This window comes from Trematomus bernacchii, unplaced genomic scaffold, assembly GCF_902827165.1.
Source record: "Trematomus bernacchii unplaced genomic scaffold, fTreBer1.1, whole genome shotgun sequence".
NCBI classification, from domain to species: domain Eukaryota; kingdom Metazoa; phylum Chordata; class Actinopteri; order Perciformes; family Nototheniidae; genus Trematomus; species Trematomus bernacchii.
This window is the reverse complement of record NW_022987727.1, coordinates 2,984,783-3,126,173: the sequence shown is the minus strand read 5'-3', so window position 1 is coordinate 3,126,173 and position 141,391 is coordinate 2,984,783. Positions and strand designations below refer to the sequence as shown.

At 41.3% G+C, this 141,391-nt stretch overlaps 10 protein-coding genes across 14 annotated transcripts in view; 6 read left to right on the top strand and 4 right to left on the bottom strand.

The window, feature by feature from the left end:
- Positions 1–5,318, bottom strand: part of rnd1b (Rho family GTPase 1b) — a 10,309-nt gene extending 4,991 nt beyond the window's left edge. The window contains exons 1-2 of the mRNA XM_034144819.1: positions 5,077–5,318; positions 4,484–4,571 (exon numbers count right to left, since the gene is read on the bottom strand). Coding sequence (XP_034000710.1) covers positions 4,484–4,571; positions 5,077–5,196 — 208 coding nt within the window. The 5' untranslated portion in view covers positions 5,197–5,318. The remainder of the gene's footprint in view (positions 1–4,483; positions 4,572–5,076) is intronic.
- Positions 5,319–8,836: 3,518 nt separating this feature from the next.
- Positions 8,837–22,102, bottom strand: cacnb3b (calcium channel, voltage-dependent, beta 3b). Its single transcript, XM_034145124.1, has 15 exons — positions 22,058–22,102; positions 18,610–18,768; positions 18,423–18,542; positions 17,613–17,735; positions 17,394–17,515; positions 17,126–17,178; positions 16,719–16,738; positions 16,444–16,524; positions 13,890–13,948; positions 13,570–13,670; positions 13,257–13,408; positions 12,361–12,456; positions 12,053–12,223; positions 11,918–11,965; positions 8,837–11,810 (listed from the first exon to the last, which is right to left on the bottom strand). Exons 1-14 carry the CDS (start codon positions 22,100–22,102, stop codon positions 11,936–11,938), a joined length of 1,332 nt encoding a protein of 443 aa, XP_034001015.1. The 3' UTR covers positions 8,837–11,810; positions 11,918–11,935.
- Positions 22,103–44,139: 22,037 nt separating this feature from the next.
- LOC117494413 (adenylate cyclase type 6-like) lies at positions 44,140–79,283 on the top strand. Its single transcript, XM_034145323.1, has 24 exons — positions 44,140–44,386; positions 46,500–46,697; positions 47,487–48,378; positions 65,532–65,681; positions 66,076–66,197; positions 67,794–67,905; positions 68,183–68,310; positions 68,481–68,639; positions 68,716–68,857; positions 69,212–69,340; positions 70,562–70,590; positions 70,841–70,988; positions 71,101–71,198; positions 71,342–71,429; positions 71,576–71,692; positions 73,244–73,396; positions 73,508–73,683; positions 73,978–74,010; positions 74,096–74,125; positions 74,227–74,359; positions 74,563–74,826; positions 75,664–75,868; positions 76,042–76,166; positions 77,367–79,283. Exons 3-24 carry the CDS (start codon positions 47,488–47,490, stop codon positions 77,493–77,495), a joined length of 3,561 nt encoding a protein of 1,186 aa, XP_034001214.1. The 5' UTR covers positions 44,140–44,386; positions 46,500–46,697; position 47,487; the 3' UTR covers positions 77,496–79,283.
- A 1,679-nt stretch (positions 79,284–80,962) lies between these two features.
- On the top strand, positions 80,963–91,037 carry galnt6 (UDP-N-acetyl-alpha-D-galactosamine:polypeptide N-acetylgalactosaminyltransferase 6 (GalNAc-T6)). Of its 2 annotated transcripts, none has more exons than XM_034145324.1 (11): positions 80,963–81,221; positions 82,936–83,444; positions 83,801–83,973; positions 85,766–85,915; positions 87,270–87,504; positions 87,590–87,707; positions 87,793–87,993; positions 89,047–89,178; positions 89,291–89,392; positions 89,813–89,971; positions 90,419–91,037. In XM_034145324.1, the coding sequence occupies exons 2-11, from the start codon at positions 82,963–82,965 to the stop codon at positions 90,530–90,532; spliced, it is 1,866 nt and encodes a 621-aa protein (XP_034001215.1). In that variant the 5' UTR covers positions 80,963–81,221; positions 82,936–82,962; the 3' UTR covers positions 90,533–91,037. The 2 variants fall into 2 exon arrangements, with proteins under 2 accessions (XP_034001215.1, XP_034001216.1); XM_034145325.1 differs by lacking the exon at positions 80,963–81,221 and adding an exon at positions 82,675–82,817.
- Positions 91,038–92,268: 1,231 nt separating this feature from the next.
- LOC117494416 (glucose-6-phosphate 1-dehydrogenase-like) lies at positions 92,269–96,417 on the top strand. The gene is made up of 12 exons (XM_034145328.1): positions 92,269–92,619; positions 93,178–93,215; positions 93,324–93,432; positions 93,526–93,743; positions 93,822–93,980; positions 94,136–94,261; positions 94,366–94,459; positions 94,556–94,742; positions 94,849–95,084; positions 95,716–95,792; positions 95,876–95,968; positions 96,069–96,417. The coding sequence occupies exons 1-12, from the start codon at positions 92,455–92,457 to the stop codon at positions 96,157–96,159; spliced, it is 1,593 nt and encodes a 530-aa protein (XP_034001219.1). The 5' UTR covers positions 92,269–92,454; the 3' UTR covers positions 96,160–96,417.
- A 906-nt stretch (positions 96,418–97,323) lies between these two features.
- Positions 97,324–106,209, bottom strand: zgc:158263 (ceramide kinase family protein). The gene is made up of 13 exons (XM_034145327.1): positions 105,846–106,209; positions 103,421–103,516; positions 103,041–103,178; positions 102,826–102,954; positions 101,879–101,942; positions 101,622–101,767; positions 101,065–101,139; positions 100,773–100,925; positions 100,412–100,517; positions 99,415–99,518; positions 98,896–99,092; positions 98,497–98,813; positions 97,324–97,767 (listed from the first exon to the last, which is right to left on the bottom strand). Exons 1-13 carry the CDS (start codon positions 105,967–105,969, stop codon positions 97,665–97,667), a joined length of 1,752 nt encoding a protein of 583 aa, XP_034001218.1. The 5' UTR covers positions 105,970–106,209; the 3' UTR covers positions 97,324–97,664.
- Positions 106,210–107,737: 1,528 nt separating this feature from the next.
- Positions 107,738–110,429, top strand: naa10 (N-alpha-acetyltransferase 10, NatA catalytic subuni). 2 transcript variants are annotated; one of them, XM_034145400.1, is made up of 8 exons: positions 107,738–107,934; positions 108,085–108,183; positions 108,293–108,351; positions 108,446–108,491; positions 108,611–108,726; positions 108,993–109,037; positions 109,615–109,699; positions 109,857–110,429. In XM_034145400.1, the coding sequence occupies exons 1-8, from the start codon at positions 107,914–107,916 to the stop codon at positions 110,046–110,048; spliced, it is 663 nt and encodes a 220-aa protein (XP_034001291.1). In that variant the 5' UTR covers positions 107,738–107,913; the 3' UTR covers positions 110,049–110,429. The 2 variants fall into 2 exon arrangements, with proteins under 2 accessions (XP_034001291.1, XP_034001290.1); XM_034145399.1 differs by having other exon boundaries at positions 109,849–110,429.
- Positions 110,430–111,747: 1,318 nt separating this feature from the next.
- On the top strand, positions 111,748–120,907 carry LOC117494177 (rho GTPase-activating protein 4-like). 2 transcript variants are annotated; one of them, XM_034144936.1, is made up of 22 exons: positions 111,748–111,968; positions 113,270–113,359; positions 113,543–113,714; positions 113,812–113,974; positions 114,162–114,224; positions 114,302–114,430; positions 114,519–114,647; positions 114,894–115,115; positions 115,194–115,295; positions 115,802–115,966; positions 116,154–116,238; positions 116,428–116,452; positions 116,587–116,686; positions 116,833–116,893; positions 117,500–117,577; positions 117,695–117,823; positions 117,916–118,021; positions 118,381–118,608; positions 118,688–118,743; positions 119,257–119,476; positions 119,562–119,610; positions 120,182–120,907. In XM_034144936.1, the coding sequence occupies exons 2-22, from the start codon at positions 113,293–113,295 to the stop codon at positions 120,356–120,358; spliced, it is 2,526 nt and encodes an 841-aa protein (XP_034000827.1). In that variant the 5' UTR covers positions 111,748–111,968; positions 113,270–113,292; the 3' UTR covers positions 120,359–120,907. The 2 variants fall into 2 exon arrangements, with proteins under 2 accessions (XP_034000827.1, XP_034000826.1); XM_034144935.1 differs by having other exon boundaries at positions 116,425–116,452.
- A 3,285-nt stretch (positions 120,908–124,192) lies between these two features.
- ssr4 (signal sequence receptor, delta) lies at positions 124,193–127,652 on the top strand. Its single transcript, XM_034144938.1, has 6 exons — positions 124,193–124,387; positions 124,594–124,712; positions 124,804–124,878; positions 125,267–125,356; positions 125,488–125,553; positions 127,001–127,652. The coding sequence occupies exons 1-6, from the start codon at positions 124,339–124,341 to the stop codon at positions 127,103–127,105; spliced, it is 504 nt and encodes a 167-aa protein (XP_034000829.1). The 5' UTR covers positions 124,193–124,338; the 3' UTR covers positions 127,106–127,652.
- A 5,816-nt stretch (positions 127,653–133,468) lies between these two features.
- avpr2aa (arginine vasopressin receptor 2a, duplicate a) overlaps positions 133,469–141,391 on the bottom strand; it is a 17,366-nt gene continuing 9,443 nt past the window's right edge. The window contains exons 3-7 of one of the 2 annotated variants that reach the window (XM_034145283.1): positions 139,272–139,657; positions 138,519–138,764; positions 138,174–138,320; positions 136,697–137,264; positions 133,469–135,481 (exon numbers count right to left, since the gene is read on the bottom strand). In XM_034145283.1, coding sequence (XP_034001174.1) covers positions 135,285–135,481; positions 136,697–137,264; positions 138,174–138,320; positions 138,519–138,764; positions 139,272–139,655 — 1,542 coding nt within the window. In that variant the 5' untranslated portion in view covers positions 139,656–139,657 and the 3' untranslated portion in view covers positions 133,469–135,284. Of the gene's footprint in view, positions 135,485–136,696; positions 137,265–138,173; positions 138,321–138,518; positions 138,765–139,271; positions 139,658–141,391 lie in introns of both variants that reach the window. The other variant, XM_034145282.1, reaches the window with a different exon arrangement.

Below are 141,391 nucleotides of genomic sequence, written 5' to 3'. Positions count from 1 at the left end.
ATGTGTGCATACAGATCGGTTTCATGAATACTTAATGGTTTTCCACATTATCAAAGGGTAAAACTGAATTTGCCAGCTGCCGGGCGCTGTGAGTGGAATAATGACAAGCTGCGATGAAATTCCTTAGGGCTCATTGTCCTGGAGAAGGTAAACATTGCAGCATAGGAACAAAGGGACACGCTGGTTGTATTTAAAAACAGTTTCTATGCCTTTGGATAGAGAAAAATGAATTTGTTTTACTCTTAACTAAACCATTCAGATTGATGTTTTACTATGACTGAATTTTGACAAAAAGGACAGACGTTCCCAACTTAATGCAAATTACGTTATCGCACTAACAACATTTACACCTTGAGCTAGAGTAGAAAGAGCCACAATCATCTGTGAGACAACTTTGTGTCTGCTGACTGTGAAAATTGACACGCATTCAAATCAGAACAATTAGCACCATTGGGGTAATGAGAGTGTGTGCGTGTGTGTGTGTGTGTGTGTGTGTGTGTGTGTGTGTGTGCATCTCAACTCTGAGGCATCTCATCATAGGAGAATCAAAGGCAGGGAGCTCTATAAATCTTCTCAATCTCCCTCAAGGGGTTATCACACAGCTGGGAACCGGGGTGTGATTCTGCATTAAATGACCACTGATCTAAATGCAGTAATCAATGGAAAGCTGCACAGGGGGTCCAAGAGCCTTTCCAATTAAAGCTGACAAATTAGTTACCCTGTCAAGAGGGTGGGGAGACGGGAGGGGACGTCTAGGACATTTATTTTCCTTCACAAAAATCGATTTGATCTTTTATTTTGGACAAAGGAATGCATGATTCAGTAGGCGTATTTATTCTATCTACAAAGGAACTGAATCCAAAAATAATACATTTATGTGTAAATATTAGTATTTGAAGCACCACGGCATGCGGTTTGGGTGCAGCAGCAGCCTTGGAAGCACTCTCCTGACACTCCAGGATCCAGTTTCTAATCCTAGCAGAAATGGCTGTTTCTATTGTGGCAAGAAAAGCCAGTAGGAAGATAAGGGAGGGAAAGCAGGAGTGTAGGCTACTGAGAGAGATCACAAAAAACCCTCCTCCCCATTAATCCTTCACCCCCTGCAGTCTGATACCAGTCCCTGTCTCTTTCCTTCTGTTCCCTCCTTCTCTCCATTGAAACAACCCAAAAGATAGCTTGCATAGATCAGTACACACGCAGAGCCTAAGCATGCTCCAAATATTCCCTTTCTTCCTTTTTCTCAACAGATGGAGAGTTTGTGAGGCATGAAATTGTGGCAGACTAACTAGAGAATGGAGGGGTAAGAAACAAAATTCCTGCGGCTGAACTCTACTCCATCCGTCTTGATGGTGCGGTGCCCAGAGCTTTGTCGAGGTGGAAATTGGGCCAGAGCAGAAGTAGGCTTCCCAGGCCGAGACGACGGGCCTTGTGATGGAGCATACCGGTGGGGGAGGGGAGGATCTGCTTCTTCCGTGTGTTCATAAGTGAAACTATGTGTGTATTTTGTGTGTGTAAATCAGCTGAGCGACATAGCCCATATTCATCATTAGCACACTCCTCTCCTACAGTGAGAATGCAGGGGTCAGACAGATTAATGATCCAGAAATGGGATGACTCACAGATTTGGGGGTGAGAGTAGCCCCCCACCCACGCTCGGCCGACTGGGAGCTGTGGTGCTGCAGCAGCAGTCTGATAACTACGGTCTTTACAGCCAGGCCAAAAGACACTCTACATTGCGTCAGGCAGTTGTTCCTTGGTTTCACATGCCAGAGGCGGTCAGAATCACTGCTGAAGACCCCTGCCGAGAGGAAAGGGCCGCTCTTTGTTCCTGAGCATCACCACATCTGAGTTGTTAACAAGCTTTACTTTGTAACTTGACACTGTCAAAGCTCATCTCACTCATTTTGAAGTACACTGAAACAACAGATGGTTTAAAAAAAAAAATGTGCATTGAATAAAAAGTGCATTCTGCTCGCAATCTATCACCAACTCATAGCCAGAGAGTTAGATGAAAAAGTGGTTTCTCTAGTTAAAAGGTTGAAAGTTATCCCAATCAATTGACCCAGACTGTTAAAACAAGTCTGAATAGTTCTCTGAAATGAAGCATATTTATGCCATATCCTTTATTCTAATTTAAAATTAAACTAGTGCTAAAACAATGTGTCAATTAGATAATGTGATGCATTGTTTAATCACTCAACACAATTAAATAGATGCAGCCTTATAACAGTCTGAACCCTAAGACCCGTTCAGAGGCCCTTATAGATGACTGATATAGATACACTTACATATCAGTCATTTCTAATTTATAGTCTAACATGGCTTAAGCCATTAACATGAGTTTGTCTGTTAACAATGCCTCTCTTTATAATGATATATTGTTTCATTAACTTTAATGGATATTGGGTCCATAACAAATGCCAATCTGTAATCCTTAATAACCAATCAATTATTTTATATACAGTATCTTTCTAAAACACAAAGGCTTTATCAGCAAGAACATTCAACCTGAAATAAATTACCTACTAACACCATAACGAGATTCATTACTCACTATTCATGACTTACAACCACTGGACGTTGTTTGCTTTCCCTTCTTTCTCTTCCCCCCCCCCCCCCCACCCGACACATGCCCGATTGGACCAGGCTGATTAAAACCGGTGGATTGATTTTAGTCTGTAAATCCATGGCGGGGCTGGGAGAAGGAGCTGCCTGCCATGTGGAGCTGGGGATGAGGTCAGTCCGATCAATGAAGGAGAGTCGGGATAATGAGGAGACCCTCTCAATGTGGTGCGGCCACAGCAACACAACTCACGCAATTATAGGAAATTACAGCAAGATGAAGAAACTGTACGGTGTGACCAACAAAAAGCCATTCTGCCTATCGTCCATCACCCAGAGCCTGACACAATATATATGGAAGTCATCTATAACAAATAATGGGTAGGAGGTTCTCCTCTCAGTGACAGCAGAGTGAATATTCAGCTTCCACCCCCCCCTCCCCCCCCCCAAAAGAAAAAAAAACACGTTGCTTTGAATAACACTTTGCTTTGAATAACACGTTGTGAACTGTCTGTCAGGCATGCAAACTGTATTACTGATCACTGGTTATGTTCATTGTTCCTTGTGATGCAAATTAGCAAATTAACTGGTGCAATTTGGGATTGTGTATGAATAATGAGGAACAACAAAGAGAGGGGGGCAACAAAGAAGAAAATAGTTGAAACAATAAAAGATGTGTAAATAGGAGCTGACAAGCTGCATAAACAAGGGGAAAGTATTCAGAGAAAAAAATGAAAAGACAGAAAGAGAAAGCGTGCCAACCTCATTGGGTCATATTAGGTGGCAGTGGACCTATTCAGATCTTTAATCCCCTGCATCATGCTGCTCTAGAGAGTGACCCGGAGCAGCATATGGAGGCGAATGCAGGTCACAAGAGTTTCTGAGCTGCCTCCTGTCTGTCTGCTCCAGAAAACCTTCCTGCCCAACAGGATGTCTCCCTGTGTGCCCATCATCCCCCGGCACCAGGCCCACTCATGCTGGCCAGACCAAAGGTCCACAGTCTGGGATTAAAAAGTAGGATTTGGTCTGGGGAGGGAATTACACTCACTTTTCTCCTGATGCAGCTTTTGGATAATACGGGGGGGTGGCCGGGGGGGACACAGTAAATGCTGCATCATCTCAAACAAGTGGGTCTGTTACATAAAGGATTTGTTGTACATAAACAACAACACACACTATCTTGCTCCACCACAGTGACCTTGTGAGGCTGGGGATACATCTGGCAAAAGTGTGGATGGAGAGAGATGTGGGGTGGTGAGAGAAACCATTGTGCAGTGAGCATGAAAGGGAATCCAACAGGTGCTGCAGTCAGACCCGTGTTCACAGTATCCAGGTCAACACACTAAGCAGCAGATCCTCGGGGAGATCCACACTGACATATTGACCCTCTTTTTCACGCTTAGTGTAAATGAACATATGATGCACAAAGTCAGCAAGAACAAGTGAAGCGCAATAATCCCTGTCTCTCTGCCTAGTTTTCAGTGAACATTATTAGGCACATAAATGCACTTGTAGAGCCGTCAATATTTGATCCTGCCTTCAGAATACCTTTATTCGTCCCACAGAGGGGAAATAAGATATAATAATTTTGAAATCAGCTGCGATCTGAAATAGTAACAGGACTGCAGTTCAACAAGTGTACATGTCTTGTGCTTTGAATAATAATAAAAGTAAACAAATAGTATGAGGTATGCCCATTATCCTTGATGTTATTAACAACAACTTTCGTGATATCTCTCTTCATTTTTTTAGATGCTTCCAAAAGAAGAATATTTAGGAATACATTATAAGACGCAGCTCTTGCAGCACTGACTGACTCTCATTACATTCACTGCACATTTCCTAATATTAACTCTCAGTGCTGCAGGAAGAATGGCTGGCCATGATAGGCCGGATAGACAGAAAAAATGGGATCAATTACCTGAAGTGTCCCACAGACTGAGCTCCACTCGCTGCTCCTCCAGCTCCAGACAGGCTGTATAGTTTTCAAATACCGTGGGCACGTAGGTCTGGGGAGCAATTAGCAAGATGATGCCATTAGTGGGGAGGTGTCAGTCAGTCAGCTACAGGTAATGAAATTGATCTGGATAATTAGTGTAACATGGAAACACGCACTGAGGACTAATAATAAGCCTAATACTAAGATAGCTTTCTCTCAATTTTAAAGAATTATCGATCAAGCAATCACACGAATCACTGCAGCTGCACGGGTTACTCAACACAGGCCAATAAAACATCATAAATGCGCAGGGAATAAATGTTCATTGATCATCCTATAAAACAAATCAAATAAATGTATAGGTATTACGGTCAATATATACCAAATAAACCAACAGAACAACAGTTTATGAAAATGCGCATGAAAACTGACTGTCTGCAACATGCGCACCTCTTTTTTCTCGCTACAATTAATCATTTTAAAATAACTTAGCCTATCACTCATTTTTTACATGAATACAGAAGAGTTTTAAATAACATGCAGGTTTAGTTCATTTTTTTCACATTTGAGCATACCTCTGGGTAACAATCCTTCGCCAGGACTTGCAACATCGCCGTTTTTCCGCATTGAACGTCTCCCACAAGAACCAGTTTACATCTCACCACCAGCGGCTGTGTATTTCTCCTTTCCTTCATGGTGTTGATGTGGATCCAGTCTTTGTTGCAGAAAATGTGAAAAACAACAAGCAGAACAAAGCAGAAATCGTCCCAGTTTGATCGAGCTTCCTGATGTCTGTCTCTCGGAGTATGCTCGCAGTTGATCTGATTGAATTTGCCACTGCGGCTCTTTATACAGGCGAGCAGCAGCCAATAGGAGCTCTCCATTCCACAGGCTGCCTTACGACCCTGTGCTGCGTGCATGATCTCAGAGCAAAGACAAATTATTTTCTCAAGGATGATAGAACAACAAAGGTATTTTGCAATATTTTAATAGTTAGGCATTCATTTTATTTCCCTGAAAACTAAATTCATTTTTTAAAGTAATCATCCCTTGTAATGTAAACATATTTGTTGCATTACATTTGTAAATCTTACACAGCAGCAGTCAGTCACTGCATGCAGACTTGTGTTTTGTCACCTGTGGGGACCTGTCCCTTGGCCTGCTGTAAATTGATTGATTAGATTGCCTTGACTGTCCAGATCAATACCCCGTCTGAGGACAATGGGACCAATCCACAGTGGACTAATTAGTTTGAACTGCACCACAGAGTCAAGTCAATTTTATCTAAACAACTTACATTTTCCTTTATGAAAATGATTCTTCATCTCCCAAAACTGGTCTGAAATTCCCTGACTAGCAGCCATTTGTAAAAGCTAATGTGATTAGTATGGGTATGAGGTATGTTGGTATTAGTATGAGGCAAATTAGCAATTCATCTGTTGACATTGATGTTTGATTTCCCCCAAGTGGTCCACTTCCTACTAAGTTCATCATATTGTTGTGGTTTCATTCTATCATACAGCCTTCTAAAAGAAATAGTTGAGATTTAAAGAATGCTAATGTTAATGTTTGCTGATCAAAAGGCAGTGAGACATGTATCAGTGTGGTGCTCAGTATAATACCACCATGTCTACATGCAGTGGGATGGTGTGAGGCCCCCTGATAGGTGACCAGCTATCGGGTCAAGTCAAAGATCTTCCTATACTCACTCGGGCTGGTCAAACCCCTGGAGACACGCACAGACACTGACTTTCACACCCTGAAGGTTATCACTGTATGCAAACAGCATCTCATTGTTGGGAAAGGGAGTATTACAGATAAAAGTCAATTAGCCTCTTTCTCTTATGTCTGGCAGCCTACTAGTTAATTTATTTACCGTTGCAAATCAGAGCCCAAGCTGCCCCAGTGGGTCAAAGCAATTTGCCTTTGTTCACAAACAGCCTGCATCATTCACCCCCCATGCTGGGATCGGTGTGTGATTTACAGCCTAATATGTCTTGTTGTCATCATACACGTCTCTGATTTGTGGAGGGTGTGTCTGCATCCCGAGGATTGCGTTTTATTTACATCAACAGCATTTGACCAATTTCTCTTTATTCACAGTACTGCTCCATAAGAGAATTGTATGATTTTACACGTATATTTCAAGTGAATGTTGTATAATAATACTGCCTGTAATCCTTAGAAAATAAATTAACTTTGAAATACAATTTTATGTTTGACCATTTTTATTGCGGCAAGATAGACAGAATTAGTTTCTCTCTTCTTGGTTAGAAACTTAATTCTCCTACATTCAGCAAATAAAACATGATTCAACAGAAATCTTATTTAATATAGTGATGCAATTATCCTCTTTCAGTGTAAAGGCCAGAGTTAGATGGTGTTACACCTTTGTCTTGTTCCCAGAGTATAATGGATACAGAAAATGATTATACACATCTCTAAAACCTCACAGTGAAAGCTTCTGTGAAGAAAAGAGGGCTCAATTATGCTGAGAGTTCCAAATGCGCAGCCATTCCTAATTCATTCATGTTTTATAAACACTAAGACTTCTGGGCTCAGACAGTTGTGCTTTTCCGCTGATTGGTAGTGAATAAAACTTCAAAACGAGAAAACAGTTCAAAAGAAAAGTTGCAAATGATGAACTCTCTCTAACCCTTCTTAACTAACTGCAATGCTTACATGGACGCTTGTGTAACCACCACACAGATCCTCGGATGGGACAGGGAGAGACAGGTGGCTCTGAATAATCATCAGGCATAAAGTGACACCTTCCAATATGGCTGGTATCGGATGTGAAGGAGGAGAGGTGGGGGGGGGGACTACTGGCAGGAGAAAGCAATGACTTAAACCATGACACCTCCGTACGTATAGTGACAGTGTTGGTAATTATCATCAACACAATGAGCAGTCTTCACATAGCACTCAGGAAAACTGACAAAAAGCTGAATCATCATCTTTCTCTACCGTCAATGGGACCACATTCTTAATTTCCTGCAACAAACTCATCAGCAGATGGTGTTGTAACCCAGGATTTATTGCATGTCTTTCACAAGGGCTATTTTTAGAGTTAGACATGTAGCAGCAGACACAACCCATGTTATATCAACCAAAGTGAGATAATGCTTCCATTCAATTAAATGTGCTTTTACAAGTGCTACACAGATGGAAAAAGATGATCACACGAAGATAGAGGTGGTAATACCACAGCCTTTCTGTATGAATTATAGCACAGTCTGAATCTGAATGTGACACATGCGGGTTCAATGTACGATGCATGTGATGTAGCATGTGATTACAGAGACTTGAAACATGTCACAGGAGCACATCTTAATTGTATCTGTGATGTTTTTAACCGGGCTGCTGGGATTTGGTTCCATCAGCCACAAGAGCATGAGGTCGAGCACTGTTACTAAACAAAAAGGCCGATCTGTGATCCAGATCATCCCAAAGGGTTTGGATGGGGTTAGGGACACTGTGCAGACATGTCAAGTTCTTCAACATCAAACTAGACCTGGCTTTGTCTTGCCATAAAGCTGAAAGCACACTTATTTCTAAAATAACATTGTACGCTGTTGCGATTTATCATTATTGAAACTAAAGACCTAACCAAATTGTGAAATAGAGCAACAGATCCTAAGTACCTTTGGCAAGAAAGTAAGTGTAAAACCGGAACACATTTAAAGAGTAAATTAATCCAAATCCCAATTTAAATGTAATTTCTTCTTCTTACTTTTGATTTTCTTTAACTGTGTTTCTGTATGCACCATGTAGACCAAGACACATTCCTAAAATGTGTTAACCTACTTGGCAATGAAACCGTTTCTGATTCTGATTTGGCTTTCTCTCAAATGTTTGACACACATCACTGTAAATGAGCACTGCTCCTTTGCCAAGATAATCCATCCAATTTGCAGGTGTGGCATATAAGAGGCTGATTAGCATGATTATTACACAGGTAAGCATTGAACTGGTCACAATGACAGTCTACTCTAAAATGTGTTTGTTTGTGTTCAGTGTAACAGCAAAACCTTGCTACATAAATCAAAAAACGTGGTGCATTACACTCGAGATAACTGAGGAATGTGTTTTTGTTTGGATGAACTGACCCTTTGAATAGCAGATTTAAAAGACAATTTATCACAGTTTAGTATTTCTGGTTTAGCTGATTATTCCACAGCATCACACTACCTGCAGGTACAGATGTGCCACTTCTGCCCCCTGTTGGTCAGTTTCTCAAAAGAAAAAGCCTTACTTTAATTTAGCACTTTAAAAATAAACTTATCCCATTCTTCTCCTTCCAAGGAGAAATAAAAACACCACACCCAGAAAATGTTACTTAAATGTTGTGTTTTATTCACCCCCTCTTTCAAATGTGCTAGACAAAAGACGCACCCTGTACACATCATCAGACATTGTTGGATATCATTTATCTTGTCAGAAACCACGAGAAATGTTGACATTATCAGACCAGACAACTTGTTCACTATTGGTGGAGGGTACAGCATAACGTTCAGTGCATTTATTGCATTGTAAAGCAGACATATAAATAATAATAGTGCAATTATACCCCATCATAACTGAGGAGATACCTTGATAGTCTCAGCTAGTGTCTCGTCAATGCTAGACTTTGTATTGCATACAGAATTTAGGCAGGTGAAACACAATAGGAAATTATAGTTGTAAAAAATTGTGCTTTGGACATCCAAAGAATAAATCACCTTTGATAGAAATATCCTGCAATAGAAATTAAACAAATACAAGGAGCTGATTTATTTTCTTATATATATCAGTGTGCTCTCTGTGTTTCAACAAGTAGACGTTATGTATCTCAAACCTGGTCCTTCAGAAATGAATATGGGTGCCAGTGGAAGCAGACTTCACTGTGGTCCAAAATAACTGCAGTGCATCATTCTTAAAAGAGAGGAAAATACATAAAAACACATGCTTTATGAGGCGTTGAGTATAGAACTGTGTACCGTGTGACTAAAACCTTTACTTCCTGTCAGCATCTGTTGTTTCTGTGCAATTTGATGATATCAATAAGAATATATGCATATTGAATGTACAGTATGTACAATTAAGCCTGGATACATGTGACTGGTTATGTAGATCATGTTGGTTTACTCTGAAGACTGAATGGCTTGTGTAACGATGGTCCTAAAAAGCCCTTCAGATGAAACAAGAATACAATTTGCCATGCACATACATTAGATTATGTACATATGTGGTATGTTAGCTGAAACTATAGTTGTATATGGAAAAGCAGATGTACTTGTGTAGAGAATATTTGTGATTAATATGGAGATGCAGTACTTTTTGGGAGTACTATAAGATATGAAGTGAAGTGCAATAGCGTGAAGAAAAACAAATTATATTTTGCATTACGATATTGGTGTTTACAGCAAAGACAATTAACTCGTTTTTGTAAATATTCTTAATTAATGTGGAAGCATATATCTCAGTTTTCAAAAGGCTAGAGAAATAAGAAGTGGTTGGTGTAAGAAATAACATATCTTTACCACTAGAGGTCACCCTCCATAAATGTATCGGCCAGCTGCACACATGTCGAGCTGTAATAAAATATGAGTTAATAATTCTGATGCTTCATTGATATAATCCATCCACTTCTTCACTACACCACTGAGTAGCAGTGTGAAATGTTAATGACACCACTGATGTGGTAAAATGTGGAGATATGGAGAGGATATGTTTCTGACTGTAGTGATGTTTAATTTAGTGCTAGAATCACCAAGAATGTAATTCAGCACACATGCTGAAGTAACATTAGTTATTAATATATACATCTATTGTCTTTGGAAATCATACAGTTACCTGACTCAATATGTTTTTAAGTCTGCAAGAGAAATATGAATTTTAAAAACAGCCAATGGCAATTTCTGTTCCCAAAACACAATTGAAGTCATCTGGAGTTAGGAGTATGGTTTCCCCAAAACAAGGACAGAATCATTGTTTTGCTTTAGTAATAAAAATCAGTTGTGCTAGAACTGAAAGTCTGTGACTGTTTCAAGGCCTCTGTCCTTCTTTTCTGGAGGAAACCTACACATGTTTAACATCAGTAAATATTTAAATTTAGTTAAGAATTACATGTCTGGGTTGGTTAAATTCTTCATAAAGAAGAATTTAAATTTCTAAGGGTTAAAATATATTCATATATGACAATAACCACAGTTTATCATGGTTAATTTCCTTTCTATTTAGAAACATCTGCAAACAAACCACAGTTATTGTAAATAATCCTTTTTAAGACAATGGACCAGCATTTTTACATTCACAGCTGTGACAAAAGATGCATATATATTCTGTTGATGTGCAAGTATGTGCTTATCATGCATGAGTTTTGCATCACTGTTGCGTACTGTACAGATATGTGATCAGCTACACTGAGTTACAGATAGAAGTAGAGATTGTTACTGTAAAAACAAAAATCATTTTAAAAGGCTACATAATAAAAAGGAAGAGGAACACTTTCATTTCCTTGGTGTCCCAACACAGGTGAGTCCATCATGACTCAAGTTTGCCTTTGAGGAATTATTTGGTTAAACTGGAATGACAGCTCACAGCGAGCTGTAGAAATAGAGGACATACAAACTTGATTTTCTGTCACTCTCTGCACTCGGGCCAGAGAGGAAACCTTGGGAACGGGAAGCTACTCTTGTTTGTATTTTGTGTTATACTGATAGCGTTGCTATGCTACGGTTCTGTATGCTAACATACTCTGCCTTCACTCATGTGTTATTTGTCTACATTGAGAGCTGAATTAGCCTATGTGTGTCCGGTGCAGCCCTGATCACACATGGGCTGGCTCAGCTCTGCCAGGTGGGGGTTTGTGACCTCCAGAGTGAAAGCAAGGAGTTAAGAACAAGGTCAGGGTGGGAGGAAGGGTGAGGGGAGGATGTGTGCAGTGGCTGCACTTCTGTACTGGTTTTTGTTGCCAGCACTTGTGCAGCTGTAGGAAGCAGCCCTGAGTTGTTGCGTGGCGGTTGGAGCAGGGAGTTCTTCGCGAGGGGGCAGCAGTGAGGTGGAGGCTCCTCTCTTGAAGCTTCCTCCTCCTCCTCCTCCTCCTTCTCCTCTTCATTTTGTTGCGTCTCCTCTTCCTGCAGCTCACCAGCCTCCTACGCTTTCTCTCTGGAGGGACTCTCCTCTTGGTCTCTTCTTCTCTCCAGGTGTGGCCAGAGAAGGTGGTGGCTTGTTTTGGAGAGATGAGGGCTGCTGCTGCCCCCTGGTGGCGCCCGGTCCCTGTGCTCTATGACCTTCTAGTCTGACCCCAGCCGACAGCACAGGCTTCCTGCAGTGAAGCAGGGGAAGCATTTCACCAGAGAGAAAACGGTACCACAAACCAGTAGCAAAAGATTCAAGCTCACCAAAGTAAGAAAGAAAATCGGGTTTCCTCACCTATATCTGTGGTAGTGATCATTCTATCAACTCTTGAGTCTCAGAAAACTAGTGAAAGGACACAGGAGGCAGAAATGTTGGGGTTAATAATGCAGTTAAAATGATAATAAAGCATCAGTTGTGTGTTTGTGTTACCTGTTGGCTGGAGTTAGCTGAGGGGGGGGTGACCACACTTTGGTCCAGTAAAGGGTTAACAGGGGCAGCACTGGGGAGATGCGTAGCACGCCAGTAAATGTCCAGGTACTCTGCCAGATGTTCACATGCATCATCCAGCTGATTCTCATCCAGGATGACATCAAACATCTCCTAATGAGTCAAAGAAAGAGAGATGAGAGATGAGTCACACCCCTCTGTGTCTATTCAAGATCGCTGTATGAAGGATGTATGAAAAAGCCTGTCTGAGCATTAGATGTACATAATGACTTTAAGGCAGAGTGACATACAGGTGGACACTGTGCGAGCTTGTCTCCTGCCATCATCTGGACGTTGAGGTGTTTGCTTTGTGACTTCCCTCGAGATTTGATCAGCCTCTGAAGGACCTGTGAGATGAGCAAGAGACAAAGACAGTCAAGCAGTATGAAAAAAGAGAAACCCAAGTAACAAAGCTTTTCAAATGCACGTTGTGATTCAATTTCCCTCCTTTTCTTCTTCAATGTTGTCATACCAGGGAGAGCATCATGGCATTCCTTATGAAATCTGAACGTAATCTTCTTTCTACACTACCCCATCATAAAGCAATACAAAATGTCATTGTTAATTGTATTGTCATTTGTGTAAACCCAAATACATTCAGTTTAGAGCAGGGGTGTCAAACTCAATTTCATCGCGGGCCACATTCGCATAAAGGTTGCACTCAAAGGGCCGGTTGTAACTATATAAATATATAATATATATATTAAATAATGTATTATATTACATTATTGCCTCTGAATTGGATTATTATCGGATAGGATAATAACTTAGTAATTAACTACGTCTGAAAGCAGAAGTCCAGGGCAAATAATTGCAAGTCTCTTCAGTGCGCATGTCACAAAACGAGATGCATTGTGGGACATGTAGTATATGGGCAACCTGCTTCTGTAAAGTGGCATGTATAATAAACGTATGTTATTCTTTGCAAGCTCTTGCGGTGCCACATAAAATGAAGTCGCGGGCCGGATTTGGCCCCCGGGCCTTGAGTTTGAGACCCCTGGTTTAGAGTAAAATAAATTATCAAAACGTTTGTAGTGTTAATGAGGTTATCTATAATCACACTGTTTCAGCTCTAACTTTAATAATAAAAAAATAAAACTGCAAAAGAAAAACACGATTTTTGAAGTTCAAGTGGGTTGTGCTTTACTTTAGGGGAGGAGACTTTGACATAGACGATGATGGGAGCGAGAGAGGTTTTGAGGAGTTGTGCGGGGTGATTGATAGTGTCAGCATCCAGGACGACCAGCTGAAGAGACTTGGCCAGCTCGAAGATCCTCTCTATCTCACTCTGCACCTCAGCTGTCAACAAACCAAAGGAAGACGAGGAGTTATGTGAGACATGCATAACAGAGCAACATCAGTTCAGTGTTGACTTGGCATAAAAGACAGTATCTATTCTTAGCAGGTATTAATCTTTATTTAGCAGAAAGAAGATCTAAGACAACTGTCTCGTCACTCACCTAGACTGGAGCGTGTGTTGGATCTCTCCATTATGGCCTTCTTGTTCAGCACCGAGCGCTTCGCCAGCGACAGATCAGCAGTCACCCGTGTAATAGAGATCCTGCAGAAGAACCGTCTTATCACATCACATCCACAACTGTTCAGTTTCAAAGGATGAGATGAACTTGTGCTCTCTTACAGCTAAAAATAAATCACCATGTGTCCTATTGACCATGAAACGTGATAGGCAGAATCCCACGGACAACGCTGTAGCTCGGTCACAGTGTTACTGTACACTGAGCTGCAGCTGAAGAAGAGCAACACAGACAGCCGTACCCACCTGCCATCAAATCTGTGCTTTAGGAAGTCAAACAAGGCTTTCTGCATCATGTCTGTTACCTAGGGGACAGATGGGAGAGACAAAGGGAAGAGAAGGTAAAAGACTTGAGATATAAGACAAAATACAAACACGCATTCATATCACTCACTCCCTTTTAATCTTGGTAAAACGTTTGTTTAAGTCCCCTTCTCAATTATAAGTTTCTCATAATGAGCGCCCAAAACAGGAGGAAAAGGTTCTGTCCCGCTCTCCTCCAATGTTTCCAGATGTTACCTATTTTTTCCCGTCATGTTTTTATATTCAACTTTGACTCTTGTTTTAAATACTTGTGTTTCCCGCAGATGTGATTGTCTGCCCTGCCATGATTGTTTTCACCTGTCCCAAATGAGTCCTGTTGTCACCTGACTCATTGTCTCCCTCCTCTCATTGGTCTGTGTGCCCCCTTTATCTGTATTAGTCAGCTGTCCAGCCACAGCTCATTCCTTTTTTATAGACCACTCTTCAGTACTTTGATACAGATACTCGAGTCCATTGTCTGTTTTTACCAACAGTGGTCGTAGTCCTTTTTCTCATTACTCAGTTACTTATATCTGCTTTTAACCAACATTTTAGTGTCAAAAGTAATATTTATATTTGGCGAAATATGGTGACTTATAGAAACATGTAGCTTTGATTAAATGTCAGACTGAATTTATCTGTGTGAGATTAAAGCTAGGTTAGGCAAGGCGCTAGTGTTCTGTCAATGGATCAGGCCCTTCATGGATCCAGGAAAAGATAGATAGACAGACAGACGCTTTATTTATCCCAATTGGGAAATTATTTTTGTCAAAGCAGCAGTGTTGTCAAGCATTACACAAGTTACAAATATTAAAACATATATTGATGAATTTGTATCCTGATGATTGCATTAATGTAAGTCACTTTGGATAAGATTTTCCGTTATATAAAATGTCATGTTCTGGCCTGCGACCCTCATAGATACCAGATATTTTCCCTTTTTTTGTCAGAGCATTTCATTTATTGATGTAGTTTATATGTCTTCAAACGTGTGAGGAGAGGATCGTTACAGATGACATGGAGAGAAATAGTTAGGTCTGTGTGTGTGTGTGTGTGTGTGTGTGTGCGTGCGTGTGTGCGTGCGTGTGCTCTCTGCAGATGATGTTAAGCAGTCTATTTTCAAAGAGTTCTGAAAAATGTATGGCCTTCAGAATAGGGGATGAAGCTCACAGTGGTGTCTCCCTTCACGATGTAACAGAGAGATGGAGGAAAGGCAATGAGAGGGGGAAATGAGTGCAAGAGAGAGAAAGCAATGGTGAGCAACTAAAAATAATACCATGCACAAGAGACAAAGCAGAGAAAAAAGAGAACGAGAGGGGAAGAGAGAGGGAGGAAGGCTGGCGTTCACCACTGGAGCATCCCCAAAGCACATCACCAGAGCAATGCATAAATATTTCACACACACACAAAACAAACGGCTTGGCACACAGCCTGCGCATTCACAGAGGAGAGAGCGAGGCAGAAGGAAAATGTTATAGCGCAGAGACATTCTGTTCAATTACACGCCTCACATTTCAGCATTCATCCACAGAGTCATTGGAAATTGACATATTCTCAAATTAATCGAGTTGAAACGCAATGTGTTTTCATCTTATCTCGCATGTGTGCAGCATAGGAGAATATAAAACACAGTATAGAATAAAAGGACATGCATGCTGCTCCGTATGAATCAAAATGAGTCTTAGATTCCTGGTGTGTGTGCTATAATTTCATCAGGATGTGACTGCGGGGTTTAGTATCAGTGTTAATGGGATAATGGAGGCGAGAGTGATTCCCTTAAGATCAAACCAGGCAAGACCATACTGGACCAGACAATGCAGTTCAGATTAAACTGGAGCAAACATTGGCAGGCCAAACAAGACCGAGTTTAAACACTGACATATCACATCTATGGCTTAAACAATAATCAAAGTGTATACAACAAAAAAAGGGAACCTTCAATTACCACAGCAGAAAGTGATAGATTAGCATCAGTGAGGATGTACTAAGGTGAATGCTATTAGTGAAATGCTAACATGCCTGTTCAACATAACATTTAACATGTTTACCATGTTAGTGTAGTGTGCTAGCATGAAAATATGGGTATAGTTTAGTAGGTTTTTGGTCGTAACCCAAATTTCGGAAAAATGTAAATTATGACCTGACGATGATTCTAGCGGAAACATCAGGGGATCACCAAAATGATAGGAATTCATCCTCAGGGGAACATAATGTGCGAGCCAAATTTAATAGAAATCCACCTTAAAGCTGTCATAGAGAACAGATAAAGGCAATTTAATGGTGAAGAAAAGTGAGAGTAGGATTCATTGTTCATTGAAAAGCATTACGAGTACGATTTTTTAAATTCTACTTGAATACCCTCAGTATGAAGAGAGACACAGTGACTGACAGAAATATGGTCCAGTGTTAGCTGATCCATCAAGGTTTTTACTCCAATCACCAAGACAAGACTTGAAAAAGCCAACCAAACTACAAAGCATGTTGATGTTTGTCTCACCTCATAGCCTTTCAGCGAAGGACCCACCAGCACCACAGGCCGCATAGAAGGGACCACATCATATGGAGGAACATGTTCAGTCTGCACAGGCCACAAGCACAGACAGGGTTTGGAGGCACATTGTTGAAGTGAATGTACTATTATAACACACACATTTAGTTAACATAGTAGCCACTCTGCATGTAGATAGCCATAGAAATGCACTGATATGCATGAAGTGTAGCAATATAATTAAGGTTGTTAGAGAAAAGGAAGAGGCCCAATGAAGAACATACCTGTTTCTGCTTCTGTTTGGCTTTCAGAATAAACAAAACGAACATTAAACAAGATTGACAAAAGCTAATAAGTGGAAATAAATAATTATTTGAGTAGGACATATATGAGTATTTAGGTTATTTAAGAGAAAACATGCATGCCATGCTGCACTGAAGCAATTTGTGCGCTTTTTAAGTGTAATTTTGCAGGGTTGATCACAATTCCGTGGTCATCTCACATAATTATTGTAAGCTTATTTTTATGTAAAAAGGCAAACAATGTTTCCAAACACACACATTTCTACTAAAAGGGAACATTTTAGCATTGGAAAAGCCCTGTATGTACTGTAGGTCTAACCCCGTAAGAGCATGCAGTCCCAGAAGAGAAGGAGCAGACACAGCAACAGGACTCCTCCGGCCTCACGTACCTGCAGACGGCGGGGTTGACCTCCAGCCTCCAGATGAAGCGTTCCCTCCTTTCCTGCGGAGCAACATAATGCAAAGCTTCATTATGCGAGAATCCCCTCAGGAGGCAATTTAGACTTCCAAAACAGAGTAACACATGAGCAAGAACAAGTTATGTCAACAAACTAAAAAAGTGTTCAAAGAGTGTGTGAGACAGGAAGCTGGTGGATATAGGAAAACACAGAGAGGCAGAGACACGTGGAGAGATAACAGAGCGGAGAGATTCCTGACCTCGCTGCTGCTTTCTGCTCCTGCTTTACCCTCATGGCTTCTAGTTTCACTGGGCTGGGGATGAAGGTGATGTCTGCCCCTTCCTTCACCAGCCGACCAATCCACCAATCATTGTTGTATTTCTGCATGATAGTCAACAACATCTTTTGTAAATCAAGTGTCATGCTGCAAAATGATTCATAATAGAGGTCTTTATTTGCATGCAAGAAGGCCTCTCACCTCTTTTATGTGCAGGAAGTCTTTGGTTTCAAAGTTAATAGCAGCCCCTTGGACCGGACAGTCTTCATCAAGGGCTCCGCAGTAACTCACATTGGTTTTCACTGCAAATGCTACTGGTTTGGCCTGTTTACAGAAGAAAAGAAGGTTACAAAACCAGCATACAGTATCATTGCGCTTTCATCATTCTTGCACATGCTGCACTAAACTGTCATAATGTATACATTTGTTATAGCTTTTTATACAGTATCTTCTTGATAAATTTGTTGCACCTTTTCTAATCTATATTTATGTTATCAAACTTGTACCTTCCCTGTATTTGTATTTCCTCTTGAGATTTATTGTAGACACACAACATAAAGGGCACCAACATCTTTCGTTTGAAGATTAATTTGACCTCTATAGATAACTGAAGTGAAGTCATCTTGTTGTGTTGCCCAGTATCACAAACTAGCCTTAAGGGTCTATAGATCTTTATAAATATACAACCAGATTAAATCAGTGTGTTGAAAGTCCACAAAGTCCTAAGTATGTACAGTATGTACAGTATGTACTTTATTTGTTTTTTAAATTATGTTTTGCAAAGAAAATGTTTGGTACTCATGTTTCTTTTGAATGTTATATTAGGCTGTGATATGTTATAGATGGTTGTTGATGTTTTTGGTACTATTTTGTGCTGTCTGTGCAAAGCAAATTCCCCTTGGGGCAATAAAGGTTTTCATTTTAACATGACTCAGCTGTTTACAGACTGCTTCTCAGGAATTGAAGGTGAATTTAAAGTAGAGCATTGACCTTTGTCCCTCAGGCTCTCACCTTGGCTCTCTCCAGCTGCAGCTGAGCCTGGCGCTCGGCTTCACGCCGAGACGCCTCCTGGTCCTCCTCCAGGGACAGGTCGGAATCCGAGGGTCGACTAGTGTAGGAATCGGCTGAACCCTGAGCGAAAGGAGGGGAGAATAACTGTTACAGCCCGGGCAGAGAGGAGATAAATCCAACAGGATACCATACCCAACACCTCGTAGCAGCTGTTGCTACTTTCTCTTGGTTTAACCAGTCTCTGAACCTGCCTGTCGTCCTGAAGCCATGTGACCCGGCCTGCCAGGACCAGTGAGTTCCTGCAGATTTCCAAAGCAGACGTCTCAGGGGAACCTGTGCCTGAGTTCTGCAACAACACCAACAACCAGCACAGTGCATGGAGTCTATTTATCCACTCAGCCAGGTGCACCAGATGTTGGCAAACGCCCAGTGTCCTCAACAAGGGAAAAAAACACTATGACACAACTCTGACAAGTAAAACTGGGTAAAACAACTATTTAAATCTATTGTTTATCAATTGACTCCAGAGCGTGCCATTTTAACAAACTGTCTGGTGGGGTTGAGTCACTACACAAGTTTGTGTTCTGAATATGTTTGTGTGTTAATGAATTAGCAGGCTATCATTTATGTCACAATGAATGAAAAAGTGTATGTTATTTGAAAGACAACACATTCTAAATTAAATAAAAAACACATTCCGATGTGTATTGTAGCGGCCAAAATCATATAGAAATAAAACAGATAATTAACTTAAAATAATACAGCCGCTGAGGCACTAGTTAGCAGATCTTACGCAGGGCAATGATCCAGGTCCAAATCCAGACAAGAACCTCCATTTGTGCATTTTATTCCATTAACAAAGTACAATGAACAGGTTTCCTATATCTCTTTTCCTTAAGCCTTTCCTATGGCTTTCCTTTGTGTGGCTGGTAAAGAACCATTTGCCTACTAGTGCTCTGGCTCCCACCACCCACCTGTCTCCAATATATACAATTACACCAGGTGCTCTAATCACCCAGTGCCAAAAACATGCCTTCAAAATAAAAGCATAGAAACTACTTTAACTTATGACACTAACTAAGAATACATATAAATAAATGATAATAATAATAAACACTATAAACAGCAAGAAAATAAATGTTAAACTATTAAATAATATAAAGAGATATATATATAGCTCCAACATGTATGTTATATGTAAGTAGACATTCGTAATGTAAAGGATATATTAATTATCCAAGTAATTAAAAGTTTTAACTTGTGGCAACAAACTTGCATATGAGAGCGATAATCGATAGCAGATGTAATTCAACTGCCTTTCGATCAGTGGACGTACTATAGTACAACACTATCAGAACATTTTGCATGGACATTTTAGTTTGGAGAGAATACATTAAAAAAAAACACAAATCTAAATGTTCAATAACATTCCCAAAAAAGCATTAGAGCATGTGGCTCGTAGCTCTACTCTCACTTCTAATATTTCAAGTCAAATCACCAAATAACAGAAAAAACATCTGTCTCTTATGTTACACTTTAAAAGAGAGTAAAGTAAATAGTCAGCACATTTACAGTACTGACAGATGCAGAACCTTCTACCCTCTAAACTTCCAGACTGATGAAACTCTCACAAAGCTCACCTCACTACATCCTACATTTGTCCTCTCACCCCATCAGCACCCTTCACTTCCCCCCCGCAGGGTGCTGTCCCAGCAGGGTGCAGGGCTGGATCCCTCCTTACATACCAGACAGGAGCACCAACAATTCTTCTTTTACCTTGTTTCCCCTACCTGTCTCATCCTCCCTCTTCTACAAAACTCCCCTCCCTGCTGTTTTCCTATAAAGCTACTCGAGGTGGAGCAGAACCTAAAGAGTGTCCAGGAGAAACAAGGGATGCAGACGGATAAGGAGTGTGTCTCGCCACTCAATTTTTATGATGTTGCAAATGTATATTATTTTGATGTGATGAAGAGAGACAACAGCAGTATGAAATATTCCTGCGTGGATCAAATATGACAGATTAGAGAAAACTAAAAACACAATTCCCTAAGGTTGAATCACTGCCAGTGTTTTTCTCTTTGCTAACGTCCCGATCCCAAAATCCTTTGTTAAAGCATCACACTGAGTCCCAAAGACTTTCAATTATGCAAAAACGCTTAGCTCATTATCTTTGCTCTCTGTTTTTTGGCTTGTGCAAATCCTGCAGAAAATCCAATGGCAGATGCAGAGAACCAGATATTAAGCACACCACATTTTCATATTGAACCATAATGTTCTCAAAGCCATTAGTCCTAGAATATTTTGTCCCCACTAAAGTGTGCTGCTCCCTGATGGCCCCACTACTGACATTAAGTTAACTGTTGGAGCTTTCAATGCAAAACGGGAAAGAATAGTCACAGATTTCATTTATCGACAAATTGTGACATGTGTAACATATTTTCTCAGTTGTGTGGTAAGTTTTACATAATCTTAAATGATAAGCCATCTCATTCTCTCTTTTCCTTAGTGCCTTTCAACTGTGTGCTAAAAGCCTTATATTCCCATATTACAGCTCATCACTATGTAGAAAGTCACCTCACGTCCCTTGGTGCTTTGCTGTTCAAAGCCATTTCAGAGATTTCAGACTCTTTGTTATTTTGTATTTCTCTAGATGTGCACCTTGGTGTTTCAACTCACCAGCCAACAGAACAGAGACTAAAACTAATGTGGAAAAGAAGACCCTCTCAACAGTATAATAAACCAAAAAGTCATGGTTAATTCATGCTTTTACCTTTTCAGAGATAAGCTCACGTTTCATCAATTGTATTTTAAAAGTTTCCACCCATTCCTGTATGGTCATTGTTGAAATTGTTACCATACTCTCTAAGGTGCTTCCAATGTTAATATTTTCGACAAACTCCACAGTTTTGTCCTGTGCTGTATAACCTTAGTTAATATGTGTCGTCAGTAACAGCTCAATAAGTGGGTTCCTTCTCAGGTCACAGTCATTTTAGTACATGTGTTTCCCCACGTGTTCTTGCTGAGCTGCTAGATGGCACACAAATAGGGAATTTCATAAGAAAAATAGACTTCATTATTTGCACTTGACTGTGGATATTGTGACTTATCCATTTGCTTAATGACCTCTTTAAATGTTGTTTAAACTTGTGGTCTCCAAGAGACTGTTGCACACCCAATGTGTCATCCTGAAACTGACAAAGCAAACTTACTCACAGAAGTCTGGGCTCAACCTCAATATTAAGAGGTAGGAAAGACTTCATACAAAGACATGAGATAAGACTCTAATAAAAAACCGAGACAAACTCAATGACATTCAACAGATGGTCCTCTTAGTCAGGAACAAGTTCAATGCAAAGCTGTAAAGTAGTCTATACAGAGTTGAGATGGATAGACTAACTGTTTGTTTTCAGTAAAGTGAGCCAAGAGAAGATAATCAGACAGAGGGAAAAGTGGGAAGATGCTGGCAAAGTGAGTGAACAGGAATAGACTTCTGCTGAGACAAGAGTGAGAGGGGAGGGGAGATGAGAAGAACAGAGAGAAGATAGGAGACGTCTCAGAGCAGACAGACAGGGGAATGGAGAGACTGAGTTTGCATGCAGAGTGATCAAACAAAGAGGGGCGCATCAACAGCGTACCTTGTTACAGATGAGTCCTGTGGCGCTGGAGTCAGAGGCAGACATGATAATGCTGCCAGCGCTCGCTTCTCCCCCATTGCACGGAAAAGGCGGAACCCTCCTCCCCTCAGCCCACGGTTACAGGGGGGAGAGAGAGGGAGGCGCGCTTAGCCTAAGTGCTGCACAGCTGACGTTGCTGCGCTGCCTCAAACAGCCATTTCCTATACAAAATTGATGCCCTGACTGCAGCACTGGTGTGCATACGCCCGTGCACTGGTACAGTACAGTGGGTTTCTTCAGCTGCAAGCCAGCCCTCGTGTAAGAAAAGGAGTTTTTTTTCTGGTGTCATGCACCTCAACATCTCATCTCCTCCCCTCTCCTCTCCCTAGCATCACATTAATACATTCCTGTTATGTCTCTTCTGCAAGAGATCCTGAAAGAGTGACATAAAATCAACCTAAATCTGGGTCTACTCCTACACTAGTATCTTTATTTGGACACAGATATAACTTCAATGTTAACATAGAATAAAGATTGAGCCATGCTCAAAAGTCAAGTCAAGTTAAATATCTCAAATAAAAAATCTGCCTGTTCACAATCTGTCCTCTGTGCTTTTTGATTCACGCTTCAGGTAAAAGGAAAACTTCCCAAACGTATTACTTTAACGCTGAGAGACACCTCAGTCTATTAACATTAATCTCCTGCCAATTAGCTCTCTTTGCTAAACAGGTGACTGCTTCAACAACACAGAGGGCTGTGAGACAGAATGAGAGGACAAGAGAGGACAAGAGGAGGGCAGGGTTGTGCCCGTCTGCCTGCCCTGCACCATCCTCCTGACAGGAAGGTGATGCATGAGCCTACAGAACAGAAATGCAGCGGTGAGTCAGCAAATAGCCATCTAGAGTCCATCAGATGTCTTAATAAGCCATCAGAGAGGTTTCTATTGTAGGAGACAAGCCTTGTTGTTCCTACGCCAGGCCTGGATGCCTTCTCTCCAGGTTGCCCCAGGCACTGAGGACCCTACTTTAGCATCCATTATGCTGGCAGCATGCGCTCTCTCACCCTCATTCAACTTGGGCTGCTTAAGAAATAAGTGCACTCCACCAGGGCTCTTAGCAGAAAATGTCTCAGGGCTATATTTCGACATGGCTTTTTAAAATTAAAGGGAAGCGAGCACACAAACACACGTATGAATGCAGAGATGTGTTATTGTTGCAAGAGCATGCTAGCTCCCTGTGGATGCCTCTGGTGTCGAGAAGATAGGGTGACTATTTTCATCATTAATGTTGCGCACCATCGAGTAACAGCTTTTCGAACAGCAGGAGAGGAAGGCAAAGATGGAAAGAGAGCTTAAACACAAGGAAGAAAGAGCCAGAAACAGGAAGAAGGGAGGGAACATGCCTGAATAGCAAATTAGATTGATGGAGCAAGACAGAGAACTTCAAATTCAAGTTATTTTTAAAAATGTGCATCATTGCATGTTTTTTAACTGTTGAAGCTACTTACATTGAATCCAAAAGATGGGGAAAGAATGGTAAAGATACGGTGATAAGGTGAGTTAGTATAACGGAAGCAGAGGTGCCAACACAAAGAAGGGGAGAGAGAAAAGGAACATATATTAAAGCCTCATTTTTACAGTTTTATTTTGCTGCTCTGTTGGTCTAAAAATAGCTCCTTCCACTCCTCCCATCACAGACTGGGTTTGGCAGTGGGGAGAGGATTGAGGAGGATTGTCAAAGTTCACTGAGTTTTGATGAATTCCCTCAAGAAAGAGCAAAGCAGATTTGAGAGTGGCTCAGCTATATTCACTGACGCCAGATAGCCCATCTGAATGTGAACTATATGGAGAAGACAGAGCGCACTGAGGCTTGTCTCTGCTCAGTCTCTGCAGCAATAATGTGCTATGTTTTTCTCTCCTACAGAACATTATTACATCTCGTGTTCTTCAATCCTCCTGGTGATGTAATGCAGGTGTACTTCATATTGTTTCTTTTTTGAGCGCTTCCCTTCAAAGTTCACACAGGCGTCAAGGGAAAAGAGAATCAAGGTTAGGCATCATCACGACATGGCGATTTCTTTAAAACGAGTGACGACAGCCTAGGTTTGATACAATACTATTTGATCAATTATCATCTTTGAGGGACACAATTTGTTTTCAATATGTATCAATATTATGTTTTCAAAATATGGTTAAAGATTGATCAAAGTTCAGTTAGTATAAAGGCTGCTGAGCCTTTTTTTTTTATTCTAGCTGAGCACTGCAGAGCCACCCAGTTTAACCACACTCTTGTACTGTAAGCAACTGAGAAGCTCTGCACCAACTGGGATCTCGAAGCTTGCGAAAGGGCCCATCAGAGCAGACAAAGTACACATTTTAACATATATTCTGCAGATTTAAGCACAGAAGCTTTGTAATAACCTGCCCAACCTCTATCTTTGTGTGCGTTAAAGAGCTGAGGCAGCATTACGGGCAGAGGTGGAGAGGAGGTCTCCTGACAGTGCAACCAGAGTAGGGCAGAGTGGATCAATAGGAGAGCCACCCAGATTGATACTCCATCCTGTCCCGAGCAGCTCCACCCTCCTCCTGCTCTGATGTTGCCTTAGGATACTTTTCTCCCTGCCTGTAATGAGCCCTTGGCAGTCTATAAATAATCACTTCCAAGACATTTCAACACACGCAACACAACTGCGTTCTCACCACCCAGTCCTCACAGTAACAGTACTCTGCATGCATGGAAACATCTTACATTAGCCATCTGAAAGGAGAAATGCTACTGAAGCAATGAGGACAATGCAATGACGTGAATCATCAGGGATGGGTCGACACTGAAGCTGGCATACAGTTGAGGAGGAAGAGCAGAACGCAGTGAGCCCAGCCAGGAATCTCCATCTTTCATCCTCGCGTTGACTTGGCCTTGCCGGCTTTGCTGTGCATACTTAGGCTTTCATCCCCCCCAGGGATCCCTCAACCTGACTACACCAAACTGCATCAAAGTGCAGAGAGGCTGGAGCTAGCCCACATAAAGCTGTGTACCCACAGTGCAGCACAGAATGGCACAGTGCTGCTGCATCCTTCATTAATCAGATGTGTTTGTTACACGCTGACCTGATTTAAGTTTCAGTTGGGCCTAATTGGTATGTCTTCTTGGCTGGTGGGCTGAGCCAACTCAGGGAATGTCAGACTTATCAATATGTAATGATGCCCTACATATTCATGCATTCCAGCTTTACATATAAAAACCGTGTGTATTCTTTCAAGTTTGGGTCTTCAACATTTTTACGCAGAGTTGATTTCTCTAAATGAAAGTTGTGTGTATACATAAAGCAGATGATACAGACGAGAAAGACAGTATCAACTGAAGGTGTTTCAAATAGAAGAATAGAGAAATGTCGTAGAAAATACCAGCCAAACCTATAGATAGAAAATGGTAGAGCAAATGGTCTATACATTCTGACTTTATTCTTGTTTAACAAGTCAAATATAATAAAAAGGCATTGTTTCTAAACAGGAACTCAAACAGAAGCTGAACTGGAATCTTTGGCCCTCTCAACATTGCTGGTTCATCAAATTTAATCAAGGCATTGCACACTGATGCGCCAACACACACACATATGCATGCACGCACACACACAAACACACAAAGCACTTCGCTCCTCACGGGACAGGCTTTTAGTGCTCTGTCTCATGCAGTATTTAATTGACCCCACACAGGAAGCCTAGCGGTCCCAAATGCACTCCTTCCCCCAACCAACAGAGAAAGCATGAACGCCTGCAAGAAAGCCCACAGCTTCCCACCACCGCTCCTCTGTCACACAACTGCAATAAATGCCATTTTCAGCTTCAGTGCAACTCCACAGAAATGTCAGCGCTGAGGGTGAGGAGTTTGGACGATTACATTTGTTACAAACAAAAATTCCTTCCACTTTGATAGCCGCATACATCAACTCACATTTCTGAAACTTTCAATCAAAATGACGAGCTGAGTTGAAAGGTTGTCTACAAAGTAAACCTGCATCTAATCTAATCTAATCAGGTATTATTCAAAAAAGCATGAATACATATTTTCTATAGTGGCCTTCAATGCAATTTCCGGCAGAGATTAGACGCAGAAGAGATAGCAGCGTACTTACTCAGTTGGAGGTAGGAGAGCTCTCTCCCGGACTCTCTCGCTCGCTCTCTGCTAGTCAGTCATGGTGTGCACTCTCTCCTGGGTAACACTGAAGTGTACTGTAGCGTGCTTGTTAGCAGTCTATCCCTTTCTCCTTCTCCACACCCCCCTCCTCTCTTATTCTCCACCACTCTCAGTACACAACCCTTTGCTACGTCAGTAAGGCTCTCTCCGCTCTGCATATCCTCCTTCCCACCCTCTCTGCTACTCCCCTCTCTTACCTTCATCTCTATACCTCGCCTGTCCAATGGGACTCTGTATCGCAACCACACGTGAAGTCCATTCAGGACTCTATCACGACATCACTGTGACGAACAAGATTACCTGGTGTTGTTATGTTTGATGGGACTGAATCTTACAGCAGTAGCCGGGCTAATAGAATCCATTCTCACTGCTATCACAATGCAAAAATCAATCCACACTGTGAGATCCAGAGAAAATTAAAAAGCATCAAATTATCATTTTAGTCACGTCTTGGGAATGTATGAGGACAGCTGAATTTAACGCCCATATGTGGTTGGTTGATCTATTTAAAAAATCAGCGGCATTTATTTGCAGCCTCCGCTCTTCTGGAAAGGCTTTTCACAGGTTTTTTGGCACCTGGTATCTGCAGGGATTTGCTCATATTCAGCCACCTGAGCATACGCGAGGTCATTCACTGTTGGTGGGTGAAGGTCATGACGCACAGTTTCAGTCCAAAAGTGTTTAATGATGTTGAAGTCAGGTTTAGTCAAGGGCAAATTCAGGAGACTGTTTCATTATGCAAACTGCTTTATGCATAGGGTCAATGACAGGTTAAAGTTATTTCCACTTTGTTGGAAGCACTTTATTGTCTAAAATGTAATTGTATGTTGTATCATTAAAGGCACAATGAGTAAGATTGGTTGATTACGGTTTGAAAAAAAACACCATTCAAAGTTGGACCCTCCTCACTGTCTCAAATTAGAGTAAGGTGCTTACCAACGGGTGAAAGCCAACTCTAGATTCACTGTCATTATGTGACCAGCTGTCTGCCTCCTGTTTCGCCCTTGATGTATTCAAGTTTTTTCTCGCTGTGTCCGCTATTTTCATTGCTTCCTCTTGGATGCGTGCTTACAATCTGGCACCTGGTTGCTATGTTTTGATTGTGTCGCCCAGAAACGTCAATAACGCAGAAAAACAAGAAGATACAGGCAGATAGCAGGGTATCTGATATACCACATCACATTTGGGTCATACGTGAAGAATGAGAGGGATTCATTTCTATGCTATAAATTGTTATTTTCTATGAGATATCTCTTGTTTAAGAACTGCTGTATCGAGGCCAGATCATGAGCACCAGAAGAGAAGTATATATAACCATGCTTTGTAACTTACAAAGACAAAATCTCAAAGGCGACGTGAGCCATTTCTACAGTCTGATCACAGTGTTATTTCAACCACTGTGGATTTCAACATGTCAAAAGCCAAAAGTTTAGAGGCAGGAGAAAGTAGTGCTGTGATGAAGGCTTATGGGAGCCATGTAAGTGTCTCTGTTCGACACGTGGAGACGTCTCTAGTGGTTGCTCTAGTGAGACCCACTGTTCGCTGTCATGGCTCGCTGTACTCTGACACCTGCCCAGCTGCTGAGTGTATGTACAGCAGAGACAGGTATAGATGTGGATGAGAGAGATTTTTTACCTAAAAAACAGCCCAAGAAAAGACTATGTAATTGCTTCATGCTTCAAATAGTGCGTAGAACGTTGTGCACAAGATACAGTGAGATCAACAACATGTATGTAAAGACAAACCAGTCTGACTAGCATAAAACCATGACTACGGGCGATGTGGAAATCTCCAGCAAAGATTTATAATTCATAGGATAGGTTGCAGGAAACAGTGAGGCGGAGGAGGGAAAAAAAAGGAGTGAGAGAGAAGGAGCAGGCATTCATTCGAATTCTGCATGAGCATTAGATGTGAATAAAACATGAATGAATGAAGGTTTGAAAGTTAAACTCCACAGTTCTGAGCGCAAGACAGGCAGGAGAAGGAGAGGGAGCAGCTTTACGAGCTGCACCCAAGCATTGAGTGCAGATGTCTGTCAGTCCGTCCCATCAGAAGCGCCTGTGTGGGCAGAGCTGTGCTGGTGCATTATGGATGAGGGGCTATTTTAAGGCACTGGGGATGCTGCGTTTTGATTTTTGAGTGGAGGGAGATGACACCTGGCTCCTGCAAAATCCTTTCATGAGGTTTGTACGGCACTTGATGGGTTCAGACATGCAGGTACAGCATGTGTTCCCAACACAGACTTGATCCCTGTTTGAAGAACGCACACTGAGAGGAGGGAGGGGGTAAACAGACTGCTGGGATGCCAGTGAAGGGAGTGATGGTGTCACCAAGCAGCTCTTCACACAGACAGTGTACTTTATGTTCTGATAAAGCAATGCACAAGCACAGCACAAGTACAGTCAGTCAGCCTGGTTAGATTACTGAGCCGGACACGGCACAAGGTTTTTTTAAGATGCCAAAGTAAATATTTCCAGAAATTAGTGTGCAGTCAAGAATAAAACGCTATTTTTAAAATGATGAAACATTTAGTACTGATTTTTTTATATGCATCTCCATGCTGCGAGCTTAAGGTGAGGACTTCAATGTTGTTAACATTTTACTTCATTTAAAAAGTGCAGTTTACTATCAATAAGTAGCACAAATGTACTGTCCCGCCATAGCAGTAGACATGCACTTAACTCCCCTCCTGTTCTCTGCCTCATGCTAGAATGTATAACTCTGTTAAATTAAACATAACATTTGTGTTTTGCTTTTTATTTTTTGCTTTTGTACTTTTCAAGTACTTATAACTCTTTTATTTTCTCGATATTGTGAAGCCAGTCTTATCACCCCCAAAATGTTATGTTATCTAATTAAAATGGCACAAATTACCCAAGCCATTTGCAACTTGTTCTCAAAGAAGAGATTCAAAAACCTTCAACGAGACGCAGGAGAGACTTCAGCACTCGAGCACAGCGGATGAATCTGACAGACGGACTTGACCCCTGCAGTTTGCCTATACCAGACACAGACTGTAGCAAATGTTGCAATCATCTATCTCATCATCTAGGACCTTTTCCCAGCGGGATAAGTCTGGCAGCACGATCAAAATCATATGCTCTGACTTTTAAAGCACCTTCAACACAGTCCAGACCCTGTGGGTGGGAAACAAGCTCATAGAGATGCAGATGGACGCCCCAAAGGTGTCCTGGATCATAAATCATCTCACAGGTGGTACAGTTGGTCAACCTACAGCCATTTGTATTCATTATTATGACTCTATCTTTGTCACCTAATCAGACCTTTAGAAAAGAGTGACCTAAAGAGTGTTATGGTAACTTTTGATTAAGCTTTTAATCACCTATAGCAACCCATATTTTTCTTCATTTGGATGTAGTCCTCTATTCGCCAGTTAAGCATAGATCAAAATATCAAGAGAGATTTATTTTATTTGACAACATACGGGAATTACCTTTACAGCAATTTCACCATCGATTGCTTTTTTACAGACAGAACGTCCACTCTATATTTTCCGTTTGCTATTTTGTATTTCCCAAGCTCATACCCTTTATTTGTCTTCATTAAAGTGGTATTGCCTTACCTTTTGTAACTGTTTTTGTAAATATAGATGTATTGTTAATGTGATCTTTTGCAAAAACTGTGAATAAGTTATAAAGAGAATACATTTGTTAGGAATCGTGGAAAAAGGTAGGACCCAAATGCAGACTACAAAAAAAAAAAGGTAAAAAGGTCTAGAAACAAAAAGCGAGCTTTATTTTAAAAGCTGATGAACAAAAACATGGCATGAAAAACACAGGTAGCAACACAAAAACTGACCGTGACCAACATGGAGGGAGACAGGAAAGACAATGAACCGACAAGGAACACAGGGGAAGACAAGACTAAATACAAAGAGGGGTAATCACAGGACAAGACACAGCTGGGCAGGGGAGGCAGAAACACAAGGGCAACAGGTGAACACAATCAGACAATCAGACACATGAGGGAAAACACAGGAAGGAAGACAAGAGACAGGGAGAAAAGAATTGCAAAATAAATCATGACAGAACCCCCCCCCCCCCTCAAGGGATGGATTCCAGACGTCCAAAAACAAAGTCCAACACTTCCAAAAGGGTGGGTGGAGGGGGTCCGGCGGACAGGCTTGGGTTGACAGCCCGGGGGCAATGCAGGGGAACAGGAGGTGGTCTCGGGCGGACGGCCGGAAGAGTCAGGGGGCCGGGCTTGAGGGCGAAAGCCGCAACGGCGAAAGTCAGGTGGCCGGGCTCGAGGGCGAAAGCCGCTGGGGAGCTCCGGAGGACGGGCACGAAGGCGGTGACGGGACAGCTCCGGAGGCCAACGTACGCCGCAATGAGACCCCTCCAGTGTCAGCTGGATCGCCGGAGCACTGGGATCGAGAGCAGGAGCTGTCGGGACAGGCGTAGACGGGACACTGGACGGAACATGGGCTGGTGTCAGTGGGACCCCAGACGGAGCAAGGGCTGGTGTCGACGGGACCCCAAACAGGACAGGACAAGGTGTTGGCAGGACTCCTGCTGGAACAGGTATCGGCGGGACCACCAACAGGAGAGGACAGGGAGTTGGCAGGACCCCCGGCGGAACAGGTGTCGGCGGAATAGTCACAGGTGTTCCTGACGAAACAAGGGCTGGTGTCTGCAGGACCCTCGGCGTAGCACGTGTCGACGGGACCTCCAACAGGACAGGACATCGTGTCGGCAGGAACTCCGGTGGAGCAGGTGTCGGCCGGACCCCCAACAGGACAGGATCTGGTGTTGGCAGGAAATCCGGCGGAGCAGGTGTCGGCAGAACCCCCAACAGGACAGGATCTGGTGTTGGCAGGAAATCCAGTGGAACCCCCAACGAAACAGGACATGGAGTTGGCAGGACCCTCAGCGGAACCCCCAACGACACAGGACATGGAGTTGGGATTAGAGAAGGGACTTCAAAAGTGACTCGAGAGGGAACTTGAGAAGGGACTTGAGAGGGGACTTGAGAGGGAACTCGAGAGGAGACTTGAAAATGGACTTGAGAGGGGACTTGAGAGGGAACTCGAGAGGAGACTTGAAAATGGACTTGAGAGAGGACTTGAGAGGGGACTCGAGAGGGGACTCGAGAGGAGACTTGAAAATGGACTTGAGAGGGAACTTGAGAGGGGACTCGAGAAGGGAATTGGAAAGGGACTCGAGAGGGAACTTGAGAGGGGACTCGAGAAGGGAATTGGAAAGGGACTCGAGAGGGGACTTGAGAAGGGACTCGAGAGGGAACTTGAGAAGGGACTCGAGAGGGAACTTGAGAGGGGACTCGAGAGGGGACTCGAGAGGGGACTCGAGAGGGGACTTGGAAAGGAACTCAAGAAGAGACTCGAGAGGGGACTTGAGAAGGAACTTGAGAGGGGACTCGAGAGGGGACTCGAGAAGAGACTCGAGAGGGGACTCGAGAAGGGACTTGAGAGGGAACTCGAGAGGGGACTCGAGAGGGGACTTGAGAAGAGACTCGAGAGGGGACTTGGAAAGGAACTCGAGACGAGACTCGAGAAGGGACTTGAGAAGGAACTTGAGAAGGAACTTGAGTCTTGAGTCAACATGTTGAATCGGCCAAAATACGGACACAAGCTATCGGGCCAAGAAACCACTCTGATCAGCTGTTCAGCTAGCAAATGAGAAGCGAAACGGAAGTGAGGGACGTAAACAAACGATTTAAAAAGGCACAGGACAGCAGCTAAACCCCAGCAGGTGATACTTAAAAGACATCAAACATAGCCCTTAAATGTCCTCTCTTACCTCCCACACATAGCAGGGACATCTCTGATATCGGCGGGAGCGTCCCCGGCTGTCCTCTGCTGAGAGCTCCGTGATTTGTTTGGTCAAGTCCGGTTTTTCATCTCATCGGTTTATTTGTCAGTATAAAGTTGCAGGATTAGTCTCAAGTACCTCAACATTGTCCTTAAGTACAGTGTCTAAGTAAATGAGATACTGTCTACTGCTGTTCATTTACCTATCGCCTCGGATAAAAGCATCACATGGAAATGTAAATTTTAGCAAGAAGTGGCCATTATTACATTACTACATTGCTGACTCAATAAACTACACACCCGCCAGAACACTGCGATCATCAGATGCAGGTCTATTAACTGTGATTTTATAGTATGTCTGCACTTTATGTGCTCATTTCATCATTCATGTATTTTTATATTCTAAACATGTTTTCGATGGACGAGAGTGAAAATGGAACGCACACGCTATTTGTTTGTTTATATCAGTCTGTTCTTCTTCTCTGTCTTCCGGTTGTTGCCTATTTTGAATGACGAATACACACTACCGCCGCCTTCTGGTAAGGAGAGTTATTGCCACTCACGCATGCGCAGTTCGTACGTGCTCGGCTGAAGTCTTTGCGGTGTGTTCCAGTGCGACACATGGCCAAGACGCAGGAGAACTCGTCGATGGAACTGTCGGTGTCGGTGTCGGCGAGTTCTCTGGTGACTGCCTGGTGTGTCAGGGCCGTTACGCTACACACAAAATTCTTTATTATTCCGCCGGGTTATTTTGCACCTCTTCTTCTCCCACATTCCACATCGCAGAAACTCTGTTCAAACATCAAAACGTTCAGCTCGGTCGGGAATCGATGGCTATTACTTTTCTTATTCATAATTTCATAATTCCAGAGATACATCCCATAATTCATCAGATTTTTAACATGGAAGTCAATGGAGAAACTCTTCAGACTTGAACAATCTTCATGCTACTTCAACTGCTAACTGCTCCTTCATACTTTCACTCAGAAACCTCATTCCAACTTTAAAATGTTACACATCTTTCTGACATTATTCGTGTAACACAACTTTTAAATCTGATTCGTACTTTTAGAGATATTAAACATTGTTCAGACCTTGGTAAAGAGGCCTTCTTCAGATTTTAGTGCGTGATGTCACAGAGTGGAGGACAGATTTAATTTTGCCTTCATATTTTCATAATGCCATAATTCCCAAAACCCTACATTCCTGAGACATAATTTTTTATGAGAAATTTAGGAAAACATCTCGTAGCTTGAAAAATTTAAAATAATTAGCAAAATAATTAAACAAAATGCCTCTTGAGGGCATGAAGTGACAAAAACTTTCAACATGTCTCCATTAAACCCCATTGTAAGTTCAGCCTCATCTTTCCCCACCACAGCAGCCGCACACCTTTAGTTAATCTGCCAAAAAGGCGACATTATTAACCCGAAAGTACACAAAAAGTACACTTCAGATGCTCAAGTTCCTTGACATGCTTCACGCTTTGAAATTTCACCGATATCTGTTACGGTTCTTCAACAAAACGTTCACATGTAAGAGGTTTATCTCTCATTCAGAACAATGAAAATGCTCTCCTCTCACTGATTACTGCACATCACCATGGAAACCTTTGATCTCTGGACACGTCGTTAGCTCAAATATAAACACCTGTGTCATGGAACAGGATGATGTCATAACTCCAACTGACATGCTCAGAGCAGCAGACTTCAGATAATGGTTAATGGTCCTGCCCTCAACAGCTCTACGTCAATTATGGGGTGTCATCATATGCCGTTTCCATGGAAACGCATCCCTCGCCATAAAACACGATGTCGCTGTAACTCCAATGGACACGGTCCGATCGTCCCCCAAACTTCGCTTGTATATCACCGGTCCATGCCTCAACAGCTTTACGCCAAATCTGAGATCTCACCATAGGCTGTTGCCATGGAAACGCATCCTTCGCCATAAAACACGATGTCGCTGTGGCTCCAATGGACACGGTCCGGTCGTCCCACAATCTTCACCTGTATATCACCTCTCCATGCCTCAACAGCTCTACGTCAAATCTGACATCTCACCATATGCCGTTTCCATGGAAACACATCCCTCGCCTTAAAAGACGATGTCGCTATAACTCCTATGAAAATGTTCAAAAAGTGCTCAAACTTCACATGTGTGCTAACAGTCCAGCCGTGAAGACATCTACGGGACAGTTTTGAGATTTCTTCAAATGCCGTTGCCATGGCAACACAATGCTCACCATGAAACACGGTTTTCTCATAACTTCAGTGAAAATGCTCCAAACGGCCCAAAACTTCACAGGTTTGGTAACGATGCAGCCATCAACGCATCTAAGCGTATTATGGGATGTCATCAAAGATCATTCGCCATCAAGTTAGTTCAAAGGTTTGCAGTTCAAATATTCTGCTGCTTTTCCAAGCCTTTTTACTTTCTTTTCTTCTCTCATCACACATTCAAGCCCCCAGTGTTCATGTATCATTTCAATCTAAATTCTTCACTTTCTTCTTACACATTACATTTCAGCATAGCAGTTTAGCGTCAGCTTTTCAGCATAAAGCATTCCCACTAACAATTTCTTCAGGAATTGCATTCTCTAGTTTTCATCTGTTGCTCCAGCTGAACACTTATTGTTTTATTTTACTCCAAGTGTTTATCATGCACATTTACAATCCCACTGCAGCTCTTCTGGCAGTCTGACAGTACAAACGCATGCCTCCTATTCTACCAAGTGAAAGATTCCCAGTGAGGTCAGCATGTCTAATTTAATTATCGGTACACCAACAAGGATCTACTCCTACCTTCACTGCTTGTTTGTGTCTTGTACAACAATGAAGATTTACACGACACGTGCATGTTGGTTTCAATCCCCTTCTTCTCATTCATTCGTCAATGATCTCGACCACCACCGAGGAGAACCCCAAAACAAGAGAAAACTGAAAACAACCCACCTCGTTAAGCAGGAAGACGCTGGAAGAATTGGTAAGGGACATCCGCAGTAAACAGGGATCTCGGTCACATCAGCACAACTTGGGTGAAAAAGCCACGTTTCTTACAGAAAAAAAGGCAGCAACTAAGAGCAGAGCACCGCGCCTCGTCCAAACATTTTCACAACACAGCAGAGAAAACGGTTCGGCTGCTGCTTCGTTTGGACGGGAAGCTCCGGCGGCTTCTGCGCTGTAAAATCTCGTGTTTCTGGATTCACGACATAATCAATGACAGTAGCCTACACAAAGCCATAGGCACGGACACACGGATGGATAGATTACAGCTTTCTTAATAAATTATGCAAGACCTGCACTTTTCACAGACCCAAGTCCCCGAGAATTTCTACGGAATTTTGTCAGATTTCTAATAATCAATTTTTATAATGAGTCTGGCATCAGCCCTCGAACTCGCTCACTAACATTTTCCCATTTTGAAAAAAGTAACGGTAGGGATTCAAATGATAGGCTACATTTCATTAATTTTGATGCACATGTGGCCATGGATTTGTTGCTTAACAAACATTTTCAAATGGGATGGCCCATAATATATATCTCCTGCTAGAATTATATTGCACATAGAGAAGATAATAAGATCTTTTGTAGATTCTTACATTTTCAGAGCCTGAGAGGTTCCAACATGAGCCAAGGTGTGTTTGATGGGGGCAGAGATGGAAGAAGTACTCAGATATTTTACCTAAGTAACTAATAAGTATAAGATTCAAGATTCAATTCAAGGCTTTTATTGTCATTTGTACATAGCTACGGTGTAGTTATGTCAATGAAAATATTAGGTGACAGGCTCCTCCAACAGTGCAACACAATAAAACAGATAAAATAGTGCAAGTAAATACAAATAAAATAGAATAGAAATAGTGCAAGAATAGGCTATACAAGTAATTGGAATATGATATATTAGATAAATAGTTTTTTAAAAGTTGCAAACAGATGAATGTATGTACCAGAGTGTAGGAATACTCTGTTATAAGTAAAAGTAATGTATTCAAAATGTTATTATAAGTATTAGCATCAAAATATACTTAAAGTGGACCTATCATGCTATATTTAAATGATATATTGTAGGGCCATACCTATATAAGGTATATTTATATGTTTCTGTTTTCAAAATACCAAACAGATCATGCATTTTAGCCATGCCAAATTTCGCTCTATGTGCTGTTTGCTGTCTACGGGGCTGATCTCTGTGAGCTGCAGCTGACCACGCCCCCCTGCAGGAGAGGGGAGCCGTGCTCTGATCAAGTCAAGAGGGGGAGAAAAAAAGATCTCCGTCCTCCGTGTTTTATTTATATATACAGTCTATGGTTTTATTATATTATTATAGGCCTATAGAGTCGTTATTCATTTGTTTTAAAGCTCAATAAATAACAAAGAAGACCTTTGACCGGCACTTTTCTAATTTTGTCCGGAAGATTTAAACTTTAACGGACATCTTGACCGGCGAAAGAAACTGAAACTGAAACTCTGCCGCACGGCCCCCTCGTTCCTTAGCCGCGTTCACACCAAGTACTTTCCTGTACTTAGTTCCGGCACTAAGAGCCCCGGCGCTTTTAACCCCAGGGCACTTAGTACAGATCGCGTTCACACCGGAGTACTTTTCCCTGAGGGAAGATTACGCAAATGAGCCGCTGACGTCACTTCTTCTTCTTCTGCTTTGGCTTTACTGGCAGGCCACAAACCACTTCACGGCGAGTACAGTAGGTGGCGGTATGCACCTTAAAGTTGTTTGCAATCCGCTACAAAACAAGAGAAGAAGAAGAAGAAAAACTTCCCGCGTATACTGCGACGCCCACCCACTCGCTGTACATTAGGCGTCTGTTGTTTACCTTCCGACCTCAGACATGATGGAGATGGAGTCGACTGAAGTTGTGCTGTTTGTGCTCATGTTATACAGCTTTGTAACTGAGTTAATGCAGCCTGAGCAACTTGCGTACAATAACAAAACAAGCCGAGCACGAGTGGTGGTGGAGAACGCTTTTGGCAGACTGAAGGGCAGGTGGCGGTGCTTGATGAAAATAAATGACTACAAGATCACAATCCAGGTGGCAGCATGTTGCATATTACATAACCTTTGTGAAAGTAATGAGTACAGGGACGAATGGACTGCCTTACCGGCGACCCAGCTTTATGAGGCATCTGAACAGCGTGTAAATTGTAAACATTTTGACAATGTTTCTCTTTTATTTTCCAGTCAAGACAGGCAACATTACAATAGTGTACAGTGTGGCAATATAATAACAATAAAATGTGCCAGGTGTGTTGTATGCACAGTAAATAGGCTCAGCAGCAAACCCACCGTTATTAGTATATATATATATCTTCCTGAGACCCACTGCATCCGTCTGCCATAAACACTATGGAAACATAAATGTTAGTTTCGGCCCATAGTGGACTCCATTTTGTGTTGTGTAAAATGGGGGGGGGGGAATTAAAGGTTTGCAAATCCCCATGTCCTCCTCAGAGGACAATCATAAAAACATTTAGTTTTAGGTCAAATAATATTTAAAATTATATAAATGATCATATTTGTGTATGTGCCCCTGCCATTCCTCCACAAGGTTGCAACATTGATGATAAATAAATGACAAATAAAGCTTTGCCAGTTTATAACCGATGAAACATGATGGTATCAGAATAATCACTTACATGTGATGTATAGGATGCTACGGTCACTAAAGATAAAGTGTCAGGAGAAATAAGCAAGCTACAGGATCTGTTTAACAGTAAATAGAAGTTCACATTTTTAATGTAAATAAAATAGAAGTTGTGCATGTAAATTAACATTATCAATATAAAATAAAGTGTCAGTTGTATCAAGACTATATAATAACAGTAATAACAATAATATAAAATGAACTGGTGAGCATCTTGTCCTCCGTTTCCTGGGCCTTGGTGAACAGCACCATCTGATCCCCGTGCATCGACTCTTTCACCACGGCACGCCGGTCCTCCAACGCCTGGACGGTGTCAAAGAAATTCGCATCCCGTGTCCGATTTCCTAAGAGGGGAAAATAAGCAAGATACAAGATCTGTTTAGTCGCCATGTAGTTTTACAACATACTAGGAATGTGTTTTTTTTATTTTCACAAATAGAATTAAGGTTTCACAAATCTGAAACTGTGTTATAAAGAATCTTTTGACTCTCTGGGATAATCCAGTCCAGATTTGATGAGTCTAGGTATAGTGGTTTTAGATCAGGACCTGGTCTAATGTGGTCTACATGTTAAAAAAAAGCACTGAAATCTCCCTTTTTTGTATTTTTACAAATAGAATTAAGGTTTCACAAATCTCAAACTGTGTCATAAAGAATGTTTAGCCTCTCTGGGATAATCCAGTCCAAATAAATCGGCTATGCAGCGATTTAAGAGGTTCAAACACGGAGGATTGTGCTTCATGTATGCTTGAATTTTGTTTAATGTTGTTGAGGCAAGTTTTCGTACCGGAAGTCATGTGACCTCTAGCCCTGATGTTTACAATGTTTGTGTGAGACATTTGTAAATGCCGGTCTAGGCGAATACGTTTTCACGCTGTTTCATAATTGTACCAAGAAGGAAATAAACATGATTGTGAACATCAGTTCGATGCGTAACGTTCTTTCAAGACAAAGTTACAGTGTGTGTACCTTTGCGTTTGGTTGCTGGTAAGGGGGGCGAGCTAGCGCTGTGATCTAGAATGCAAAGCTCGCTTGTTTCCAATCCCGAGAGTTGTCCATCCTCGCCTGAAACAGACGATTAGTGCCATGAGTTAGTGAAGCAAATTACAGAAACACTACACAGTTATTCACAAGTCAAAACGTTTTCATACGGCCGAGCTCGGTGGTGTTAGCCTATCTAGCCTAGCATGGCTAGCTTGATCTACTGAGCAAATAAAAGTACATCTGAGACCATTATTGTGCAGATTAAAACCCCAGTGCATGTAGTCGATTTTACCTTCGTCGTGGTCGTCATCGTTGGCCACTGAATCCGCCGTTTGTAGTCCTGCCCGAGTTTCTTTATTTTTAGCCGGTGTGTGCCGTGGGGCTGTGCACGATTCCCAGGTCGAGTGAAAGCTACTGAACTGGCTTCAGTAGCATTCCCTGGGTCGCGTCCTCGGCGTAGATCTCCAGAAGCGCCGACACCTCCTCATCATTTCTTGATGCTTGCCATAACTGCTTTCAAAAACAAACCCAACGCTCCGTCGGTGCGTTGGGATTTTGTAGCGAGGGAAAACAATGGCGTCTCCACACAACATTTTTCACAGTTGTACGGGCGTGGTTTGCAATTCGCCCAGCCAATCAGCACTGGGGCACTTTTGGGGCACTTTGCACCCTCAGGAAAGTACGCTCTCTCAGCCGGCTCTAAAAATGGGGGTAAAAGTACCCGAGATTAAGTACGATTTTTGGTGTGAACGCGACATAAGGGGTACTCACGGAACTAAACGCGAAAAGTACGGTGAAAAGTACTCCGGTGTGAACGCGGCTAAGGGAAGAGGCGGAGAGGTGGGTGTTTGTCATCTGCTGGTGGACTAACCGGAGAGAATTACAGTGCTTGCCTCGACGGGGAGGGATTGCATTGAATTAAAGCAGCGGGAGCAAACGCTTGCCTCGGGGAGGGAGAAAAAAAGCCACAGCGGAGAATAAACAGAAGGGTAACCATGGTAACTATGGGCGGGAAGCAGGGGCGGACTGGCCATCGGGACGTTCGGGACGAATCCCGATGGGCCGGTACTGAAGTGGGCCGGTCGGACGATGTGGGCCGCTCGGATAAGTCACTAGCACCCCCCCGTCGACAATTTCCTCGCGGTATTTACTATTTACTTGCGGCACCGAGGTGGGCCGCTCGGATAACTCACTAGCACCCCCCCCGTTGATAATTTACCGAAGTGGGCCGGTCGAGAGTCCCGGGCTGATTTGTAGTCCCAGTCCGCCCCTGGCGGGAAGTCTTCTTCGCTGCTTTTGTGGCAGACTACAGCGCCACTTACAGGCCTGGCATATGTACTACAGCGTCTCCAGCGCTTTCTAGCGGCAATGGCCGGCCGTGGCCCAACCCCACATTCCCCTGATAGGTGGAGAGTTGGCCCAATCGCCGTAGCGCCACTTCTGTGACGACATAGAAGTGTTCAAATCTGGATCAGTCTGTATCAGATCCGTTGCAGCCCCTTTTTTAGAGATTTGGGTATGGAGGAAAATAGAGAGGGTTGTGTTTTCTGACACTTGGTGTGAGTTCCCTGGAACACCGGGGACACATATTCATGTATACAAGACGTACAAAAGTGCATTTTGCATGATAGGTCCCCTTTAAAGTAAAAGTACTTATTTTACAAATTGGGTAATATATAATACATGTTCGGATTATAGTTATTGATGCATTCATGTGTTTGAAGCTTTAAAGCTGGTAAAGGTGCAGCTTTTAATTCCTTTGTATACTGCAGGGTAGCTTGTGAATGTTACTCAAGGTGTACCTAAAGTCTTATTTAAGCGATGTTTAGATTTCACATAATTATTCAAAATCTGGAAAGTAACTAAAGGTACTAAACAAATGTAGTGGAGTAAATTTACATAATTTACCTCTGAATTGTAGTGGGGTAGAACATAGCAAAACATTGTAATACTCAAGTGAAGTATAAGTCCCTCAACATTGTACTATACAGTAAGTAAATGTGCTTAACTTCCCACCACTGGATGGGGGTGCTGTTTTCAGTCGAAGGAGACGTTTTGTGTTTGCTGGGTGAAGGTGTCCAGGAGGCAGGGGTGAGATGCGGGTCTTCTCGGTTTTCACTGATCCAGCACTTTGGCCACCTCACATCCTGTAAACGCCTTCCATTTACACAGCGCCCATCGACCGCTCCAGTCAGGTATTATACTGCCAATGTCAAAAACACAGGAGAAAGTCACTTTGTACTAACTCACACACACCCACACCCACACACAGACACACCACACACAGACACACAGTCACACAGACACACACACACACACACACACACACACACACACACACACACACACACACACACACACACACACACACACACACACACACAAGATCAAGAGAGCCACAGAGAGAGCCCATAAACTGAAGCACATTTTGTGGTTGATGTAGTTTCACACTGACTTGGACTTTATGCAGCTTCCAATAAATCCAATCTGGCAAAATTCAGTGCAAGTAAAATGAAGAAAAAAAAAACCTAGAAATGTTAAAAGACACAGACTATACACATACTATCTTTCCCTTTGACACATCCAAATCCAGACATTTCTACCTGCTTAACATTTCTGAAAAATGACATCTACATATTTTCCATTATTTAAATGACATAAAAAGGGTGAATATGCAAATATGTTCTGAGACAAGTTTACCTACTGAAAAGGGATGTAGTCTTTTTCATTTGAAAGTTCATTTTTCTTGTAAGCAATGTTGGTTTCAAGTTTCAATATCACATCAGTAAGTTCTCATCTGATGTCACACATCCTGCTGGTGGCCTGGTAAAACCCAGATTGAATGTGAGAACAAATAGTTCAGCAGATGCACCTGCAAACAGCCTTATGGAGTCCAACTCTGAACATGAGGTTTCATTTTTCATACTTGACCAGGATTGACTTCCAGACGTGTTGGGATCAAAATCCTGCTGGTACAAAGTGTTACCTGAGATTTCAGGCACATTTCTTGATCCAGCTGATATGTGAAAAAATAGCCTTTTAGTGTTCAACATCTTTCTGCACAGTGAAGGTGAAACATCAATGTGAAAACATCTTTCTGCACAGTGAAGGTGAAACATCAATGGGAAAACATCTTTCTGCACAGTGAAGGTGAAACATCAATGTGAAGCAACACTGCAAAAAACATTCTGAGTGATGGGACACCACTATGAAATGAAATGTTATCAACCATGGTTTGACGATGAGAGAGGCTGGACAGAGGGTTCAGAGGCTGGACAGAGGGTTCAGAGGCTGGCCAGAGGGTTCAGCCTAATCTAAGCCGATTTACTGTTGCCTCTGTAATCCGGACACTTAGACTTGAAAACAGGTTAGTTACCAGTTTTTAGCTCTGCATAACTCATGATATATCAGTGCTTATATCTGTTGTGTGAAACGTATTTACTTCATTACTGTAATTGAATTGTTGGCATGTTGCATACTATAACTGTACAAAAATCCTGCACAATTTACTGTGGTAAACTTACTTTTATGCAACACAGACACTGACCAACCACTATATCTTTGTTGTTTATCTGAAGGACTGAGAAAAAAAGAGGTGCAGGTGGAAGGCAAAGGATTTTCAATGAGGCACAGGTAGCAGCAGTTGCAAACTGGGTTTTGGCAAACAATGCATCACACTTAGAGAGATCCGAAGCATAGTAACTATGTGCTGAGATGCACAATGTTATTTTTGAATAAAATGTGATTTTTTTCAACAACTCATTTGTATTTCTTCATTTACTGTATTTCTGTAAACTCAAGCAATCTTTCTCTGCAGAAACCTCTATGTACAGAGCATAGCCCATAACAGTGCTTTAGATTATGCTCAGCAGTGTGTAGTTGGGTGGTCAAACCATTTAGTATTATGAAGTGTGTTATATGTGGTGCAAAAGTTTGCATTTGGTAAGTATTTATGTAGTTTTGAGTGCAGTTCTTCATTTAGCAGGAAAAATGAGGTGTTTTGCACGTTGGGTGTGTGGTTTTGTGAATTGTGTTTAGTGTTCTGAGAAACAGAGCAATTTAAAAAAAATGTGTGTTAGCAATCGAGAAAAACTGTAAAGGCTTTAATGCAGAGAGTAACAGTTGCTGACCAATGGCGCCTACTGCTGGTCAAAATGACGAAAGAGATAATACAGGCTAGTACACTATTATTATTTGTTAATGGACAAAGGCAATTTGGAGTTTGTTTTCTCACATGAACAACAATAGCTTGTTTTCATTAATTGTTTTATAAAGCTTATATCTAACTTCTACATAACTGAATACTAAATAATAAATATAAGAATAAAATACTAAAACTGCCACAAGCGCAATAACTATATTTGAGGCAATTTTTATATTTTATTGTTTTTTTTTACTCTTTATATGTGACTATTTATTGTCTCATTGCACTTTATAATTCTTGTAATATGTACAGTAGTATGTAGCATTTATTGTATTTCTGTTTATGCTTTATGAGATGATTCTTCTAGTTTACATTTTTTTCAAAGTCACATCTGTTCTTTGAACTGGGTTTCATGGGAATATCATTAGTAGAATTATAACTATAAAGTCTATAGTGTAGTAGGTCTATACTAAAGCCAACAATAATTACTATAGCATTGTAATCTACTCTATTAGCTGTAGGCCTATTTTATATAGATAAACCTATATGTTATACGATGAGAAACTTTAATGTTGGGATTAAGGAAGGGGGCTCTTAGAGGGACAGATTATATTTTTCAAGTTTAAGAGAGATCACAAATAGTACCCGTTGGTCAAATAAATTCCACGTATATATAAAGAAAAATCTTCATCACATGGTATGTATGTAGAGATTACCAGGTAACTACTTACTGTAACCTAATGTTTAATGTTCCCAGTGGGATCTTCCAGGGTGTAGTTGTTTTAAAGGGTGAAAAGTCAACATGTTCTTCTGTGTCAACACCAGTGTTGCCTTACTGGTTTTACAGATTACATGTAATCATGTGACGGGCTGCTTACTGGCTGGTTGTACAGACAATAAAACCTAATAATCTTTGTTTACTATCTTTATTGCTATACTGTTAAAATGGCCTCCTTTAATGAATGTAAACACTGGAGTAGTTTCAGTGTGACTGCTGGCTCTGGGGGATAAAGGCATTGATAATACATGTTTCTCCACTGGGTGGTGCTATAACCCTGTCTGGGTTGGCTCAGCACTGTTTCATATTGTTTTCTGCCATTTTAAAATAGATATGCAAACGTTTCTAATCAGTGTTTTGTCGTATAATACTTGTGCTGATGTGAACGTTTTGAAAAAATTGAAGAAGAAGTTGACAACATACAGTTGTAAATCACACACCACGCACAGGAAGTGCCCTTGTGCCACCTCTAGGGGGACTCATGTGCTCACGAATGCAGCTCGTGTGAGTGTAGGCAGTGTGTGCGTGTGCGTGTGTGTGTGAGAAGGGGGAGAGAGGGAGAGAGAGCCGGAGAGGTCGAAGCGGTGGGAATGTACTGTAGCTCTGGCTGGGAAGAGCGAAGGTTGTCCGGCCAAATTCGCAGTGTTTGCTCGCTTCCCCCTGAACCAAAACCCCTCCTCCTTCCACACGGACAGACCCGCATCTGAAGCGTATGACGGCGGCTGCGTGAACACTGAATACGGAGCTAAACTGGAGCTCCACTGCGGTGTGATAGTTACTCATGTAACGAGGATGTCCAATGGTAAGTAGGCTGCCTCTCTTAAGCTTTTCCCGCGGCGGTGCTGGGAAACTGCTCTGCACAGTGTTATTGTATTTGGTGCGGCTCGGATAAACTGAAACGCAGTAAGAGGATAGAGCAGTCGGGGGAAAATGCCAACAGCTGACTTGTACTACAGTGTTTTGCTGTGACGATTGCGGGACTGCAGGACTGTACACACGAATCCTTGGTCGTTATGCAGGCAATTCATTTACACTTTAACGTGTAGCAGCGATTAGGAGGCAAATCAGCTGTTTTACACTATCTTCGGATTGGCCCACAGCATCCTCGCCAATTTCTTCTCTCCCAGTGACCTGTTTGGAGTCAAAACATAATGACGTACACGTTAAATATTGAGGGAGACAGGCCCAGTATGTGGACCCCGTTATCTCTGTAAACTGGGCTGCACATCCCTGCGATATCAGGAGATGATCCACTGCCAATATTGAAGTTGCGGGTTGTTTTACTCCTGATAAGTTGGCGAAGACGGTGATGTGTGTCTAGCTTCACTTTTTTTTCTGCAGCCAACATACTCCATGCTGACTTCAGGCTATCCAGTGGTACAGTGTCTCCATGTGTAGTGCGGTTCAAGAGGCTACATTTGAACATGGAGAGCTGTCGCCTGTAGGCTACTTGGAGCGTCCTGTTATGTAATGCGCTTCGGCCGACTGCCCGCATCCAAACAGCCTGGGCCTACACGTGTAAATGCTAAACATGTTTTTTATTTATTTTTAACATCAGGCCCGTGTTGGCAATGGTGACAGGAGTGATGCCGAAAATGTAAGATGTTGCTAATCTATAATGACATCTAAATGAAAGCATCACCATCATGTTCAGTTGTTATGCATGCATGCAGGACGGCTGACTGAAATCGGCCCATATGTGGCTCAGAGATTATATTCATATTCAATGGCAGATGCATGCATGTACAGATGGTATTACATAAGAGCCGCATGCTGCTGCCTGACCTATCGTTTAAGTATCAAAGGTGAATCGAGGATTACGTTTATTGCTGCCGGTCGAAGGTGAACTGGCCATATATTTGCATTATCCCAGACTGGGTCATATGCTAATGTATGCTCTCAATATTTATAAAAAAAAAGCTTATAGCAGTACTAGTGTCGATTATAATTTGACTGAGTTCAATAATAAGGTAGTCAGGAAAAGCTTTTCCAAGCAGCATCAGATCTTTAATGAAAATATGTATTCCCCTTTTTCAATTAGATTTGAAATCTAATTGAAAAGTCCCCTTTTTCAATTAGATTTGTTTTGTGTTTGGTGGTTGATCATCTCAAATTACAAGCTGCTGTTGATTGTAAACACGGCCATGTGTGCAGTTCATGTGCACTCTTCCCACTGTTTGTCTCAGCTCAGTATGCCTGGCAGAGATTTGCTTATTACGTTTAGAGGTTAGCAGTGTCCTTGACATGTGCTGCCAGAAGCCAGCAATAGTGAGTCATCAAAGCTAATGGGGAGGCATGGAAAATTTAATCTGGACTGGAGAGCTCTTGATCTCTGATGGTGCCCCCTCAGTAGGCCTTTGTTGTCAAATGGAGCACACCCATTTCTGCCCACTCAAGATGTTAGGGGCAGATTGCAGTGATAGAACATAGCGGAGTGCTGTCCACCAAGAAGAGCATCCCCTAAATGTTCAAAAATCCAGCAATCAGTGAAAGGTTTGTTGAAATAGGACTGTGTTTAACTCTAAAGTTTGATGGTGAAATTGACCGGTTGGCAGCAGCTGCATGAGGCAGTGATTGTCGGAGATTTTGTTGTCACAATCCAGTGTTTTGCAAACAAAACAGCAAATAGTTTCCATGCAAATGCTGTTCCAGGCTGATGGGGGAAGGTGATGAGGGAGACAAGCAATTTTCTAGATATTATTTCCTGCCTCCGCTATTATTTGTCAAACTTTTCGCCAGAGAATTATACACAAATACATGCACACGCAAACATAAATAAACAAATTTACCCCATCAACAGATGCAATGTTTTTCTTTATGTTTATGTATCCATAATGATCTTGACCCTCAGGTGTTATTTCCTCCGGCAGTGTTAGCTCAATAACATCATTTGTGTTGTTTTTGTATTTTCTCAGGAAAACAGGAAGTCTTTAGAGGCATTTGGGGGTGTATTGGGCTGACACACTGACTGTTTCTATAAAGAAGAACTGCTGAAACACGGATACACTTCTGATGCCTCGGGCCAGTCTGAGCTCATGGTGTGTGCTCGCGGGGATAAACTAGTGGCCTGGCCAAAGCGTGCTGTGTTGCTACACACCATAAAGCCCACACAGGTGAGAGGATCCTCATTGTTGTCGTTATCTCTTAAACTGACATTAAGTTTGAACGTTTTGGAAAAAATGTGCAATTGCGATTACTATAAATGACAATGCAATTGGTTTATGATTCATTATATTGGAAAGAATGATAATTTTTCCATCATTATTCATATTTTAATAGAAAAATATAATAGAATGATCATTATGTGATTTATTTTTGTAGGCTGGAAAATCTCTGCAGCACCACAATAAGTAATTTAGTATTTTTTTGGTATTTTGTCATTATTTGCCTTCAACAAATATTGTGCCTCCTGCGACATGGACGTCCATTGTTCTGCCCTATTTTGGATGCAATGTGAAATGTATAAGGGATAACAAGTTCTGCATGGAAATTAAACATTTTACGAGTGAAATTACGAGATGCTAAGTGGTTAATAAGCATGCACATTTTATATGATCTTTTGCCGAGTATTTCGTAGCTGGAAATGCATGTGCCTAAATTAAGTCAAAAGTATATGCTAGCTTTGTTTAAGGGCGCAATGCAAATTAACGAGCTCTGGATAGCGATGCTAGTTTGCATCATTCCTAATATTCCTGAAAACTAAAATAAATAAAACATTAAAAGCGACAGGTTGTGTTGAAGTTCTTTGAGTGTATTTTGTGTAAATAATAATAATAAATACATAAATTAAATAAAAATAAAAATCGATATGCTGTATGGAAAAGTTATTATGGTGTACAAATGCCACAACTTAAGCAATGTTTGTCTGTCTATGTTTCTTAACGTCCCTGTGTTTTGTTCAGGATGTCGTGGGCCAGAGGCCTCTTTGTAGGCAGAGTGGATGAGCGGAAGACAGCATGGGGAGAGCGCAATGGCAAGAAGAGGAAGGACAGCTCGTCGCTGTGCAACCCACACTACATGAGCTGCCTGAGGGACCCCGAGGACCTGGAGCTCCCTAATGCGACCCCCCAGCATTACCATTGTGGGGCAGGCACCAGCGGGGGCAACTTTGGCGTGCGCTGCGGCTGGCAGGAGGACCACTACGGGAAGAGGATGGGCGGCGGGGATCTGGGTCTGAAGGCTGTGGACCTGGGCTTTGATGATGGCGACCTCAAGGGCAGAAAAGAGGAGGAATCCGGGGAATTAGCAGAGACCGGCTGCAGGGCGATGAGTGCAGCAGACTGCTGGATGCGGGTAATGTGGGTTTTCCAATCTAAGAAATTTCAATCTGCCAAGCTGGAGCGTCTGTACCAGCGCTACTTCTTCAGACTCAACCAGAGCTCTCTGACCATGCTGATGGGGGTGCTGGTGCTGGTGTGTGCGGTCATGCTGACCTTCCACTGCATCCACAGCACTCCTGACGTGGCCTTCGTCTCCGTGCTCTGTGTGGCCATGGTTCTCTTCCTGGCCATGATGGTGGTGTGCAACCGCAACGGCTTCCACCAGGACTACATGTGGATTGTGAGCTACCTGGTGATCGGGGTGCTGATTGTAGTGCAGGTTTTTGGGGTGCTCATGGTGTACCCCCCCAGTGCTTCAGAGGGCATCTGGTGGACGGTCTTCTTCATCTACATTATCTACACGCTGCTGCCGGTCAGAATGAGAGCTGCTGTGGTTAGTGGAGCCGTGCTGTCCACCATTCACCTGGTGACCGCCTGGCAGCTGAACCAGGAGTACAAGTTCATTTTCAAACAGGTGAGTGACAGCATGTACACACAGAACAACAGCTCTGACAATATAATGGATGGAAATATCTGCTAGTGTTAGTTTAGTTAGTTTTTGTGTGTTTGTCTTACTTTTCAGTCACGGTACATTTCATTGTGATATCAACAACGTTATAGTGATTAGAGCTGACACAATTAATATAAACCAATCTGGTATTTGCTTTTTCATTTAGGTCACATTTCAAGCTAATGTGACTGTTTCTGGATTTTCCCATGTCATGTAATTTTAAACAGATTGTCTTTATGTCATTGGACTTGCCTCAAGGCAATTTTTTGTGAAAAAAGGTTCAGTTAATACAAGGCTACAATCTGATTTATACAAGTCATCCAGTGGGAATCTCCCACAGTAAGGGTCTTTTTGTTCACATTTCCCATCATACTTTCACACAAAAAATACACTGAAAGATACTGACTGCTGAACTTAGTTATCCGTTTTGGCTGAAGCCAATGCATTTTTAGCAAAACAAGGACAGTGCATTTTGTTCCATCACATTAAAGTCACATGAAGTCTCTTCATTTATTTAATTTAATTGTTTATTTGGCAGGGACAATGCACAGTAATGAACACTTAAAACATTCAAATGTATCAAGCGTAACAGTGCCAGATTTAGCTTTGAGCTAATTTCCATCTGCAGTCCCTCACATAAAACATTTAAGAAAATTACATTTTACAAACATAGCAAAAACAAAATACATGATATGCAAAAAGTGCAAAAGAGCAAGAGCAGCATACACAAGTATTTATGGTAATACATGGTATTACCATGTCTTTACGGTTAGCAAGAGTACAGAGAACAATAACAGCAGCTAATGACACATTTCATTTCACATTTACATATGTTAGTATTGTTTTAATAATCAATCTTTCAATAGTTGTGCAAATACAATGTGTTTGTCAAATGATTTCTAGATATATCTTTTTGACCATAGCTATTGCTACAGTACAGCCATTCTCAGAAAATGAAATTGGACATTTATATTCATGAGAGAACAAGGCGCATGTCTCAGGCTCGTGCTAGTACGGGCCCACTATTGTCACCATACAACTGAGCACAATGTTGTTACTGTATTCACAAGTAGAAACGCCCTACTTTCTCTTCCCATCAATATAGGGCAAACAGTGTACAGACTCCTAATCCCTTTTCCATGTCAAAGGTGCCTTACTAAAAGTAGATGGTGCTGTGGATCTCAAATGAGATTTTTAATGAGCCCATGTTTTGTGCTGTAGGGCTCTGTTGGGGTTTGTGGAAGGTCATCTGGGTTGAATGAGCCCGTTTAGCTGCATTGTGGAGTAATGTCATGATAATGTAGCATAGTGCCATTCAGGCCACAATTCTCTAAAACAAGGAGGCTATTGTAGTCAAATGAAACAGGCTGGGGTGGGATACCCGGATTGTGCAATGAATTTGATGGAAAACAGGATGATTACTTCTTCATAGTGGAGGCTGTGGAAAAGAATCAAAACTGAATTATACAATTAGAGATGGCCTCAGCTCCAAAACATTGAAACGTTTCTTTATTCGTTTTTTTCTCTTGCATGTGCTGTCAGATATTAAATTGTACATTCATGAATTTGCTAAACGTCTACAGCAGAAGTAATGAATGACCTTTTGTAAGTCTAGCCATATTTCCCTGAACATTGGATGTGTTTTTGCTATATTTGAAGCTCATATTTATAATTTCATAATATATCAGACAAGAGAAAAAAAACATTTAAAGGGGACCTATCATGCAAAATGCACTTTGTGATGTCTTTTATACATACATATGTGTCCCCGGTGCGTCGGGGAACTCACGCAGCGTCAGAAAATAAAACCCTCTCTCTTTTCCTCCGTACCGAAATCTTTTAAAAACGGGTGTACAACGAGCGGATACAGATTTGCTGCCGATATGACGTCAAATCGGCGGCGGACCCACAGAAAGTTGCTATCAGAAACAATGCCTGACGTGTTTTGGACGTAATCTCGTCTTTGTTTACAGTAGCAAGCCTCGCTAACACTCCGAGCTAACCTGTACTGTAGAGCACATGTGTTTAAAAAGCAGGAAATTAAAAAAAGAACTCACATTGTGATAAACCTGCAAGAGAAAAGGCATTTGAGCTCCATACTATTTCAGAAATAATCCTTGACGTGGTTTAAACAGGATGGCGTTTTATCACAACCGAATTTAACTTTATCTCCGGTAGAATTCTGATCAGGCATTAGCTCCGCCTCCTCTTCTTTCTTTTTTCAAGCTAACGACCCAAAATCTGAGTTTCTCTAACAGGGCTTCAAAATGGGTGATATGTTTGGTATTTTGAAAAAAAAACTTCACAGACATGTTTTATATAGGTATGGCCCTACAATATATATTTCAAATATAGCATGATAGGTCAACTTTAAGGTTTCCAGTTCATTTCTTTTGACCAAAAACCTAAACCCTTCAAGTTGTAATGATATGAAACATGGAAAATATGCAAACTCTGATATTTGGCTTCTTTTCTTGACAGACACAGATTTTGAAACTGTTGATAATTTGTCCATTGATCAGGCATTGAAAAATCTACTTTCGTTACAGCTTTAAACCTTTACGTAAAACGCAGATGTTCAACCAGTGATACTTATCAATACATTATGCCATTTACTAAAATACATTTTGATGCAGTAGGAAAAGCACAGATGTAAACAATAAAATGAATGATGGCTGTATTTCAGAGTCCTGGTAGTGTTCATGCTGGCCCGCTGGCCCCCCTTCTGGACCACTTATGGCGCATTTCCACTACACGGCCTCGCTCGGCCTCGCTCTGTATGGCTAGGCCTCGTTAGGACTGGCTCACTTTATGGCGCATTTCCATTACAGTTTAGGAACTGGGGTAGTATCTATAGTAACGCAGTGTAGGCGGAGCCGTGACGTCATCTTCAATGAGAACCCCAGAAAAACAACACAGCCGTTAGCTGTTAGCACTCAGAGCTCACAGCTCCTCATATATGTTCAGAAACTAGATAAAAGTTAAACAAGTACAAACCACAGACTGCCTGTGTCATGGTGAATACAGTCGCTGGTTTATTTATGTCTGTATAGGCCGTTGTTGTGAGTGTGGACGGTCGGAGCATATACTGCGTTAGCTTAGCCAATCTCCATTTAGAAAACACGCATTTTAAAAGGTTTTTCGCCTGCCGTCTGTCTGCAGACTTGACAAAGCATTAATTCATGGTTTTTACTAACCGGTATCAGTATGTTGTTACTTCGGCATCATTTTGAAACGTGTATTACAATTAAATCACGGTCAAATATGTCCATCTTGTTGTAGTTGTAGCCCCCCTTGCCAGCGATGCTCTCTCTAGTTTAGCATACTCAGCCCGACTCAGCCTCGTTGTCTCTGGCCCTAGACCCACGATTTTATGAGGCCAGAAAAACTGTGAATTAGGACCCGCCGGCCGGTACTAGGCCAAGTGGAAACGCAACCAAAAACAGGCCGCTGACATCACAGCCCTCTTAAACCGTGCTCCGCGCTGTAGTGGAAACGCGCCATTAAATAGAAATAAGCCATTGTTTTTTATTTCATGTTACATCTGTGATTTCCCAATATGACAACTAAAACTACAATATGGGTTATATCCTTTAATCATTTTACTGACTCTATGTATCCCTCTATTTGCCCTCTATATAATTGGTGCCATAGGTCAACACTCCAATAGGAGCTGTGTAGTGTAGTGTAGTGTAATATTTCCACTACCTTATTTTAGTACTTCTGTCCTGTTTCATTGAACAATATTAGTGTCTCTATCATGATGTTTCAGAGGCCTTTTGAACCTTAAAAAGAACACTATCACAAACTTAAACACATGATTTCCACCCCTGTTTAAAGCCGTCATGCTTGAAGACAATGCCACAAAATAACCTCAAAAACACACATGGGCTGAACAATGTGACTCTGGAGAGACATGTGACATGTGATTCTCTATCAACCATCGCTATTAAGCAACCAGATGAATGTGGAGCGAGTCTGAATAGGGCAATATTGACATAACTCTACTGGTCCAGTGAGCTTGTGTGTTAAGTACCCATGGCCTAGACTAGACAGCGTGACAACAGGAACATTGGCCTGTTGCCTGTGTGATCTCCAGAGCTGGACTTCTGATGGACCGCTGCCCCGCCTGCAGGCTTGGACCCCGAACACTTTACATTTCAACTCTCTAAGCAATCAATAATGGGACATGGGCCTAGTTCTGTTTAACTAGAGGGCCTCTCTCTCTCTCTCTCCTCTCTCTCTCTCTCTTCTCTCTCTCTCTCTCTCTCTCTCTCTCTCTCTCTCTCTCTCTCTCTCTCTCCTCCCTCCTCTCTCTCTCTCTCTCTCTTTCTCTCTCTCTCTTCTCTCTCCCTCTCTCTCTCTCTCTCTCTCTCTCCTCTCTCATCTTGGGTTTGCGTAGGGTTGTTGACTGCTGTTATCAGTAGAGATGGGATGATATATGAGTTTATTGTCGATCAGGATAAAAACATTCACAGTATGTTAATCAAGAGGAATTTCCATTATTGGGATAGTCATGAATATCCTCGCATTAGTGAATTGAAAAGCTACTAGCTCTCTTTCACAGTGGAGGAGTAAAAAATACAGGAATTCAGGTGTAAGAAAAAACTGGCATACAAGAAGTTGCTATTTTATTCTTTATTCATGCATAACATATTCAAGACTGTATTGGTAAAGTGATTCTCATATGTTAAGAGCCATTTTAAGAGTGTTCTTTTTTTTTAAAATAACGTTTTTTGGTTAGTGAAAATTGAAAATGGGCCGCTGCAGTTAGGACTCAGCCTTTGTACACGAGTCACCAGCTCTATTAGTTGACCTCCAACATTTTTTAATAATGTTTAAATTATTATCTGAATAATATTGTGAACTATTTTGACCAGAATAATTGTGACAGGAGTATTTGTTTATCTATATTTATCTATATTTATCAGCCTTATCTCACTCATCTGGATATCTTTTTAGATGAAGAAGAAATTCATTGTCCGCTCTCAGTCTCAACAGGTGTCTCTTGTCTTGCTTCAAGCTACTGAGAGTTATGAATACAGAAGGACTCCATTCAGTATGTCACTCTCTCAGTATTACATCAAGTCGGCTCACACAAACTCTGTGGCTCCTGGCGTCACATGGCCGGACTCTGGGATCTGGGAACGCTGGTTTCTTCTTCTGGGACCTCATCATCCCGCAGCCATTTCTGTGTCCCAGACTTGTTTTTCCCTTATCTGAATGTTCCCTGTGGAGATGTATATGCAGTATCAGAGCTGAGAAGATTTGTAACCGATGATGGCGAAGACAAAAGAGGTCTTTGTGAGGGACCTCCACGATGAAGCCGGGGGGGGTGTGCGGGGGTTACAGTGGTGACAAGGGGACGGCCACGGATGGAGAGTGTGAAATAATGCTGGGCTGACGCACACGGCTGTAAAAGAGCAGCCACTCTCTTCTCTCTTTCCACTTTTCTTCCTCTTTTTTTCTGTGAGTCATAATTCCTCTCTCACAAAATCGCCCTCAGATGGAGTGGCCTTTTATTTCTCAACAGGCTGAGATTGATCTCACGCTACTCATGGGAATTGTTTCCATGGATCTCCATGTTTCCCACTTTGCTCTAAAGGGCCTTGTCTGACAACATTAAAGAGATGAAGGTATAACTTTTATCAGAAAGAAGCAAGTTAGACTTCAGGGGGACCTCATTCATTCTCTCGGGGTGGCAACTTGTTTGAATGAAGTCTGGAGTAAGTTTGGAGGGACTAAGCCTTAGGCCTGACCCTCACCTCCTCAGTGGTGTACCACCCTGGCCTGAAAACAAACCTCTGTTTAGAGATGAACTTGAAATGTCATGACTGGCTTGTTAAATTCTTGAATAATATTTCATTTCTATGATCCAAACTTGACTTTTACACAACTTCATCTGTTTATATTTCACTCACTCGGAATCCTTTTCATCAAATTAAATTAAATTCAAATATCCTGACTCCAAGGTGTGTTTAAAAGCTCTGCATATACATTTAGTCGCTTTGATGGTGCTAGGGATGTACCCCTTATCTTAAAAATGAGCAGGATTCCTACTGCTTTCTTCAGCTTACTTGTGTTTTGCACACTTTATCCCTCGAACTGCATTTGGTTAAAAAAGTCTGCTGCAAGCTTCTCTGACAGCTGACGTTGTGGAAGCTGATTTACTTTAAGCTTTGACAGTTGGCTGATGACTAGCAATCATAGTTTTTCCAATCAAAGGGCATCTGGAATTTTGTGTCTTCAAAATTCCTATTATTGTTTGATCAAATCAATGTTTGTTCTTGTGCGGTTTTCCTGACATTTCTGCTTCTAAGCAACACTGAACATCTTGACATTGAATCTTCACTCCAACACATGAATGCAGCTCTCAGAGGGCTGCATGTGTTTCAGTAGCTTCACGTAGCTTTTACAGTAAGCTTGCAATATTTCGAATGGACGATGTTCAGATTATCGGAAAACATCTTTTATCACCCACTGCATGTTGGTACGGGAGTGAAGAACATAATGCAGTGAGATTTGAGAGATTGACCAATAAGAGTACTCAGCAGAACATGTTCCCTTTGCATTATCTACCTGAGTTATGGTTTCATCTCGTGATGCCTAACACTCAGACTGTGGCTGGAATTCAGACACGTACGAACCACTGCACACACATCACATGGTCCAAAACAGATTAATTTGGCCGTGTTGTTCTTATCTCACTCTCTCTCGTGGGTAAAGAAGTTTGGCTTTGATACGTGTATTACCATGACTTAAGTATGAACAGCTGTGCATGCATACGCCTATATGTTTTAAGAGGGATTATGTGACTAACTGTGTCATTGTTTAGAGAATTGATATCCAGCATGCGTGCAAGATGTCATACATGGAATATCAAGGAGCTAAACTGAAGTTGGTTCCTTTGTGCGCAGCAGGATATATTTGGATAACCAAATCCCAAATGCAGTCCTCTGAAGGGTGAGCTATTGACAGGCCGGTCAAGAAGAGAGTGAAGTCCCAAAGGTGCATGTAGTCTGTGCTTTTGTTATTGTGTGCGGATCCTGCACTAGAGGGAAAAACCTGTTCATTTGGCGGATTGTTATGGGGTCAACGAGTGTGAGACTAGTGGAAACATACTGATCCCTCTGCTTAGTGCTGGGGGAAAAAAGATACCAATCAATGAAATGTCACAGGCATGAGCAAGGCGTGCATAATGCATTTAGGCCAGTACATTGGTGTTACCTAAGAGAAAACTTAAAGCAACACACAGGCTATTATCTATGATGTTTGCTTGGGAAGTGTGACAGGGGTCTTGTAGGCTTTTTATCGTTATAATATTATCACTGTGGATTTACAAGATACATTTGTAATATCTCGTTTATTAGCTTATTTTGAGAGCTGGGAAAATATTTTTACTAATACAATAACACCTGATTTTCTACGCTTTAGTTTTAGCATTAAAAACAAAATCCATTGTTTGTTCTCCTAAGCATCAGTAATAATAAAGACAGCCTTTAAATGGCTCCATTAGATTAAATGCGATTTTATAATAAGACAATCAACAACATGTAATAGATTAAATAAGATTTCCTAAATATAGATCAGGAAATGTTTAATCAAACACTAAGCAATCGAGATTAGAGTATTAGATGCCAAATTTTAATAATTGACACACATCAACCCATGGTTACACAGACAGACTTTGACCAGCACTCAGAAATATTGAGATTTGAAACCCAGCCCTACAATATATCAGCAAATCTGGTTTAGTGTACACACACGGTCAGGAGAAGTGGAGTGTGTGATGTGTGTCTGTCTGTGTGAGCTTCATGGATCAGAGCTGCTCACTTGGCTGCTATCGAATGGTGAGAACCGATCATCAGGTACTGTTGGTGCCAAACAATGCAGTGGCTCAAATAATAGTTCCCCCTTTTTACTCCCAACCCCACCCCCTGTCAGAGAGGGAGAGTGTTTGTGACTCATCCAGTTATTGTATTACAACCAGAGGCAATGATACTAAACCGGATAACTTCCACCACCATGGGTGGGAGCAATTAGGATTTAGCGATAAGCGGAGTATTGCTCTTAAAATAAGGACGATGATAAGTCGAATAACAGCCGGACTAATAATAGCTGTGCGAGTCAGGGTTGAGGAAGTGCAGGCTTCTAATAACAGCTCATGGTTTACTAGCAACTTGGCTCTTTGCAAAAGTAAATACAGGGATTTAAGGATGACTGCCATGGCGCAGCTCCAAGAGATATATATTAGGAATCCATTAGCAGTGTTAAATGTTCATCTGTGTGCCATGCAAGCCCCAAGGCTTTTAAAGGCAGTGCTACTTTGGATCCCTTGGAGATTAGTACAGCCCATCTGAGTTCTGGGGACATGAAGGTGAATGGCGCTCTGTCAAAGGTCACTGTCACACTATCCAACCGTCTTGTTATCCCTCTATCCCGGTTACAATGACACTGTCAAAGCAGCCACGTCATATGTTGGGCTGGTTATGCATTGGACTAAAGCTGTAATTAACAAACATGTTCACTGTCATTGTACAAACCTGCTGTTGAAATGCACACCGTCCTTATCTCTTTTGTCAATACATTACAGCCCCTCTTTACCCTGCGGAGCCTCGTTAAGTTTCACCTGACAAACTTATTAAATGAAAAGAGCAGATCCTCCTAATGGTTTGTACACTGTTAACGGTTTTTCCTGTTTTAAGCACCAACCATTTGTGTCTGTCTTATTCACATTGTCTGTGAATGATGTCAGATACAATGCAAGACCCCGGCTGGTCCCATGATGCAATTTTACACACTCAGGGTTAATCCAAAGGAAGCTATGCGCCTCACGCCTTCACACGTCTGCAAAACGGTTTAAAAGAGTGTTGTCTTAATTTATCACGCTCCCTTGTCACATGTAAAAAAGAAAAACTCTTCTCTTAGGCCCCGCTCACACAGGACCGTTTGCGTTTATGCACAGTATGCGTATTCAAAAAAGTCTTCCGTTCACATGCATTTGTTTCATTTAACGTGTCTGTTCAAACGAGGCCGCTGGAAACGCTGTAGTACATATGCTGGGACTGTAAGTGGCGCTGTAACTTCCGCCAAAATACACCAAAAGCCGCGAAGAAGAGCAGCCCAGCAGCCCCCGCCGCAATGTTGCCATGGCTACCCTTCTGTTCATGCCCCGCGTGTATTTAGCAACATGTAGTTCATGTAATTCTCCATGTCCACTTGTTGCTGATGGTTGTGGTAGAGGAGCTGTATATTTTTGCACTAATATCTGTAGCATGGTCAGTAGCAGTAGCACTAGCAGTAGCTACTGACAGGAGGAAGTGTGTGTGGTGATTGCTGGTATTCAGCGGGATATAGTAATTTCCTCAGCATATGGATAAATGCTACGGGGAAGTTAACTGAAAGAAACCGAATCTGTGGATATTGCATCGACCGACGTCTCCGTGGAGAGGACCCGCTCAGAAAAGAGAGATATTCTCTACAAACACCGGGTGAGATCCTCCTTTGTCAATATAATGGATCAATGCATGAAATCTGACTCTGTTTATTTTGTTTAAGGAGTATATTGGGCGTTAACTATTCTGGTTTGCCTTTTATAATATTATTTCATTCAAGAACCCCTTGTGCGTTTAATTAACACAGCTATTTTTGATAGTTGCTACAGCAATGAGCAGGAGAGGTGCTATTTTTTTTTTTCCCCGCTATTTTTTCAGGAAATATTCGTATAGAGGTGATTACACGGACTCGGTTGACCCCCCAGAGCGTTTCGTTTGCAAATCTATCCACCTTGGGACCCGTTATCGTTTGTGGGGTCAGTTTCTATCGGCCTCGTGTTAATAATAGGGCTATACGCACGCGAAACTATGCAGATACAAGCAGTTTTCTCCTCGTGTAAACGGCGCCTTAGAAAGGGATCAGAAAAACGGTAAAGTTTTTATTTGGGATGAGGTGTGTCACAAGCATCTTCATGTTTTAAAGACCAGCAATAGCTGCTACACACATTTCCTGAAACATTCAATATGCCTGAATCACAGATCATATTTGTTTTGTTATGTATATCCTTAAAGGACCAAGCAGAGGTGGTTCTCATTAATACAAACCCTAAGACATTAGGGCTGAACGATTAATCGATTTTAAATCGAAATCGCGATTTTAACTGACGCAATTTTTTTTTTAAACTTTTTTTTTCTTCTTGTGTGTCAGTCATCCACACCAATCAGAAGTGCTGTGCTCCACATGTACCAGCCATTGTTAACCAATCAGAAGTGGCCCATGGTAGAAGGTGATAGACAGATTGATCCAATCACCTGCCAAGTATTTTTGAAAGTGCCTGCCCTTTTCCAAATGGCTTCCAATGGAGCTTTCCTAGATGGTTTGGTGAAACAAACCATCTGAGTCAGGTTAGTAATGCTCCATCACATGTTTCTATTACAGGGTGAATCTTAAACTGAAGCTTGACTTTAAAGCAACCCAACGGAAGTTTCATGTAAGTTTAGTTCTTTCACTCGTAGCTCGGGCTGCGGGGGTGCTAGAGACGGGAGCACGTTGATGCGACCTTCCTAGCCGGAGATATGGTCGCATTTTACAATAAACTTCCGTTGGGTCGCTTAAAAACAAATATCGCAAATCGAATCGCAATATTGGTCAGAAAAATTGCAATTCGATTATTTCGTCAAATCGTGCAGCCCTATAAGACATACAATTACAGTTTCAGGTTGAAATATTCAAACCATGTGTAGAAATCAACACCCATGCTTTTATTCCTGTGAAAGCTGCTGATGTATCAGGCGTCACAAACATGTCACATGTGACTTTTCCTGAAGATGGCCTGGGAGGCGGATGCGTTACATGCATGAGTTCAGAATCAGCTCATCCTCGACCGAGCAGCTCATAGAAGCAAAAACTTAAGTTGATGCGGTTACCAAACTGCTCTGCCGTTTCTGCTGTTTAAACTGTAACCTGTTGTTCTTGTCCCCGTATTGATCTGTATGCTTTGTAGTAAAAGTCAATATTGTGTATGGTTGGGAAGGACAGTGGTTTAAACTGTGGAGTGAATGTTTGCAGATGCTTATATAACTGGACAGAGAAAATAAACTCTTGCATGTTTTTATTGGAGCCGCAGCATCTGGCCCACACACACTATCTCATTTAATTCTGTTACTCACTATTTAAAGACTTGCTAGAGGGGAAGAAAGGTCTAATTCTAAACAAATGTGGTACCATGTTGTCACCAGCAGACATTTTCCCATTTTGAAGTTAACTCTTAACATTTCTTTCACACTTGTCCCTGTCAACGTGAAATGGTGGCTGTTGGTTAATGTTGTGCTTAAAATAAGATGGAGGCATTAGGAGCTGAAATGTGAATTCCTGGACGTTTAGCTCACACAGTTCAAGGTCCAGACTCCCTCACATAGTTCAAATCTGTGAGAGCGGCCAGCAGAGGAGTGAACGCAGCGGCTGCTTGGCTGCTCGGTGTATTAGGCGAATTAACCAAATCTTGTGGTCCTTCAGCCGCCGTGCTGTAATTGCAGCTGGGCCTGTGAGGGTGTGAGGGGGCAGGAAGTGAGGGGTCAGTGAGGACACAGCTGGGAGGAGAGGGTTGTGTCCATCCCTGCCCACTCCCCCCCCACTGACAAACATCAGCACGACTTTATCTAATACAATGAGGCATTTCATAATAATGTGTCTTAATTAAAACATTGTATCTGGTAGATCATCATTTAAATGAGGAAATAGAAAGGCAGTGGACATCTCTTGTTGCCATTACTGAGGCTACTACCCATACTACCATCGCTCCCAATGCTACACAAATATTCTACTTGAACTGTTTATATATGATATGAAAAGATCTATCTTTCTTTCTATATATATATTTGACTTAATGGTTGCGTTTTGCTGCATCCCTGACAATACTATTTTTCTGATAACAATTAAAACTGATGATATTAATAACAGAAAGCGATAGACAGCAGATCCAACACACAAACTGAACATAAATATTATGTGAAGTTTGACATTTGAAATACAAGATGTACAATTTGAAATTGAAACAATCAAAAATGATTTCTTAACAAAAGTGCCAGATATTCTCTGACTCTGGTTATTTGTTGCTTTTCAGGATGTTATAGTATGATGATACATTTAATATTTTTGGCTTTTGAACGGTTGGTTAGAAAAACGAACTATTTAAAGACCTATCTAGATTTGGCAGGCGTTGAAGCTGCACCATTAGGCCATGTAAAGTGCATCTGTCTCTTAAAACCTGACTCTTATTTAATGTAAGATCATTTTTAGGCTGTCCCTCTAGTTCACAGACACTGGGGAATGTTTGGGAAAAGAGGGGAAAGGGACAAATTATACATGTCCTAAAGCAGACCTTAAACCCAGGAAGCTGCATGGTGAACTACAGCCAAGTGGACTGAGCCACAAGAAAGTGAAAAGGCGGCTACAATGTGAGTTCATGTGACCCTGCTGTTTTGATTTAGGGAGCGGCCTTGTTCAAAGCTATCAAATGACAGTGTGTCTTTTATACACTCCCCTCTTTTACTATTATGTTTTCCTCTGAAGTCTGTTACTGAAAGATCTTTTTTTTATTCAGTTTTCATACTCCACAGATACAGTGTCGGAAAAGATTGGTAAAATCAGAGCCTGCCAGATGCATGTTGTCCTTATTGGAACTGTTGAACTCAAGACAGTCAAGAGTACATTTAAAGCAGAGTTATTGAACCAGAAGGATACATGAGCATTATAATATTTTTTTTATGTGAGGAAAGTCATGCTCATCAAATTAGAAAAGCGTAGGTGGTAGTTGTAACTGGTGGTTGCAGTTTGTTTTCCATGATTGCTGGGAGATTTTTGTCCTCATGTTTGGACAAAGTTTATTTGCAAGTATTAATTTGGGATCTGTTTTTCTGACAGATGTGCGGCTTGGGTCCAGCTCTATTTAGCTTCACGGAATTTGCTTCAGCGTTTCACAAAGATTAAATCGGGGCCTCTCTGGTCGCCTGAGACCAATTTTGGTTTGGACCGAGCCGTGACGAAAAAAAACAAAGCTCTAAATCCAGATGGCAGAAACCCAAGATGGCAAAGACAGACACCCCCACCCATCTGCAACATTTCACTTTATAAGGAATGACTTCTTTCCTATGTCATTAGTTACACATCATAGTAACCCCTGATTAAATCCGGACTAATGCAACACAGTCTCAAAGTGTTGTCTATTTATACCTCTCTGGTACCAAATGTTATCTTTTCAGGCTATGAAGAGCACTATGTGACTGGGCTTTGACTTTTATCTCTGTAAGGCATTGTAAAAGCTCCAGATGCCTATCAAAGGTCATGTGCTGGAGAGAAGCCCCCATGTCAACAGCAGTCAGGGTCCCCAGAGCCAGTGTGTCGACTTATAGGATGTAGCACTTTGGCCTTTTAAAGTTTGGACCTTGGCTTCAGTGGAGCTCAGAGTTGATGGGATATCTCACAGACTTTTAAATACTCCAGGATGAATCAAAAAATGGATCACATGGAAATTGCATTTATTTATTAACTGACACTGTCATACGCTTACCTCTTCTTACTGTCATAGGACTTTATATAAGTTACAAATTGATCAACATGTGACCACCTTAGCTGTGCATACAGAAAAGGCTGCTACAGTTGCCTTTGCTAAAGTTTCTTTAGACTAACATAAATACTTACTGAATGGGCCTTGGTGTGAAAAGCTCATTTGTGCACATGTACATTCCAACGTGCCTGTGCGTGAGGGAAGTGTCCAGTGGGATATTAATAAAGACAGAATGGATTTGCTGTGTGTTTGCCAAGCCAAAATCTTTTCCATCCCCTTCTATCATTTGTTCTTTAACGTATTATCCGCCTGCCTTACTTTATAAAGCACCTTGCCGGGAGCCGCGCCTTATAAGCCAATGTTTGGACTTCTTTTAACTTCACCGCCAAGAGGGTCCTGCTTAAGTAAATGTCGAGCAAGGCCCGTCTTAAACCAGCCAGAAGTTTGTAGGAACAATGTTCAGGAGACATCCGTGGAAGATACTCAAAGTCCAGCTTAGTGGTTAGAAAGAGAGTGGGCTTGTGCTAATGAAGAGAAGCTTCCTCTGCTCTCCTCACATTACTGTTAGCAGAGGGAAGTGTCAGAGCGGCCGTGGGTCGGTGCTGGATTTGCAGACTTGGGTGAAATAAGTGCAGCAAGAGACACAACAAGCTTCAGGATCAAAGAGCTGCCAGTCTAAAAGGAGACACACACACCGACTGACACACACTTGCATATAGCCAACACACACAAGAATTATTCAAAAGCCTCTGTGAATGTTTCTGCCTCTAATCTCCAGACCGTGTGGTGACTAAGCAAAACTTGGCATTAACACAATCCCCACACTGAAGTTTCACCTATTCAGAACTACCAGGCTGTCATATTGAGCTATCATTCAAGATGTAGTCTGTCAATTGTTGATCAGCTCTAATACTGCTTGTCCTGAACGCACAGAACTTGCTAATATTCTTTGGCTTTTAGGAGGTTTCAATACTTAAGATGCTGCTCCTGCTTGGCTTTGCATTTCTGAATAAATGTGAATTCCAGCAATACTGTGCTTCTTCCTGTGCAACGAAAACATAAATCCTGCATGTGGGATCCAATTAGGCTTCTTTCAGACCAACTACATGTTTGTTGACAAAATATCCAAACAATTTGATCAGAATGTCTTGACCTTGATTGAAATGTGAGCGCTCTCACAAAGAAAGCGGAACTGGCTGAATAAAGATGAGTGTGTTTCTGAGAAGCAATGTCCTGGGAACTACAGGTTCTACTACTGTGTCTCAGTAAAGTTACAGTATATGGTTCACTTTGTTCAGAGCCATCTGTTTGGGATTCATATGGTCAAGTTATATCATGGACCTTCAAGACTAGCGTGTCAGGTCTCCATTGGTGGTCTAAAAAATGTAAATGCAGGGCTTATCAGGATGCCCTGGTCTCTCAATGATTTCTGAACACAACAGGATAATAGCTAATTGAGCTACAGTGCGGCACAAATTCAATGTTGCACTTGATGAACATTTGCTCACCCAGTCATGTCAAGAACAAGAGTGCAGCCTGCTGTATAGGTCCTTACACCTGATCTCCAATAGCCAAATGATGAGGTGTCTCACACCCCTCGACAGATATAAATCTTTAAAAGGTTAACTGACAGCCGGCATCAACCATTCTCTGTCATCCTGCATCAAGGAGTTCAGGAAAGAGTGCTTCTTGTTCTTTTCCCAAAACCTGTTTGAAGGCACCTAGATGCCTTCGTACCTCTCAGAAATAAGAAATGAGGATACATTTCGGATGTTCTGTTGTTAGTTCTTGACTAATGTTGTTGCTCTCTGCCTGCTTCAGGTCCATCAGGGTTTGGTAGTTACCCAATACATCAAAGCATGTTTGCTTCTGCACCTGCTAGCATAGTCTGTGTTTTTTTCGCTTACTGGTGTGTTTCTAATGTAGTTTGGCCATTTGTTTTCCGAATAGGAGCTACCAACGACTCTCTTCAAATAAACAGTGGAATTTGCCTGCCTCTGTCCTGTGGTAATGGTGTTGTATTGCAAGCACACGTTGTTAGATTGTCTTTGCCTTGTTGTGACAACAAGGGGTGAGTTATTGTGTTTACAGAGTAAACTTCAACTCAGCCACTACACAGGGCCTGATAGCACTCAACAAGTTTGTTTGAGTCTACTTTCATTTTAATCAATGTGTGGATGCTAAGCTAGTTCTTTTATACTCCCTTTTAAGAGCCGTTCATGAAAATATGCTGTGTATGCATGTATACTGATAATCATCCTCTATCTGCTGTTCTCCATCTCTCTTCAGGCGTCTTTCTCATGAACACAACTTACAAACACGCACACAAACACACACTGGTTTGGCAACATACCAGCCGGGGCTCAGATGTGCTGGTACTGGTGATGATATTTGTCATAATGTTGTTACAACAACTTGATTTAAATTCAGCCTTTATGTGCGTGCTGGGCCTGCATGTCTTTTTCTCATTATTGATGATATCATCTTCAGAGGAAGCACTCTGTGCTCTGGTCATGGGTCAAGTGACTTTCCCAGGCTGGAGTGTGTTTGTGAACATGGTGAGGACGTGTGTGTGTGTGTGTGTGTCTGTGTGTGTGTTTGTGAGTGTGTGTGTATGTGAGTCTGATTGTGAGTGTGCGCACATGCCTGTGTGTTTCAGAGGGGAAGTCCAGAGCTCAAGGCTGCGTTTCTGATGTTCGGTTTGGACTATTGAGAAGAGAAATCACTAACAGACTTTAACAGACTCGGCACACGCATCAAAAACACACAGGGACGAACAGAAAGTGGCTGCAGCAGCGCAGAGGAACGTTTTTAAGGACGATGACCCTGCAAAGCTAACTGTACACTGTATCTTGACTTCATTTGCTCAAGCCACAGATAATGTCGTTCTGAAGTTTGTTTCTCTGCATTCTTTGCGCCTCATTGTTCAACCGACATACCTCACTGCACTAGGTACACACAACAAAGTTACATTAGTGGCTGCTTCTGATTCTCTCCATCTAAAATTCAACATTCATAAAATGTAGCTCTGCTTTATGCTACTTTAAATTGCTAGATTTAAACAATAAGAAGCTGTTTAGCACGATCATATCTGTTTTAGCGCCAAGAAGAAATATTTTTGTATTACATAATTAATTAATCTGCCATTTTTTTCAATTTTGAATGGATTCCATAAACTCAATATAAAGATAAGATTAACTTTAAGCTCAAGAAGAAGCATAAGTAACAAAACAACTGGATTGACACTTGTCACGTCTCCCCGGTCTGCATCACAGACCCCTCTGGGCTTCCAATCTGCTGTTTCGAGTGCGACGTGAGGAAAATGTCGTCTTGCAGAGTAACCACGAGGCCACGCTTATCGTCTCTAACCAAATCACATCTAATGGCCCCTCAGACGTTTGAGGAATTCATTCTCCTTGCAGTAAATCCTATGACAGAGAGTGTTATCAATTTCGTTCATTGACCTCACCCAGGTCGGGCGGAGTTCACTGTATTCCTGTGATATGACATGTGCATGCATTTCAATCTCTCTCTGTCATGTTTGTGTGTTTTTCAGATCAGTGCTAATGTGCTGATCTTCCTGTGCACCAACATGATCGGGATCTGTACGCACTACCCTGCTGAGGTCTCCCAGAGACAAGCCTTCCAGGAGACGAGAGGATATATCCAGGCCAGACTGCACCTGCAGAGGGAAAACCAGCAGCAGGTACACACACACACACACACACACACACACACACACACACACACACACACACACACACACACACACACACACACACACGTTCAAGCAAATAAGTGAGGGAGGCTGTCTTGTGCGCATCCTGTACAAAAACTTAACACATACACAAATGCAAAAGAGCAACAAATGGGTGTCTCCATTTTCCAGTCAAATTTTTTTTGTCTAAATTTTTGAGGTCAACAATATGCTCTAAAGTATAACACGTATCTCTACTCCTCGCTATTTGACTAACACGTACCCACGCAGCTGCCAACGAGGCAGGGTGACTCATTGAGCATTCTTAACAGTAGAAACTGATGAAAATTAATGGGCTCTGTTTTTTTCTTCTTTAATTTCTCTCTCTCTCCCTCTCTATCAGGAGCGCCTACTGCTGTCTGTGCTGCCAAGGCACGTTGCCATGGAGATGAAGGCTGATATCAATGCCAAGAAGGAAGATATGATGTTCCACAAGATCTACATCCAAAAACACGACAATGTCAGGTAAACACAAACAGATTCACATACATGCTTCACCACCACTGTAACACACACTCAGAAACATGTCGGTGAGCTTTGCTAGCACCAGTGGCTCTGACCTCACTCCGCTGACTGATGTGTCAGTTACAGAGTCACTCCAACAGCTATTTCCCTGACAGCATGTATTATGCATGTTGTTGTTTATTGACACTGACAGCACCGGCTGCAGTAAAGATATTGACTTAGGTGCACTGCTGTGCTTTCTGTAGCAAATGATAGGAGGCAGACTTGAAGTTGGCTGCCCGTGTCTCAGCCCTCTCCACTGGGCTTCAGCCTCCCGAGTGAGAATCTCTCAGTGCTAAACAGCTGATTGAAACTCTCCATCCATTAGCCCAGCCGGTGCTCTTCAGGATGTTGTAGGGATGGTGATGGAGGACAGTGAAACGAGGTTGCAGCAGCAATCCTCTGTTAGAGGTGACCCAAATAGGTGCAGGTGATGTACTTAGTGAAATAATCTGTTGCGCTGCTGATGCTGCTCTACTAAGGTGTACACTTTCAGGAACAATCCGTTATTCAAGTCTAAATCCTGCTGTCTTTTGTCCCAAAATGATGCCTTTTTTTTGGTATATATTTAATGTTGTCAGTCCTTATATGCTCCAAATTCTTATCTATATATTATCTATAAGTTAGACCTGTTTAATATGGATGTTACTTTACCTGTAATTTACTTTGGCCCTTACAAGATCTGTTAATTGGAATTACAAAATGAAGACTTTTACACTTTAACAACTTATGTCTGGCAATATAGGAAGTTTTGTTTTTGTATTCCCTTTCTTTTTTGTCAACCGGCACAATAGGGGTGAATTGATTTACTTTTTCTGCTCACTTAAAGTCATATGAAAAATCCATACAAAATCTCCATCTTTCTCCAAAAACAATTTTCTGGTCAGTAAAATCCACAGAACTGGCAATTCATTTTATTTGGCGCTATTCCTACAGTAAAATGTAGTTCCGGTGAAAGCTGTAACAGTAACAGCGGAAACGATAACTTGGATGAATAAAACAAAACTGCTTGCCAAAAGCAACATCCACTGCATACTAGATAACACGAGAACATGAAAATATGTTTGTGTGCAGATTTATGTGTGAGAACCCTTTTAAAGATAATACATTGCATCATGGCTCTCAGCCTTGGTCAGGGTGGGAGTCGCAGATGGGGTCTGGTGGCTGTAATTAAGGGCCACTTCTCCCCGAGTGGATGACCTCACAGGACCAACAGCGCCATCTGTCGCCTTCAACTGGAACTCTTAATGTATGCGGTGTCATTTATCCTGGCCTTTCATTGCTATCAAAAGTTAGCAATGAAAGGCATGCAGACAGGGGGAGGAGGAGGTGACCTACATTGGCCTAGAATGATGAGAGCCAGAGCTGAACAAATGTCTGCCTCTCTCCCTCCCCTGCACACATGGCAGCTGGACAGTGAGCAGAGAGGCGCTAAACCATGCTAACTAACTCTGTACTTTATTGATTGATCTCATTCCCTGTCTCATTTGTCTTTCTTTTCCTCTCTGTTTGGATATCCCTCTCCCACACTTCCTTCCTCCATCTCCTCTCCTGCAGCATACTGTTCGCAGACATCGAGGGCTTCACCAGCCTGGCGTCCCAGTGCACGGCGCAGGAGCTGGTCATGACGCTGAACGAGCTGTTCGCCCGCTTCGACAAGCTGGCGTCGGTGAGCAATGAGCGAGAACCTGCCGCTGCCATTTTCACAGCAGAACTTTGAGCTACTGTTGCTTATGTAACCATAAGTATGGCAAAGGCACCATGATGTACTTGTTCAAAAGGGGGAGTTACTTAGGCATTGTGTAAAACATCAATTACACAATGTTCAAGCTGATGAGTCATCTCAATTATGCATAAAAAGTTATTTATTTGGCATGAGCATGCTGTGAATTGGCTGTAATGCAAGGCTTTTTATTGTATGTGTGTGTTTGTGTGTTGCTGTACAGGAGAACCACTGCCTGCGTATTAAAATCTTAGGCGACTGTTACTACTGTGTGTCCGGGCTGCCTGAGCCCCGGGCTGACCACGCCCACTGCTGTGTCGAGATGGGAGTAGACATGATTGAGGCCATCTCGTGAGTCAAACACACACTAATGCACACAAAGATCAACACACTGAAAACAACAACAAACACCCTTACAGTTTCTTGCTTTATTTATGGAACACAGGGTACAGAAGAGAAGCTGTGAACCTGAGGGTGACACTAGTTTTTTTTACAATGTGTGTGTGTATGTGTGTCTACAGGCTGGTGAGAGAGGTGACGGGCGTTAATGTGAACATGCGGGTGGGCATCCACAGCGGGCGCGTGCACTGTGGGGTGCTCGGCCTGCGCAAGTGGCAGTTTGACGTCTGGTCCAACGACGTCACGCTCGCCAACCAAATGGAGGCCGGAGGGAAAGCTGGGTAAGCCCCTCCTAATCTACCAATGTGTTCTCCCATAGCTTGTTTTGTTTCTTACACACTGTTTGTTTGTGTGTAGGCGTATCCACATCACCAAAGCCACACTACAGTATCTGACCGAGGACTACGAGGTGGAGCCTGGGTTTGGAGGAGAGAGGAATGCTTATGTGAAGGACAACAATATTGAAACCTTCTTGGTGCTGGGCTGCAGCCAGAAGAGGGTGAGTTCACAGTCTCACACACACACACACACACACACACACACACACACACACACACACACACACACACACACACACACACACACACACACACACACACACACACACACACACACACACACACACACACACACACACACACACACACACACACACACACACACACACACACACACACACACACACACACACACACACACACACACACACACACGTCCTTGATTACCTGCTTGACCTCCTCAGAACTTCACACTAGTGCCATATTTCACACAGACAATATAATGGCTTGTCACCTGGCATAGAAGACCTTGTTCGTCAGAGCATTAACTCTGAAGGGGGTTTCTTCACTTTCAGAAAGAGGAGAAAGCCCTGATGGCCAAGATGCAGCGAGCACGTGCAAATTCTGTCGACGGACTGATGCCACGCTGGGTGCCTGACAGATCCTTCTCCAGAACTAAGGAGTCCAAAGTCTTCAGGCAGATGGTGAGAGAGACACACGCAGGGAGCACTTAGCGGAGCACATGGCCCCATTTCTTCTTGTCTGTAACAGATCTATTGTTTCGTCCTCTCCACTCTCTGAAATCCAATCTAGAATAATGATGTACTCGTAGAAGTAGTAGTTTTATTAGATTTTTCTATTATATATCTTTCAAGGGAAAGAGGCCTAACTTCCTTTGTCCTCATAGTATCTCTGAAACTAGAATTTCCGTCCTGCTTGGCTCTAGGGATTGCTGTGGCTGTCTAAAAATTGTTAAAGACATTTATGCCCCCCACAGGATGAACTGTCATAGCTTAAATTATCCCATAGGGTTTTCCTAAGCACCATCTTTAGGGAAAATGTTAAGTTTGATTTACACTAAATATTAAAAATAATGGCATTCAGACTCAGCTGCACTTTGTGATTAGTGCTAATGTAACTAAACTATTTTTGCAGTATTGCTTGCAGGTGACAACAAGTTAAACAACCCTCCTATAATTTTAAACTTTGTATTTCATTTCTCAATAACGCCCACAATAATATATCCTGTTTATTTTACGGCAATTAGTCAATGTAATCATGCTAACCAAGATGCCAAAGATTGTTAAAAGTATACAATTGAACCATAAGCGTGTTAGCACTATTATCATGAGTAACTGTTCCTAAATGCAGCCTCATAATGCTAACAGTATGTACACTTGTTCTGAATTGAAATGCTTGAAAGTAAAACATGTGTACTGAACTGTATGTAAGGTAAAGCCTTAAGGAGACAATAAGAGGGTGAAGAGAAATATTGATCTGTTCCCGTCAAACAAACAGAGTACCAACAGGTCTCCCAGGGGTTTCCAGTGCAACATTCACTACTGAAGCTCATCCGATGTGGACGCAGCTGCAGATATTACTCTCTCTCACTCTCTCATTTCCTCCTTCTCTTAATGCTACGAGTCTCATTTCCTTGTCTTTCCTAAATTTCCCCCCTTCTCCTTCTCATTTTGTCCTCTTCATCTCAGAGGGTTTGAGCCCCAGGGGCAAAGAGGGTGTAATTTGAAACCTCCGAGCATTAATTAAAACATCAGTCTGGCTCTCGGGGATTAGCTGTGCAGATGTCTGAGTCTTTGTATATTTTTCCCTTTTACTGTAGCTACACAATAAGCCCTCCTTTCACTTTTGTGCACTTTCTCTGCATTTTTGTCCTTATTCTCACCCTCTGTTTTTGTTTCTCTCAGGGCATTGATGAAGCATCAAGCAAAGACAAGTGAGTATTTTAGTTTTTGTTATTAGCGTGGCTTTCGTTTTAGCGCTTGACTGGCAGATTGTCACTGTAGTGGTCTTGCTTTAGAGCCCACTGTTGGTTTTATACAGTCAGATTCAACCCGGCGCTAAAACCATATTAGCTCTGAGTCATCCTGCCTGTCACAGCATAGGCCAATTCCCTCACACACACACACACACACTCACACACAGTTACAAACACACAGTGACCTATTGTTCCATCTGCCTCATAGCCGCTGTGCTCAGGAGGCTCTGAACCCCGAGGATGAGGTGGATGAGTTTCTTGGACGAGCCATCGACGCGCGCAGCATCGACCAGCTGAGGAAGGACCACGTCAAGAAGTTCCTACTCACCTTTACGGACATCAACCTTGAGAAAAAGGTCAGTATTTGATTGGAGTTGAAATTCACCATAATATCTAATCAAACAAGCACACATCGTTCTCTTGAATTGAGCTACAAGGAAACTTTCCTGATTGATTTTTCATTTCCAGTACTCCAAAAAGGTAGATGATCGGTTCGGGGGCTATGTGGCCTGCACACTCCTCGTTTTCTGTTGCATCTGTTGCATTCAGATCATCGTTTTCCCAAAGTAAGTAGCCCTCTCCAAGAAGTTGCCTTTCCCAGTTTCCCAAGTTATTCTGTGAGCAGGAAATGTGCTCATGATTAGTTTATGAGGATTGAATGAGAGTTATACAGTACATCCTAATGAGCCTGTTTTCTCCTCTTCCGCAGCACAACACTTATGCTCGGTCTTTACATCAGCATCTTCATCATCCTCGCCAACATCCTCTTCATCTGTGCCATCTACTCCTGCATCAAAGTGAGAAACAAATGTCCTCTCCACTCACATGATTGCTCTTGCAGATATATCTTCAGATAAGAGTCATTGTCATATGTCTTCAGCCAGCATCACTAATGTTATTAACTCTCTCTTATCTGATCTTGTCCTTGCTGTATGTATTCAAGCTCTTCCCAGCTGCCTTGCAGACTGTGACCAAGAAAATAGTCCAGTCTCGTGCAAACAGCACTCTGGTGGGCGTCTTCACCATCCTCCTCCTCTTCATTTCCTCCTTTGCTAACATGGTACGGACTACAGCTCTTCATTTTGTGACTTGTAACAGCTGTGATTGTTTGTTTCCAGTCGACCCCTACATGGACTATAGAGAATGGAATGACATATCTGCCTCAGATGCATTTGTCTTTCCTTCCATGAATCACTACATCTCAGATGTTTTGTGTAAATTCTTGTCTTTATTATACTTTTTTTAATGCTAAATTGTTTATTATTTGACCTACTATTGCATTTAGATTGTTTATGTTCGCACCACCAGATACCAAATCAAATTCCTTATGTTTAAACGTACGTGGCAATAAACTTGATTCAGATGTTGATGGTTAGATTTTGAAAGAAGTTTACAGAAAATCTTGCACTGGTCTGGTATTTTTTTAAACGTTTGCCTAAAGCTGTGATTAATCATAATTTGTCACTGTGACAGATTGGGTGACAGATCTGAAACAATTTGTAACCATCAACTTTTCATGTTTATCACACTAGGATTGCATTTGTGCGTGAGTATACTAAAACAAAACTTTCATATCTTGAATCACAAATGCCATGGCCAAGAAACGCGTTTAAAGTCATGTAAAGATTACATTGTTTTATCAACACTGAAACCTCATGCATCATCAACATCAAAGGTACAAAGTAATCCACAGAACAGTTCAGCAGAGAATAAATACTGTATGTACTTTACCTGCTTTGCATTGTAAAGGAGAGATAATATGTCTGATTGTGGCTCTGCAATCTTCCCTTCTGCTCCACTCTTATGATTGGCTGCCTGCAGAGTTGTTTCAGCCTCTGATTGGCTGCTCTGTGTCACAAGCTAGCCAAGTTAGACTTCAAGAAGCCCTAATCAGAAGCTTTCTTTCTTAACTGCCAGTAGTGGAAAGTGAAAAAGTATTTCTACCCAAGTACTCATTTTGCGGTTCTTATACTTTACCTATGTTTTCCTTACTTTAGTAAAACATCTGAGTACTGCTAGAGCAGCTGCTTTATCTTTACATGGATGAGCATTCATAATTGTTCTCTATTTATTTGACAATAATTGTATTTTGATTCATTCATAATTTATAAAATAATGCTATTTGAGTACCTACAGAATGGTGCAGAAATTATTTTCAAATAAAACTCAATATTTTTATTTTATTAACATTTTAGGATTAGACCCCTGATTACAGTGTTTACTGACTGATAGGCCCAAGGGCTCTTGATAGAAATGCATTGCCAATATTTGAATTATTTTGGTAATTCATTCACCATAGCACAATTGTTCAAATGTGAAATGCCCCACTCAGTACATTTCCACTGTCTATTTTTTAAAATAACCAATAAACAGGTGATCATCAAAAAAGGTTTATGTTACGTGCAAATAAAGAATTTTCAGATGTGTGTTAAAACTGTTAAAAATGTATATTACTTCAGTGCATTAAACTGTCATTTAATGGGGACAAAATCAAGTATTGAGATGTTTAATAGTTGTGGCTTTCTATGTTTTAACTTTACATGTGTGTGTGTGTCTCTTGCTGTTTCATTTATTAAAACAGTTAAATGACTGTGTTGTTCTCCCCCGTCAGTTCACCTGCAGCAGAGAGAGCCTGAAGGACTGTGTGGCCGTGGAGCTGAACATATCTAATGTGAGTCTCTGCCTTCTGCACAACCTCACCAAGACCGCAGAGGACGGCCTGACTCTGTGTTCCAGCCAGGCCATGCCCTGCCATTTCCCTGAGGTCAGTCCCAGAACATTTCAGCATGTGTCCATATTGTCCACGTGTGCGTTTGTCCTAAGTGCACATTTGAATACTCCTAACCTTCCTCGTCCTCCTCTTCCCTCGCTGCAGTATTTCAGCTACAGTGTTCTGCTGACCCTGCTGGCCTGCTCCGTGTTCCTCCACATCAGCAGCACAGGGAAGCTGGCTCTGATGCTGCTCATCCAGCTCACCTTCCTCCTGCTGGTGGAGTGGCCTCAGGTGGCCCTGTTCGACAACGCAGACCTGCTGGTCCTCGCCAGCACCCTGTGAGTCCCATGCATGAACACACACACACACACACACACACACACACACATACACACACACACACACACACACACACACACACACACACACACACACACACACACACACACCACACACACACACACACACACACACACACACAGTACTACCTAAAATTAAGCTATTTGGCTCAATACTGTGGTTTAGGTCATGGACATGGCCTATTAAGTTTTAGATAGTAGAAGACCTACTTCCTCATGGACCGGATGGGCTCTATTTCTATTTTCTCATTATGCTCTCATCTTTTTCCTCAGGCACCTATCACCTGTTAATGATTCCTTACAACAGTAAGTTGTATTATCTTGTTTTCTACTGCGTAATTTCAGTGATTTATCTGCTCTGTAGTCATGCCTTTCTCTTATCTTTTTGTAGGCCTGGTTTCAATGAAACTGCAGAACAGTGGTGAGTGGCTTTCACTAATGTACCATTTAGTGTCTGTGAGGTTTCCTACATTTAACTCCTTGCAAGATACTCATTATTCAATTTTCCCTTTTCCTCCGCAGCCTGGAGAGCGTGTCCAAGGTATCCTTAAAGGTCATGACCCCTGTAATCCTGACGGTGTTTGTTCTGGCTCTTTACCTGCACGGCCAGCAGGTGGAGTCCACTGCACGCCTTGACTTCCTCTGGAAGCTGCAGGTAAACAGATTCACGTGCAGAACAGAAATGATGCTAATATTATCCACACTCACTCAAAGGCTTTTCTCACAACACATTTTGATCAGTGACATGTCAAAATATCTTCCATGAAAAAGGCCTATAGCAACACCTGTGAAAACGTCAAGAAACCATTTGCATGACATCGAGACTGAGTACCTACATTTGTCCCCGTCCTTCCTCAGGCAACCGAAGAGAAGGAGGAGATGGAGGAGCTGCAGGCGTACAACCGGCGCCTGCTGCACAACATCCTGCCCAAAGACGTAGCTGCCCACTTTCTTGCACGGGAGCGTAGGAATGACGAGTTGTACTACCAGTCATGTGAGTGCGTCGCTGTCATGTTTGCCTCCATCAGCAACTTTTCTGAGTTTTACGTGGAGCTGGAGGCTAACAACGAGGGAGTGGAGTGTCTCAGGCTGCTCAACGAGATCATCGCCGATTTTGATGAGGTGAGATGGGAACGAAATATAAGAGATGAATGCAAATTAAATTGTGTTTGTCTTGCAGTCAAAAGTCATATTTTAATAAAACAAAATACAACAAAGAAAGCCATTTATGTTTATCAACATTTGAATGAACACAAGACAACATTTGCATGAAGCTTGAACTTCACTTTGGCTGCAGGAAATGTGAAATGCCAAGTTCATTGCTTGTGATCTGTCTGCTGACAACTGCAGTTTTCCATTGTATAAGCAAACAATAGTAAGTAATTTGGCGTTTTAAAAGTCATGCTATTATGATGATGGTGATTTCATATTCTGTTAGCACTCAAAGTCTGCTCGTGCAAGCCTTCTGAAACAGCAAAGTAAAGTTAGATACTCTAACAAAGTTAACCTAAAACGTACAAAACGTTTCTGTATTTTTGCTTCAGCATTTTAAACATTGTGCGATTGCGCATCTAAGCCAATACAGTCTGTTAAAGAAAGAACAATACCAGAACCCTACATGGCACACTTAATGTGCTAAATAAAAATCAACCTGCTCATTTAAAGAACCAGGCAGGCCTAATATAATCAGTGCTAGAAAAACAATTGCTTGGCCAAAAGGAAGATATTTATTATTCTATCCATGTGGGAGGACATAAAGAATTTAATTATTTCATCTTTGATCCGTTTATTCTTTACGTGTCAGCCTATTTGGTTTATGTGTAGGACGTAAGTAGTTTTTCCAGTTGAATTTCTCGTAAAGAGTTTGTGTGTGTACTCCTGGAAACCCTGTTTTCCTTGGATACAACCCTAGTGTTTATAATGTGTATATAATATCTTATTTGTGCTCTTTGTCTGTAGATCATCAGTGAGGACAAGTTCCGTCAGCTGGAGAAAATCAAGACCATCGGTTCCACCTACATGGCAGCCTCTGGCCTCAACGACTCCACCTACGACAGGGAGGGCCGCTCACACATCCTGGCTCTGGCCGACTACGCCATGAGGCTTAGGGAGCAAATGAAATACATCAACGAGCACTCCTTCAACAACTTCCAGATGAAAATAGGTAAGCCAGGAAGGTAGAGTTGGGGCCTGAAACATGATCTCCTCAACCTTCATTTAAAACAAATCCTTCTCCCGGTCAAATGAGAACTTTTGTTATCTACTTCCTTAGAAACAGCATTGTAATTGAGTGGATATGGTGTAGTAATGTAACACAGACAGATGATTTGTTCTCAGGGTTGAACATGGGGCCAGTGGTGGCGGGGGTGATTGGAGCCAGGAAACCCCAGTATGATATCTGGGGGAACACAGTCAATGTGGCCAGCCGCATGGACAGCACAGGAGTACCAGACTGCATCCAGGTACTGACCCACAATTCTACCGTGTGTTGTTTCGTTCAGATTCAGATCACTGCATAAAATAAAAAAGTGTCTTTACCATTGGCCTACATACACAGCACAACATACAGTTCACACACAAAAAAACGTCTAAAAGTGACAAAGTGGCAATCCTAATAAAGTGTTAAGTGGATTGTCCTTCCACTGGCATGAACACAACAAGCATTTTCCAAGTTTTTGTTCAGTGAATCAGCCAATGTGGAATATAATGCCAGTTACTGATTAAATCAGTCACTAAGCTGATGCCATTAGTCAATCCAACATGAAAGTGTGTATCAGTTGTGTTTTTTTATACCCACATTTTTTTTAAATTACACTGCAAACATTGCCCTAGCCGAGAATTGTTGATCTCTCAAAGGAATGTACAGTTAAATAATTAGTTGTGGTTTTTCAAAGTCACACAAAAAATCTGCCAGTGCAGTTTCAATCAGTGCATAGTCTTCTGGTTCAAAGTGTCCTTTGAGCGAGAATCCCTGTCAGCACGGGACATGCTGTTCTTGAGCAGAAATTGTGTTTTCTACTCATTCGTGGTTATGTGGTTGATGTTAACACTCATTTTGAAATGTGTAAAAAACAACAGCTCAGCTAAGAGCTTTAGTGAAATTCTTGTGGCCCCAAATCAAATCCATAAATCGTCTGGTTCAAAGATTACAGTCAGAACAATGCTGCCATCTGCTGAACAGTGTGTGTTACTGCAAATACAAATCCCTTCGACACACTAATGGTTATTTCCATCATCAATTAAACTGTTGATAACTGTTTTGTTCAGTTTATTTATTACCTATTCTATGACGTTTTAGACAAAAAGATAAAAATATAGTTTTAATCAACCAACTGTCTAAAACCCCAATATCTAATTTATTAGACACAGAGAAGCAACACATCTTCAAATCAAATAAATTCAGTTTCAAATGATAAAATAGAGAAACGTAGAAAATTCTCACTTTGAAAAGTTGGAATGAGTGAATATTCGGCATTTATTGTATGATTTATTTCCCAAAGATTAATTGATTCTTAAAATAAAATGTTATTATCGAATTGAAGTCAATAATCTAAGTCACGTAAGGGTTATTATTTTAAGTGAAAATGGGACAGACAGTGTTTCTCTTGGAAAGGGTTGAGTGTCTCATGTTCTGGGTGTCAAATGTCCGTGTCCTCTCTTAGGTGACCACGGACTTATACCACGTGCTGGTCAACAACGGTTACAAGCTGGACTGTCGGGGTGTTGTCAAGGTGAAGGGGAAGGGGGAGATGACCACTTACTTCCTCACCAGCGGTCCCCCGGGCAGTTAACACCAGGCCAGCCGACCGCAGCGTGACTCCCACTGCACGGACACAGACTGCAGAGAGACTGAGTGGTCAGCTCGGCCATGAGCACCGAGGCGCGATGCGAAACACTCGGGGGACGGAGGACGGGGGACGGAGGACGGCCAACAGAGGTGCGGTCGGCCTGTCTGTATGTTGTCAAGATGCACACATGTAGGACGTTGTTCATGACTGAAGGATTTTTCCCAAGCTGCTCGAGAAATCACAAAGCCCAGTTGCCTTAGGACGGAAGTGGCTATGCTTGTGTTTATGAGCAATAGTACAAGTATTTCATCTGGAGTCATTATTTATTTTCGTGTGGACGGATTTTTGTGATGACCTTGTACAAATAAGAAGATAAATATATATATATATACAAATGTTACTTAAAAAGAATATATGCAAGGAGAACATGAAGGATGAACATGACCAAAGAACAAATGTTTGATATGAAACCCACACTAATGATTCTGTTCAAAAGTAAACTGAAGTAATTTATTCATCTTTTGAAAGCAAATGCCACGGTAACGTCACTGTCGTTGATAGGGACGAACACTTTTATTGTTGTGTACTTATTCATGAAGGAGAACACACACATGCACACATACGCAGATAAAAACGCTCACAATAACCTTGGCTTGGACTTGTGTTTCTTATCAGGGCCTTATTTGTTCTTCTAGCCTGTGATTAGCCACAGTCTGGACACAAGGCTGTTTGTGGTTCACTGAAATGTACGATTGATTACTCACGCCCTGCAATTTATTTTTGGTTCAAGCCAAAAAGTATGAAATGAAGGAAGAACCGTTGCATTTAGTATCCTGGTACTGAAGAGAGATTCTGAAACATTTTTATATAAGTGTGTTTGAGTCATGTATGTATGGGTGTGTGTGTGCAAGTATGGGTGTGAGCACACACAGCTGAATGCTGATCTTTATCTATGAAGGGGCATACTGTAACTTTTCACTGTGAGGTTTTTATGATACTGTATGACAATGCTTTCTTGCCAAACTGGTTGCTGCAAGGCATGTTTTATATTATTCCTCTGATTTATTTGTCCATTCCTGATTTCTTGTGTCAAAATGATAGTTTGAAGAGAATTGTGTCTACTGCAGACTGTGATTCATTTTTTTCCAACACGAGCTCAAGCCTCCGAAAACATTTAGTTTGAATTGTGTTATAATGTTTGAACATAAACTGGTTTCTTGACAGCATCAGGATTAACTGTATGGAGGAGTTCTCTGTCTGCTCACAAGTATTGCCTTCAGATTATGCAATTCAATGGTCCGCGTACTTCATGGACCAATATTCACAACTTTACACAACAGTATTTTACCCGATCTGGCACATGGAGGTTTGTATCCCCGCAAAATGAGTCGTTCAAAATAACCATATGAATGTATGTAATAATGACTATTTTTGCCCACTAAGAAAATACTACTGAAGAAAACCACTCTTGACATTGCCTTTGGTACTGAAAAAGGAGCTTAATCATTGTATTAGAAGCCAATCTGATTGGACATCATGATTTGCTGAAAAACGAGGATGTATTTTACATTTGGACAAGCTTTACACCTGGTGTTGATACACTCACTTTTCTGCCTGAGCCAAAAATTGCCACATCATGTGAAGGCTACAAAATAGGTACTTTGTTTTGCTTATCCCTATTATTTATGGGGTTCCTTTTTAAATAATGGCAGAGTTTAAAGAAATAGTGCAATGATTTATTTGATTCATTTCCCATTGGATAAGAAATAATAAATGGCTGTTTTTCATTGGTTGTGTTTCTTTTATTGGTTTATTATTTTTGTTGAGCTCTCTTCAGTAGAACATTGATTTTACAAAATAGCACAACGGCACCACCTATCTTCAGTAGAGCAGAGCTCTGTTGAGGGGAATCAATTGTGAAAAACATGTTAATGATGATTGCTGTTTTAGAAAAGGTCTGAATATTACAGACAGACGAAAATCCCAACAATGGTCTTAAAACTAATTAAAAAAACGTTCACACAAACAGGGACTTCTCTAATAGATCATTGTACAACACAGCTTTAGCCTGCTTATTTGTTTGGGTTTTTAATATAGCTCTCATGTCAATCAGCAGCCTGCAATCAAGATTTCTCCCTGTGACAGTAACCTGAGAGATGCCTCCTTCTCCTTTTCTGAATAAATCAGTCTACAGTTTCAAGAGGGTGATACAGGAGAGAGTATTTAATTGCTTATACATGAATAATGTATTTCTGTTGAGGTAATGGCAATGTTCACTCACAGCACTCTATGCTGAACATTAATTAAGCAACATAAATTCCTCCTAATCCCTGATGAAAAAACACTAATGTCACCATAACAGGCCCATGATACAGGGACTTGTAATGTGTATGTAATACACTCTGGTTAACAAGTTAGTGTGGCTATTGTAGCTCACATACATTTGTACTAGCTGCATGATATATGAAGGCTACATAATTTGTTGCTATATGTTTTTACCAAACATTTTTTATTTGCTTGTTACCTTTTTGTTTAATTTATTTTGTAGTCTTTTAGTGTTTAGCACTTTACTTTAGTATTTTTATTGTATGCTACTTTATAGCCTACATACTCCACTACCTTCGAGGTGTAGTTTATAAAGTAAGTAAGCGTATCTCAACTTTTACCAGCTGTGATGAACAGATATATGATTATAAAATGGGACATATCGCACAATTAGCCCTCTTACTTTTGGTACTTACTACGTTTGGTTTATTTTGATGCTAAAACGTTTGTACTTTTACTTCAGTAAGATTTCAAATGCAGGAATTGTACTTGTAACAAGAGTATTTTGAGGTCAAAGAAGTACTCATATATCTTGTACTTAAGTACAACTACCACAGTGTAGGAATTCTAAGTACAAAAGTATTAGCATCAAAATAAACTGTGTTTATGCACCATGTATACCAAGGCAATTTTCTGTATGTGTTAACCTACTTGGCAATAAACCTGTTTCTGATTCTGATTTCTGATTCTACTTAAAGTCCCAAAAGTAAAAGTACTCATTATGCATTCCAGAATTATGTATTATATTGGATTATCTTATTTTATCTTATAATTATTGATGCAGTGTTTATCAAGGTAAAGGTGCGGCTAGTTGAGTGACTTTGTATACTGCAGGGTAGCTGCAATGGAACTAAAGATATGAAATACATGTAGTGGAGTAAGTACATTTTTTACCTCTGAATTGTAGTGTGGTAGAAGTACAAAGTAGCAAAACATTGAAATACTCAAGTAAAGTACAAGTCTCTCAATGGTGTACTTGAGTACAACACTTGAGTACATGTACTGAGCTTCTTTACACGACTGTGAATTGTACACTGTTGTATTTCTACTTTTAGAAACACATCAGTGTACTTCCTCCACCGCTGTTGTTTAGTGTCTTCTTCCGTGTTTGGCTCAGATTGACGGACACTTCTATAGGAGCTCGACAGTGAACGCGCTGCACGGAAATAAAGAGTTCCCGCGGCCAGCAGGGGACTCACTCCATCTAATTATTTCAACAAATGGCACCTGTTCGCTTCAAAGGAAAACACGGGAGGCCACGAAACTGCTGTATCCTGGTTCGCTCAGAACTCCGGTCTGACGGCTTGTACAAAGTAGAAAGTCCTGCCGCGAGTTCATTTGGAAACACATTGTTGAAGAAATCAACCGGAACAGGTGTAGGCGACCACTGCTCGTGAATTTTAGGTAAGCGACACGGTGTCATTTGTAATATTGACTGGCATGTTTAATTCATTCCTTTTAAATAAGTGATTTCTAGAGCCGCTAAAGAGATAAAACATGGGCTGAAATATTCTGAATGAAAACAGGAAAGTCACAACTCTTCCTCTTTCATTTTGCTGTATCGAATCGTTTTGCTGAATGACTTGTGTCTGTTCTTGGCACCTTTTTTTATTGTCTATTTGCGCTTCAATATGCTGTAGAAATCTGATATCACTCGTGATCTATTTTATATTCAATTGGCTTGAGGGAATGTGTAATCTTGGCACAAGATTTACAAACTCTACTCAAGCTGATTTAAAGTTAGTCAATAATCTTTCCTTCTTCCTTATCCTTTGTTCTAATTGTCATTACAACAAACTGGACCAACTGGTCAGTTGTGCAAAGTAACATTTACTCAAGTACTGTACTTTAGTACCATTTTAAGGGACTTGTACTTTACTTTTTTGCTACTTTGTACTTCTATCCAACTACAATCGGGAGGTAAATAGTGTACTTTTACTCCACTACATTTATTAAATACCTTTTATTTACTTTTAAAATGTTGATTAATGATTTGTATTATTTTCAACCTTCAAATAAAACTGCACCTGGAGTTACATCCTAAAGCTACCCTTCAGCAAACAAAGTAATTAAAACTAGCTGCATCTCTACCAGCTTTGATAAGACTTTATTGCATCAATAATTATAATCAAAACATATCATATATTATTCAGAAATGTGCCAATTTGCATGATGAATACTTTTACTTTTGGTACTTTTAAGTATATTTTGATGGTAATTATGTTGTACTTTTTGTTGAGTAACATTCGCAACAATGCAGGACTTTTACTTGTAACAGAGTATTACTACACTCTTGCGGTACTTCTACTTTCCCCACCTCGGCCACTGGTGAACCATTAGTGAAAGTGTAGCTTGGACTGTGGTTGTTTCCTTTTCTGGAACACCCAAAGACTGTCCTCTTGAATCAATTATGAGGGAGGCTGGCTTGAGAATAGATTAAATGAATTATGAACCAGTGAGAGTGAGTCTCAAACTGAACAGTGATCACCTGCAGACACAGATATCAACATTGCAGTGATATCTTGTGTCACATTGCAGGAAAAAGCCTCTTATTTTGCCCAGGCAGGGTGATGTTATTGTCCTGTCATGTTCCACGTAGCTACTTCCTGTAGCAGATGACAGCTGGTCATTACTGGTGATGTGACTTTGAGCAGGGGTGGATTCAAGGTGTTATGTGTCACTTATTAACAGATGAGGGACTTGTGGTTTGTTGGCCTACCTGCTGCCACGTGGGTCCTGGAGGATTGTGGCCGAAGCAGGTGAATTCAGGTGTTTAGAGAGAGGTGTGGTGTGTTTGTTCACTCTCTCCTCCTCCCTGGTCTCTCCACCCACCCTGTGGGACTGTTTCCTAAAGAGACGAGGAGGAGCGACAATGGCAAGGTTTCCTGCTGCTATGACACTTGCACAGACGCACAAACCGGTTTAAGAAATTATCTTCTTCCCTGTCGTCTTTCTTTTGCCTCGGGAATAAATCACAGAATGTTTAGAGGGTAAAAGCAGGTAAGGTTTTCAGTAGAGTTGGTTTTGAATAAAGCCTTAAAACCCTCAGGCTACATGCAGGAATAGTTTTGCAGCCAGTACCTGAGGAATAATTTTGTTTGTTTTCTGTTTTTAACAGCCTCGGGAGCAACATATATTCTGAAAAATGCGTCTGTTACTTCGACGGCGTTTGTCCCCCCTTAAACTGGTGCTCCTTGGGGGGACTCTCTTCTTGGTGGTCATAGTGGTGCTCCAGAGGGATGTTGGCCCCTCCCCAGGTGGTGACCCCTGGTTTCAGGAGCTGGTCGTAAAGAAGGATAAAGTGATGGTGATGGTACGAGACGCTGTCCACAACATTGGATTCCAGATCAGAGCTCCGCAGCCAGAGTCAGTCCAGGTGCAGCCCACCGAGGACACCAAATGCCCCGCTGGAATCTACACTCAGACTGAGCTCAAACCTCACCTGGAGAGACTGCCTCAGGACCCCAATAGCTTCGGGGCTGATGGGAAGGCATTTTTGAAAGACAAACTGTCCCCTGAGGAGGAGAAGGAGAAGGAGGAGGGTATGACTCGCCACTGTTTCAACCAGTTTGCCAGCGACCGCATCTCACTCAGCCGTAGTCTTGGGGACGACACGCGGCCTTCAGAGTAAGAACATGTTCTCAAAATAATATGACACGCGGTAGATTAATCGCCCTTTCACCAAGAAGAGTGCCAACAGGCCAGATAATATCTTAGGTCTCAGCTGGGTCACGCTCGGAGCAGTTAATTATTTGCATGGATTTTCATATTGTGCTCACAACACAGACTACATGGCATTGAGCACATGTAAATGGGCATTATCTGGTGTTGTAAAAACATATTGTTTATTTATTCAGCCAAAAACAAGTATTGGTTTGACAGGTATGTGGCTCTTCAAGATATGTTACTTTTAGTCAGATAGGCCTCTCACTCCGACACTCTCTTTGTCTTCTTTTTTTTCTGGCACGGTGCACGTCATTCAGGTGTGTGGAGAGGAAGTTTCGTCGCTGTCCTCCTCTGCCTACCACCAGTGTTATTATTGTCTTCCACAATGAGGCCTGGTCCACCCTCCTCAGGACGGTCTACAGCGTCCTGCACACGTCTCCTGCTTCCCTGCTCATAGAGATCATCTTGGTAGACGACGCCAGTGTTGCAGGTAGGAGAAATATAAACACACACACAAATGACCACACATAAGTTGAACACTCGGAACATATAAAATAACTTTTGTAAGAGTTTCGCAGCAATCACTTTTTTGTGATATTTCTGCTCTTAATCGGGCAGTAAATGAGAGAAAATGTGTATGTTATGTTAACCTATTGAGTGCCGGGGAGTTGGTGGTTCAGTCATTTGAATGTAAGTATCTAAAAAACATACATTATGAAATATTATTAAACGACACAATATAAAATCACCAGGAAGCTCTTGTCAATCATTTATTTCTAAGGGTATACGTGGGGAAACACTGCAGAGCACATTTGGAAAATCAAGAACTTATAGGTGATGTATTAATTAAACTGACCTTCAAGTTTGTAGGGCATCAATCCACTGTATGCTGTGAGCGTTGATAAGAAAGGTGTCGGCTTGTGTTTTTTTAGCAGCTTGCACACACAGTAACAGGCAGGCGGGTATCATAAATAAACATGGCACTGTGTATTTTACTATAGTTATGTGCAATAGGCTGACCTCTAGTGAAATACGAATTACTGTGGTGCGCACCAACATGACAAAAGACTCTCCGTGAGCTCCTCCACCTCGGTGAGAGTTGGCAAAAGTGACAGGCTTCTTTTATCATAGCTGTTCCAGCTTTGACATACAAGTGTAGCTTTGTTGTATGTTTTGCATAGGAAAATGTTTCGCAGTCCAAACTGAAATGCTTCTATGACTTCACTGTGCAAACTGTTCACTTTGGGGAACTGTCACAGATAACTGTGCAGCAACAACATAACACAGTTGTCTGGAAACATTTGGTATCATACTGGACATTTTAATATACAAACCTGCTGTCACTCCCCCTTTGGTTTATTGATTGTTCTGTACATTTGGTTAATTTTATTCACTTTAGTTCCAAAACATTTGGCTTCGAAGTGAAGCAGGTATGTAAACGACTGAAGTCATGCACATCTCTTCATTTGCTGTTAGATACTTCAGCATTTAGCAGAGTTGAAACATCCTCTTTGTATTTGAGGTTATGAAAATAACTGTCAGTTACCCTCAGCTGTATTTCGTATTAAGGAACTTCACTTTTTGCTACGAGCCCAGCAGCTCTGTCACAACGTTTAAACATGCGGTTGGTCGGCAGATTGATTTAGATGGAAACCTGAGAGATTGTTTTTGGTTTTTTTTGTTGTTTTTTTAGCCTTTATTTATACAGGTGTAAAATCTCATTGAGACACAACGTCTCATTTTCAAGAGAGACCTGTCAGTGGTAACACTACCACACAAAGTTACAGACAGACAGGACACTAAACACAGAGGCAACACTAAAATACAACATCGTGAAAAAGTAGTCATTGAAATCCATATAAAGTAGTCAGATATAGCAGGTGCAAACACCCACAGATGATTTCTCCAGCTTTTTTAAAATTAGTTTAAAATCCGTGATGGGTATCAAACCTGGAGGTCATAAAAGGGGAAGTATAACCCACTCTTACCAGAAACCTTTCCACTTTGTTGCTATTTATTCTGGCAGTGGTCTCAAAGGTATACATAGGATTGTTTCACTTTCTTTCTGGGGCAGCAATTATCCATATTTATTAATATTTAATGCTGAAAATAGTAGTTTCAATGACAACTTCTGTTTCAAGTCTGTTGCATCTCTGACTAAACTCTGCAACACTATAGAGTGTAGTTTAAAATGTGCACCGGTAACCATCACATTTTAGAATACATTTGCATTGTTTTTAAATGAAGATGAGGCGTAAACAATAATGTTTTTTTCCTTACAGAGCACCTGAAGAGCCAACTGGAGGACTATGTGAGTCAGCTGAAGATTGTCCGTGTCCTGAGGCAGCCGGAGAGGAAGGGCCTCATCACTGCCAGGCTGCTGGGGGCCAGTGTCGCTCAGGGAGAAGTGCTAACCTTTCTCGACGCACACTGTGAGAAAACACACACACAACAACAAGAACAACAATACACAAGCCACCATGGCCGTTTTCAAGCATTAGTATGTAGCTACTTGGGGAAATTGCACTACTAGGGTTAGGGATTTATGTGTTTTTTTTTCAATATTTGCTAAATACTCACCATACTGCCATAAAGTGTCTCATATTTCCTTTAATTCTCTAAAAAGTTGGTTTGTGCTGTATAATGGCAGTATTTTGGATAAAATTGTCGTCATGATTGTTTTGCTTAAAGGAGAGGTGTCATGCTTTTCCGGTTATTACCCGTCCCCTTGTGTGTTATGAAGGTTTTTATGCATGTAAACGGTGTGCAGAGTCAAAACCCTCAAAGTACACCCTATAGCGAGTAAAACTCTAACACAGAAAATACCTCCCCAAAACGCCTCGTTGGAGATACGTCATTGTCCATTTGATTCTTCCGGGACGGGGTGACGTAACCCCGTACCCGGAACGAAATGGACCAATCCGTGGAGCCGTTACGTTACGTCCGCGGAGCCGTTAAGTTAAGCCCCCGCTGATTGGTCCAAATTGACCAATCCACGGACTTCCTCACACACACATCTGTGTGCAGGGAGCAGGCAGCTCTGCTGATTTCTCCTCCCTGGCTGCAGGCTGATAACAGACCGTTGGGATCGCGGCAAAATTCTCTCTGCAGACCCATTCTCACAGCGTTTATCAACCTTTTTCTTACTCAATATCAAGCCACACTTATTGTTTTTACTTCGGATGTGAGTTTGTGTGTGCTCAGGATGAGTTTGGCTGTGTTTCGCTATGTATCCTAAACAAGGAAACAACACCTCCACGGAGCTCAGCGCGATTCACAACGTCCCGACCAATCAGAGCACACTGTGCTCACAGGGGAGGGTGGGGGCTGGAGCTTTTGGAGCTACAACGAGCCGTTAAAGGCAGAGAGTGAAATTCAGTGAATACACGTAGTTTACAGAGATGCTGTATGAGAAACCAATGTGAGTTTGGAAAAATGCACAGTATAAATCTATATGAATATACCTCAACAATGGAATTATGATCAGTGGAAATGGCCATGACACCTCTCCTTTAATATCAATGGTTATTCATGTCTCGGTCCAATTAAAAACTTTAATCTGTGTTGTATTTCATGCACTCATCAGTAAAACGTTCAGTAGACCTATAAATTATACTTTCTTGACCACAATTTGTTAGAAACAGATAGTGCTTGATTACAGCATGCTTGAAACGAACACAATGTTATGTAATACTTGCATGTTGAAGCCATGCATTGCCCTCTCAACCCATCATAACTCTGTTTACCTAAACCGAAAAGATAGTTAAACATATTTGTCTTGTCTAGGTGAGTGCTTCCACGGCTGGCTGGAGCCCCTGTTGGCCCGCATTGTCGAGGAACCCACCGCTGTGGTTAGTCCAGAGATCACCACCATTGATCTTACCACCTTTCAGTTCAACAAGCCCGTGGCCTCGAGCCGCGCTTACAACCGAGGTAACTTTGACTGGAGCCTGTCCTTCGGCTGGGAGCAGATCCCTGAGGAGGCGAGGAAGCTGCGCAAGGATGAAACCTACCCTGTAAAGTAAGAAGGATCCTGTTGGTTTCACTAAGAACGAGCTGAATCATTTAGGTGTATAAACATTTGTATCTTTCTCTGCAAATTACAGAACCCCTACTTTTGCTGGAGGTCTCTTCTCAATCTTGAAGACGTACTTTGAACACATTGGAACATACGATGACAAGATGGAGATCTGGGGCGGTGAAAATATTGAGATGTCCTTCAGGGTAAGTCTCTATGTCTGTACTCTTTCAGTGCCACACATTTAACAAGTCTATCTGCATTTGTAGCTATGTTAATTGTGATCCACAGGTGTGGCAGTGTGGGGGTCAGCTAGAGATCCTCCCATGTTCTGTGGTGGGACATGTGTTCCGGTCCAAGAGCCCCCACACTTTCCCCAAGGGCACAGAGGTCATCACTCGGAACCAGGTGCGCCTGGCCGAGGTCTGGATGGACGACTACAAGAACGTTTTCTATCGCCGCAACAAGAACGCTGCCGTTATGGCCAGTGAGGTTAGTGAGATGGAAGTAACACGATGTTATGTGCACTGTGGATACAATGGCATTTATCACCCTGATTCCACTCAAGCGGCAAACTCCAAGTCTGAAAAGTGAAGCCAATAAGGTTCATAAAGTGCCCAAACCGGCTTTCTTTCTAAAGCAAGCAGGGCTTCACTCATGGTTGTGAAATAAGTCCATAAAATAATGAACCTCGTCCTCACTAGATATATTAACAAGAGCCAAGTGCTCTTTAATACAAAATGAATAATGTTCCTTTTTGTAAATTATGCTCTAGTTTACAGTAAAATGAACCATTAGGCAGCAAAAGCTTTAGGACATGGCCATCTTGTGATTGACCGTTTGCCACCAAGTGGAAGTCTGTGTTTCCATATTAGAACTTTGACCCTTTCACAGTGTGTTTTTGCGTTATAATATATTAGTCATGCCTAAAAAGGTCTCATTATATTAGTTGTTTCACACTCTCCTGTAACTTCTGGTAAAAAAAACACAAGATAGCAACAGCCAAAATGCCAAATTGAAGTCCTCAAATCTGTAGTGCACTACTAACCAATGGTTGAAATCATGGTCACTACGTCCACTTCTTATATACTATGCTGATGCCACCTGTTATGACCGGCTCGCAGGCCACAACGAAAAGAGATGAAGACATACGAGGGTTTCCGAAAAAGCAATGGCACATTTATTGTGGCAACTCAAAAAGTAACACTGCAGTGGGTTCTGCGAACAATCTCTACACGTAAAATGAGAGGCTGGGCGAGGGGAAGGGATCCCGGAGAGAGTCGCGATCGCCCCGTGACTCCGAGCAGCTGGGCTTAAGTAGAACCTGTTGCGCAGGCCAGGTGTCCCCAGTTATGCTGATTGGCCTCCTCAGCTCCACACCCATCACAGGACCTGCACCACACACGCACACTAACCGGCCACAGGCTCTGGGGCCGTCACACACCTTTTTGTACCTTTTAACCTATCATTTGCTTCAACAAGTTGATGTGTTAATATACGTACTTGTACTTTTTTTTTTTAAATATGCCTCTTCAATGTTTGTAGAATAAGTTTGGGGACATCTCTGAACGTCTGAATCTGAGAGAGAAGCTTCACTGCAAAAACTTCACCTGGTTCTTAAACACAATCTACCCAGAGGCCTTCGTTCCAGACCTAAACCCAACATTGTTTGGAACAGTAAGTCACATTTCCATTTTTCTTTATGTGCAAATCAACAATATGATAAATGACACAAGTTACATACCCTCAGATGTGTCTTACTGTTATTTCATGTTTGTGTTTGTAACAGATTAAAAACTCAGGATCACAGAGCTGTCTGGATGTTGGAGAGAATAACCAGGGAAATAAACCAATGATCATGTACACCTGCCACAACATGGGAGGCAACCAGGTACAATGACTCACACGTGTAAAATTAAGATTTGAAGATAATATATAGTAATATTAATAATCTTTATTGGTATAGCACATTTGTACAGTGATGTAGCTTGAAGTTCTTTCCAAAAAGATGCAACACATTTACACAAGGGCATATAGATTATAGATTTAGACCATAAAAAGACAATATATGATCAAATATATTTACAAAATGTACAAAAAAAGGGACCAACAAGAATAATGATATTAATTAGAAGCCAAATTAAATAAATATGTTGTCAGCTTTCACTAAACATTTCCAGAGAGCCGCCACCTTTAATAGCTCTTGGGTCAGGTATTTTATACTTTCGGAGCATGGTTATAGATCTTTAGAAAATAGATAATGGTTTGATGTTCCCTGTAAGGTCTCTGATTGAATGATTGTCTCTTCTAGTATTTTGAGTACTCCTCTCAGAAGGAGCTGCGTCATAATATTGCAAAGCAGCTGTGTCTTCATGCCATGCCGCAGCCAGAGCCCGTGAAGCTGGAGCTATGCCAGCGGAAGGGGAAGGGCACCAGTGTGGCACCGCAGGAAGAATGGATCCTAACAGAGGTGAGCAAGGGCCAGACTGAAGGAAAACGCTTTGTGGTCAACGCTTGTTCACATTCAGTTAGATGAGGACTTCCCTGGTTGTCATGAGGTTGCCTGGCAACTGGCAGAAGTTGAAAGTGTTATGGCAAAAAAAACATATACAACTTTTTTTTGTTTGTCTTTACGCTTTTGTTTTCGTACAGATAGACAAAAGATGTATGTGTTGATTGTAGTGCGCTTCAGAGATGCTAGTAGATGAGCTAGCTATTTCCCCTGCTTCCAGTCTTTATGCTAAGCTAACATGCTGCTGGCTGTAGCTTTACATTTAGCAGACAGTCAAATGGTGGTATTAATCTACTTATTCATTCTGCTAGAAAGCAAAGAAGCACAATATTCCAGCATACAAGTCTTATTTATTGAATTAATTTTCTATATTAATTAATCTTTTTCTCTGATGCTATTTTCCAGGAACATCTTCTGAAGAATCCCAGCAGTGGGAAATGTTTACATCTGCAAAGAGGCCAGGTTCAGATGGGCGACTGTAATGCTGCTGACCTCTTCCAGCACTGGACCTTCAGCTGACCTCCCCATCCGCCCATCAGGTGACCCCCTCACCATGTGTCCCCTTCCTCAGACTCGGGCCCCATGGAGCCAGCTCAACATTGATCCAGAAGGATTTCATGCTGTGGAGCTTGGGGCATTCGGCCCTACTTAGTGGACATTCAAACATGGAGGACAAAGAAAAGACAGTCCTGGTCACTTCACAGAGGAAGACGTTTGGGTTGGCCTAAATCTGTTTTAAATTTATTTATGATGGACTCTGAAGAAAAACATTTTAAAGGTGGCTGGGGATTATCAGAAACTTGGACTTGGCCTTCAGCAGTGGCAGCTTGACTGTGATAGATTGGCTGTGAACTGCAATTATCTCATTTCAGTGAATTTACACTTGAAAAATAAAATAACCATTTAGTGCCTTTTTTTGTTCTGACAATGAATGTTGAAACATGACAGTAAGCACAAGTCTTACTCTTAACCCGAAAGCAAGAGATGTCTGTTTTTAATAAAAAGAAAGAAAGAAGAAAAATTATCTTTAATGATTTTCTTTTTATTGCCATAAGTATTACAAAAATCAATCGGGAGCTTAAACTGTGAAATACATTTAAGTTATAGCCAGCTTCATCTGTCCTTAAAGGTGGGGTAGGTAAGTTTGAGAAACCGGCTCGAGATACACTTTTTGTTATATTCCATGGCAGTGTTTCCCCTACCATTGTCTTGGCGCTGCGACCTGCCAACGGAGCCCCGCGCCCCGCCTGAAATTCAAGGTGTTTTTTTTTTTTTTTTTTTTTTTAAATTATAAAAGAAATATATATATATATATATATATATATATATATATATAGCACCAAATTGCAACTGAAGTAATCTATCTACGGTCACTTTTCACATTGAACATGTGCTCTTTTATTAAATAAACTAAACGCCTATGTTATTTATCCAATGTATGTGCATGTTTCAGTGTCCACTGCTTTGCGTATTCACATTCTCCCTCCGCTCTGTTTCTGAAGGGCGGGGCAAATCTGCATTATTGTCCCGAGCTCTGGGTAAACCCAGGGGAAACACTGCATGGAATGCTCTTAACATCCCGATAGCAATGAATATCTTAAGTGCTTTGACAAAAAATCCATAAAAATGTCATCTGTGGAAGCCGCACGACCAATCATTTTAACCGGCCCGGCTAAAATAACTGGATGGCCTACCTGCCTGTCAGCCTTCCATCTGTGCACAAACTTATCTCGTGCCCTCATTGGTCATGTGCGCATTCGTGTGTGTTGGAGGAGGGGCTCTGTAAGTGGCAGATTTTCTCCGGTTGTGTATTTTCAAATTCTAGCGCACTCGAGCTGGTTTCTCCAAATGTACCGACCCCACCTTTAATAATGTATTCAAGGTACTAATCTTACATTGGTATTCAAATGTTCTTTTTTTGAAATGGTCAGTAGCCTATTGATTTACCGGGTGATCTCATGAAATAATGATTAACTCACTGTGGTTCTCACATATAGTCATTTCTTTGATTTAGATGGCCTGGCATAATTCATGACTTAATTTACAGTCTTGTAAGCCATAGGGCTTTCTCAGTCAGAGGCTTCTGTTAATGTTTACGCAACATTTGTCCAAGGTGTGGTTTAGGAGGAAGGAACATTCTTGCCAATTGTTATACGTCTGACAGACCTGAAATGTAAGTTTAGATGAATAGGTAGGACTTCTTCAGGTTGACAAACCGGATCTAATTACCTGCAGATTTAATTTCATACGTGGAATTGTCTTCACGCCCAAACTGCAGTACAGTAGAGGTTGGAGAGAGGATACTCAACATTATTGCACAAGGAAGCTGTCACATTTTCTCAATACCTCTTCGCAGCAATAGGTGGCAGCATACACTTGCTGACTTTTTCTGCAATGCAAGGATGACAATTTAAATTTCCCCATGCTGAGTGTGTAGGGGAATGAGAGTAGCCACAGTAACTGCAGCCGCAGAACAGATGGGACAGGAGATGAGCTCTGAGCCTTTCACTCGCTCCGAGGTGTTTGGACAGCTCAGGAGGGAGCTCTATGGAGAGGAGCAGTCCTCTCATTCCAACACGCACACATTCATCATCCTGGGAGCCTCTGTGAGTACAACCTCTCAACTTCTTACAACACGACATGAATAACTACAGTTTCCTCGGTTTAACATTGTTACTCATTCACTTCCTTTAACCCGATTTAAAAAGTATCTGTGGAAATGCTCTCTTTCACATGTTTAAAAGTCTACAAATTGTCTTGTTTGCTTGTATAAAGTGACAGGCCCAACATAAAGTTGAGACAAAGCCTTGCAGAAAACTATTGACCTGGGGAATGTTGCAGTGTTGGCTCATGTTAACTGAAATGTGCTGCATCTACTTTTGCCTTTGTTGGTCTTAATCCCGGCACTAGTTCCATAATCTAGTTGTTTTTCCTGTCACCCAAATTGTTTCTTTCCCTTCCTGAAGCCAATAATCTAGAAATAATCTGAAGTCTCACAGTCCTGTGTTCAAAGTTCTACCATGACTCAACAGATCCACCCACTTTCCATGAGCCCATGTGAAGTTTACTTACTCTTTGGACTCTTAATAATGGATTATTTTCAGCCACATTGTTATCTGAAGGAGTTCTTGATCAGATCTAAAAACAAATGTACACTTCAATAGGGGGATCTGGCTAAAAAGAAGATCTATCCAACTTTATGGTAAGTAAGAATTTCTTCTCAAACACCAAAGCTCTATTTGTTTTGGTCACTTTTTATCCTGAGGAGTTTGACCTTTGGATCCCTGCTTTTTGACTATCCCTTCTCTAGGTGGTTATTCAGAGATGGCTTGCTCCCAGATGACACCCACTTTGTGGGTTTTTCCCGGTCTAAGCTGACTGTGGAGGACATCAAGACAGCATGTCTGCCTTATATGAAGGTAGGAAATCTGAGGGTACTTGTTAGCTATCTGAGAAAGGATTGTTGATTGTGTGGGGTCTTTTCTGGAATAATTGTTTGTCATTTCCCTCAGGTCACTGATGAAGAGAGTGAGAGTCTCTCAGCCTTCTTCAGTAGGAACTCCTACCTGAGCGGCAGGTATGACGATGACAGCTCTTTCGCCCAACTCGACTCTCATCTGTCGTCTCTTCCTGGGGGGTCGGACGCCAACAGACTGTTCTACCTGGCTCTGCCCCCCACCGTCTACAAACATGTCAGCACAAATATAAGAACCCACTGCATGAGCTCCAGGTCAGTGTCTGTTTTACTCAACAATAGTTCACCTGCTATTCATCCACATTGCTCTAATGGCCTATGTGTGTGAATCAGAGGCTGGAGCAGGGTGATTGTGGAGAAGCCCTTTGGACGAGACCTCCAGAGCTCTCAGGAGCTGTCAGCCCACCTCTCCTCCCTGTTCTCAGAGGACCAGATCTACCGCATAGACCACTACCTGGGCAAAGAGATGGTCCAGAACCTCATGGTGCTCAGGTAGCTAACTCAATGCACACATTCCTAAGCACTATACCACTAGTGAAATCCTTAGCACCATTAATTCTATTTAATTACTTCTCATTATCTCTTCCTTCCTGTGTCACTGGTATTGGAGGGTTTATTCTACAAATGTCTTATTCTCTCATTGCCAGGTTTGGAAATCGCATCTTTGGACCCATATGGAACAGGAACAGTGTGGCCTGTGTGGTCCTCACCTTCAAGGAGCCTTTTGGCACTCAGGGCCGCGGAGGATACTTTGATGACTTTGGTATCATTAGGTGAGGACCATTACATTTTAATAAAAGTCAAAACAATGAATACAATGTTATGTTTACACTAGAGCCTTCACTTGTGCTGATTCTACTTCTTGTTCCTCGTGTAGAGATGTCATGCAGAACCATCTCCTGCAGATTCTCTGTCTGGTCGCCATGGAGAAACCTGCTTCCACCAGCCCCGACGACGTGAGGGATGAGAAGGTAATGACTGTGATTGAACAGAAAGATTTAACATTTTCTGTCTAAATTCCAGAGCATCGTTGACGATCCAACACTTTATCCATTGATGAACTGTAGGTGAAGGTGTTGAAGTGTATAGCTCCTGTTACTGGATCAGATGTGGTGCTCGGCCAGTATGTGGGCGACCCTGAGGGGGAGGGTCAGTCCAAACTGGGTTACCTTGACGATCCCACTGTACCAGCAGGGTCCTGCACGCCAACTTTTGCCACAGCGGTGCTTTATGTCCAGAATGAAAGATGGGATGGTGAGTGAAAACATTTATTATCTTTTTCATCACTTGTCTTAGTCTTCACCTCCCCCAGATTTTCTCAGTTCTTTTGGCGTCCTCTCATCAACTCTCCCCCCACCAGGCGTTCCTTTCATCCTGCGCTGCGGTAAAGCTCTGAACGAAAGGAAGGCAGAGGTGCGTCTGCAGTTCACTGACGTGCCGGGAGACATCTTTGCCGAGCGCTGTCAGAGGAACGAGCTGGTGGTGCGGGTGCAGCCGGACGAAGCCATTTACCTGAAGATGATGACCAAGAGGCCGGGGGTCTACTTCAGCCCCGAGGAGACGGAGCTGGACCTCACCTACAGGAGCAGATACAAGGTGCTGCACCTTTCTCAAAGAATCCATTGTGCATCATCATTTAGCTTTTCGCCCTCTATCAGTTATTTTCAAGTTTATCATATGCACAACAATATACAACTTTAATATCTTGAATCTTGGGCTCCCTCCAACAATGCACATTTAATTTATATACAATAAATAATATGTAGAAATAAAAGAAAAAGGTATCGTAAGAGTAAAGGCAAACTTTATATACTTTTTGATATAGAGCCATTTTCTTTGTGTCATTTGATTCTCCAGATATGTTGGTCATGCTTTATTTCAAAAGTCAAATGAATCTTCAACATAAAAAAATAATTTAGGTGACATTTGACACCTATTCAATGTTTTCCGGTGACATACTGTAGATGGTTTGAAAATAAATAAAAAGTCAAGGAAACGTCACTTGGTAACCTTAAAAAAGTTTGTTAAAAATCTAAAGTTGGCCAATTTATGGTTGAATTCTATTTTCTATTTTCTGTCTAAAAGATTTCAACCGATTCCACCATATCTCATACTTGGTGAATTGCAATATAGTTTAAGTCTCCTTACTAATTTGTATTAAGAAACATCACTGAACCTGAAATAAGCAAGTATTCACAGTTTTTAAACGGCTGCCATCTTCTTCCAGAACGTGAAGCTCCCGGATGCTTACGAGAGGCTGATACTGGATGTCTTCTGTGGAAATCAGATGCACTTTGTCCGCAGGTCGGTTTAACTGTCATAGTTTATTGTCTATTTATTTGTATTTAATGTGGTCTTTTTTTGAACTGCTCTGCTTTCTGTCCCAGTGATGAGTTGCGGGAGGCCTGGAGGATCTTCACCCCCCTCCTCCACCAAATAGAGGAAGAGAAGAAACCACCCATCCCTTACACATATGGAAGGTAACATAATGTGTCTATCTCATGAGACAGAAATAAATAAACAGTGCATTTTCCATTTTAGTGATCATTTCTCTTCCCCCTGTTGTTTCTTTGTTGGCAGTCGTGGTCCGAGCGAGGCGGATGACCTGGTGAAGAGGGTGGGATTCCGCTATGAGGGAAAATACAAGTGGGTGCAGCCCCACACTGCATGATGCCTTCTGTCACACACACACACACACACACACACACACACACACATTCATGAACAACCCACACGTTTACAAACAATAAAGTTCACTGCCTTCTCTCACTGCTGTATATTGATTTTGTCTGCATGTTTAAAAATGCCACTGTTTTTTTATCCTTAATCACTCCAAATGAATGTGGAAATAGCAATAACTGTATGAGTCTGATTTGAGTGTTCACCTGTAAATCTAACATTTCTATGAAATAAATCATAATATTGACCACACCTGCTCTTTTTCTATTCTTTTAACAGTAGGCCTCCTGATCACATACACCAAGGTCATAGGTGTGTAGGATTCATAGGGGTTTATATTGGCTGTTTTTGTGAGCTTAGCCTGTATATGTACATACGGAGCAGATTCTCTTCACTGGGTCATGTCGTGTTTCTACAGTAGCCCAGAACAAACAAACCAAAAACTGGTTCTAGCGAGGGCCTTTGGCATTTATAAGGTCATCTGGAGGCCACCGTAGATTAGATTATCTAACCTCCAACTAAATCCTACACAATGTTCCTGAGATATGTGAGTTGTACTTACATGATTGTTGACCTTTATTTTATGGATGCAGTATGGGATCAATATTGACTCGAAGGGTCATTTGAATGTTTTAGAACATAAGCCTGTTCTCTGCTATCAGCACGCCTGTGTTTACAGTCATCACTACACCATGATGCAGGTGACGCTTAAAGGAAACTATTTTAAATGTTCTGCTACAGGTAAGAATAACCTTGAGGTAGGTGTTTTAGGATAAGATAAAAATCTAAAATACACTTTACTAACATTTGTATCGGTTAATCTGTCACGATGTATGAATACGTTTTAACATCACCACTTCCATTTACTTTTAAATAGCTGTTAGATTTGTTTGACCCCCTGCAACATACTGAAGCTGTTTCCTGTCACCTATGTGTGTCTCTACTAGGTTCATGGCCTATCTGGCTACAAACACACTGACCAATAGCGGAACGTGTGTGATCCTATCTGTACTCAGAGGACCGTGGGAAGTGAAGCAAACATGTTTTTTAACAACTTCTCCTCTGGGACTGCTTTATTTGTTCTTTCACGTGTTGTTTGATTTTCACTGAACAATGTCTGTTTGTTGAGAAAAATAAAGCATAAAAAGGAATCGGGTCATTCTTTATAATTGAGTTTTTATTCTATGGAAGCTCGTAAAATAAATAAGATTTGCCGGCTAGTACAACAACACTGTACATGCCATGGGAACGTGAACTCAGATATTTGTATCATGTCTTTAAATAGTGTTTTCATTTTTAGTATTCAACTAACAAACACTCATAAAAGAATAAATAGTTCTTTTTTATTTTTGCGAAGAGAAAACATGTGAGGTAACCTGAAATATTAGGAACTCTTTGGCCATGACAGACTGAAGGCTGTCTCAGTTCACAAAATAGCTTCGCTTTAAAAACATTCCCATTGTCACCTTCCCTTCATCTTCCCAAATGCAAGTGAGGTTATATTTGAAGTGTGCATCCCCTTTCAATATCTTCGCTGCAGTGCATGGCGGCTCCGTCCTCGATGCCTCTCGCATACAGACGCACCAGCTGGCCATGAACCCTAAGAGGAATGAACACGGTAAAAAAACTGTACTGCTCAGAAACAATCATCCTTTATATTCAGTGAGCTATTTGGTTTTCTGTCGGTATTGATGACTAACAGAGATGGCAAAAACACACACATCCTTTACTAAAGAAGTACTGACTAAACTTCTTTACTCAAGTAAAGTAAAGAAGTATGGGCTTCGAAATGGACTTAAGTTACTTAAAAGTACCCGTAACTACCAACTGTTTTATAGAGTACCTGACCTACCTTTATATTAATAGAACAATAATGTCATTGTTAGCTACAACGGCAAAATGACTAAGTTCTCATTGGTCGCTCTTGTTTAGTGAAGACCAGGAAATGATGGATACACGGATTGTGTTAAAATCAATAGGCACGCAATGACTCTAAATAATAATGATCCCACCACCAAACGCAGATTAAAACTAAAGTAACAAACCTGTTTTGAAAATGTAAGAAGTAGAAAGTACAGGTATTTGTGTTAAAAATGTAAGAAGTAAAAGTACAGGTATTTGTGTTAAAAATGTAAGAAGTAAAAGTAAAAAGTCGTCGGAAAAATAAGTAGTGGAGTAAAGTACTGATACCAGAAACATTTACTTAAGTACAGTATTTGTACTCCACTACTTCCCACCTCTGATGACTAAGATGAGTAACAATATGATACTGTAAGAGGATAATACAGTACTTTTTGCAACAACAACAAAAAACTAGTTGAACTCTTACCTGCTGAGGATCTCGGTGGAAGGCAGTATCTCTCCGTCACAGTTCCACACGGACACAGCAGGAGCTTTGCTGCAGCACAGGCCGCACAGGAAGGGGTTTCCTGTTTTCTGCACGTTGGTCATTTCTCTACCCGGGCCTCTGTCTGCCAGATGCTGCTGAGATCCAGACCTACTAACAGTCTCAATATAGCCTCTCTCCTCTTCATCCATCCCACCACTCGACCCTCCAATCTCTTCATATTCTTCCTGCTCTTTGCCGGGGGGGAGAGAGAAACGGACGGCTTTCACACGGTGGACCTCCACAAACGGCAGGTCAAACTAAGAGAGGGGGCAGAGATCGGGGTCAAGTAGTGTTTAAACGTACTAGTCCAGCTAGAAGTCAATGGGAATTTGCCATTACCTGATCCTCTGTGCTTGTGTGCCTGTAGAGGAACTTGAGGAATCCCAGAGGGTGAGTGTCCCACACCAGGATGAGGTCCCCGGTGCCGTCCGCCAGGTGAGCCGAGGGAGAGAGGCCCAGAGGACTCTTGGGACACGAGCTGGACATGCAAGTGAGAGACACACACCTGAACCTGCCCTCCACAGTCACCCACTCACCTAGAGAGACACATAAAGGGAGACATGTTGTTATTATAACAAAAGTTTTATATTAGTTCTTTCACTTTTTTTAACTCAACCCTCCATAAAAGCTTCAAATAAATCACTCACACTGAGGCATTGCAATTAGACTGAACTGTCTTTATAAAGTCACAAGCCAAAAAAGTTGTGTGTGTGTGTGTGTGTGTGTGTGTGTGTGTGTGTGTGTGTGTGTGTGTGTGTGTGTGTGTGTGTGTGTGTGTGTGTGTGTGTGTGTGTGTGTGTGTGTGTGTGTGTGTGTGTGTGTGTGCGCGTGTGCGTGTGTGTGCGCGTGCGTGTTTACCTTCTGAGTCACCACTGAACTGGCTGTAGTGGGAGCTGTATAAGGAGCCAGCGTCTGAAGAGTGGGGAAAAAGTCTTTCTGTGCTTCTGGAACACACACTGCACCTAAACACAACAGCAACACAAATAATTGGAACTCTTAGTGATATAACAAGCTCCTCACCATTGACACCCATTCATAACAGCCTTATAAAGCACTTGCTGACAGCCAGAGGCCGCTGCCTCAGACAAAGACGAGACGGGGTGCTCTCTAACAGGAGTCTCATCTTTCATAGATCAAGTTGCTCCTGCTTGGTCTCTTCCCTCCTCAAGGTGCACCCAACACCATGTCCCTGCTGCGGCTGGTAGCAGTTACAGTGTCTCAAGCAGTGAATTTGAACCTGTTGACTGGTGCTTTATTAATAATGATGCTACTCTCAGGGACACTTTCTCTCCTCATTGCACAGGTTTAAGGTTTACTCACTTTTTTTAAACGACTTCCTTTTCAATGAATTGTCTCACTTTTAAACTTTTAACAGAAAACCTCATTATTTTTAAACAAATGTATTTCCTAGGAGTAAGATTAGGTATCCAAAAAGAACAACAAGCTTTCAGCAGTTCATGTTATTATTGGCTTCTTCCAGAACTACCCCTTACACTCATGTTTTCATGGTCATTACTCTTGTGATCCAGTAAGAGTCAATTCAAAGTTGAAATAATAAAAGTTAAATAACTGCGACATAAGAACAATACTGTGGTGGTGTTGTTTGGAGACGTTTGTTTCACAATCACATAATACTTGAAACTAAATGAATAAACAGGGATCCATAATGAATAGATAAGTAAAGAAAATACTCCCACGCTGTTTTAAGGTGAAACACCTTCTCATTGCAGATAGAGAGTATAATTTGATATGCATGTCATGATTTTCTTTTTTAGAGTCTGTTTTGTGTTCATTACTAATTGCACTCTGTGTACTCTTTCTTTGTGTCATTTCTTATTAGCAGTTGGTGTTTTACCCTGAGAGGCAGCGTGTTCTGTCTCTGGGGCTGGAGAGCAGCGGGTCTGCTGGCAGATACTGAACTATGCCTGCATAGCTTCTGTTGCTCAGGTACACCATTGTGCCTTGATAAAGAGAGGAATAAGGTTAGGAGGAAATGCACAACAGGACATGTGTCAACAACACTTTTAAAAGACCAGATATGTGGGGAATGTGGTTTGTGTGTTATACGAGTTCCTTCCATATTAGTCATGTGAGTAAGAATTACAGAATACATGTTTAACGTCAAGCTGAAAGCTGAAATAGACACAGAGAATCAAACAGCGTCTTGTGCAAAATAAGCATGCAGTCATTTCTGTAAATGAATCATCAGTCCACACCTGAATAGTCATATCGCAGAGGTCCCATCCAGCGGTGTTTTTCACTCTCAGCCAGTACGTCCCCATAGAAGCCATAGCCCAACAGAGAGACAGAGTAACGCACCAGACCTGAAGCCTGGTGGACCGAACACACATCCAAAGGCTGAGAGTCTCCTGCAAGGTATTGTGGGGAAAAGGAAGCGGCATACAGGCTTTACTTTGGAGCTCAGAGTTGACACAATTGTTCAAGTATTTTAAGATGTATGCATGTACTTTGAGAGTATTTGAGATTTTATTGAAAATCCTTCCTCACCAATGATGATGTGCAGAGCTGAGGTAACAGGGTCGATCACTCCCACTGTGGCATAACACACACAGTCTGTAGAGCCTACAGTAGAGACAAATGTACATTACATTACATATTACATATCATTCAGCTTCAGACTTACAATAAGCGCAAAAACCATAAAGAATCAAACTCCGAACAACAAAGAAAGTGCTGATATATTCACTTCAAACTAGATCATACGTGTAAGTGCTGGTGAATCAGTTACAAGGCCTAAATTAACTCAACAAGTGCTTCGTGTTTTGTTTTTGTATTGTAGAAGATGAATGTGTTACTGCTATAATTAAAGGAAGCCTACAACAACCTTTCTTTTATGATAACACAACATGCTCTCTTTTTTCTTAAGATCATTGGATACTATACTATATATTATTCTATCCTTCAAGATCATGGTGGCGTGCAACTTCTGATCTCTGAGAAACAGTATAACTAAAAGATGGAAGCAAACTTTTGTTTTATCCTGAAACAAACAATATAGTAAACGTGTGATCTGATTTAACGGCATTTAATAACAGTGTCATTACCTGCAGGGATGATGCCAATATGCCGCTGACAGGGCTGTAAAGTGACAGTGGGATCATTCTCACAAAGGCCTGCCTCTTGTTGTGTCCGCCCAATCAAACCGTGGAGTATTTCGCTGAACATGCCATCCCCACCCACACACACCACACTGTTGTAAACAAACACAAGAGTTTCTGTTGTGAAGCACCTCCAAGAGAGCTTAGCAGTAATACTGGTTATAATGTCACAGTGTTTGCTCTGAAACTGTTATAACTCTTACCCATCAAAGCCGGTCAGGTCTTTCTTCAGGAGATGGTCTCTGGCCTGGTTTGCCCGCTCTGTCACTGCAAAATAAATGTTAGGATTACACATATAGACAGATATCATTATTATTATTATTATTATTATTTTTACCTTTTTTATATTTCTTTTATATATATATATATATATATATATATATATATATATATATATATATATATATATATATTAGGGTGGTCCTTAGTGCCATGTATATTTTCGAATTCATTTATTTTAAGCTCCAACCACCGGAGTTTGTTATGATAGTCAAGAAAACTCTCCTGGTGAATTTTATTCAAATTCCAACAACATTTACCCCTCCCTCATCAACCTTGAAGTTTAGCCTCAGTAGGGTGGTCCTTAAAATTGAAAGTCGGAAAGTCTAAGCTCCAACCCCCAGAATTCATTCTATTAGTCAAGAAAACTCTCCTGGTGAATTTTCCTCAATCTGACAACATGTACCCCTCCCTCATCGACCTGGGCTGCCACACCAGCAGCCACGGTGCTGCAACTGAGGCTACACTTCAAGGTCGATGAGGGAGGGGTACATGTTGTCAGATTGAGGAAAGATTCACCAGGAGAGTTTTCTTGACTAATAGAATGAAATACAATTTGACTTTCCGACTTTCAATTTTAAGGACCACCCTAATATATATATTCATTTTTTCAGAATCATTAAAAGGTTTTAAAATAACAATAATATGTTTTATTACTTTTGGGACAATATATTGTCCAATAAAACTAGTAATCAAGACAGGCCTTGCTTTAACATTACTCTAAATAAAAGACATATTAAAATATGAGTTTTGTTAAAGAAAATACAGACAAAGTTTGCCATTGTAATATCCAAAAAACAGTAATGCATTAGTTACTGATTACTAATGAATACATAATCTATCTATGCAACACCTCTTTGTTGTTTCTTACCAATAACATGACAGCTGATGCCAGCGAGCTCAAACAGAGGGGCAACCAGAGAGTGGTAGATCTTTCTTCCTTTCTTCTTCCCGCCATATGGGTTGATAAACACTAACAGCCTGTTAGGCCTCACCGGACCTGAAGAATACATTAGCAAATATGTTATTGAGAGCCATAAACACTCTGGAGGATTGGAATATGACTTTTTGAATATCCATCCATACTGTGAGTTTTGAGAGCAGCTCTAAGGTGTTTGGTCCACTGGTCTCTGAGCACCCGACTGGGGACGCTGAACTGGGTTCGGCCCAGTGTCCATAGTAACCCATAAGAGCTCCCAGTGCTGCTGCGCTTCACGTAGAAAACTGTAGATAAATGTTAGATAAAAAAACAAAACCATGCTGTAAAACCATGATATCGCCATGTGGGAGACACAGGCACATATTTGAATACATTGCAAAACCAGTGTATGCAAATGACTCATGTTGTCATATATTTTTAAACTCCATGGCTATGTGTAAAATATGGTTATTATTTACTTAAGCCTTGACTGTGGCCTTGGTTTCTTTGGGATATCTGAGAGTGTTGCATGAGAAGTTGAACCCACCTGTAAAGACTTTGTCTGTGTCTTCGATTGACTTCTGGGGCAGGATCTCCACCCGACCCTCCTCCACTCCAACCACCTCAGCCACAGGCACTGAAACTTTAATCACACAGCACAGACTTCAGCAGACGGGCTTCTTTGCATACAATGAATAGAACATTTACTGGAAAGTCCTTTAGACCTTCTTTAGAGCAGATACGTTTACATGTGACAGTAGGGGGCCAAAGCAAAGGTGTAACATAACAGTGGCTGCATCCTAACACACTCAAGGTCAAGGAAATGCAGAGATATAACTAAAATATTAATGATGACTGAATTCCACTTCATTTTCAAAGTTCTATGAATCACTGGCACACATCAGAATTAATAATCCCACCTATTAATAACAAATATCTGCCTAAATGAAGGTCTATTAACAACAGTTTTGTACCTTATATTTCATACTTCAGCTATTTACAGTACTTGAAAAATATGAGAGATGAGGATGATATCTGGGGCATTCTACCGAATTAGTACAAAGTGCGGTCCCACAACAAGAAAAACTATTTAACAAAACAATTAAGTATTCAGACATAGATATTTACTAAGAATATGTTATGGTCTATTTAAACATAAGGCATTACATTATATAGTGATAAGCTTAATATATACAAAAACATCATTTATAGGGTACTTTCTATTGGGAAGTAGCTGTCCCCAACCCTGACATCTATTTCAATTTCTGTAAATAACACTTAAAACACATCTGTTCCAAAATCTGAAAATCGGCGTGTAACCTTAAGAATTGTCACTACCGAACACATATTATCTTCAATTAAGTAAACCTTTTTGGGGTTTTATGCAAAGTATTAGGTTTTTATGTGTGTAAACCTCTTCAAAAATGTGTATGTTAGCCATGTACTTGCTAGCATTCTTTAGTTATGCTCAATTTAAGCTAGAATCGTCACTACCGAAACAGTCACTACCGAAACAGTCACTACCGAAACAGTCACTACCGAAACAGTCACTACCGAAACATATGGTTAAGTTTCGGTAATTGATATGATCGTTTCGGTAGTGACAAAATGGAATGGTAAGCAGGTAAATCCCACCATTTTGAAATAAATGTGTTTTAAAGTCTGAAAATCAGTGTGTTACTTTAAAGTTCTCCTATAATACTATTTGTAGGCATATATTATAGGTCTCAGATATATAAAAAACATGTCTATGAAGTGTTTTGCTCAAAATACCAAACAGATCACCCATTCTCATTCCCCTCTATTTCAGCCTGTTACTAAAGGGCTGATTCTGGGTCAGTAGCTTCAAACATTCACACTTCACATAAGGCATGTTATGAGTTAAGATAAAGCAATAAGGTTGAGGGAATATGAAACAACCTTGAGAACAAAATACTGTGGTCACTACCGAAACAGTGGATGTTTTGCAAAAGATTAAGTATATTGAGTTATCAACTAAAATGATATGACACTGATTGGTTTAATGTATGTTCAATTTCAACAATCATCAACTCTGGAATCAATATGATCAGTATTATGCATTTTACAAAGAAAGTTTGCATTATGATTTTTATGAATTGTATAAATTGAACTTTGAAATTTGATTAAAAATTCACTTATATTAATTTAATTGTGAAAACCCTCAAGAAATGTTTGTTAAAATACTATTTAGAGAAGGGAAGGTAAAACAATCTTAACAGGTTAATATAATACTTTTTTACTACAGTGTATGTACTATGTTTCGGTAGTGACCATTTTTGGTAGAGGAAGAACATTCCAATACAGTCTGAAAATACGATATCAAAATGTACGGTTATTTTACTAGATATGTCTAATTTAGATATGGTACAAAATATATATGGACAAAGTTTTGGGAAAAAAACATACACATTTTCAAAACATTTCCAACCTGACTTTGGTCCAATTCGGTAGAATGGTCCATCTACAAGGTAACAAGTGTAAACATCATTGCATCCTTTTAGGTGCTTTTGATTTGTAAAACATATCAAAAACAAGGCATTGCACTGTAAAAAAGTGACACAAGTGTCTTGTTTTAAGTGCAAGATATTCTCCCTGTCTGCACAGTGTGCGTGTGTGTGGGCGGAAGCATTTTGGTGCTAAGACAACATGCCAGGAGGTGTGTTAGTCCTCCATTAGCCAGTGTTGTCAATGTCAGCAGGTTGTGTTTCGTGTTAGTGCTGTTCAACTTGTTCTTCACGTGTTGGGCTGAATTAAACCCTCCCTGTAATTGTCCAAAATAAGACGTACGGTGTTTTGTTCATGGTGTCTCCAAGTGTCCTCCCTACTTCCAACGGTTTGTTTGTCATCGCCCTGTTATGCCACCTCTGCTCAGAAATGACATTTAAACATAAATAAAAGCACGTGTTTACAGGGAGGACATTTGGAGAGATGGAGTAAAGAAAGCCACCTACTTGTTTTCTTGTCGCGATTCTTCTTGTCTAGCTCGGTCCAGTTGAAGTGCCAGCCTGTCAGGACTGCCCGGTATCTTTTACTCCCGACCCACACAGTAGACTCCAGCTTCAAATCCGTCTCCATCTGGAGAGGCGCTTCTCAGTCACAGCGTCGCTCTTTCCGGTTTATCAAAACACTCTTGTGATCACATTCAACACCCATAACTTTGTCATCACTGAGAAATACAGGCAGGTTGGCAATCTGATCTCGCCATTAATTTACTGATTATTCTGAAGTTCCTTCTTCCAAGACACATAAATCCATTGTTCCTGCTCAATGTTGTCGACACCTGCCAGGCACACTGCTGTTATTCTCGAAATATTCGTTTCCTCTTCAGTCCCTCCCTGGTGACACCTGCTCGATTTGCATGTTGCACTGTGATTGGATGCAACGCAGCAACTGTACTAAAGTATTAGCTTAAAGCCAGAAACTCCAGTGTACTCCTTGTGTTTCCAGTTCTTTGCTCAAATAGTTTCATCGTAAATATTTCCTGTATGTGTTTCACTCATAGACTGTATATATAAATTTCACTATGGGAAATGATACTAAGCTTCTCGTTTAAAGGTGCACAGTAACCCAGAAAGAAGTGTCAAATATTTAATTGAGTGTTTCTATTTAGCATATTACATTGCCTAGGGACAGAAATATTCTTCCAATATTGTATTATTTTCTGTAATGTGGGAATGGGAGCAGAAATAAAACTCAATGTGGAATCTGATGAACTTTCTAAGAATTCAAAGATGTAGTTATGAATTCAAAGTAATGACTTGAAAACCAAAGGGACTGACTTTTAAAGCACATGAAAAAACTGTGTCTTGAAAATGCTGCTGGTAACTGGCAGTTTTTGTGTACACGAAAAAATATTAGATTTTGAAAATATTTTTGAATATGGAGTGTAGCATCTTGAATAACATTACACTGTGTTTAGTGTTGTTTGAGGGTGTTGTTTTAAACTCTTCCTCGTAAACTTCCTGATAAATCAACATTTTGTTGGTAACTTTGTGTATATGACATTAATTAAATAATAAACTATTAAATTCAGAAATAGATTTATGGTAGCATAGGTTCAAGGTAAACATACATTTGCATACACGGGACAGTAGTTTACATTTCTAGTTTTGAGTTCCAACCATAGCCAGATTAACTCACTAGGGGGCATCCTGGGAAAGACATTTAAATAGGCCCTCACAGAGACACCACCAAAACCTGATCCTCAGCATTTTAAATATTGTCAGAGCTTTGGACAATTCAACTAAAGAAACTATGCTGTCCCCAAAAGCCTCTGCAACAATAGAGGCAACAGTGTATATTTTTTAGACCTGAACGAGTCAGAATTCAGTCACAAAATGAATGCTTTAACACTTGACTTTGGTTGTTGTGAAATTTCTTATAGAAAAGGAAGTATGGGTTAATGACAACATGTCATGTAATGTAATGGTCAGCATACATAGACCAAACAAAACATGTAATTGTGTGAATATCCAAGGAGCTGTTTTTACTTTTTTTCCTTTTTTTCGACTGACTAGAAACCCAAGACATGTATCCATTTGGTTGATATTGTACCTTCGTGGTTGAAGGTTGAAACAATTCATTCTTGTCACATATAGAAACAGGGGATCCGGGGCCCCAGAGCAGTGAAACGCTTAGCCTAGTGATAATCCAGCCTAAACCTATGGCCTAAACTCGGCTCTAGGTTATAAAGAGTGCGGCTACAATCCACAATAACACATCCGGGTAACTAGATATATTAAATCATCCTTCAAAATAAAAGCGATGTATAGCCTATTTTCGTGCATCACGCTACTGTTCGAACTTTTATTGTGAAGTCCCAGCGGACACTGTGGCCGGAAGTGACTTTCGTTATTGTGGCACGCTCCTTCCTCCCTTTCCTTGCATGCTAGCTCGTCGATTTAGCTAGTTAGCGAGACAAGCCCTTTACAACTTTGGAGTATTATTATTATGAATTAATTGATCCGTGTAGTATATTTTATTTCTGTCTCCAGTCCAGATTACAAGCCAACTAACAAGATGAACATACGAAACGCAAGGGTAAGTGTGCTGAAAGCCTCTCGACAGCCATGCTGTTTCTACTGAGTTCACTGCTAAGCTAAGCTAAATGTTAAAAGAGCACAAGTATGGCCGGTTAAAGCGTTAGCATTGTGTCATGCATCTAAGTGACATCCAGTTTCTTTCTTTCAGCCGGAGGACCTTATGAATATGCAGCACTGCAACTTGCTGTGTCTCCCAGAAAACTACCAGATGAAATATTATTTCTATCATGGATTGTCCTGGCCGCAGGTGATTGACTGCAGTTTCCCATTTCTCATGTTCCTGCTAACACCAGTGCTACACAAACGCTGCTCAAAATCCTTAGTATATGTTTGACACTGTCTTTTAAATGTTTCAGCTCTCATACATCGCAGAGGATGAAAATGGCAAAATTGTGGGATATGTGCTGGCAAAGATGTGAGTATATGTTACCATATTTAAATGTTCACAACATTTTCACAAATTACACGTATAATGTTTTCCATAATAAACTAATGTGAAGTCTTAACAGGGAGGAGGACCCTGATGATGTCCCCCATGGACACATTACATCTCTGGTGAGTTTGAAGAAAGACACCTCTTAAATGTCCTCCATTATTTATATTACATGTTTTATAGTATTCAGAAATGGGCTTGCTTCTCTTGGACCAACCAAACCCATATCTTTGTCTTCCAGGCTGTGAAGCGTTCCCACAGACGTCTAGGCCTGGCCCAGAAGCTGATGGACCAGGCCAGTCGGGCCATGATAGAAAACTTCAATGCTAAATATGTCTCTCTTCATGTCCGCAAGAGGTAGATTGAAAGAACTTATTGTCATATGCACAATAACTACAGTGTAGTTCTGGTAATGACAATCTTAATTCACAGGCTCCTTTCGACAATGCAACACACAATGGTACTGTGCACTGTTGAGTTGCTGTGGACCTGGTTTCACTTTGTTTGGATACATTATTGGGTGGTTCCCTGTTTAAAAAAAATGTGCTCAGAAAATGACCGTGTCAGCTCAGCGCTATGGTTTTCAAGGTTTTTACCAATCTTTTTTTTTCCTCTCACTGCAGCAACCGGGCAGCCCTGCATCTGTACTCAAACACACTGAAATTCCAGTAAGTATTTTTTTGTTTCAACATAACATAATTGCTTTCATTGTAATGTATGTACTTTGTGTGGTTATATTACAGTTCGTTTAAATGAAAACTCGTTCTATAAAACATGGAAGAATTTATCTTTACTGTCACTGGGCAAGAGCAAGTGGTTCGGTTCAGGGCTGCATATCTATTTTTTCCATTTTGTTAAATGTTGGGCTTTCATGCCTAATAAAACATTTTACATATTCAGTTTTAAAACCAAACCAACACAAAACAAGTCTCTCATTTGTTCCCATTATTTGTACTTTATTTATCAAATTAGCCTTTGAATTATATTTTCTGTAAATGTTTGTTCCAAGCAGGAATTTCAAATAATGACCGCTATAAAATGATTTTGGGGAAACGTTTTTTTATTTAATAATGTATTTTACCTTAAACATTACAAATCAGTATACACTGTCATCCATTTTATTAATAAATGACATATATGTTGCGAAATACTCACAAAGGACCTGACACCTGCATTCTTAACAGCAGCTACGGCACTTTTAGATAGTTGTTCGAAATGATGTGATATATTGTTATTCCTCCACAGGATCAGTGAGATTGAGCCTAAATACTACGCAGATGGGGAAGATGCCTACGCCATGAAGAGAGACCTGGCCCACATGGCTGATGAGGTAACTACCCTGTCTGAGTTTATCCACTATGGCAACACATGTTGGCACAACATTTACATCATTTTCACAGGCCCCTTGTTACCTCATGGAACGATTAACTCCCCTAAACTCGCATGAGCAGTTTCTAATGACGATTGTGTTTTTTTTGGGTCTACATGTCCCACAGCTGAGAAAGCCTGGAGCGCGTGTTTCGGGCCCAGAGGCCCCATCAGGCCAGGGCCCGGTCGGTACCGGTGACCAGGAGAAGGAGAACGAGAAAGACAGCGGAGGAGAGAGCAAAGAGCTGAGTGAAGTCAGCGAGGCGACGGAAAGCACAGACGTTAAAGATTCTTCTTCTGATTCACAATGACGCTGCAGTCCTAGACATTTTTAAATTCATGCCTCACTTCCTCTTTTTATCTCTATTTGACAATATCTCTGGCTTAACAAACTGCGTGACTATCCCTGGGTCAAAGCCTTAACCATCACGTTTTTTTTCTCAAATCTTGCTTTCCACTGCAGTGATGAACAGGAAGACTTGGATAATGATGTGAATTGGGGTGTTCTCTAAATGAAACTAAAATGAAAAACTGGTGTCGATGTTTTAATTGGATTGCTGTTGGCATTACAAAAGTTGCCCAAAATTCTCTGAGAGTTAGAGAATTTCCAATGACTTGTGCTTTTCAAGTTTTCTCAATCTGGTCTCTTAAATATTTAAAGGAAATACTGCCAATAAATCTTTCAAATAATACTTTTCGCATTGCACTTATTTCATGAAGGATGTTAAAAGCAGCTTAGTTTTTTACTTATAAGTGTATTGCAATACACTCTGATAACAGTCAATTAAATGTGGAAAGAGTGAATTCTTGACCATAGGTCCACTACATTTTCTAAATACATTTAGTTTAAACGACACTTAATTGTAAACTCCTTTTTTACCAGTAACACCTACATGGCAAGTGAAGTGGTGAACGTGAAATTACACTTAAAATGATTACTTCTGTTGTATATATTATACAAAGTAATCACGATCCATGGGTAAGGTTTTCCATTGATAGTAAAAAAAGAAAGGCTTTCAGAAAGCATTGCATTGGCTTAGATGGGCTGAAAGCAGCAGAATGGTTTAGTTTCAACTTGGTGGTTACGTTTTTTTACAAATAAAAACTTACCATATTCTGATATAAATAATAATGCTACATATACGGGGTTTAAGATAAATAAAAACATGCTACTGAACAAGTCAGGTTGAAGACTGCAGTGAATGTAATGTGCGACCTCTAAACATTAACCATCCTTTTTAAATTGACCCAACAGTGAGCATCTCAGACACTGTAGAGGTGATTTAATGTTAACCCGTGTTTCAAAGTTCCATAATAAAGCTTTATAAATATAGTAAAATAGGCAAACGATGGATAAAACTACGACTAGAAACAAAATGTAAATTGTTTTTGTTTTTTTTATCACCGATTGCACATTCTCCTCCTGTCTGATAGAGGAAGGAAACAGGAGTTAGAGAGAAGTGCATGACAGATAACAGCCTACTATGCAAACTATGAAATAGCTAATTTTCACACCTTCATGCTAGTTTAACACTTTTCATCAAGAGCCAACGCTGCATGCTGTTGTTAAAAAAAAAAAAAAAAAAACTTGCATAGTAGTGCGTGTGAGTATGAGACCAAATGTTAAGCACTTGATTTAATGCTATCAGTTTGTGAATAGGTACATGTTTGCATACAGTGTAAAAGACTAAAAAGGCAATATATAAATCATAACTCATAAACTGTGTGGTCTTAAAATATGTAAATTGTGTCCACCAGTCTTCTGCTCAAACAAGTATTCATTCAGTATTCATTTCCCCCCCCACTCGACCACTATAGCAGCTGATTTCACTGAGTAGTCTGTGAATACCCCAGCAGAGGGACTAATCAGTGAGAACAGCTGGTGTTTGATTGGACTGAAACCTGCTGCAGAGTTCAAGAAGAAGTCTGAAGAACTCAAACAGGTTTTCACTTTTGACACTAGCACAGTTGAACACTAATGCCTCAAACTGAATGTGTGAAAAGAGTGTTGTGAAAGAGAGCAGTGGGTGTGTGTGTGAGTGTGTGTGTGTGTCAGCCAGAGAGAGAGAGAGAGAGAGAAAGTCGGAGAGATGAGTTCCTCTCCACCCACATCCATCCGTGTCCAATGCGAGGGGGAGGTGAAACAGTTGAGAGCTTACTGTGCTATTAACTGGCATCATTTAGTTGCCTCAGTCTGGAGAAGAGACTAGTGAAGACTGCTCTCCCGTCAGGTAAGAGTCTTATTTACCAATGTTTTCATTCACTGACCTGTCTCACCCCAGCAAGACTAGTTGCCACTTAAAGTCCAATAAATGTGTTCACAGTGTTGTTGATGAAGGCTTGTTAGAAATTGCCCTTAGGACATCAACGGCTCCTATAGTTCAGCCCGGATATGTGTTTCTACTTGTCAGAATCAAACAGAATAACACCTGAAGAACCAGTTGAATTTCTATTATAAAGTAAAGCAGCAGAGGTGGTGATTCATTGCTGATCACATAGAGAAAGAATGAAAACGACTAATGGAAAATTATGACATGGGCTGGCAAAGTGAGCCACTCTCCTTTCTGTAAGGAGTTTAGAGTTTGTTGTAGTTCAGCAGGTCAGTTGGTATGTCTCCCTTGGAAAGAAGTGGATGGTGCACAGTTCAGCTGGAGAGAGTGCTGATGAGTGCGTTTGCTTTAAAGAAAAGGGAAGTGGAAGGGTGAAAAGAGAGAATGTGCAAAGGATTATGATCCAGCAAGAAACTCTTCCCCTTTCAGTATTGTGTTAAACGGTGTTGTAATAAATGATATCTTGCAGACATCTGCAACTAAATTGTTGTTCATCAATACTTTCAAGGCCTGTCAGATGACCGTTTGTTTGGGAAAATCTTGTTTTATTTGTTTATCCAGTCTAAGGATCTAAGAGTCAGACACTTAAATGTACCTTATTTCTTAGGGTCATCTAGAATATAAGTGAAAAGCAGCTGAATTAGCTGTTTTATTCAATATAAATGTGGGATATAGGACGAGTCCATCAGTTAACTCCCAAACTGAGAACAAACATCCCCACAGGGTTGTACGCCTTGTGGTTCACACTATTTTTAGGGCAGCAGAGATGTTGCTGGAGCTATTTTTGCCCCTCATGCAGTTCTGCAGCGTGACCGGTGCAGCAGGCAGCACATGCTTTTTCTATTTGCCTGCCGTTCAGCAAAGCATTGCAGCGGGTGACCAGTTTGAAGAGATGTGTTACAGTAAGATGAACATGCTGGTTTCATTCTTTCTGTGGCAGGAGGAAGTTAGCATGGTCTGTGGAGGGAGGGGTGTGTGGTTTCAGTACTAAGAGTGTGAACGTTTGTAGAGGCATGCTTGGGTGCAGCAGTGGGTCACAGGCCTTGATTCTATTTTCTTACCAGTCTTTGTCAAGCAAGGAAGATCAAAATAGAGTGCAGCCGTGTGAAGTACGCTATGACTCTGCAAGGGAGGTTAAAATGAACAGCTGATATTTCATAATTCATGTTGAAATAATATAATATGTATTCCCTTTTATCCAGAATTCCACCCAGTTGGAGCAACAATGACTTCACATGTGAAACTCCGTAAGGAACGGGTTGTTGTGATCGACTACGACACTCAAATCAAAGGTAAAATCCTACTTTGCACCATACTAACAACCTCTCAAGCTTTGTCACAACCCACCATCACTGTGATCAACATGTCGGGGGAGAAATCCGTTTCTCACCAAGAATGAGTCATAACTCTCTTGTATGTGTTTCTCTTTCTTTGCCTTAACTGTTATCTTTCACCCCTTCTTTATTTCCTGTCAGAGGTGCGCTGTCAGCTTGTGGACCAACTCAAGGTGTTAGATTTGCAGCTTGAGCAGAAGAGCCAGCAGCTGCAGGACCTGTCAGACTACCTGCGGCGGCGGGGGGAGATTGAAAGCGAGTATGCCCGCTCCCTAGAAAAACTCACTGAAAGGTTCACGTCTAGGATCAAGAGGTAAAGGCAATCCTACAATTTACGCACTTTACTGGCAGGGCACACCTAGCTGTATCTCAGTCACTGATAGTTTTTTCCTTCTTTCACACATGATCAGGAAGGATCCCAGCAGTCACTCAGTGGCCCAGGTCTGGCTGGCTCTGCTGTCCCAGACCCGCCAGGAAAGTAGGGACCACAATGCACTGAGTGAGCGCTGCAGCAGCTTCCTCACCCAGCCCCTCACACACTGCCTGGAGTACACACAGCGCCTTGCCAAGAAGGTACTGATATGAGCTTTGGCACCCACTCCACACAAACCATAGTCTTAAGTGTTTGGAACAAGTGTGTACCTGTACAGGCAAATACTTTACTAATTTATTTGTCTCACTCTTCCCCTTTTTATTTCTCTTGACATTAAAAGAGGCTAACTATGTTCCTTCCTTGTTGTGCCATTCTGTCTGTCTTTAGAGTAAAGACGTCTGTAATCAGCTGCAAGATGGACTACTCAAGGTTACCACTGAGCTACAGACCGTAAGTGAGAAACCAACCACCCCAAACATTTTCTGTTTCCTAAACAAACAAAGGAAAGCATTACTGTCTTTGTGCAGGCATGGCGGACATACTACCAGTACCACACCGAATATTTGTGCGCAGATGGAAAGCTGAAGGAGGCAGAGAAACAGGAGGAGAAGCAGAAGCAGAGTGCTAATAAAAAGCTGGAGAGGTTGATAGAAAAAGTAAATGACATTTTTATGTAACGTTACATTCCTGCATGTCCCTATATGTCTGTTTGTCCTCTAATTGATTAATGCTTATTTGCCACAGAGACAAGGAAAGGTCAAAGAGATCAACCTAAAGTGCAGCAAAGCTCGAAACGATTACCTCCTAAACTTGGCTGCAGCCAATGCCTCCATGAATAAGTACTACCTCCAGGACATCTCTACTCTCATAGATGTGAGTGCATCATCAGCTTTTGCCTTTAACCACCTTTAAATGTGTTTGATGCTTGATGTGATAATAGACCAGATGCCATGGTGTAAAGGAATACTTTACTCACAGAGATGACTAATGGTATAGTAATTACTCCTTGTGTCAGCTTGACTTTTGGAGAAAAAAAAAACATGTTCTCTCCTGCTTCCAGGATGAGAGAAATCAAAGTAGGTCTAGGTGATATTGACTGAAATGGATGTCCTCCCTCAGTGTGCAGATATAGGGTACCACCTCTCTGTAGGCCGAGTGATGAAGGCCTACCTGTCCAGTCGGTGCCAGACCCAGCAGAATCTGAGCTCAGGTCTGCAGCAGCTTCAAGGCACCGTGTCTGGACTGGACCAGAGTCAGGACAGAGACCTCCTCCTGCAGGATCACTACAGCACCTTCTGTTTGCCGCTCCGCTTCCCCTATCAGCCCCATGACGGAGACCAGGTCTGTATTCTGCCAGTGGGCATTCAGTAGAGCATTCAGATGTTCAGTATGAGCTCTAAACTCTCCTGTGTGTCTCAGGTGTCCGAGGTGAGTGCAGAGGGTGAGATGAGATGTGAGCTGGAGACCCGATTCAAACAGATACAAACCAGACTGAAGTCCGTTTCCCAGGAAACAGAGGAGGTAGAGTACATCGCACAACCCATTGAAACTCACAATCGCCCTTTTTGGGTCTACCGAATCTACAAGTGTTATTTAACCCACGCCTGCATCCAGAGTTCATTCAAGGCTGTAAATCAAATGATTTGTTTTCTTGTAAACATGTATACACTCTTATTTGTGGCTTTAAAATCTACTAACAACCAATCAAAAGTTGGCCAGCGTGCCATGGCAGGAATATGCTGGCCTGAAGACTTTGTGACCACATTTCAAGTCTGAGTCACTAAACCTCAAGTCAATGACTGGCTATCCCCATTATGTTTGTTCCATTAGTTTAGTTTTGCATCTAAAATTGTAATTATGCCCTTCAAACAGGCCCTTGAATGCAACATAATTGCAATCATCGTCAGATTTCTCACATTTATTTTGAACATCACACCATAATGCTAATGTTTACCATTGGCATGGCTATTATCAATGGCAGTATTTCGCAATAATATTAAGTTGTTATACTTGCCATTGTCACGCAGACCAGTAAGAACATGTTGGCGGCCCAGTCCTCCCTGCTGGAGAATATCGGGGACGATGATCTGGAGCCCTCGTCTCAGGAGGGCAGCACTGAGAACCTGACAGTGAAGCCCAGTGTGGCCCGCCGCAGGGCCAGCATGCAGGAGATGGAAAACATCTACTTCACTGTGAGTGCTTTCAAAGGATCATACCATAATTGCTGTGAATGTTTTAATTATATGCAGCTGGAGGATATGCATACTTATTTTTGTTTGGTATGATGGTTGGGTTTTGGCTGACTATGAAAACAAGAACAACAGTGATTAAAGGTGACCGCATGATTAACACTTAAATCACATCTGATCTGTTTTCCAGAGAGTAAAGGAGCACCTCACAGGCAGCTCCCTGATATCTAAACTGCAAGCAAAACATGACCAGCTAAAAGAGGCTGTGGAAAAAGGTATCACTTCTGCATTTCACACAGAATTAGGCCAAAAGGCGAACTGCTGACAAAAGTCCTTTGATAACAGCTGTTGCATTGTGCAGTTGTTTTTATGTTCTGTTTTTGTTTTACCTGCAAGCAAAGTAGTAGTGTTACACTTTCATTATTTTGCTCTGCCTCTCCTTTTTATGTTTCCCCCTACAGCAGAATTATCAAGTGGAAATCAGCCTAGGTACGGATATGAGCTTTTAGGAGCATTGATTAAACTTTGAACAATGCTAAATACTAAGAAAACACATACATTTAACACAATTGCAACAAAATGGAGTTTACTGTGTCTTCACATTATGGTATTTGGCTCTGCAGACCCAATGGGAAGTCTATGCGTGTCAGAAGGAATCACTCGTGTGCCAATTTGTTGCACAACCACAAACTTTTCAGTGGAGACATGCTGTCCTTCATACAGGTAGATACTATCATAATTACTCCCTCTTATTATTTCCTCTGTCAGCATTGCACTCTTATTATATTTAATCTGTTCATTTACCAGCATATCAGTGATGTATTATATCTAAAGTTTATGAAATTCAGCACTAGCTTTGTTTCATTCAGGCATCAGGACAACAGATTCCAATTGTTGTGGAAAGTTGCATTTGCTATATCAACCTCAATGGTGAGTATTGAAGACTGAAGGAACAGGGTCTGCAGCTTAAATGCAAATGAATTTTAAGGCATTACAAAAGATATTTGGGCTCATTTCTAGCTCGAATGAATCTAATAATTCTACTACTACTTAGGAGATGTATTAGTTATAATAATCGGTACCACTTTACAATAAGACTACCCTTATAAAGGGTTTACGAATAGTTTGTAATTAATTAATTAGGTTGTGAACACTTTATAAGTCATTAATAAGCTTTTATAAGACATGAGATAAACAGGGCAACTGTGACCGGTTGCTTGCCAAATAGTGAGCCAACATTTATCTGTACTGGTAAGCCTTATATTGGCTATCTAGCTTACTTCGTCTTCTTCATCAGCCAGCATCCTTGGTGTCTGTTGTTCACTGAGTTGATTCTCGCTAAGTAGCCAATATAAGGCTTAGTCATCTTGCCAAATAGGGAGCCTGTGTTGATGTATTGAACTGGTTTATAGATGGTTCTTAATGATTAATAAAGTGTTTACAACCTAATTCATAACCTAATTATAAACCCTTTATGAATCCTTTATAAGGGTAGTCTTATTGTAAAGTGGTACCTAATAATCTGTTTGTTCTCAGGTCTCCAGCATGAAGGGATATTCAGAGTGCCGGGCTCTCAGACGGAGGTCAACAACCTGAGGGATGCATTTGAGCGAGGTAGGCCTGTGTGTTTGTGTGTGCGTTGGCACGTTCCAATTGTCTTCTCATAGAGTTGCCCCACTCACTGTGGCGCATTAATAATGTGGGGCAGTGTGCTGTGTGCTTCTCCTGCAGGAGAGGACCCCCTGGCTGAGCGGCGATATGAACTGGACTCTGTGGCTGGCGTGCTGAAACTCTACTTCAGAAGTCTGGAGAATCCCCTCTTCCCCATGGACAGCACCAGCCAACTCCTGGAGCAGGCCCGTGAGTGTGTGGGTGTATGTGTTGAAAAGTGAAACAAGTGTGGTTGAGAGCGTACCGCAGGGGCTTAACTTTCTTTCATCACCCCGTCTTAGAAATTAAGAACGAGGCAGAGAGGGCAGCGCAGCTCAAAATGGTCATCTTTTCCTACCCTGAGCGCGTCATCGTCGTCATGAGATACCTCTTTGCATTCCTTCATCAGTGAGTATTGCAGCTCAGCGCAGTCATCTACGTTATTAGATCATAGAAATGGACAGCACACAAAAATTGAAAATAAAACTAAAGCTCTACAAACAAAATGGACATTCATTCCAACAGTAGGGAAGCAAAACTAAATAAATATGAAACAATTGAATATGGTTTGACTCAATGTAGGCCTACCAGAATATTTTAGGGGAAATGGATATGGTAATAATTTGTATGTGATAAATCTAAGAAGGAAGTAAAAAAAGACTCGGTCAATTTCAGTTTAGCTTCCACTAGTTGTACTTTTTCATCATGACCCCCACCGCCCCTCTTGTTTATGCATGAATCCGTGTGTCTGTGCTCCCTGCGTTCAGTGTGTCTCAGTACAGTGACGAGAACATGATGCAGCCCTACAACCTGGCTGTGTGTTTTGGCCCCAGCCTGGTAAGGGAGGCTGAGGACGAGGACGTCGTCACCCTGCAGCCTCAGATCAACGCTGTGGTGAAGGACATCATCCTCCAGCACGAAAGCATCTTCCCCAACCAGAGCGAAGTTGAAGGACCGATGTACGAGAAATGCATGACGCTTGAACTGGATGACTGGTAAGTGATGACATATTCAGACGCATGACATGTCTACAATGTGTGGTGGAATGATGATCTGAGGGTGTTTTTTCTGCAGTGAGCCAATCATTGAAGAAGGAGATGTCGAAGCAGAGTACACCCATAGCAAAGATGGTACGTTTCATGTGTATATATTTTCTTTTTTTGAATGAGTCTTTTTATTTCATAGTATTGTACAATTTTTAAAAGGCACAATTTGATGTAAATGTTAGTGTCACGATACACTCTCTATATATTCCCTCCTCAACCCGCACATGCCCATATAGGCAAAAACCAATCTAAAAATGTTTAGTAACAATTTAAATAATTTAAACAACAGAAAACGATTTATGACATACAAATACAACGACAAACAAACTCAACATTTAAAAAACGTACAATAAACCAAATGTGCGAGACATGAAAATAAAGAAAGAAAAGAAAAACATCAAAAGCAGACATAATGATAAAATACAGTGACAATGTAGAGAATGACAGTATTATAATTTGTATGGTATTTTTAACCTTCAGGATGCATAGCCATAAAATGTACCATTCCATTATTGGTCATATCTTGGATATATTTTTCAAGTGTATATCTTAATCAATTCCCTAAGGAATTGAATGTGTCAATGTGGTGTACTGCAGAGTTTGAAGCAGGATCCTCGGCTGACAACAGCTCGGGTTCATCTGCAGCAACACAGAGAAAAGCAGAACGTCCTCGAGCTAACAGCAGCGGGTCAATCGACAAAAGTAGGGTGACGGCTGGAGGCGGCATCACTTCAGGTGGAAAGGTAATGCTCCAGATTCCCATTGGGCCACAGAGCAAGCAACGGCGAGGCCAATCTCCTGGCTATGTGCGAAGAGTGTGAGTACCAACAGGGATTACAATTGAATTGTTATTTGTTGGAGAAATGTATATTCAGTGTTTTCTGATCTCTTTCTGCATACAGATTACAGGAACACTCGTCTTCTGAGGATATTGTCATTAAAGTAGACAAGGTCAGTCCTATTTCTAAATGACTTCCACAATGTGATGAGGTTTGCTTTATATCGGTTTATTAGGTATAACTAATGGCTTTATCAAGAGTTAATGCAGGATTTACCATTGCTTATACACCAATATAAGACTATTGGTTTATCATTTCTTAGCAAGTCATCTGCAACTATAGGCCTTTGTAAGTCATCAAATCAGGTAAGTTGGCAGTTATAATTAAGTTGCTTATAAATTGATTTTGGTGTTTAGCAGCACTTTTCTAGAAGGTAAGTAGTTTAACCATGCTTTATGGAGAACTTTCCTGATCTAAAGAGCTAGAAGACAAACCAAGTTTTATATCGGAGCATTAATAACGCCATCAAAAGATTGTTTATTAACGGCCCATACCATGGCTTGTTCATATTTAAAGGTATTACTTTTAAATTAAAACTCTTTTTATAAAGTGTCTCATTGGAAAGCAGCACAGAATTACTAATGACAAACTAAATCAGAAGCCTTTGAGCAGAAGGGAGAGCTAAGAACAAAGAGGTTTTTATCTTTTATTCTCTCCTCACCATTGTTTATTTAATCTCTAAGGAGGTCTGTCGCCAGATGGACTCTGTCTTCATGGAACTTCTCTCGCGGCAAACACTGCAGGATCCCTCCTCCGCCGCCTCCTCTCCCGCTGCCCAAGGTTCCCAAAGGAAAGGGAAGAAGGATGGACGCAGAGGGAGAGGAGCAGGGCTCTTCAGAACCGCAGAGCCCATGGACTGAGAGGACTGGCATTAGAAGATGGTGTTTGGTTATGTGCTCTGGCAGTTGCTTTCAGCACATCTAGTTCTAGAAAATGAATACCACTGAAATCCCTGACCCAGTTTTACTTTTCTGAGGTCTTTATAATTGGCCTTGGCTTTTTTCCACAGGGTCGCTCTCCAATCAAAACCCTTTTTTAATGTTGTTTCTAATGGCAGAACCCTGCCTTGACTGTGGGCCTGCAGTACACTGTGGATATTGTGTATTACTTGAAAAACACAGGTGTGTTTGTATATCTGTGTTGGTGTTTATATTCAATTTATTAATTTCCAGTTTACAAAAGTCATATTCTCTACTGTTCAATCTGCAAACGCACATCTATATAAAAGTACACATACATTCTTCATCCAATGTTTTTTTTACGAGAAAAGGGGTTGAGGTGGAAGACAAACTGTGAACAGGTTACTGTAGCTGTAAAGAATGTATATATGAATGGTTTGTAACTTGTTTCAAACTTGATTTTGCTTGTAAACCAGGCTACATGCCGAATAAATATTTTGTCTATTCTGACTACTCTTTTTAAATATGTTTTTAAAATGACATGCGTGTGAATATGAAGAGAAGGACACGTGGGATATAAACCTTGGATTTAACTATGCCTTGCCAATTATGAGGACATTTAAAAGTTGATATGGAAAATATTAACTTTTATTTTAAATATTTGGAAATGTTTTCAATCCTATACAATAAACTAAATGTTTGTTAGAAATGTCTTTACAACAATCACAGATTAAAACAACAAAAAGCTAATATAGGACTTGAAGGAATTCTAGATGTTTTTACAGCAGACCTTTTCCACAAGTTCTTTCAGTACATTTTTAAAAATGAGCCAGCATGCAAGAACAGGCCTTTAGTAAATGTACTAAGCAAATCCACAACTGGTTGGTTATCAGACAAGGTACCACAAAGCATGTATATAATCTATTCAAAGAAAAGGCCTTTGGAAGCAAATCGGGCATGGTTCAACTTATAAAAATATATATATATATTTTTGGATGTGCTATTAACCAAGAATGATCCGAAGTTAAATATAGTTATACTTAGTTAAAAATGTTGAAGTTCACTGGTGTGAAATGTTCAAGTTTTAAAATGAAAGACGTAATCAAAAAAGCCTGCCAGAAAAAGGGTTTTTATTTCAAAGAAAAAAAGGTCAACGTGGACCATGATTACGCACCTGAATTGCAGAGAAGGAGGAGGCAGTACGTGGAAGCCAAGGCAGCACTTAAGGAAAGAAACATAAGATTCCAGAGCCCATTCCCGGCCAGACTAAAAGTGTTTTATGATGACAACCCAGTGGCCTACAACTCGGCTGAGGAGGCAGACATGGTGAAGAGAGGGATACCAGTGACGGTCCTAAAAAATCTGAGCTCGCTAATGGCCCAGATTAACCGGCTGACCTGGGAACCCAGCAGAAAGCGGGGAGATCAACTGCACCCGAGCTCCAAGCAACATTTCAAGGAACGGCTTCGAGGCTTTCGACATCGGGATACCTGATAAGTAGCCTATGTTTCATAAATGCCCACTTTAATGGATGCTCCATTCTGAATATCTTGGTTAAAAAGAAAAAACAATAATAAGGCTATTTTGAGGCAACTGAGACTATTTTTTTTTGTTGCCTTTACTATTTGTAGGAGCCATTTTATGGGTGTTGTTGGTGTCTCAGTTTATTTAATTTATATGTATAGTGCAATATTATTTTGAACAGTTGGTTGCAGGGTTTAGCTGCACCGGGTGTATAAAGGGGTCACAGGAAATGACGAGGAGGAAGAGCACACCAGGGGTGTTTCTCAATCTCGAGTAAAGCTGCTCCAGAGCCACTATTTCAAGCATACTACGTCATCGAGTGCCGCCGAAGGACTGTTCCAATGTCCAGCATACTTGGAATTCTACCGAGCCCAGCGTACTTCGTTTGGAGAAATTTCGAGGCTGCACATGTGTAGACTCCGCAGTCTTAAAATCTCCACAATGCTTTGCGCACGGACCAATTTCCTCAAATCTGTGGCGGAAAATGTAAGGCGGGGCCTCTCATATGACGCACACCTGCACACTTGCTAGCCTGTTCCACTCAAGCGTACTCGACATTGAGAAACACCCCGAGGGTGTTTCTCAATGTCAGACTACAGGGCTAGATGGAAAGAAATCGAGAATAATGTATCAGGAGGAGACGTACCAATCGAGGCAAGGTTAGGTGATAAAAGACATGTTAAAAACGTACTGGAAAAAGATAACCACTGGATCAACCTCTCTTTAAAATGATGGTTAAGGGTCCTTACCAGGAGTGACTTGCTGGAGGAAATGAAGACATTAAGATGGTGCTCACATGATCTTGATTTCACCCCGAGCAAGGTAGATACATAATTTAAAGGTTGGGCCAAACATGGCCTTACTTCATATTGCACATTTTTCAGCAAAGGAACCATGATCGATTTTCAAACACTAAAAAAACGATATGGATTGAATAACGGTGATTTTTTTATATTTCTACAGGTACGCCACTACTTAAATAGTTCCCTGTTAGACAGCCAGAAGGCCCTTGAAAATCCTTTATTAATAGTTTTCACCAGTGCATACACATCAGACAGGGATGAAAGTAATCTCAAAACTTTACAAAGCTCTTCAAGATATTAAAAAGGAAAATACTTTCTATATAAAACATAAATGGGAAAACGAAACCAAAAATATCATCCCTGGCGAAGTCTGGACAAATTACTGTACTTTTCAATGGAAGATCTCTAGCTCAGGCGCCTATCGAATGTTTAGTTGGAAGATGCTGAGCAGGTACTTTTTCAGCCCTGCTCAGTCACCACATCATCTAGGGCCCCCCAGCTGCTGGAGGAAATGTGGTTCTCAGTTAGCACATCACTACCATTTGTTTTGGGCTTGCCCTTTAATAGTAACTTTTTGGCAAAAGATCCATTTAGAAATTGATATAGTACTACAGGAAAAAATCCCATTAAACTGGGACGAATTTCTATTTGGGCTCGTACATTCAATCCCCACAAACCTCAAAACAAAACAATTATTTGGAATTCTTACTGTTGCAGCAAAATAAGTAATAACTAGAAAATGGCTCAAAGCGGACATCCCTTCTCTTGACCACTGGTACGACAAAATCCATGAAATTTATGTTATGGAAAGAATCACTTTCTCAATGAGGCTTCAGGAAAGCACATTTGAGGAAATATGGAAAAAGTGGAGAATTTACATATCCCAAAGACGACCATCCCTTCTTTGACTGTTTCTATACACCGATTGAATGTATATATAGGTGTGTATGTATATAGACATTTGCCATTTCAAACAACCCCTGTGTACCTCGTTTTTATTTTATTTTGACTAATTTTGTTTGCTATTTCATTTGTCATTTTCGGGTCTCTAAAAATATATGATTTGAAAAACTGTACTTTTAATATAATGTGACCCCAAATAAATAAATGTTGAAGGACTTATTAATACATTATTAGTTTTAACACAGAAACCCTTTTTTCTTTCTCACAGTTAGGTTTTTAGTGAAAAAATAAAATAAAGAAAGAAATATAAAGACAATTGTGATTAAAAAAAAGGTAACATTTCAAATAAAGTATTTATCAAATACACATTTGGTTTTGATTGCCTTCCTCTTTTTAATAGCGGTGCTATATTGATGTATAATAAATACAAATGTGTAACAAAAAGACCTGTTTCACTCATAGACTGTATAAATATATAAAGGTTTCACTGTAAACATGTGTTTAACTCGGATGACGTGTCGACATAGTAACTTCCCAGAATGCTCTGCGGCGCAACAGTCCACGTCATTGCTGCGCATGCGCAGAGGTCTTGAACCGGAGAGCTGAGGTGGACTTCTTCCCTTCAGTCAGTGAGAAAGAAACAGTGCAGTTTGGCAGCTGGACCCAAGAAGCAACACAAATCCCACCAGAAAACCCCCAGACACCACCACCATGATTCGGATAGCCGCCTTCCTCGCCATGCTAGTGGTCGCCTGCTCGGGTAAGTCAGTGGGGGACGAGGGGACATATTTACCGGTTAATAAGCCTGTAATGCTAACCAACCTTAGCTAGCTACTGTTAGCTAGTTCATCAAATCACGTCCATGTGTCATCTCAATAAGAGGTAAATTAGTCTTGGAGACATGTGTAAGAGCTGTCATCTTGTGCAGATTATTAATTCACTAACTTGTACACTGTGTGGTTACAGGAGAGAGCTGCACGGACCCAGCGATCACCCCGTCGGCCTACACCACCTCAGACGCCGTCATCTCCTCTGAGTCGGTCTTCATCGTTGAACTCAGCCTGGCCTGTGCCAACGGAGCCCAGGTAACAGTCCACCTCCAACATTTCAACCAGACAGTGTGAATGTATATGTAGATGTAATGGACTGACTGATGGCCATTTCTGTCCTTTGCAGAGTGTGGTTCTGTATGCTGATGTCAACGGAAGACAGTTCCCTGTGACTAGAGGCCAGGATGTTGGCAAGTACCAGGTATGCAAGTGTGGCCTCATGTTCATATGTGCATGCTGAAGCTGCTTGACACATTAAGTTTTCCGCAGTGATTTAACCAGGGTCAAATGTTCAATGTCCCTGGGTCAATATGTTGAAATCATTCACCTACATTGAAAAGCCAATCAATTTGCTCCAGGTCATCCCTATTCTTTCTCACATCCCTGTGTACTTTCAGCTTTATTTGAGTGTTGTATGTCTTCTAAAAATGGACCTTGAGTCTCTTCAATAAAGCTGATAATGTATTCTTCAATAATGGCAAAACAAAAAAAGACAAACGAACTCAAAATAATTGTACTTAAGATGACCATCTCTTAAAGCCTATAGTTTATCACCAAAGCATTTGTCAGAATGTGATTTCTTTCCTCAGGTTTCTTGGAGTCTTCCTCACAAACAGGCCAGCTCTGGAACATATCAGGTGAAATTCTTCGATGAGGAGTCCTACAGTTCCCTCCGCAAGGTTAGTGATGAATGTTTTTTGATAAGCTCATATTTATGCCACTGACCTCCATTGTATTTGAAATGATTTGTGTTTGGCAAGTTAGTTTTAAGGCTTTTTAAATAAAATCGCATGCATCTCTTTTGTTCCAGGCCCAGAGAAACAACGAAGATGTAAATGCCATTCAGCCTCTCTTCTCCGTCAACATTGACCACAGGGTGAGTCCTTTTTACACCTTCAGATCGAACACGTGTTTATACACAATCATAGTGTTTGGAAAGAAGTTAGTTTATTATTTCTCAAAGAGTCTTCAGAAAACATTACACATGAAAATGGTCATACTTCTGAGACAGTCAGTTTTAAAAAGTATTGTAGTAATGTTTCTATAAGTTATTTTTTATAGAAGATAGATATAGAATCATTTTCATCAGTACAACATTTGTATTGTATCTGACTGTACTGATTTAGAGACAGACCCTGGAGCTGCTCCATAGACGGTTCAATGAGATCCACAAACACTCGTAGTTCAAGGTTCATTTTACTTCTTCAGAGATTGTTTGGTCAGTAGCAGAGACCGCCCGGTTGTCAGTTGATTGTCGTTTTTCCGTGACCAGCCATTCAGTGTCGTATATCCGGTCACATGTAAACATGTTGGGCACACAACAGCACCGCCTGCTGTGGCAAAGCACAGCCACACATCATGTTGTTGGTAAATAAGTGCTTCAGTTTGAATGAAGAAGACTCAAAGCTTGCATTTTGTAAAACCTCCAAGTCTTATTAAGCTGTGGACAACATCACGGAGGTCCTGTAACATGGTGCCGTTTTGGAGAAAATGTAGGTGAATGCAAAAGGTGCATCTCTAACTCTCATTGTGCAACATGGAATATGCATTTGTTAGTATCTTTTTTATTTTTATTTAAATGCCGAACAAGAAAAAGCAAAACTGTAAACAGGTTTTCCCTTTTTTTGTCAAAAAGGTCCACTTGGACTCAAAGAAGTGCTGATTAGAATTTAGTGGACAAAAGTCAAGGTCCCTATGACATCGCCAAATGTGCTTTAGACTATACCTCAAAAATGTATATGCCGATCACCACCATTTTACACAAAGTCTAAAAGAATAAAATGATGAATTTTGACATTTTGGACGACTGGGTGTAAACTCCAACTTGACCAGTTGGGGGAGGCAATACAACCACAGGGCAGTACTTTTAGTTTAAAACTTGCCTCTGGAGGAATGTAAACGGGAGCAATAAAACATGTGCTTTTTATGGCACTATAACAGCCAGCAATGCCCATTATATTGCAAAAGGGTTATTTTCTGATTTACTGCTGGAATCCCTTCATTCAAGAAAAACACATTTTTATGAAGCCCACAGGGACACTCGGTTAAGCAGTTGTAGCCACTCTGAAAGGCTTGTTTTGACATTTTGGGAACTATTTTGTTATTGCTCCTTAGAAAATGTAACCTTTACCGTGCCGGTTTCTTTTAATGAAATGTATTATTCAAAACGGTAGAATAAGGCCTTTATAAGAAGAAATCTTCCACTTTGCTCTCAGCCTCTTTGTGTTTCTAAAACCAGAGGAACTGGAATGTATATATTTTTAACATCTGTTCCTCTGAACATTTTTATAAGCAGTTTCTAAAATGTGTGAATCTCTCCCCAGGGTGCGTGGAACGGCCCATGGGTGGCGACTGAGGTGGTGGCTGCCCTCATGGGGATCCTGGTCTACTACCTGGCCTTCACTGCAAAGAGCACCATCCAGGCATAAACGATTCACAATCACTGGATCGTTAAAGACTGAAATCTGGTGGATCTCAAACAACGATCCATCATCCATTGTGGTGGCAAGCCGAGAGGACTTTGCCACTTGATCTGCTTTGAGACGAGGAGCTGGAGCAGCAGTCTTATTTTAAATTTTCTATCCAGACTGTGTCTGTCCGCCATCAGTCTTATCAGTTTTTCCGATGAATTTCGTCACAAGTTTGTCCTGCCAATATGATGGAATTTTGTAATTTTTGTTGATAAAACCAAACGATAAACCTGGCCCACATGACTAAACAAAACAAATATTCATAGTATACTTCAGGCAGTCTTGCTTAAAAGATGTTGTTTCGTTTAGACTAGACAATACTTTGTCCTTCTGTGTGGATGCACTGGTTCGTGGGAGTGGGATTTGTACGGAAATGCCGAACAACAAGAACAGAGGTCAAGACCTCAAAACATATGAAATGTCAATAACGTGGCTGCACTGGCTGGCCTGAGCAAGTAGAGTGTTTTGTCTTTTCCATCAGATTGAATAAATGACTTGTTTTTCATTCAGTGTAACTTGTTGCTTCATTTTTCCGTTTATAGATTCCGTCCAGGGAATCTATAAATTCCTTTTCCTCTAACACAGACTTGGAGATTCAAGTACTCTTGTTCCATAGCAACAAATGCCATCTCTAAATGTTTCTGCTCTTCTTTTTGTTTGCCAATGGTAAATGAATTCAACATTCCCTGGCCTCATCTAGATCAAACAGTAACTGGTTCTAAGCAGATTTAGTTATTATATAAAAAAGGGACAAATTATGTTAATAGAAATAATCTCAAAGCCCCAGTTTCTGTCCACTTCAAATCTGACAAAAACATTTAAAGAATTCCCATAAAGTATATCTAGCTGTTAATGCTGAAAACTAAAATTACTCTAGAATATTTGATTCAGATTAAAATGTTCATCCCACATACTTATTAAATGTGATTTAGTTAACAAACCATGAAGAATAACCCTTTCGTTGCTTCAAACATGATCAACTTGGAGTGGCCGAACTCTCAGTGGACGTAGGGGGCTATTTCTGTCTGCAGTGGAGAGTCATGACTGGCGTACTTTTATGTTTGAACACAGCAGCTGTTTCTATTCCCTCTCAGTGTACGTAAACGGTGAACCTGTTTCAGGTGTTAAATCAGTTGGAGGATGTAGAGCGTCTGTGTTGTATTGACCTGCTGCAATGCACCGAGTTGAACACACTGTGGCAGCTCTGTGCTGCTTTTTAAAACCTGGGTTCGATCCTCAGTGAGGCCTGCTGTTATCTCATGAACAGATCACACATGGTTTGTACTGCTTCATTATTAGCTGTTGCTCATTTAAAGCAATACATTGCCTTATGCAACTTAAGCCCTGCTTTTGTTTTGGATCAACTTCCCTCTAGTTTATCAGATGTCTAGTTATGTGATCTAGTTTGTTACAGAGATTTAAACTTAGCCTGTCTATTTCTGTAGTTGGCCTGAATCGGTGTTTGTGCGCTCTGTACTGCACATTGAGTGCTGCTTTTTTGTCTACACGAACATCACTACTGCAACTTCTCACTGACTCCCATGAGACCAAGGTAAACTTTGTACATGAGTAACGTGATCTGCACACATAAACACTGCACAAGGTACAGAGTACACGAGAAGTTACTCAAATGCCTGCTTTTCTGTAGCTTTGTCAGCACAAACCCTGGACAGCACCTTAAGAACACAGAGCATGTTGTAAGCACATGTCAGCTTTTTGTTTCCTGTCACCTTGGCAAGAATACAATAGAGACATCACTATGTTGGTAATTCAGAAAGGTCATGAGCTGGAGTGATTCCAGGCGCTCCCTGGTGGAGTCACCTTTAGGCTGTGGGAAGTGGGGGACGTCTGGATGGAAGGATATAAATGGATAGAACAAACAGTCAAAGTTGATGCTGACACAAGACTCTTCCCCTCTTTGTTGTGTGAAGGAGTTCAAAGTGATTGAACTCCAGCCCACACATCGGGCGGATGTTAAATTAAATATTTTGAGATTGTTGCTGTTGTTTCATGACCGATGCACCCGCAGGAAGTGACAATTTATTCTTCCAACGACAAATAGTTTATGTGTAGTTTGTTTTTTCTGTTGGAGTCTCTAATTTATGACCGCACGTAAACAAACAAATCGCAATCACATGTTTTTTTTTTAATATGGTTACAGAACAAATTACTTTAATCTTTATTCCTAAATCTAAAGAATGTTGTGACTTTGTTTAGAGATAAAGTGCGTACGTGTGCTTGGATAATTCAGTCATTATCTTTTTTACACTTAGGAATTTGAGTTATTGTAGAGGAATCCCGGTATGTGTGAGTGCTGTGGGGCAGAGAAAAGCTGCTTTGACAGAGGTGTGTAAAACATCAGCTTTGGGAGGCAGACAGACACTGATGGGCTTAGTGAGATTCAGCAATGTGGAAACTGGCGTCGCACAAACAATTCTCACACGTCACACTTTCCTTTTTTCTGCCTCAAGCATTGTTTCTACTGCTCATTCTCCACACTTCTGTAAAGCAGAACAAAGTCAACAAACTGAGGGCTAACTCAGTAATAGGAATGGTTATTTCATGGATGTGCATGTACAGTCAGGCATGTTTTATGTGTATCTGCTTCAACCACAACATTTGGACTGTGTGAATCAACTCACTGTCAGTTCCAAGCTTTTGTGCGTTCCTCTGTGTTATCTCCCTCTTCCTGTCCTGTTTGAGCATCCTCTAATCCACTTTGCCTGTTGATGCAGTTGCCACTCAAAAAACAGCCATATATGGGGAAATGCCCTTTTCCCTCCCTCTCCATCTCTCTCCAGCTCTCTCCCTACCTCTCTCTCTGAATGTATTTTCTCAATTATATTAGACACCCCCCTCCACAGTTCGCACTAAAAGGTCAACCGCTGCAAAACGGCTTTTTGTTATTTTATTTACGTGCACTGTTCATAGCTGGCCAGTTACCGTGAAATTAAACAGAAGCAGACACATCCCAACAAACCCTTTCTTTGCACATAAATCCTGTGAAAGCACCTTGAATGAGCTCCCATCAAATTGATTTTATCAGACCCTTTCCTCATGCCTGTTTTTATTATAAAGAAAGAAATTACAGGGTCTTTGTTGAGGTGTAAACAAAACCACCATTTAAGTAATGAAAACAAGGTGAGTGATAAAAGCTAACCTTGATCCCCTTGGCTCTCAGGGTAATAACCCATTTTAATATAAATAAATACTTCATCTTCTGAGGCAAGAGTTCCTGTAGTATTATAACTGCCAATAAAAGCAGAAGTGTGGCTATATTTGGAAACAATAACCAGGACTATGGTTAGTCAACCTGATGTAGTAAATAAAGCTATTGGTAGATGTAGATACCTTTTATGTGAGGAAAACTTCTCCCAAACTACATGTTCAGCTTCTGTGATGGACAGAAAGTATATATTTAAAAAACTATCCAGTTAAAAGAGAGAAATCTAAAAGGGAAATGTTTTTTTTGCTTCATCTGTTTCAAAGGATATGCTCCAGTGATCTGGGCTAACACAGACACTGGAGTTAGTTGTGTAAGTCGCTGGGGGCTCAGATATGCCTCCCGGTGTCTTGGAATTAGCTCCCGGCCTCTGCATTCATCAGGTCTGCGGAGGGGTCTTGAGTTAAGCAATGCAGACACATTGCTCAGTGTAGCAAAGCTGCTGGCTCCAGGTCTGATTTATTCTGACTTTGGTCAGGGTTAGGGAGCTCCGTCACTCTTCAGAGCCACTGGATGCACTCCTTGCCTGACCCTAAATTGATTCGGAGAGGGACGTTTACCTATTTCCCTGCCCTTGTGACAGCCTTACAGAGGAGTAATTTATTTCCTTTATACCCCCATAGCTGCCACAGGCCAGGCAGAAAGCTCTGCCCCGCTGTAATGAAGAAGTGACCTTGAGTGTAGACATCAACCTTGCTTCAGCTTGAAACCATAAGTATCAGGACATTCAGCATAAACACACCCTCAGTAACACACATTGCAGAATTACAAAAAAACACAGTGACCTACCCGGGACACAATTTATCATTTGCTCTGACAAGGGGGGATGAAGGTGGTTGAGGTGATAATAGCTACAGTCAGATCTTCTATATTCAGGAATCAAGACCGGGAAGTCACCGGGAAATGATCTGCAATGATGATACTATTTTTAGTGGTTATTGGTGCCCTTTAATATCTGAATAAATCATTATGTAGCTGTTGTAATGCTCACTAATGGCTATACAGACAATATGATGCACAATGAAAGTGTATTGGCCTCACCCATCAATCGGAAAGGCTGGATGGATATAGAATCTGGCCTTTCCGGAGGAGAGGAATTATCCTTTCACCTCTCAACTTCCTGGCAGGAAGAGGAAAATACATTAACACCCAAAGTGTTTTGGGAGAAGTTCATCAATTTCCTGATACGACAAAGTGAGACTTGGAACGTTGTTGCCATAGCCTTTTGTTTTGGCAGTGAATCAAAGTTCAGACTTGTGCCTGCTTAACAAATGCACAGTGTGGGGCTGAACCGCACAGAGGGAGAGGTGAAGTTTCTCCTCTGACCCATACAGGCAGGGGCGCACCCACCCACCTTGGAGGAGTCTTTTCTGAGGTGCATATGATAAAAGTCTTAATACTTTACTATAATGTGGCACATTGTTCAAAATTACCATTATTGTGTGTGTGTGTGTGTGTGTGTGTGTGTGTGTGTGGTGAAGGGGATGATCTTTTGTTACAACAGAACTTTTACTCTTTGATTATGTCTACAGCTTGAGAAAACCGGACTGGCAGCTGAATTCATGCGAAACTTGATATAGAAACCGCTTGTAGTTCAATGCCATTCTTTCCCAGACATAATCTGATGAATAGCTCCTGTGTGTGCGCGCTCCAGTTAACAGTGCCCATCTGTCATGATAGTTAGTTTCACTTCAGTGAATTTATGTTGGCTAGCCATCTAACTTTAATTCTCTAATTCCAACATTGTTTTAAGGCAAGTGTTAAATTATTTAAAAAAATTGGGCAACAACCTGTAATGATTAAACAAATAAATACAAACCAGTTGTCTTACCTTGGCATACAAAATCGGGACAGGAATAATTTCTAATCCTTAGAGAACAACATTTCTGAAGCTGACTTCACTTACAGGTCCTTGAGTATACAGTCATAAATCTGCACACAAATATTAAGCTGAAGGGTGCAGAAACATGAGAGATTAGCCACCGACAGACACATATATACACAAACCAACGCACAATCTCCCTTCAGGCATACATTTTCACCAGACAAGATTCCATCAACCAAACCAATATACAGTATTATTGTGATCTTGTGTAATGTACTGTTTGAGACACATGTTTGTAATTCAAATCCCAAATGATAGAAACTCAAACACAAGACGAAGTGTATATCATTTTACTGACAAAGAGTCAAAGAGAAAGTGACAGACAGTGAATACAGAGGGTGAGTGAAAACAAGAGTGGAAAGTAGAGAGAGAGATTAGGAAAAAAATCTAATATTCAACAAAATAAACCTATTGCTCCCATATTTGGTGAAGATTAGATTTCATACTTGACAAATTAAATTGAACACTGTTTTCATTCATTTCAGATTTATGATAATTTGAGCCTCGACTGTATTTCCAGATTGTATGGATCATTAATTGCAACAAATAACTTGATTCTCATTTTATTAGTGCTTGACAGATGCATTTTGCTACTGTTTTAAAGATCAGGGAAATCAAATCAATTGCAGATGAGCCTGCCCCTACGGTGGCCCTGAAGTGCAAGTCAAAACAGCATTTCAGGAAACACTACAGCATTTTACAAAACTCCACAGCATTTCAGAAAACACAACAAATGCTGTGGTGTTTTCTGAAATGCTGTGGTGTTTTGTGAAATGCTGTAGTGTTTTGTGAAATGCTGTAGTGTTTTCTGAAATGCTGTGGTGTTTTCTGAAATGCTGTGGTGTTTTCTGAAATGCTGTGGTGTTTTGTGAAATGCTGTAGTGTTTTCTGAAATGCTGTGGTGTTTTCTGAAATGCTGTGGTGTTTTCTGTAATGCTGTAGCGTTTTCTGAAATGCTGTGGTGTTTTCTGAAATGCTGTGGTGTTTTCTGAAATGCTGTAGCGTTTTCTGAAATGCTGTGGTGTTTCCTGAAATGCTGTGATGTTTTATGAAATGCTGTTTTGACCACCGTATGCCCCAGATCCCCTAGCAAGCTTAGTTTTTGGACCTACATGTTTTTTAAACCAAGTGTAAGGCTCTTGAGAATTGTCTCAAGAAAAGAACACAGCACTATTTACAGGGACTATTATGAGAAATGAATTGTTTGACAATATACATTAAATCATAATCTTATTTTATGCACACATATATTTATCACATATACTGTATGTACAGTTGCTTATGTAATCTTATAAAAACAAAATGTCAGTTCATTTTTTTATTTTAACTCTGACATGCAGTGGAGGGGCACAATACATTACTCTTTACACAGAAACAAAAAGGTAAAAACTGTACATGAACATAAGGCAGTACCATTAACTGAAATATATATATATGTTTGTATATTTGAATTTATACAAAAATAAATAAAAAGATAAAAGAACGTATGGCTCGTAGTGTGATATAACCAATGATTCTGCTCTGGTGGTAGCTTCGTCTAAGAATAACAGGCTGACATCATCCAGAGATCATTCAGGCCCCTCTGACATTACAGGCACTTGGTTTGACTGGAAGTATTTTCTCTGTCAACATGGAGTTTTTCTTAAACTGACATGCGCTCTTAATGACAGCAGCTCCTATTCCCCTCTAATCTCTCTTATCTGTTGAAGCCTTAATAACTCTTAAGACTTGCAAACTACAGTCGAGCTTTAAAAAATCTTTGGTTTGACATCCCCATGTTTCTCTATACACATATCAGACTTTTACAAGTAGTACGATTCACATTCAACATTGACCTTACACAACATGTATTCATATTTAATGTGCCTTACATTTTCAATAAATAAACTTGACATTGTTCATCATTGTACATGGAATGCTGTTTGTTTTCTGTCCTGCGTCTTCTGATTAAAGTTTTTGTTTCGTACATTCAGGAGAGCTTGACAGGAAGGTAATGTTATGTACCTCATATGCTGTTTTCGAAATACAATCACATAATTGTGTCCCGGTTGGTTGCGGAAACCTGGATTTATCATTTGTATTCTTCTAGGCTTAATCCTCCTCCTGCCACTTCATGTTTTAGTGTGTGTGTGTGTGTGTGTGTGAGTGTGTGTGTGTGTGTGTGTGTGTGTGTGTGTGTGTGTGTGGTTTGCTGTCTGCATTAATATGGTATCCCAGTTCCTCGCGGGGCAGTGTCTTGACTTCTCATGAGTGAATCTCTGTCCATCTTGCTAACAAATCACTCTTGTTTCTTGGAACAGGATTCCTCCTGAGTGGATATTAATACAGCCTCAAGCATCCACCTCTAATCCACTTTCCTTGATTCAACAAAGTTTCTTCACATTATTAGATTTTGTACTACAGCCCTCTCAAGACTGCTCCTGTAGATCTAACATCCATGTCATCCCCTGTCTGTTCTCACTCCAACAGCCGTCTCGTTTTCTCTTACTGTCTGCATGTGTGTGTGTATCTCATTCCCTCAGTTTGCTGCTTTGTTTTCTCTACACCCACAGCTTTGTCTGCTGCTTTGTACATTAGGCGTGCCGCAAGGCCATTAATGCGCTGATCCACCCCTTGCATTCCTGCTGCCCTGCTCTGACTGAGAAGGGAAACAGTTTTGGTTCGTATAAATCAATGCACAGGGTCCTACTCCACCACAGCCGAGGTAAAAGCGCTCTTTACTGTCAAGGCCATTTTGCATAACAGATGCTGTCACTGACAGCCACTGTATCTTTCACAGTGCCCTCATAAAATGGTGTTGACATCTTCAATGACACCCTTCCTCTCTGTTGTGGTGGAGAGGACTGGTGATTACAAGATAGAGGTCCTGTTGACAGAAGCTGTCCTTTGTTGTTGGAAACATCTGGTTGAGGTCAGTGCTCTGTTCTCAGGCTGTGCACTGCAGCACATCCCTGCAACAGACCTCTGTGCACCCTAGTTGTCTTTTCAAACATGTCTCTGTGTATCTGTTTCTGCCTCATCAATCTTTGTCAGTACAGGCTGTCCTTGGTGGTGGAGGTGTGTGTGGTGGTGGAGTCGTCGGGCAGGGAGCCCCGGCGGTCGGGTCGTGTCCGGCACTGCAGGAGGTTCTGCAGCTCTCTGGACACGCTGCTGGAGAAAGCTGTGTAAATCCACGGGTTGGTGCACGAGTTCAGATTCCCCAGCAGCATCAGGATAGTGAAGGCCACTGCTGAGGACACAAACACACACACTATAAGAGAAGTGCATATCCAATAACAGAGACAAGTCTAAACCTGAAATCTCATACATGAATACTTGAGACAGATGATCACATTGTTCTCTTCTCTGTTATGAAACAAACAGAAATATGTACACCATTCAGTTCGAATATAAACCATTCATTATTCTTGTTTCTCGTTTTGTTTCCTTCAGGAATAGCTATAAATATCCCAGAGGGAACAAATCTTGTATACTTCCCTTTTCAGTTTCCTCACTGGCAATGACAAATATTTTATAATAACTAAAGTATGCTTATTTCAACGCAGCCATTTGAGGACAATAGATCAGGAAAAACTGATTTAAGAATACAAACATGATAATAATCAGCTGTTTGTGTGTGTGTTTGTGTGGTGGGGGGGATAGGTGCTGCCTGGCAGTGAGGACTCATTCATGTGTATGCGCACGTGCATTGGAGTACACTATGCATATGCAAGTGAGATTCTGTGTATGTGTTTGTGCGCGTGAAAGCTCACGTGCCTCGCTCTGTGTGTCTGCTTGTGATTTCAACAATGTGTGTTAGCTGCTGGAAAAGATGATGTTGATGAATTATCAACATCTGGCTGTGTTGCAAAATCAGCAGGGGATATAAACAGGTTATTTACTGGCCTCTGATGTTTGTCTTTACCTTCGGATCAGAGGACACCCACACAGTCCATACTAGCAACAACAACTTAATGCTACACTATACACACTTGCTTCATCACTGGCTGCCAGATAATACATCAGCAGATGCTGTTTGTGTGCCCATAATGCACAGAGGCCATAGACGTCATCCAGAGGTTTCTGTTTGTGGTTCAAAACAAACATTGTTTTTGACCTTAAACTTCACTCACTGCTACATCCGAGCTGGAGCGTGCTGTCCTTGGAATAATAAGTGAGCATTTAGACTCACTAAGATGGACTACAGCATTGATCAGAGGCTGTTGTTATAAATCAGCTTCTGTTTTTGGCTGCTTAAAATGGATTGGGTTGCACATTAAGGCCAATTAAATGGATAACAAGGACTAAGGAGGCTCAATCCATCTTAGAAAAACATCTTAAGTGATTCACTGGTGATGGTTGTTTTTGTTGTTTGTTGAGACTGAATTGTATACATAGATAACAGTTGCAATATTGCAACAAACTCTCATAGGCAGAAACATAAAGCATGTTAGTGACTGACCATGTTCTGGAGGGTGGGGGTCCCAGGCCGCCCAAAGCTGGACGATGAAGTAAGGGGCCCAGCAGATAGTATAGACCAGCACGATGACCAGGGTCATTCTCACAGTCTTTGACATGGCTTTTGTGATGCTGTGATGAGGTGGAGTGGCTGGAAGGGGGGGGCGTGCGTAGTCGAGGGAGCAGCGAGGTGAGCCTGAGGCCAGCTCGTAGGGCGTGTACGAGTCCTGGCAATCTGAGCCGCTCAATGTTTGCTGCTGCGGCGATGTTGTTGTCACATGTTCACTACTGCTACTGTACTGGACAGCCGATGGTACAAAGTCATAACACTCTCCTGCTTGGCTGTCATGGGTGTTATTGTGAGGGTTGTTATTCACACCCTTTAGGAGTTGTCCTCCTCTGCCATCCCTGCCCCCCCCTCCGGACGACCGTCTCCCCCTATCCCTGGACCGCTCGTCATCCTTTTTAAAGCTGTGGAAGCGGAAGAAGATTTCTTTCTTCTTTAACTCAGCCATCACAATTCTCTCTGACTTCAGATAGATGTTATTGTGGATTTCTCTGAAGATTCTTATCTGAAAATAAAATGTATTTTTTTAAAGAATTAGCACAGTTGAATATGGGTGAAACAAGGCATTACCTTATTTACAGACTTAACTGAGAATTAAGTTTTATGACGTTCACGATTAAATCTTGGTTGTAATAGTGGCAGGAAATTGGATGTGTTGTCCTATCAGCAATAAAGCAAGACATTATTCAATACCACTACTCTTTCCGTCTGTTAGCATCACAAAAGCTACAATAACATTTTATTGCAGAGAAATCTTAACACTCTCCTGAGCAACTAAAACAATATTTTGAAGTCAAATAAAAGATGAATCAAACAAACTATTCTTAGTTTTATTTTTTCTTTAAAATACCATTGAACCTCTGATCCTTTCCCCCCTTTTTACTATTAAAAACAGCTATATAAGGGCAGGATTTAGACTGTAAACTTTCAGATTTACTTCCTTCTGCAGACACTACACCATACTTCTGAAAAAGTGTCTAGAGGCCCCTCAATTTGAAATTCGATAATGAAAAAAGGTCACGGATTCTATGTTTGGCCGAGATCTGGTACATTCCACTTCCTGGCGGGAGGTTCTCGGAGTGAGCAGATTTTCTGAGCAGCCGTCTCAGCAGTGGTCCTTAAAGTGCTGTGTTAATTAGGGGAAATTGCTGGACCCTGGAAATATCTTTCTCTAAATAGAGCAGTGGGGCTGATGGGAGGCAGCCCAGATCGCTATCCACCATGGGATGCAATGCAACATAACACCAACCAAAGACCCCCACGGGTAATCAAACAATGCCTGCCAAATGCACCCTCCATGAAAGCAAAACAACATTTCATTCATGCCACACACTTAATTGTTGGAAAGTGTTGCCCACAGCTTGTTTCCTTGTCATTGGTCTTAATGGGCGGTGCAGATACTGGCTACTATTACCTGACAGATGGTAATGATGAAGGCGGGCAGGAGGAAGACAGATACGGTCATCCAGGTGACGTAGGCCTTCAGCCCCCACGGCTCAGCAAAGTGACCCCAGCAATCAAACTCTCCTGTAACAGTTTCTGTGCGAGAGAAGATGAAAGCCTGGCAGACCAAACAGAAGAGGGTGGTCAGCACACCCGCAGATATAACTGTCAGTTATTAGCTGAACTCTAATGACCTCTGGGAGCTAAAAATAGACCAACATCTTGAGTTCTACTGTTGAAATCAGGGTGTTAACACACGCTGAGGTCTCATTTCCTATTGCACCATATGTCTGCACGCGTGTTCATCCCTCCCTACCTGTGGTATGCTGAGGACTAGCGCCAAGCCCCAGGCCACCATGACAGGGGTGTTCCAGCGGGACATTGTGCCCCCTCTGTAGGCCTGCAAAGGGCAGCAGATGGCCTGGTGCCGGTCTACCGTCATGGCAACTATCATGTAAGAGGAAGCAAACATGCCCACAATCTGCAAGTACTTGACGGACCGGCAGAGAAAGTCAGGCCCCTGAAACTTCCCAGTGATGTCCCAAATGAGCTGGGGAAGAACCTGGAGACAGATTGAAAAAGATGCACTTGTTTAAAATTGGCTCCTAGAATAGTAAAGCATTTTTATCTTGTTTAATCTTTAGAAATGTAGAAAAAACAGAAACTAAAGGACAAGCCTGTTGACATAACCATTACTAACGACAAATTGATCCTACCAAGTATTGACTGTGTAGCCTGTCCTCTCTGTCACAGACCTTCATTGTTTTCTCAAATGTTTTTGTTATTTAATAATCATTTCGGGACATTTTGGTCCATTTTTAGATCACTATAGAATAATATTTGGACAACTTTCACATGATGAATGCTTTCACAAACTGACTATGCCAGTGGTTCCCACACTTTTTCTGCAGGGACTCCTTTTGTAGATAGAACATTTTAATTAAATGTGTCTGCGTTGGCTCTGTTTCCTAACATGTGTGCACTTCAAGCCCACCCCCCATTTGGGAAACCCCTGGACTAAAGTCATACTTGAGGATGCTGTGATGGTAGCAAGTAACTGTGAACTGACCTGAAAGAAGGCCACCACCAGGTCAGCCACACACAGGTTGAACATGAACACGTGCATGGGTGCATTATGCTTCCTCCTCCTCAGCAGCACCCACAGCACAAAGCTGTTCCCCAGAGTGGTAAGGGCCAACACCACCCCGAGCACTGCTATCTCTGCCCGGGCCAGGTCCAGGTCCCTCTGCGGGGGCTGGGGCAGCGTGTGCTGCGTCGTGGTGGAACCATTTTCAGGGTCTATCCCGAAGAAGGATCCCCCGCTTTGAGAACTGTTGAGGGAGTTCAGTTCAGAGACAAGCAGAGACGAGGAAGAGAAGTTGTTCCTTCCTGCTGCGAGCAGAGAGGAGAGGGCCAACCCATCCCAGTCCGTTTCCACACTGATGCTTTCCATTCCTGGAAGCCAAAAAACAAAGTGTTAATGTGTGAAGCAAATAATAGCGGTTGTTGTTTATGGGTAATTAATGATGCCATGAGCAATATGGTCACCAGGAGTCAAACGGGTGCATGGTCATAACACCGTATACGCTCATAATATTAGAGGATACAGATTTTATCAACAAACAATTAACTTGTTCTGTATTATCACAATATTAATGTCATGCCTGACCTCTTTATCAAATGTCCTAGTTGCCCTAAAATGTGTCAGCTGGGAAATTGTTCCTGATCATATCACTGGGAAAGAAAGAAGCCAAACACTTGGGCCTTTTAGTAAAAATACATAACTGAAGGCATGAGTTTACAATCATTAAAATGTTTTGGTGCATCTGTTACTTTTTCACATCGTAAACTAATACAAATACCTCCTGTTATGCAGTTGGGAAAAAAATCTGACCCAAAATAATGAAAGCCAGATACTGTTACAATCTGCCATTTGAAAGTTGTTGTTTTTGGGGCTGTCTCTAATTTTTTAATAAGTATTCAGTGTGTCTGTATCTCTCAATGCTGCCAGTTCTGTTTGACGCAAGTCCAGAATGGTTTATTTTCTTTTTCATATTTTCTCAAGGTTGATTTGACAGCTTTCCCCTCTATCCCACTACTCTTGTTCCTTCACCTCTGCTTTAATAATTGCTCTCATCCCATGCTTACCCCCATACATTCCTGCTTTCCCATGTTTTCCCCCCTTTCTCTTTCTTTTCTCTCATGCATCCAGTAATTCTTTTCTCTTCCACCAATCTCTCTCAAGCTCAATAAACTCTACGTTTATTTTTCTTTGCTTATAAATAAATGGCTCAAAACGACAGATAGCTGATAGGAATGATCTGACAGTTTAAGAAACAGAGTCGTGGGATGATGGTGGAAGTCTTGGTCAAATAAACTGCACGTAGAAGAAAGTCTGGCAGGAAAAATGAAGGAAGATGAAAGGAGAGTGATGAAAGCAGTGTGGAGAAAGAGCAGAAAAATAAGAAAACAGTACAGAAAAGGTAACATAATAGAGTTGTGAAAAGGGAGTAAGAAAAGGAAAGAGGAGGTGGTGAAATCCCTCTCAAGAGAGTGACAAAGAGTGTGTCGATTGACACAGTGTATTATTTTGACTAATCTGCCAGGAGTGGTTTAGGTACACAAATGTTTCACTGAATGTATGCTTGGAAATGTTCCATGTCTGAAAAAGTAGGAAAGCTATCTCAATAGTATAGTGCAAATTGAGTATGACTAACAAGACTTAACAAGGTTGTTCGCACAGCTCCAGTGAGAACTCATGGCCAATTTGCTATAGTAATAGTGTACTCACTGCTGGGTGTGTGAGATAACACAGCTGAACATATTGCCGAGTGTTGCATGCTGTCTTTGCCAGAGGAATGTATTCAGATGAACGCATGACGAGCCATGCCAGCTGGACCTCTCCGCCCAGCATGAAGGTAGAGCCATGGATGAAAGGAAGAGAATCTTCTCTTAAATCAGAGAACAACTCTGACTCTGTTTGAGTGAATCCCTGCTGCCACAGCAGGCAATCACAACTTCCAAAAAACATTTCAACCAAGTCTAAATCTGTATTGGATAAGATACCTTTATTACTATGCTCAGTTATTGTCCCTGTCCAAAGGACATTTTGATAAAGGCTAGTATTCTTTCTTTTTATCTATTTATTATCCATCTTTTCTTAAATTAGGGGTTAAGACAACAAGGCTT

What these genes read in the sequence shown, in the direction of transcription:
- naa10 (XM_034145400.1), top strand. Translation starts at nt 107,914, where the DNA reads ATGAACATACGAAACGCAAGG. An exon ending in ATGGATTGTCCTGGCCGCAG is followed by an intron (nt 108,184 to 108,292) that starts GTGATTGACTGC and finishes TAAATGTTTCAG; the next exon opens with CTCTCATACATCGCAGAGGA. An exon ending in TCAAACACACTGAAATTCCA is followed by an intron (nt 109,038 to 109,614) that starts GTAAGTATTTTT and finishes ATTCCTCCACAG; the next exon opens with GATCAGTGAGATTGAGCCTA.
- LOC117494413 (XM_034145323.1), top strand. Translation starts at nt 47,488, where the DNA reads ATGTCGTGGGCCAGAGGCCTCTTTGTAGGCAGAGTGGATGAGCGGAAG. An exon ending in TTTCCTCCTTTGCTAACATG is followed by an intron (nt 71,693 to 73,243) that starts GTACGGACTACA and finishes CTCCCCCGTCAG; the next exon opens with TTCACCTGCAGCAGAGAGAG. An exon ending in TCATCGCCGATTTTGATGAG is followed by an intron (nt 74,827 to 75,663) that starts GTGAGATGGGAA and finishes CTTTGTCTGTAG; the next exon opens with ATCATCAGTGAGGACAAGTT.
- ssr4 (XM_034144938.1), top strand. Translation starts at nt 124,339, where the DNA reads ATGATTCGGATAGCCGCCTTCCTCGCCATGCTAGTGGTCGCCTGCTCG. An exon ending in AGGATGTTGGCAAGTACCAG is followed by an intron (nt 124,879 to 125,266) that starts GTATGCAAGTGT and finishes TTCTTTCCTCAG; the next exon opens with GTTTCTTGGAGTCTTCCTCA. An exon ending in CCGTCAACATTGACCACAGG is followed by an intron (nt 125,554 to 127,000) that starts GTGAGTCCTTTT and finishes ATCTCTCCCCAG; the next exon opens with GGTGCGTGGAACGGCCCATG.
- LOC117494416 (XM_034145328.1), top strand. Translation starts at nt 92,455, where the DNA reads ATGAGAGTAGCCACAGTAACTGCAGCCGCAGAACAGATGGGACAGGAG. An exon ending in AAGATCTATCCAACTTTATG is followed by an intron (nt 93,216 to 93,323) that starts GTAAGTAAGAAT and finishes TCCCTTCTCTAG; the next exon opens with GTGGTTATTCAGAGATGGCT. An exon ending in CCAGAATGAAAGATGGGATG is followed by an intron (nt 94,743 to 94,848) that starts GTGAGTGAAAAC and finishes TCCCCCCACCAG; the next exon opens with GCGTTCCTTTCATCCTGCGC.
- zgc:158263 (XM_034145327.1), bottom strand. Translation starts at nt 105,969, where the DNA reads ATGGAGACGGATTTGAAGCTGGAGTCTACTGTGTGGGTCGGGAGTAAA. An exon ending in AGCTGCTCTCAAAACTCACA is followed by an intron (nt 102,955 to 103,040) that starts GTATGGATGGAT and finishes TGTATTCTTCAG; the next exon opens with GTCCGGTGAGGCCTAACAGG. An exon ending in TCTGCGATATGACTATTCAG is followed by an intron (nt 100,518 to 100,772) that starts GTGTGGACTGAT and finishes CTCTTTATCAAG; the next exon opens with GCACAATGGTGTACCTGAGC.
- galnt6 (XM_034145324.1), top strand. Translation starts at nt 82,963, where the DNA reads ATGCGTCTGTTACTTCGACGGCGTTTGTCCCCCCTTAAACTGGTGCTC. An exon ending in AGACGACGCCAGTGTTGCAG is followed by an intron (nt 83,974 to 85,765) that starts GTAGGAGAAATA and finishes TTTTCCTTACAG; the next exon opens with AGCACCTGAAGAGCCAACTG. An exon ending in GATGAAACCTACCCTGTAAA is followed by an intron (nt 87,505 to 87,589) that starts GTAAGAAGGATC and finishes TGCAAATTACAG; the next exon opens with AACCCCTACTTTTGCTGGAG.
- LOC117494177 (XM_034144935.1), top strand. Translation starts at nt 113,293, where the DNA reads ATGACTTCACATGTGAAACTCCGTAAGGAACGGGTTGTTGTGATCGAC. An exon ending in ACATCTCTACTCTCATAGAT is followed by an intron (nt 114,648 to 114,893) that starts GTGAGTGCATCA and finishes GTCCTCCCTCAG; the next exon opens with TGTGCAGATATAGGGTACCA. An exon ending in GAGGGATGCATTTGAGCGAG is followed by an intron (nt 117,578 to 117,694) that starts GTAGGCCTGTGT and finishes CTTCTCCTGCAG; the next exon opens with GAGAGGACCCCCTGGCTGAG.
- cacnb3b (XM_034145124.1), bottom strand. Translation starts at nt 22,102, where the DNA reads ATGTCTGCCTCTGACTCCAGCGCCACAGGACTCATCTGTAACAAG. An exon ending in TGCAGCTGGAGAGAGCCAAG is followed by an intron (nt 17,736 to 18,422) that starts GTGAGAGCCTGA and finishes TTCTGTAAACAG; the next exon opens with GCCAAACCAGTAGCATTTGC. An exon ending in CTTCGCTGAAAGGCTATGAG is followed by an intron (nt 13,949 to 16,443) that starts GTGAGACAAACA and finishes TCTGTCCCCTAG; the next exon opens with GTAACAGACATGATGCAGAA.